The 126,974-nt window shown below is 43.2% G+C and overlaps 7 protein-coding genes across 17 annotated transcripts; 3 read left to right on the forward strand and 4 right to left on the reverse strand.

Moving 5' to 3' along the window:
* Nucleotides 1-737: 737 nt before the first annotated feature.
* Nucleotides 738-5,665, forward strand: LOC110485674 (nuclear factor interleukin-3-regulated protein). Its single transcript, XM_036940302.1, has 2 exons — nt 738-1,386; nt 3,149-5,665. Exon 2 carries the CDS (start codon nt 3,261-3,263, stop codon nt 4,557-4,559), a length of 1,299 nt encoding a protein of 432 aa, XP_036796197.1. The 5' UTR covers nt 738-1,386; nt 3,149-3,260; the 3' UTR covers nt 4,560-5,665.
* Nucleotides 5,666-16,066: 10,401 nt separating this feature from the next.
* LOC118938213 (probable WRKY transcription factor protein 1) lies at nt 16,067-26,643 on the forward strand. 2 transcript variants are annotated; one of them, XM_036940303.1, is made up of 2 exons: nt 16,067-16,368; nt 22,921-26,643. In XM_036940303.1, the coding sequence occupies exon 2, from the start codon at nt 23,214-23,216 to the stop codon at nt 24,867-24,869; it is 1,656 nt and encodes a 551-aa protein (XP_036796198.1). In that variant the 5' UTR covers nt 16,067-16,368; nt 22,921-23,213; the 3' UTR covers nt 24,870-26,643. The 2 variants fall into 2 exon arrangements, with proteins under 2 accessions (XP_036796198.1, XP_036796199.1); XM_036940304.1 differs by having other exon boundaries at nt 16,078-16,182.
* Nucleotides 26,644-48,163: 21,520 nt separating this feature from the next.
* Nucleotides 48,164-67,164, reverse strand: LOC110485678 (ral guanine nucleotide dissociation stimulator-like 1). Of its 4 annotated transcripts, none has more exons than XM_036940308.1 (19): nt 66,995-67,164; nt 66,404-66,550; nt 64,528-64,738; nt 59,378-59,548; nt 59,046-59,194; nt 57,750-57,794; nt 57,488-57,657; nt 57,122-57,276; nt 56,743-57,030; nt 56,474-56,577; nt 56,191-56,275; nt 54,735-54,803; nt 53,708-53,794; nt 53,470-53,502; nt 53,147-53,364; nt 52,407-52,512; nt 51,853-52,125; nt 51,538-51,652; nt 48,164-51,307 (listed from the first exon to the last, which is right to left on the reverse strand). In XM_036940308.1, the coding sequence occupies exons 3-19, from the start codon at nt 64,705-64,707 to the stop codon at nt 51,153-51,155; spliced, it is 2,403 nt and encodes an 800-aa protein (XP_036796203.1). In that variant the 5' UTR covers nt 64,708-64,738; nt 66,404-66,550; nt 66,995-67,164; the 3' UTR covers nt 48,164-51,152. The 4 variants fall into 4 exon arrangements, with proteins under 4 accessions (XP_036796203.1, XP_036796201.1, XP_036796202.1 ...); XM_036940306.1 differs by having other exon boundaries at nt 52,407-52,515; XM_036940307.1 differs by lacking the exon at nt 66,404-66,550 and having other exon boundaries at nt 52,407-52,515.
* A 4,290-nt stretch (nt 67,165-71,454) lies between these two features.
* On the reverse strand, nt 71,455-79,447 carry LOC110485679 (coiled-coil domain-containing protein 151). 2 transcript variants are annotated; one of them, XM_036940315.1, is made up of 14 exons: nt 79,309-79,447; nt 78,643-78,764; nt 78,343-78,420; nt 78,030-78,209; nt 77,814-77,849; nt 77,565-77,666; nt 77,162-77,287; nt 75,638-75,760; nt 74,773-74,919; nt 74,109-74,269; nt 73,661-73,817; nt 73,364-73,513; nt 72,370-72,454; nt 71,455-72,275 (listed from the first exon to the last, which is right to left on the reverse strand). In XM_036940315.1, the coding sequence occupies exons 1-14, from the start codon at nt 79,385-79,387 to the stop codon at nt 72,145-72,147; spliced, it is 1,677 nt and encodes a 558-aa protein (XP_036796210.1). In that variant the 5' UTR covers nt 79,388-79,447; the 3' UTR covers nt 71,455-72,144. The 2 variants fall into 2 exon arrangements, with proteins under 2 accessions (XP_036796210.1, XP_036796211.1); XM_036940316.1 differs by lacking the exon at nt 77,814-77,849.
* A 242-nt stretch (nt 79,448-79,689) lies between these two features.
* Nucleotides 79,690-102,838, reverse strand: LOC110485677 (choline transporter-like protein 2). 5 transcript variants are annotated; one of them, XM_036940313.1, is made up of 21 exons: nt 102,820-102,838; nt 102,646-102,718; nt 94,191-94,239; nt 93,984-94,057; nt 93,507-93,591; nt 91,337-91,538; nt 91,186-91,246; nt 90,927-91,053; nt 89,188-89,271; nt 88,467-88,579; nt 87,934-88,065; nt 87,148-87,340; nt 86,716-86,800; nt 86,246-86,508; nt 85,921-86,015; nt 85,620-85,723; nt 85,119-85,192; nt 84,838-84,908; nt 84,623-84,711; nt 84,294-84,378; nt 79,690-81,731 (listed from the first exon to the last, which is right to left on the reverse strand). In XM_036940313.1, exons 2-21 carry the CDS (start codon nt 102,686-102,688, stop codon nt 81,619-81,621), a joined length of 2,142 nt encoding a protein of 713 aa, XP_036796208.1. In that variant the 5' UTR covers nt 102,689-102,718; nt 102,820-102,838; the 3' UTR covers nt 79,690-81,618. The 5 variants fall into 5 exon arrangements, with proteins under 5 accessions (XP_036796208.1, XP_036796209.1, XP_036796205.1 ...); XM_036940310.1 differs by lacking the exon at nt 79,690-81,731 and adding an exon at nt 82,044-84,043; XM_036940314.1 differs by lacking the exons at nt 102,646-102,718; nt 102,820-102,838 and adding an exon at nt 95,597-95,775.
* A 5,023-nt stretch (nt 102,839-107,861) lies between these two features.
* On the forward strand, nt 107,862-113,976 carry LOC110485680 (glutaryl-CoA dehydrogenase, mitochondrial). Its single transcript, XM_036940317.1, has 12 exons — nt 107,862-108,004; nt 108,482-108,600; nt 108,733-108,768; nt 108,986-109,126; nt 109,867-109,929; nt 110,051-110,221; nt 110,815-110,944; nt 111,640-111,856; nt 112,083-112,186; nt 112,407-112,532; nt 112,737-112,897; nt 113,388-113,976. The coding sequence occupies exons 2-12, from the start codon at nt 108,492-108,494 to the stop codon at nt 113,459-113,461; spliced, it is 1,332 nt and encodes a 443-aa protein (XP_036796212.1). The 5' UTR covers nt 107,862-108,004; nt 108,482-108,491; the 3' UTR covers nt 113,462-113,976.
* A 214-nt stretch (nt 113,977-114,190) lies between these two features.
* LOC118938214 lies at nt 114,191-118,381 on the reverse strand. 2 transcript variants are annotated; one of them, XM_036940323.1, is made up of 5 exons: nt 118,260-118,381; nt 117,446-117,528; nt 117,211-117,332; nt 116,888-117,002; nt 114,191-114,794 (listed from the first exon to the last, which is right to left on the reverse strand). In XM_036940323.1, exons 1-5 carry the CDS (start codon nt 118,375-118,377, stop codon nt 114,597-114,599), a joined length of 636 nt encoding a protein of 211 aa, XP_036796218.1. In that variant the 5' UTR covers nt 118,378-118,381; the 3' UTR covers nt 114,191-114,596. The 2 variants fall into 2 exon arrangements, with proteins under 2 accessions (XP_036796218.1, XP_036796219.1); XM_036940324.1 differs by lacking the exon at nt 118,260-118,381 and adding an exon at nt 118,028-118,237.
* Between the last annotated feature and the right edge of the window lie 8,593 nt (nt 118,382-126,974).

Here is a 126,974-nt window from a genome sequence, read left to right on the forward strand (position 1 = left end):
GTCAGTGCATTAACTAAGGTAGCCAAGACAACTACATTCACAGTCAGTGCATTAACTAAGGTAGCCAAGACAACTACATTCACAGTCAGTGCATTAACTAAGGTAGGTAAGACAACTACATTCACAGTCAGTGCATTAACTAAGGTAGCCAAGACAACTACATTCACAGTCAGTGCATTAACTAAGGTAGCCAAGACAACTACATTCACAGTCAGTGCATTAACTAAGGTAGGTAAGACAACTACATTCACAGTCAGTGAATTCAACTAAAGTAGCCGAGACAACTACATTCACAGTCAGTGAATTCAACTAAGGTAGCCAAGACAACTACATTCACAGTCAGTGCATTCAACTAAGGTAGCCAAGACAACTACATTCACAGTCAGTGCATTCAACTAAGGTAGCCGAGACAACTACATTCACAGTCAGTGAATTCAACTAAGGTAGCCAAGACAACTACATTCACAGTCAGTGCATTCAACTAAGGTAGCCAAGACAACTACATTCACAGTCAGTGAATTCAACTAAGGTAGCCAAGACAATCACATTTACAGTCATTGCAAGAAAACTTTCCTCAATAAAGCAGATATCATTCAAATCAGTGCTAATAAGATATGTTCCGTGTATTACACCTGGAGGTGAATTCCATGGATGGATGGATAAATGTAAAGTTCAGTTGAGCACTGAGTCAGTGGGCATCCCAGTTCAGGAGAGAGCTCTCAGGTCAATCAACATGAGGGATTGGAGGTGTATGAACAGACAGCATGAGACATCTGTATCTGTGAAACCAGAATCCAACCCATTCTGTCATACATGTAGGTATTTAATCAAATTATTTCAAAATACGCATATTATCAATCAAAGTCTTGCAAATGGATATTTGGAGAGATGGTGGACTGGATTTGCAACTTATTTGGAGACATTAACATACAGTAATTTGATCAAAGATGTTGAAAACATGGTTGAAAATCAGAGAGAGAGAGAGAGAGAGAGAGAGAGAGCAAGAGAGAGGTGGATTGGGGTGAGAAAAATAGTATGTGACTCGTAGCAGCTGAAAGCGGATAGGCTCGCCCTGCTGTGACTAAATGAGGCATTGGCTCGAGGCCGAAGGGGAGGCGGCTTTGCGTTCCATTGGTGGTGGTTCTACTCTATAGGCTGAGGACGCGGGTTCAGGCGAGGTGAGGAGACAAACCAAGTTGAACCTATACTGGGTGAAGAAACAAATATGAGTAGCGTCAGTGTTCGCTGAGCAGAAACAAGCGCGAAGCGAACTGGGAGAGACGCGCCCTATCATCCAATCTATTGAGCATATACAGTCTTTCTAATAACACTTTGGAGGAGATTCACATGAAGAAGATGAACTTCATCAGGCTATTTCACTAACAGGTAACCTCATCTCAAATGGAAAATAAAATGTTGATTTATTATGTTATATAGAAATGTGACTAAAATGTGTTTTTTAAGAACATTGTATTGTGTGTGGTGCTGAACTAGTTATTTAAGATGGATACGGAAAATATACAAAGTGGTTGATAAAGAAGTGTAGTCTAAAGTTAGGAGTAGGCACTATGCAGCATATCAAAACCAGATAAAGTTTACCGACTCCCTTGTTCGATTCTCAGTTAGCCTGCGCATGCTACCGCGGTTCTCATCCGCCAGTGCTGTTTCTCGGGGACATCGGGTAAAATCATGCATAAGTGCATGTACTGTAATGTTCCTCTCTGTAACGTTGCGTAACGCGAGGAAATGATGACACGCCTTGGGGCTGCCTTCTCAGTGGGTGCACTAAATTCAACATGTTTAGACTGTGTGTGAGAGCAAATAGTTGTTAAACGACTGTTGCTGTGAAAACTACAGTATTCAGCGTACTGTTGAATTGACAGAAAGTTCACTGGATTCCTTTACATAACCTATGTTATAGCCTATAGAAGCTTTATTATAGGCTTTAATTATAGGCGAGTGAAAATTTGAAAATTCTCTCATCCCAATAAAACATTCAGGAATGTACTGCATCTAACTGTACAGTCAACATAGAAATAATAGACTAGGATAGAATATTCTGCACAAATGAGCAACTTACTTTCATCCTCAACTTGCTGATATCCTTCTACCATGTCGCAAAATGGAATTGTCCTAGGGATGTTTTTCATAATGAGAAATATGTGCGTGTTAACCATCTATTCAAATTTTTCAAATTCAAATTTATTTTATATAGCCCTTCGTACATCAGCTGATATCTCAAAGTGCTGTACAGAAACCCAGCCTAAAACCCCAAACAGCAAGCAATGCAGGTGAAGAAGCACGGTGGCTAGGAAAAACTCCCTAGAAAGGCCAAAACCTAGGAAGAAACCTAGAGAGGAACCAGGCTATGTGGGGTGGCCAGTCCTCTTCTGGCTGTGCCGGGTGGAGATTATAACAAAATGGTCAAGATGTTCAAATGTTCATAAATGACCAGCATGGTCGAATAATAATAAGGCAGAATAGTTGAAACTGGAGCAGCAGCACAGTCAGGTGGACTGGGGACAGCAAGCAGTCATCATGTCAGGTATTCCTGGGGCATGGTCCTAGGGCTCAGGTCCTCCGAGAGAGAGAAAGAAAGAGAGAATTAGAGAGAGCATATGTGGGATGGCCAGTCCTCTTCTGGCTGTGCCGGGTGGAGATTATAACAGAACATGGCCAAGATGTTCAAATGTTCATAAATGATCAGCATGGTTGAATAATAATAAGGCAGAACAGTTGAAACTGGAGCAGCAGCACAGCCAGGTGGACTGGGGACAGCAAGGAGTCATCATGTCAGGTAGTCCTGGGGCATGGTCCTAGGGCTCAGGTCCTCCGAGAGAGAGAAAGAGAGAAGGAGAGAATTAGAGAACGCACACTTAGATTCACACAGGACACCGAATAGGACAGGAGAAGTACTCCAGATATAACAAACTGACCCTAGCCCCCCGACACATAAACTACTGCAGCATAAATACTGGAGGCTGAGACAGGAGGGGTCAGGAGACACTATGTGCTTCTGTTCAGTACACTGTACACTACAGGAATGTTTGGAGCTGTTACAGAATGATATAACATTGTGTTGAACTTACATAAGGTTTACTCAAATCTCACTAACCTCCTCGTTGCCTTTTCTCTCTCTGTCCACTAGATGGTGGCATTGCAACGTGAATCACAGCCACTCGGAGCCAGCGTCATTATCAAAACAACCAGAGAGTGTATTTCTTAAGTGAGCTATTAAACGAAACTCAAGCACACAATCTATGAGTTTGGCAATTACCCGATCACACCAGGGCTATCCAAGCATGAAATACCATATTAGACCCACCAGTAGCCTCCTCCAGGATTTGTCTGGTGGTCCCTCCCATCTGTTGGGACTGGAAGGCCTGGACCCGAGGCCTCTGAGCGAGGCAATGTCCTTCACTGACGAGGCGGTCTCCATCCTGACTTCTAGCAGCCAGCTAGCCCGTTCCCTACTGGGCTGCACCTCTGCCCTGAAGCGGAAAGAAAGCCTAGCCGCCACCGCTAACCATACTAACGCTAATGCTATCTCTAACAATGACGGTGAGGATGACTTTGACGATAGCAACAGTGCTCTGCGCCGCAAACGCGAGTTCACTCCCGACGAGAAGAAGGACGACGGCTACTGGGATAAGAGGAAGAAGAACAACGAGGCGGCGAAACGGTCGCGTGAGAAACGACGTGCCAATGACATGGTCCTGGAGACGAGGGTTCTGGGGTTGTTGGAGGAGAACGCCCGACTAAGGGCCGAACTCCTGGCCTTCAAGTTCCGCTTTGGCCTAGTCAAGGACACCTCCGACATAGCCATAATGCCGCTGTCCGTGCCTCCACCCAAACATCTTGAACCGAGGTACTACCTACCCCACGATGATGGTTCCTACCCCCATAACACCCCCGCCACCACCTCCCACCACCATCCCCACCACTCATCCTCATACGAGGTGAGGGGAACTGGGCTGCCAGCAGGGCGTGACGTGGGCAGTAGTATATCCGAGGACTCTGGTTTCTCCCCTGGAAGCTCCAACGTCGGCAGCCCTGTGTTCTTTGACGATGGACTAGGGGACCACAGCCGAACATTCCCCAGAACGGTAGAGGAACAGGGGCGTTATGAGCCTCGCACCTCCCTGGAGGCAGAAGGACAGTACCACGGCAGGCAGGACTCTAGCCTACCACACAAACTCCGCTTCAAAACCCCCGGTGGAGGTAGCGAAGGTGGGGAGATACCAGCAAGGTCCCCTAATAGTAAACGGCCTTTCCCCGTAGCTACAGTCGGACCAAACATCCAGAGGAGCCAGGCTGGATGGTACAGTCATAGGGGAGAGGGCCAGGCTGCGTGGCCCAGTGAGGAGGCCCGTGCTGGGCATGATCAGCAGCACCACTACTCCCCCTCTGGAGGGTCTGCACACAGCCCCACCACTACCACAGACTCCCAGTATGTGGCGGAGAATGGCACCCTCAAATCCCAGCTCAGCTCTCTATCGCAGGAGGTGGCCCAGCTCAAGAAGCTGTTCTCTCAGCAGCTGCTCTCCAAACTGGTCTGAGGTCAGGTTGAACACACTCACAACCTCACCTTATACACATTTTTACATTTACATACAGAGAAGAGCAACAGAGAGATAAAGGGGTATAGACTCAAAGAAAGTTACATTCACTTGAACCTGAACATTGACTTTCACAGTGTCTCAGCTGAACTTGACTCACAGGGCACAGCACTGCCCATTTTTATTTGAACTAGGCAAGTCAGTTAAAAACTCATTCTTATTTACAATGACGCCCTTGGAACGGTGGGTTAACTGCCTTGTTCAGGGGTAGAACATTTTTTTTTTTTTTTACCTTGTCAGCTCGGGGATTCGATCTAGCAACCTTTCGGTGACTGGCCCAACGCTCTAACCACTAAGCTACCTGCCGTTCCATTGAGCTCAAGCAAACAGCTACATCAAGTGTGAAGAAGCCGAGCGAACCATATGACAACCTGAAAACTACTTCAATAACACATTCTCCAGATACTACGATACAGTGGCCTTCACCACTATAAAAGCACACCAGCACAGAAAATACCAGTTACAATAGCAATCAGCAGTCAAAAGCAATACTTCAGGATACTCTGTTTGATTCACAGTACTATAAAACAGCATTTATGGGTAACTTATATGATGCACATTTTTTGTATTTATATTTTCAGTAATTTAGCAGACACTCTTATCCAGGGCGACTTACAGTATGCGAGTGCATACATTTTCATACTTGTTCGTATGATATCTGAAATACAATTTTTTTTTTGTACACTGATCTGGCCTGTGTCTTTGATGAAGTTTCACATTCTTTCTTTAGAGACTTTAATTGAACAGGTGTTAACACACTGGATCACACTGGTAAACCTGAGTACATGCAGCGGTACACACACTGAGGTCAGAGATGGATCCTTTGTGAACTCATTCCGTTTGTATTATTGCGTTACATGTCCGATTACCCTGCTGCTGTAGGACATGGTATCCCTCACCTCTGTTTGTTTCTACACAGTTTGTCTTAAACGGTTTGGCTAATAAAATATCATAATAACAGATTCTATGTACATATTTTTTCATTTCAACTGTAAGTAATGTGATATACTGTACATGTACGTCAATAAATAAACCGTTTTTCCTAATCAGTGTTTTGTGTCTATGAGTTTCTATTACGTGACTAATACACATTTATGATACTTTATTACGTGACTAATACACATTTATGATACTTTATTACGTGACTAATACACATTTATGATACTTTATTACGTGACTAATACACATTTATGATACTTTATTACGTGACTAATACACATTTATGATACTTTATTACGTGACTAATACACATTTATGATACTTTATTACGTGACTAATACACATTTATGATACTTTATTACGTGACTAATACACATTTATGATACTTTATTGCGTGTGTCTTACACCGGTAGTCTCACACCCACCATTCTCTTATTAATGCAGTGAGTCTGAAGTTACTAGTAGCCTCGTACACGTGGTTACGACCCCACACACTCCTAGGAAGTGTTCTCGCTGCACATGACGAGTCGTCTCCAGTGAGTCATATGAGGGATCGAGGTAGAGAGTAAAAAAGAAAACAGGCTGTATTCCCGAACAAACCGCGGTGTTTCTACTGTGCTAAAAGCATGAATTATAAAGGTCCACCAACACAGAATACATCACTAAACAGCTGGTCTAAATGGATTCACAGTTTACACAGACCACCTTTCCAACTGAAGTATTTAAGTGCTTTACATTGTAATGGAGGGAAATATCCTCATCCACTATAAATATATGTAGTAGTCTACCCACCCAGCTCGTGTTTTCTACATCAGTGATATACTTTAATGGTGCTCTTTTCCAACCCTCTATATATACACTACTGTTTGCGTGCTTGAACCTAATGAGACAGGCAGGGAGAGGTAGTGAGAGAGTAAGTAAGAAGAGAGAGAGGGGGAGATGGGGACAGTGGTCTACAGAGGCCTTGCATCTTTCTATCGATCTATCGATCTATCTATCTATCTATATCTATCACTCACTCACTCACTCACTCACTCACTCACTCACTCACTCACTCACTCACTCACTCACTCACTCACTCACTCACTCACTCACTCATTCACTCTCTCTCTCTCTCTCTCTCTCTCTCTCTCTCTCTCTCATCAACGATGAACGGGTGATATCTTTCTCCCTCTACCTCTCTTTACCTCCCTCCTCTCTAGCTCCCCCCTCTCTCTCTTCTTACTTACTCTCTCACTACCTCCCTCTCCTCCCTCCATTCCCATCCCTCTCTCTCCCCTCCCTCACTCTCTGCAGCTCTGTGATGCACTAAGGGTCACTAGCACGACACGGCAGTGCAAACAGCTGAACAGAGCAAGGCGTTAAAGGGGGAAAAGGAGGGGTTCTGTAGATACAATGCATCTCTACAATATGTACATGAAGGTAAAGTACGGGCAGTGCAAATGTGTTACAATAAAATGGATAAAAATGGAGATTGGGGCATAATCTAGGCCTCCCTCTCTGTTCAGTGATGGGGATGGGATGGGGGAGAGAGTGGGTCTCTGAGTGACTCATATGTACCACGTCAGCAGTAGCCACACACACACACACACACACACACACACACACACACACACACACACACACACAGAGAGAGAGAGAGACAACGTCAGCAGCAGCAGGAGGAGAAGCTATTTTAAGCTTCAAGGAGAGGACAGGATATTGATTGGCCCATGTCAGGAAGCACTTCTGGACCTGAATATGAATGGGACAGAGAGAAAGAAAGACTTAGAGAAGAAAAAAGGAGAGAAAAGGAGGGGTATAGAGAGAAGAAGAGTAGATAGAAAAAGGGAAGTCAAAGGAGGGAGGGGGAGAGACGCTAATACAGGAGATATGATGATAGTGTAGAAGACTACTTCGTATAGAGTAAGAGATGCTAACTGTTCACTACTGGCTCGGTGATATTCAGAGATACATACAGAACAGGTTTGGAAGCTGTTGTTCTTCAATGATCAAAACCCAACACTAGGTGGCATCCGGCACTCTCTGTAACTGAACACTTCACCCACAGCAGAAATATCCGTTTCCACACCAGTCCTTATCGTTCCAGTAGTAGACTCTCTATAGTGTATTTGTCCAGTAGTAGACTCTCTATAGTGTATTTGTCAAGTAGTAGACTCTCTACAGTGTATTTGTCAGAGCACATGCCTCATGCTACACCAGTCCTTATCGTTCCAGTAGTAGACTCTCAACAGTGTATTTGTCAGAGCACATGCCTCATGCTACACCAGTCCTTATCGTTCCAGTAGTAGACTCTCTACAGCCTCATGCCACACCAGTCCTTATCGTTCCAGTAGTAGACTCTCTACAGCCTCATGCCAAACCAGTCCTTATCGTTCCAGTAGTAGACTCTCTACAGTGTATTTGTCAGAACACATGCCTCATGCCACACCAGTCCTTATCGTTCCAGTAGTAGACTCTCTACAGTGTATTTGTCAGAGCACATGCCTCATGCCACACCAGTCCTTATCGTTCCAGTAGTAGACTCTCTACAGTGTATTTGTCAGAGCACATGCCTCATGCCACAACAGTCCTTATCGTTCCAGTAGTAGACTCTCTACAGTGTATTTGTCAGAGCACATGCCTCATGCCACACCAGTCCTTATCGTTCCAGTAGTAGACTCTCTACAGTGTATTTGTCAGAGCACATGCCTCATGCTACACCAGTCCTTATCGTTCCAGTAGTAGACTCTCTACAGTGTATTTGTCAGAGCACATGCCTCATGCCACACCAGTCCTTATCGTTCCAGTAGTAGACTCTCTACAGCCTCATGCCAAACCAGTCCTTATCGTTCCAGTAGTAGACTCTCTACAGCCTCATGTCACACCAGTCCTTATCGTTCCAGTAGTAGACTCTCTACAGCCTCATGCTACACCAGTCCTTATCGTTCCAGTAGTAGACTCTCTACAGCCTCATGCTACACCAGTCCTTATCGTTCCAGTAGTGAGCCTGGTTACTCAGACGTATTTAACGTATTTCCTGGCATAGGTTTATAATGTTAATATTCTTGTTCTTTTTCTCTCATCTTTCCTTTTTCACTCTTTAAAAAAAATGTGTGTGAGATAACTGGCGATAACATGGAGAGTGTGAGTGAGACACCCCAGATATTGTTTTTGACAGGCATGGACTCCATACATGGTAACCCCCCAGTTCACTGAGTCTACCTCGGTCTGTTTCCTCCCCGCCTGCCTAACAATAACACTGAATAGCCCAATAGATACACATCAGTTGTTTTGTCTACTCTACCCCAGTCCCCAACACCCCTCCCTCTAGTCTAGTCTACAACCAACCCCCATTCCTATAATCCATAGACCATACAGACAGTCTGGTTGCTGGTTGCTAGGCAGACGCTGGCTATGACGGTTGCCAAGGGAACACTGTGCAGCAGACGCAGCTCTGGGGGGAGTGCGTTGGGGGTTGGGTGGTTGTTGTCGGAGTAGAGGGGGTAGGAGCTACCAAGTTTAAGGTCAACGTCTCCCCAAGATTGTCTGACTGACGGTGGTGTGGTAACAAAGAGAGGGGGAGGGAAGGAGAGGGGGATGGAAGGAGAGAGGGGAATGGAAGAAAAGGGGGGTGGAAGAAGGGATGTATATGAATCTGTTCTTTCTTAATCCTTTCCAATTGATTCCTTTATTCCATGTTTCCAAAGGGGCTTCTCCGTGGCATATGTAAAAGCAATTATGTAACACTGTGAAAACATTTGACTCCAGGTTTGACACTGTTTTAATGAACATACGCACACTAAAAAAAGTGGCAAGAAAAAGCATTTGAATTGGCATTGGAATTGGATGGATTCCAACAGGATATTGGAATATAGAGTCAGCTCTACTGTAAGATACAGTAGATCTGTACAGTAGATACTTCTCTCTGTGTGTTTAGGGTTAATAAGAAAGATGACTAATCAGCACAGAGGGCGTTGGAGTAAACCCTGAGCTGACCAACGCTACAGTCCATAAAGTTCAAAGGGTTAAACGCTCTACTGACACTAATAACAATACTATTCACACGTTATGGCCTTTCCTCTTTTGTCTTACAGAGATAGAAACTCACTCTCCTCAACACTACTTGTCGGAGGTTTATTGGAGGCAATGAAGAGGTTACCATGAGATTGAAGAATGGCATTGTGTGTGTGTGTGTGTGTGTGTGTGTGTGTGTGTGTGTGTGTGTGTGTGTGTGTGTGTGTGTGTGTGTGTGTGTGTGTGTGTGTGTGTGTGTGTGTGTGATAGGCATCAAGTAATAAGCATAAATAAGTGAAGACAACAGCCTAGGGTCCTCAAAACCATTTGATGCTTGACGTCTATGGAGAACAGGATTTCTTTATGTTCATGTGTCTTTCACCCTTGTAGTGCAACAGGTCAGTTCTCAAATTCCATATATCCAAAAATGCTCAGGCAATATGATAAGAAGTGATTCCATTTTCCCCCATTTTTATATCTCTGAAATGGGAGATCAAAGGGACAGCAGTATTGTATTAGAGAAAATGTGAGAGAATAATCACTTCTATTAAATGTGTGATAACCTTCTTCCATTGAAAACAACATCATTGCTTTCTCCATTGGCTGTTATTTCCTTATCTGCAAGGTCATTATGAATGGCAGGCCTGCTCTATGATACAATAGAGAAAACACTACGGACCGAGAATAAAAACCCATTCAGAGTGCCAATAGAATAACTGAAGCTGTCCTTGACTATAGTTATCTATCACCACGGACATCCAGAGAGGCTCTTGATGTTGTTACAAAAATCGCCTTGGAAACAGCTTGTCTTATGGCATAAAACGGAGCTTCAGGGCTCAATCGTTATGACATAAAACGGAGCTTCAGGGCTCAATCGTTATGACATAAAACGGAGCTTCAGGGCTCAATCGTTATGACATAAAACGGAGCTTCAGGGCTCAATCGTTATGACATAAAACGGAGCTTCAGGGCTCAATCGTTATGACATAAAACGGAGCATCAGGGCTCAATCGTTATGACATAAAACGGAGCATCAGGGCTCAATCGTTATGACATAAAACGGAGCTTCAGGGCTCAATCGTTATGTTCCCTATGTAATCCAAATGAGAGTCCTAGCAAGCCAGATGAACTACCTTCAGGCATTTGGAAATTACTCCCAAGGATGAACCAGACTTGTGGAGGTCTACAATTATTCTTCTGATGTCTTGGCTGATTTCTTTTGATTTTCCCATGATCAAGCAAAGAGGCACTGAGTTTGAAGGTAGGCCTTGAAATACATCCACAGGTACACCTTCAATTGACTCAAATGATGTCAATTAACCTATCAGAAGCTTCTAAAGCCATGACATTATTTTCTGGAATTTTCCAAGCTGTTTAAAGGCACGGTCAAATTTGTGTATGCAAACTTCTGAACCACTGGAATTGTGATACAGTGAATTATAATTGAAATAATCTGTCTGTAAACAATTGTTGGAAAAATGACTTGTGCCATGGGCAAAGTAGATGTCCTAACTGACTTGCCAAAACTATAGTTTGTTAACAAGAAATTTGGGGAGTGGATGAAAAACGATCTTTAATGAGTCCAGCCTAAGTGTATGTAAACTTCCGACTTCAACTGTATATATCCAAGAAGGTAGAAGTTTGTGATGCTATATATAACCTTCAAAAGGGGGGAAGCATATACATAAAAACAGATTAATGACATGGCTATAAGCATCATTTTGAGGATTATACATGTTTAAGATGTAACACATCACCTAATAGGATGAAGTTAGGGATTTATTGACTGATCTCATTATTTTATCTAGAGTGGTTTATTTGAACACTCATGCCCATTGTGATTGATGAGTTTAGTTTGAATGTATATTGAAGGGAGCTGAATTGGGATAAACACTTTGTTTTTCTTAAACAATATATCTCTCTTTCGCCCTGAGTGCTTTTGCTATGAAAAATGACTTGGGCTGCATCCCAATGCACCCACCCTGTTCCCTATGTAGTGCACCTTTTTTGACCAGAGCCCTATGGGTTAAAAAGTTTTGCACTATATAGGGAATAGGGTGCCATTTGGAACGTAACCTTGAATTTAATAGCAGGTTGTAACTGTGATGTCATTTTAGTTGTGCAATAAATTGTGTGATGAGGCTGATTAAAAATATATATATATATATTTCACCTTTATTTAACCAGGTAGGCTAGCTGAGAACAAGTTCTCATTTACAACTGGCCAAGATAAAGCAAAGCAGTGAGACACAGATAACAACACAGAGTTACACATGGAGTAAACAATAAACAAGTCAATGACACAGTAGAAAAAAAGGAAGTCTATATAGAGTGTGTGCAAAAGGCATGAGGAGGTAGGCAATAAATAGGCCATAGGATAATAATTACAATTTAGCAGATTAACACTGGAGTGATAAATGAGCAGATGATATGCAAGTAGAGATACTGGTGTGCAAAAGAGCTGAAAAGTAAATAAAATACAAACAGTATGGGGATGAAGTAGGTAGATTGGGTGGGCTATATACAGATGGACTATGTACAGCTGCAGCGATCGGTTAGCTGCTCAGATAACTGTTGTTTAACGTTGGTGAAAGAAATATAAGTCTCTAGCTTCAGCGATTTTTGCAATTAGTTCCAGTCACTGGCAGCAGAGAACTGTAAGGAAAGGAGGCCAAATGAGGTGTTGGCATTGGGGATAATCAGTGAGATATACCTGCTGGAACGTGTGCTATGGGTGGGTGTTGTTATCATGACCAGTGAACTGAGATAAGGCGGAGCTTTACCTAGCATAGACTTATAGATGACCTGGAGCCAGTGGGTCTGGCGATGAATATGTAGCGAGGGCCAGCCGACTAAAGCATTCAGGTCGCAGTGGTGGGTGGTATAAGGTGATTTGGTAACAAAACGAATGGCACTGTGATAGACTGCATTCAGTTTCCTGAGTAGAGTACTGGAAGCTATTTTGTAGATGACATCGCCAAAGTCGAGGATCAGTGGGGTACGTTTGGCAGCGTGAGTGAAGGAGGCTTTTGTTGTGAAATAGAAAGCCGATTCTAGATTTGATTTTGGATTGGAGATGTTTAATATGAGTCTGGAAGGAGAGTTTACAGTCTAACCAGACACCTAGGTATTTATAGTTGTCCACATATTCTAAGTCGGAACCGTCCAGGGTGGTGATGGTAGTCGGGCGGGCAGGTGCGGGCAGCGAACGGTTGAAAAGCATGCATTTGGTTTTACTAGCGTTTAAGAGCAGTTGGAGGCCACAGAAGGAGTGTTGTATGCCATTGAAGCTTGTTTGGAGGTTAGATAGCACAGTGTCCAAGGAAGGGCCAGAAGTATACAGAATGGTGTCATCTGCGTAGAGGTGGATTAGGGAATCGCCCGCAGCAAGAGCGAAATCATTGATATATACAGAGAAAAGAGTCGGCCCGAGAATTGAACCCTGTGGTACCCCCATAGAGACGGCCAGAGGTCCAGACAACATGCCCTCTGATTTGACACACTGAACTCTGTCTGCAAAGTAGTTGGTGAACCAGGCGAGACAGTCATTAGAAAAACCAAGGCTATTGAGTCTGCCGATAAGAATGCGGTGATTGACAGAGTCGAAAGCCTTGGCCAGGTCGATGAAGACGGCTGCACAGTACTGTCTTTTATCGATGGCGGTTATGATATCGTTTAGTACCTTGAGTGTGGCTGAGGTGCACCCGTGACCAGCTCGGAAACCGGATTGCACAGCGGAGAAGGTACTGTGGGATTCGAAATGGTCAGTGATCTTTTTATTAACTTGACTTTCGAAGACTTTAGATAGGCAGGACAGGATGGATATAGGTCTGTAACAGTTTGGGTCTAGGGTGTCACCCCCTTTGAAGAGGGGGATGACCGCAGCAGCTTTCCAATCTTTAGGGATCTCGGACGTTACGAAAGAGAGGTTGAACAGGCTGGTAATCGGGGTTGCAACAATGGCGGCGGTCACTTTTAGAAAGAGAGGGTCCAGGTTGTCTAGCCTAGCTGATTTGTACAGGTCCAGGTTTTGCAGCTCTTTCAGAACATCTGCTACCTGGATCTGGGTGAAGGAGAAGCTGGAGAGGCTTGGGCGAGTAGGGGTGGGGGTGGGGGGGTGGGGGGCTGTTGACCGGGGTTAGAGTAGCCAGGAGGAAGGCATGGCCAGCCGTTGAGAAATGCTTATTGAAATTTTCGATTATCATGGATTTATCGGTGGTGACGTGTTACCTTGCCTCAGTGCAGCGGGCAGCTGGGAGGAGGTGCTCTTGTTCTCCATGGACTTTACAGTGTCCCAAAAATGTTGGGAGTTAGAGCTACAGGATGCACATTTCTGCTTTAAAAAGCTAGCCTTTGCTTTCCTGACTGAATGTGTGTATTGGTTCCTGACTTCCCTGAACAGTTGCATATCGCTGGGACTATTCAATGCTATTGTAGTCCGCCACAGGATGTTTTTGTGCTGGTCAAGGGGAGTCAGGTCTGGAGTAAACCAAGAGCTATATCTGTTCTTAGTTCTGCATTTTTTGAACGGGGCATGCTTATCTAAGATGGTGAGGAAATTACTTTAAAAAAATGACCAGGCATCCTCGACTGACAGGATGAGGTCAGTATCCTTCCAGGATACCCAGGCCAGGTCGATTAGAAAGGCCTGCTCGCAGAAGTGTTTCAGGGAGCGTTTGACAGTGATGAGGGGTGGTCGTTTGACCGTGGACCCATAGCGGATACAGGCAATGAGGCAGTGATCGCTGAGATCCTGATTGAAAACAGCGAAGGTGTATTTTGGAGGGCAAGTTGGTCAGGATAATGTCTATGACGGTGCCCATGTTTACAGATTTAGGGTTGTGCCTGGTGGGTTCCTTGATGATTTGTGTGAGATTGAGGGCATCGAGCTTAGACTGTAGGACTGCTGGGGTGTTAAGCATATCCCAATTTAGGTCATCTAACAGAACGAACTCTGAAGCTAGATGGGGTGCGATCAATTCACAAATGGTATCCAGGGCAGAGCTGGGAGCTGAGGGGGGTCGATAGCAGGCGGCAACAGTGAGAAACCTATTTCTGTAGAGATTAATTTTTAAAATCGGAAGTTCAAACTGTTTGGGTATGGACCGGAAAGTATGACAGAACTTTGCAGGCTATCTCTGCAGTAGATTGCAACTCCTCCCCCTTTGGCAGTTCTATCTTGATGGTAAATGTTGTAGTTGGGTATGGAAATCTCAGAATTTTTGGTGGCCTTCCTAAGCCAGGATTCAGACACGGCAAGGACATCAGGGTTGGCGGAGTGTGCTAAAGCAGTGAGTAAAACAAATAGGGAGGAGGCTTCTGATGTTGACATGCATAAAACCAAGGCTTTTTCAATCACAGAAGTCAACAAATGAGGGTGTCTGGGGACAGCCTGGGTTTATCTCCACATCACCCGAGGAACAGAGGAGGAGTAGGATGAGGGTCACCTAGAGCGTTGGGGACAAAGAATAAAAGGAGCAGATTTCTGGGCGTGGTAGAATAGATTCAGGGCATAATGTGCAGACAGGGGTATGGTGGGGAGTGGAGGTAAACCCAGGCACTGAGTGATGATAAGAGAGGTTGTATCTCTGGACATGCTGGTTATAATGGGTGAGGTCACCACATGTGTGGGAGGTGGGACAAAGGAGGTATCAGAGGTATGATGAGTGGAACTAGGGGCTCCATTGTAAACTAAAACAATGATAACTAACCTGAACAACAGTATACAAAGCATATTGACATTTGAGAGAGACATACAGCGAGGCATAAAGTAATCACAGGTGTTGATTGGGAGAGCTAGCTAAGAGAGAGCTAGGAAGAGCTAAGACAACGATGACCTCATCCTTGAATTAATTCTCTCTCTATGCCCCCATCCTGGCGCAATGATACACTTCAATCACATATGGTATGGCATACCTTGTATAGAATATTGTATCTTGCACACAAACACACACACACCTTGTGAGGACTTTTGGGGGATGAACAATTGATTTCCATTAAAAATCCTATTTTCCCTAACCGCTAACCCTAAAAGTAATCCCAAACCCTAAATGTAAATCTAAATCCTAATCCTAATCTTAATCCTAACCCCAACCCCAACCCTAATTCTAACTTTAAACCCTAAACCTAAAATCAGTAAAGCAAAATGGCCTCACTTCTCTGAATTTTTGTTGGTTTACTATTCTTGTAAGGACTTCTGGTACTTACAAGTATAATAAAACGTGTACATACACACACAGGTAGGCTAATCAAGCTTTAGGCTATTTGTCTTCACCTCGCCCTTTGGGCAACCTAACCAAATCTTTGACCGAAATCTCATTCTGATTCTGTCTGGCGCTAGTCAGATACTACTGGTCCGATGGCCCGGTCCTGCCAAATTGTGTTGCATCAGGTCGAAGCAATAGGTATCAGTACCGTAGGGGCAAACAGGGAGCGCGCGCGCCAACAAAAAAGACGTGACGAGGCAGCCTATGAGCTGTTACGCAACCACTGACCCACTAACACACATTCTAGAGGGGAGAGGGAGAGAAACTGGAGCAAGCGCCCAACATAACAGTCGGGACTCAATGCAAAAGGGGGAGACACTGCTTCTAGTAAGCTACAACCAGACAGACTGACCTCAGAGCAAGTAAGAGGAGCTAGAGCTGCTCCCGAGCGCTTTTTTTATTCTCTCAGACAAATGAAGCATCTAGCTATTTGACCATTTCTGTTGAAAGAAATAGAGGATACGAGCCAACTTCAACTGCGGGAAGCGATTGCTTTGTGTCCGGCATTGTGCATTTTTTGCTGGAGACACGTCACTTGTTCGTAAAAGGTGCGTTGGAGTCCTATTGATGTGCTTAATTCTGTGCGGAAATGTTCGATTGGTTTGAATGCTGGATAACAAATTATTTAGAATTGTATATTTGTTTAAAAGTGCAACACTGTTGCGGATTCAGATTCTCATTATGCTTTTAGGTATGGGTATTGTTCACATGCGGGCGACTCGCCCCTACCGGTAGACAGCCACTGTGTGTGTGACTTTGACTTATTTGTAGTCATTGTGGTTTATTTTAAACCAGTTCCCTTTCCCAATTATTCATTCATACTGTATATTTATCAAGAACATTCTCAGCTTTAATCAAGGCACTGTATTGTAAAGTGGTGGATGTTGTTGTAAAGAGAAGCCGATTCACATTGCTCAATGCGCTCAATGTCAGGTCGGGCGTTTTTTCCCTCATGGTATTTGTTCAATGGATGGGTAGTAAATCCACTGTGCAATAGATTGGAAAATCAAACCGTTTTGGGGGGTGGCCTCTTGCTGTGAAGAACATTGTCTGGAGTTATTGTAGTTTAAAACATGTTTTTTATTTCTTTACTTAAAAATATTTGTTTTATTGACATGTTGCTAAATCTAAATAGCAGGTGTGTGTCCTATATTTTATTTATGAAGTTGTCATTAATAGCCTTGATAAGTCTAATAATATACAGGTAGGTTAATTATATGCAAAGTATACTGAAAACGAATATAACATTCTTTTTTATTTCAGTGCAATAAATTGTCTATTGGTGCAGGCAAGTTCGTCATTATTGATTTCGTTCCTATCGGTGACCTCCTTTTGTCGTGTTGTAAGTCAGACCCTCAGACATTCCATGTGCCTGTCGAGGATGTTCGGCCGTCACGTGTAGCTTTTCTCTGGAACTTGGAACAAGAGCGATTACTAGGTATAAGTCTTGCGTTTGCATCCATTCTATGCCATTAGTCATTTTATATGATAAATATTTGCTCAAAACTAGATGTCATGGAATTTTGGCACAAAGGATAGTTATAATCATGTTATTACACATCTATAAGCAGTCCATAGAGTTATTTTGAGGGGGGCTGAGGGGTGGTATGGCATATGACATAATAGCTATGCACTAGTAAGCTACGCAGTAGAATGAGAGGAGGAGAATGAATAGAATCATGGTCTTTCATGAGGGCTGGGGGAAAGTTTGCAGAATTAATTCATAGACAAAGATCTGCAAGCATTTGCCTTGATATTTAACAATTAGGAATATCACATGTATTTCTTTTTTCATTTTTTTTCATTTTTTTTTAAATCTAGAGGTATTTGTATTTAATTTACCTGTTGCAAAGTAAAAGCAGGTGTTTCCAATCAAGACTTGTGCCCTGAGGTTTTCACCGGCCATATGTTTAATGTTTAACACTAGCCTGTGGATGATTTCCCATAGCCTAAGCAGAATGCGTTACAGTCATCCACCAGTCAGTACAACTATATTTGCTATTTATATATTTCTTGCAAAATCTGTACTCAAACAAAACACTCAAATCCTATTTAGGTGTAATTACACCAATTATACCAGGTGGTATAATTCCGGTATTTTCCGCCAGTCTATAAAGTTGCTTGTTCCCATGGGATCTTAATGGGACGAGCTCTATTGCGTAATTAAGATAATAACCAAAAACAGGGCTTGTGTGTGTTGAGTTGTCCAACTCCAGGACATGATGCAATAGAGGGAAACCCCTCCGTCGGCAGAGCAGCAGTCACTGAGCCTTTTAGGCTGCTGCCAGTTGGTCTGTTTACAGAACAGCCTTTCTTTCCCAATGTGAATATTGGTCAAACCAGTCTAACTCAGACTGGAGGAAAGCAGGATGTGTGGAAAGACTTAGAGATACATTTTGGTCTGCAACTCGGTTCACTGTGACATGAAACATAATCAGGAGGGCGTTTCTTTGGCTTTGCCACACAGCCTCTTTGAGCGAATTCTGATTAAGTGTGTCCCTGCCTGGTACAAGCTGGCCATATATAAAAACACTAGAAGGCAAACGTGTTGGGGGCTCGTAGTACTTAGTTGACTCCTGCCACTCTTAGATTTAGCCTCTGTGGAATCTGAAGCAGCTGAACACTTTGGCTGCCCGATAGTGAAGTCACTTTTAGGGTACTTTAATCTAGGCTATAACCTTGAAGGATGCTTGGACTTACACCTAGCAAACAATACCCTCATTTTATTGCAAGTGACTGGAGAGCAGAAGTCCATGTTGCAGTATTACAGATCTTTATGGGTAGGAAGTTGTAGAGGGATTAGAGATGTTTGGCACAGGTTTGGTGCCATCTATATTGGTCAGTTGGAAACGTATTGGCCCATTCAAATGATGATAAGTAAATCCTAAATGGACATTGATAAGAACATTGATAAGAATAATTGAACATAAATAAAGTGCATTTCCCTAGTTGCAGATGGAAAAGAAGGGAGGTAGCTTAGTCCCCAAGCCCATGTGACAGAGAGGACGACATGCTTATATAGAACTCAGAGTTGACCTGGAATGTCTCCCTAGATTCTAGGTGCCTTTTCTTAGAAGACAAAGCCAGAAGCTAAAATGGAGGCACCCTGACCGGCCTCTCCACCACATGTCCATTTATGTGGGTGGCTCATCATGTCTTGGAGATGGAGGGGAAAAGGGATGCTTTGCATTACTCAGTCTTGCCTTTGGGGGGTCAAAGGTGATGGTGAAACGCCTGAGAACGGCTTTGGCTGTGCTAACATTTCCCATCCGTCTTTAACATCTCCCCCCAGCTAAACTCGCTGGTGGTGAAATCCTAGCTGTGAGTGAGTCATTCCTACAGCTTGATAATTGTGTGGGAAGCAAGGGAGATTCTGGCTTTTGAAAATCTTCAATGCTTTTTTCTTTGTATTATCCCTTTGGAATGATAATTTGGCTATAGCATCCAGTATTTACCTCAATATTACAGAGAGAATTCAACCTCTAAAATGTACTCACTCTGACCTCCAGTGTGTGACCTGTAGGTGTGGCTAATATTTCAGCATTAGGCAAGCTCTGCTTTGTAAACTTGTCACAATGACATTCAGAACAGTAGCACATCAGCCCGGTCCTCACAGCTCTATGAAATATGTTATGTCTGATTTTGACATGGAACATGGGTGTGTGCCTTCTGACGTCAATGCTTTTTTTAAAAGTCTCTAATGCATGCTATTTATCGTCTGCATAGAGATAGAGTAGCATAGAGACCTCTCCCGGTGTCAAATAGAGTATCCAGTAATTCGTGTTGCGTATCAATCACCAGGGGTTTTATAATCCGATTTTGCGCTGCTGACGTAGGCTATTCAAGTTTTTTTTAAATGTTTTTTACAACGTACCGCAGTGTCTGTAAAATTCCTTTAATGTCGTGTCCACCAATTGAATTCATCTAAGCCCTTCTCGTCAGCCTTCCTCCCCAATACCCCTCCTCTATCACTCTATTTTTAGAGCGCTCTGTAATCCCTCCCCCCTATCCATTTTCCTCCCTCTCCAGCTCTATTTACCTATTTTATGGCACGCAGTCAAAGGCAGAGAGCAAGCTCTTTTTAAATCAAATCACATTCATTTGTCACGTGCGCCGGATAGAACTTTACCATGAAATGCTTACTTATGAGCCATTTCCCAACGATGCAGAGTAATAAAAAAACACAAGGAATCAAATACACAAGAATGAAGCTATATACAGGGAGTACCAGTACCATATCAATGAGGTAGAGGAAAATGCGCAGCGCTCCGTTTTTAGGTCAGTGGGACACGCAATGGCGCTCTCTCTCTCTCTCTCTCCCTTCTTTTGATCGATGAGTGGAAACATTGTGACATTCCTGACATTCTAGTTTTCTGTTTTCCCGCGCTACTTTGTTTCTAAAACATACTACACCCTCTAGTATTGTGTCTGGGCGAAAACCAAAACCGAGACAGAGAAAGAGATGGCTCATGTGGTGGCTGTGGTGATTCTTTGGGGGAAAGAAAGACAGCAGAGCAAAATATGAGGGAATTCCTATTTGGCTGTCTCCCACTGTGAAAAAAAGACAGAGAAAAGTGTCCTGGAAGGTGTAACCACTAAAAATATTATGCAAATGAAGAAAGGAGGAAGGGAGCTGCCACTGTGAGAAAGATATACTGTAAACTAGTATTATTATGTCATAAAATGGTCATACTCTAGATTGTTATGATGAGGTTGAAGCTAGGTCAAGTTGTTATGATGAGGTTGAGACTAGATCTATATTGTTATGAAGTTGAGACTAGGTCAGGTTGTTATGACAAGGTTGATACCAGGTCAGGTTGTTATGATGAGGTTGAGACTAGGTCAGGTTGTTATGAGGAGGTTGAGACTAGGTCAGGTTGTTATGACAAGGTTGAGACTAGGTCAGGTTGTTATGATGAGGTTGATACTAGGTCAGGTTGTTATGATGAGGTTGAGACTAGGTCAGGTTGTTATGATGAGGTTGATACTAGGTCAGGTTGTTATGACAAGGTTGAGACTAGGTCAGCTTGTGTAACCCAGACAAGCTCTATAGCCAAATGAAGTGGCTAGAAAGTACTCTACTTGGGCTGAGTTCAGTTAGTGTGTCAGTGACAGACGGAGTAGAGACAGCTTTAGATCAGATCCCAAAAATAAAACCAGACCTTATTTAGTCTTACTTGAGCTATTGTTAGATATAGTGGTGGTAGCCTGATAGTGGTAGCAAAGACCAGAAATTAACAGATTAAATACCTAACATTAGAAACAATTTTGAATCTATAGAAAAAGAGATAAGATAACAATATCTGACCAAAAGCTTCTGTTACTGATCTACAGGTTTTCCTGTTTGACTAAAATTTGAATCAATAAGACAGCAACCAATCAGAACAGGCATTCATGATTACCTCAGCGCTCTGTTTGATCTGTTATCAGAATCACAAACGGCAACGGACTCTGTCAATGTTTTGACTGATGCAGTCTTGTTGGCTCAGGGAGTTGCTTCAGAAAAAATAATGAACTAGTAATTGTAACACAGTAATGACCTAGATAGATTATTACGTTGCATCCTCGCAGATCTGTTTTTCTAGTGGAGAAATAGAACATCTAGATAGGACACACTGCCCTGTTAAGTGATGCATAATTAATGTCTCTGAATCGTCAGCGCAACAGATCTAGAATTAGCGCATTTACGTTATGTAACATCTCGATGAGTCAACTGAACTGCTTATTTAGCAACACCACCGACCGATGTTGGTGACTTGTGAGAAAAGGGGATGTTGAGCAATGTTTCCCGTCGGTAGGGGCACAGAATGCACTCGATACATACTAACTAACTGTGGTTGTGTAATACCTGGCAGGCTCTCTAGCTGGCATTTTCTAAAGGAAAAGAGACCTTGGCTCTCTCCTCTGGTGCCGTTGGGGAATCACAGCCAGTTGAATAACAAGTCATATGTCAGCTTCAGGACATCAGCCCACTGTTATGACGCAGCAATAAGTCACAAGTTAGTGATTCTTTGAGTTGACCTCTTTGATGGATTATTGTAGACAATTGTGCCATAAGAGACCAGTGTGACCTCATAGCTACATTTAAAAAATATCCCGCCTGGCAACTGATAAAGGTTATAGAGGGACATTATTAGAGGTCGATACATAGATGGTTTGCGCTCCTTCCCTTTCTCCCTCCCTGAATGCCCGTCGCTCAGTAACCGCAGCCCTGGCACTAGGTCAGACTGGCCCTCTTATGTGACTGTCTGGTGCAGCGCTGTTACACAACACTGTACAGAGAGCTTTAGACACTGCAGCTCAGAACCTCCCTTACCCACACAACCCGCCTATTTGTTTTATTTTATTTAACCTTTATTTAACTTGGCAAGTCAGTTAAGAACAAATTCTTACTTGCAATGACGGTCTACCGGGTTAACAGTGGGTTCAGGGGCAGAACGACAGATTTTTACCTTGTTAGCTCTGGGATTCAATCCAGCAACCTTTCGGTTACTGGCCCAATGCTCTAACCACTAGGCTACCTGCCGCCTAGCAGCCTCTAAGCAGAGTTGACCTATATCCCTGTGAGTGGAGTGGAAAGGGTACCGGTCGTGCTGCTCCCTTACTCACCCTCCCTCTCTGTATACCCCCAGGCTGGCCCACCTCAATACCCCGCCTTCTCCTCCACAGAACTCCAATAAGGGTTACATCTAGCAAAGGAAAGTCCTTTTGAGGATGAGGGATTGTGAAAGGTGATCAAAAGGAATGTTCAGATTCAAATCCAAGATGAAACATTTTCTTACATAATGTTATGATTATGTCATAGTAGCTCGTATACTTTCTGGGCACAAGCAAATGGTGACATGCCAGTGTATGAGTGATGGCAGATCCATTGCAGTTTGGATCAAGTGTCAGATTCGCAGTTATGAAGTCATGTGAACTCAAGAATACCCTGAACTAATCACATTATGAGTTTCTAGGACTGTATGTTCTGTCTCGATCATCACCACTGTACAGTAACATTGAAATACATTGAATGCCTAATGTATGTCACAGTGGGAAGGCATAGTATTTATGGTAACTAATGAATGTTCTCTCTCTTATTCTCTCTCTTTCTATAGTGTGTTTCCTCGTGAGCGATCCCAGCCTACAAGAAAAAGTCTTCCAGTAGACCAACTGACCTACTTCACTTCTGCATCCTAGAGACTTCAAGGATTACAGAAGAACCTACTTTGAAACTCACATTTCACAAAACTTTGTCACGTAATTTAACCAATGAGGTTCAGCCTTAGAGAAGCACAAATACCTCACCCTGAGTTTTTCACAGATCCTGCGACTTAAAAGAGAAAGTTAATACAAATAAGTTCTCTCTCCAGCGAACTTTCGTCCTCTCCCTTACCCCCATTTGGCCTTAATGCCAGATCACCAATCTGGTCAAAAGGACTCAACAATGGAAAGCCTGAATCTTCACTTTGCATCTCCCAACAACAACAACGACCTGGACATAGACACATACTCTAACTACAGCGAAAGCCTCCCGCCACTGTCTCCCAGACCCGGTGACGATGATGTCCCGCGCCGCCAGACCAAAGGCGGCTCAAAGAACAGCATGTCCAGCCGTCGCAAACGGGAGTTCATCTCCGACGAAAAGAAGGACGCCTCCTACTGGGAGAAGCGGCGCAAGAACAACGAGGCGGCCAAGCGTTCCAGAGAGAAGAGGAGGATGAACGACATGGTGCTGGAGAACCGTGTGATGGCGCTGAATGATGAGAACAGCCGTCTGAAGACGGAACTCCTGCAGCTGAAGCTTCGCTTCGGCCTCATCAGCACTGCTTCCTACATGGAGAAGAGCCAGCAGCTCTCCAACAGCGGAAACGGACAGTCCAGTGCTGGTAACCCCTACTTCTCCAGTAGCGGGTACTCCAGTGCCTGTGGTAACACTCTGCTGAACTCCGACTCGTCCGAAGCAGAACAGTCCACCAGAGGGGAACGCCACACCCCACTCCCAAAATACTCCCCAAGAGGATCCCTCTCCGACGGGTGCATGTCTGACGACTCTTCCAGCCCTGAGCCCATGGGCTATGAGATCAAGATGGAGTCCAACGACACTGACATGGATGCTGGTCTCCCCACTGGGATCTCCTTCAACGGTGGCCACCAACACAGGTCCCAAGAGGCCGACTGTGCCATGGACTTCCACCACAACCACCAGAACAACTACCGCCAGGAGTCTGCCAGCCCAGCACCCCAGCAGGTAGCGGCCCCAGCCCAGAGGAGTGTGATCCAGATGTACCGCTCCCCCAGCTCCTCCTATATGGAGAGCCAGAACCAGAGGCAAGCAGAGGACATGGAACAACAACAGTCCCAGGTCCAACAAAGCAGACAGTCCGAGAACACAGAGACCATCACAGAGGAAGTCCAAAGGTACCGAGCCCGTGAGGAGCAGCAAAGACATCAGGAGACACAGAGAAGCCAGTACAGCCCTTATCAGACCCAAGATGGCGGCCACAAGGAAGGAATCGCCCCAGAGCTCCTCCACCACAGTAGAGAAGAAGGCAACAAGTCAAGCCACTCCTCCAACCAGCACCACATCAACAACGCCTATCTCAGTACCCTGGATGAGGAGGAGCCCCCAGTGCTCACTTACGAGGGCGGCCCCAGGGCCGGAGAGGGCTTCTACACAGAGTCCCACTCTGGGAAAGACACTTCGTCCAGTGATGGTGATCAAAGGAGCTCAGACAAAGAAGGTGGTTCCACTAGCGATGACGAGTCACCGTCATCTTCCTCTTCCGAGGTCGGAAGCTACAACCAGAGGGCGACATCACAGATGTCGGTGCCACAGAGTCAGAGTGGAGACGATCAGGCCACCTACCTGCCCCACAAGCTCCGCCTGAAATACAGAGCGCTGTCCAATCAGGGGGAGGTGCCAAACAGAAGCCCCGCCTCCTCCACATCCCCCCCGCCCTCTCATCCCCAGCATCCCTACCTGGCCCTGCCTAGCAACCACCAACATGGCGGCCATAGCAATGGGGAAAACAAAGAGGCAGGGAACGAGTCAGAATTCTGCTAGCAGAGGGAAGCAAGAGAAAGAGAGGAGGTGTGGAAGGAATGCAAAAAGGGATCCAGCGCAGGGAGGAAGAATAAGAGGTGTGAATAAGGGAGCACCAAAGACTCTTTGAGATACTGCGACCAACAAACAACCTCAGTTTTGCTTCATCATCAGGTGTCTCGCTCGTTTTCACCTACCACTATGCCAACAGACACTCCTCTTCGATGATGATGATAATAATAACAAGGACAGTCAAAGTGATGTTCACAATCCCCACTGACAGATTCAAAAGACTTGGTTCACTGTGTCACCATGTTTTTATATGGACCCTTCCCTCACTCCATCCATTTATCCAATCCATGAACAATGATAATAATAGATCACTTATTGGTTCAGCAAATGTGGTGGAGTGAAAAGAATGAGAGGAATGGAATGGATGGAACTCACATTTTCTTTCCTTCGGGAAAAGACAAACATCACATCACAATGGAAGGTTAGAATGAACGTTAAAATGGAAGGCTGTTTTCAGGCTCTGGTTTGAACTCTCAAGTGGCCAATTGCTTTGTGGGTGGTAAGGCATTCTGGGAACATTCCCATGACCAAAGAAACACGTCCAACCCCCCTGACAATGAGTTCCATTCTTCCTCCCCCCCAACAAAACAGCTGTACCAGTTTCCGTTACTCCATAAACACCTAACCCTGCTTTATGCAGAATAGGAAACCCAATCATTTTTCAAGCACTTGGATTGTAAATAACTGTGATATAGAAAATGTACATATATTTAAATATATTTTACAAAGAAAAAAATGAAAAACAACTAAAAATAACAAGGAGAAATGGAAGTGGAAAAAGAAAAGCTATCAGTTTGTCCTTGTGAGAAAGTTTTTGTACAGTCCGTTCTCAATGTCAATGAAATGCCTCAAGTTGTTTTCTTAAAAAATGTCTGTATGAACCACCGCTGCAAGAAACTCTTTCTTTTAGATTCCATGTCACTAGGAAATGCCTGGAGCAACCTACCGTCAATTTACCTTTTACTGACCTCTTACACACACACACACACACACACACACACACACACACACACACACACACACACACACACACAGAAAGCCCCTGTTAAGGCCAGTTACGAACATATCACAAGACTACACACTACACTTTTTGAACGGTAAAACCATGAATACAAAAGCACATTGCAATCCAGAGCTCAACAAATTCTCAATTCATTAGACTTACTGATCATAGGAATCAAGTAGTAATTGCACTTGAGAAGCAATGGGGGAAACGACTCTCTTCTCACTCAAAGGTGCCTCTACTTTTCATAGGTCAAAAGAACCAATCCCCAATCTTGGCCTTTACATTGAGTTGCTTTATCAGCTGTAGATCATACAGGCTGTACTAGTTAAACGTCTCACATCCACGTGCCTGCCTACTGGCCGTTCTGTATAAATGTATAGTTCTCTATCTCTCTTGGATACTGTTATTATTATTATTTTATTATTATTTTCTATTTGATTCAGTTCTTTTGGGGGGTTATTGTGTGTTTTTTTCCGTCCCCTTGTATCTTCCTGATTGTGATGCTGTAATGTATGTATTTTACCCATGTCCCGATCCCTTGACATTTGTACTCTGTGATATTGTTCAACGTTTGTGGTTTCCCGGATGGTTAAGGAAAATGATTTTCCAGAAATGGGTAATGCAATGGTTATAATGACAACAACTCATTCTGATTGTTGAAAGATTGAAAACCTTGAAAAATAAAAGGATGTTGAAAAAAACATAAATTAAAAGTAATGTTTCGTGTGATTTTCTTTAACTTTTGTTGCGCTCTTTCTGGTCTAATGGTGAAACATAATTCACACACATGATAAAATGGTCATAAATGGAACACCGGTGAAATTGAGGGGGAAAAAATATATTTCAATCAAGTTGGCAGATGACTTATGCAGTTTAAAAGTAGACATACATTATATGACATATAAAACATAAACATGTAGAAAACTCCCCAAAATATGATCTATTACAGGACACATCTTAGCACAGAACACACTGATCATTACGACTCTGTCCTGTACTCCTATAAACACAGCTACAACTCTGCAACATAAATAACTTCAGTATTTTAGTGTTCCTCCCCTCTTCTCCTCTGTCCCTTCCTCCCTTCGTCCAGTACTGTACCGAACAAAACTTTTAAAACGAGGCCGTCAAAATCTACACAGATACAAACACAAATAGCTTCAGTATTCTAGTGTTCCCCATCTCCTCTCCTTCTTTCCTCTCCTTCCTCCCTCCCAACTTTCCTGGCAAAGAGGATTAATAGTAATGTGAGGAGCATCAGTGTGACACACAAGCACACTGTGTCCCAACGGCCAGAAATACACAAACACACACACACACACACACACACACACACACACACACACACACACACACACACACACACACACACACACACACACACACACACATACACACACACACACACATACACACACGCACACTGTGTCCCAACGGCCATGCCAGTTAGGGCACCGGAATCTAACATCCATGACGTAACCGTGGTGACCTACTTAATCATGTCATAAACTCTAAACTCCACCAACGGACACACACACACACAAGCCGCCGGGCAGCAGAGTCCTGAGTACAACAAATAAACACACACAAAGCTACTACACACTCTCACACTCTAGTCAGTAATCACATAATGGGTGAGAGGCTTTTGCTCCTCAACATTTTGCGGAAAACTTTTGGGTTCAGTTTATATAATAGTGTGGCTACAGTGTGTCATCTGTCTCTTGATAAACTAATATGCCTAACACAGTTATAATGTAATACACTATAGGCCCAGGCTTCCTGTTATGGAAATATCCATGTTAACTAATTTGGAAATAGTATAAATCTCGTCTCTAAATAGATGAACCTTTTACTGCAGTGGGTTAAATCAGGGTCACACATGGTGTTTCTTTTCTTGAAACAAAAGTACACACCTCACACACATGGTTATGGGCTCAAAAACAAGAAGACACCTGTACCATGTCAGACACACAGTTGAAATGTATTACATTTGGAGTTTGCATCCCAATATTACACATCACAGAAGACTGAAACATGACAAAAACCGTTTGACATAGAAACACCGGATTTTCGGCTGCGTTTAAAAAATAATGTTTATGAACTATGAAAAATATGAATAACATTCCACCCATGACGCCACTAAGGTCATTTGACTGCAGGAAAGGGCTACTACATGTAATTCACACATCTTACAAAGTTACATAATATATATTTTTACAGTAGGTTTAGGCTGTTATGGAAATGTCCACACAATCAATCTCATGAGAGAATAAACTAATTTGTCACAGTTTATATTTATAATCACTGCATCAGCTATAATATAAAGCTGTGTCTCTTTGTAAAGAAATACATCTACAGAATGAGACTGTCCACAGAGCCCTGTAATCAGGAGTTATTACTGTAAACTCATTGGTCTCAGGTCAGGTTGTACAAGGTATGTCTCTTGATAAAAACTAATATGTCTAGTAAAGTCCTATATATCTACACCTACTTATACACATACACCCTATATAATGTACTGCATACATACATATGTGGTGTATGTGGTATATGTCGTGTATATACTGTACAGTATATAGGGTAGGTGTAGATTTTTTGCCCCCTGTTACATCATGATTAGATTTCTTGTATACGATCGTTAAGGGTCACTAGCTCTGAAACAGTAACGGCTTTTACGTGACCGACTGGGATCCGTCCCAGAATGCATCCCACCACGACGCGGATAACAAATTATATAACAGCTTGGAAGAAGAAAATGCCTCTAGAGGAATTTGAGTCGGTTGGCACCTCAGTTGGAACATGCTGTCGATGTAAGAAATAGCACAAGCGCTTCCTTTCACTGGGATGTCAGGAACAAGATGATATTTCACAGCATGGTTACGTGATAAACGTTATAAATAGACTGTTAGCAATTATGAGTAAGTCATCAGTAAATGATGTACAATAATATCAATCAAACATTGTCAAAAGCCACAAGTCACTTTGTTGCGGTGGTAATATTTCAAAGTATTCTTACATGATGAGAATAACAGTGACCAGCTCGTATTTATAGGTTCTGTTGTTCATCATTCATTACCTGAAATAATATAAATGAAACAGTCCAAGGGCCATTCACAAGTCAATTTATAATCAATCTATTGGGAATATGGTAATATATACCCTAAAAGGTGTATTACATATTACATTCTATAACAAGCCTCGAACATAATTACAATAATCAAATCATTGCGTAATAAGCAAACATGTAAATGCAAGTCATTGACTAACCACCACAATCATTAACCATTCATTTCCTGTAATAAAAAGAATAACATCCCTCCGTCTTCCTCCATCTTCTATCAGTGAATCTATAGATATAGTAGAGAGATTAAGACATAATGGTGTTCTGTGCATCAGTTCAGGAACACAGACACCCTGTTGCTGGTGATTAGTTACCAGACAGCTATGGGCTCTATCCTAGCTTGTACATTTCCCCTCTGGCTGGGCTTATAGACGTTGCCACGGCAGCCAGTCAGTCATAGCAAGGTTATGTCCCAAATGGTATCCTATTCCCTATATAGTCCATATATTTCTGGTCAAAAGGAGTGCACTATATAGGAAATAGAGTGCCGTTTGGGACTTACTCATGGTGACATTCCGTAGAAAACCGCAGTGCTTTGTGTATGTAAGTATAGATAGACTCTACCGGTTCACTTCCCTTCTCTCTCCCTCTTTCCCCCCCATCGCTCCCCCTCTTTTTTTCAACCCTTTTTTTTCTAAAGCTGTAGTATGCAGAAGCTTGCGAAAGCAGCTCAATGGAAAAGTAGGTCATTAGGGAGGGGCAGAGAGGAGGATGAGGGTTGAGGGAAGAGAAGGGGAATTCAGAGTGAGTGGAGAGGGAGGGAGGGAGGTTACGTCACATGCCTCTGCAGTGTCAACTCGGACAAACTCATCAACGCACCCGCACGCGCGCACACGTACGCGCACATGCACGCACACGCACACGCACACACATCAGTGACTCAACCCCTATTAAACGCAGCCTCCTCACATTGTACATAGACAAATCACTATGGGTGAAACTACCTAATGCTAGAGGCCACAGACCTTGTTGACTTCCTGCTATTGTTACTGACGTAACTTCAGCTGAAGTAAAAGCAAAACAAAATGTCTTTGATGTTCACACTGATACCATCTGATAAGCTTGTGCATGTTTTGTGTGCACATTTTGATTAGGCTTGAAGGAAAGACATTTGAGCGGTTTGAGGCTAGGGGCAAAAGGTTGTAAGGAGTGCCACCATTTTGGTGCAAAGACATGTCATCATTGTAGAACAGGCAGGTTGACATTTATTGTCATGAGTCTTGTCCTGGAGTAAGAACTGAGCAATTTCCCATTAGATAGACAATTTTGACTTTGCAACTGATTATTTTTTGCTTTTTGGGTTAGGGTTAACAGTGTGGTTACGGTTAGATTTAAAATCAGATTTTGTGGCTGTGCCAGCTAGTGACCACTCTGCAGAGCTGCCTCCAGAACAAGATTCATGACAAAAAACAGTAACCTGTGTAGAACAGCCACAGGTGGGATTTGAAATGTTTGCCATGACCAGTAGCAGGAAATAAGGTAATAGGCCTACCAGTGTCCCGCCCTGTTACCCTGGGATACGCAGCACTAGAACACTGTTTTCTTTCATCAAGGAAGATTCTATTCTGCTATTCTCTTATACTCTCTCTCACACACACACACGCACACGCACACGCACACACACACACACACACACACACACACACACACACATACACACACACACACACACGCGCACACACGCACACACACACACACACACACACACACACACACATACACATACACACACACACACACACACACACACACACACACACACACACAGGTGTACAGTAGCCTATAATATAGCATTAGTGGCCCTGGTGTGGTTTCTGGGCTCCCGGTCTACCCAACTTCCTGTCTGGAAATACAGTTTAATACCGTAGAACACAGTGTAGCTGACTGTAGGTTGTGTGTGTGTGTGTGTGTGTGTGTGTGTGTGTGTGTGTGTGTGTGTGTGTGTGTGTGTGTGTGTGTGTGTGTGTGTGTGTGTGTGTGTGTGTGTGTGTGTGTGTGTGTGTGTGACTGCAGAGTGTATAGAGATCCACCCCTCGGCGAAGTGAAGCCAATGCAATGGGTCTGGGTCTGGGTCTGAGCCTGTCGTGAATAACACAACCCAGAGTTACATAACCACCACTCTGATGCTGGATGTAGGTCAGAGGGGAGGGAGGGATGGAATGAGGAGGGAGGGAGGGAGGCAGGGAGGAAAAACACAGAGTGTTAACACTGTATGTTGGTGAGTGAGTGAGTATGGAGGGGGTGAGGGAGTTTGTGAGTGCATATGCATTTTGGGTTTCTACATGTTGTCTGGGTGTGACTCAATGCAGTAAAGTAAATCAACCACAAGTAAATTCTGTACTCTGTTCTATCTCTCATATTTCCCTCCTTCTAATCTAAACCAAAGCGTGTTCTCTCAAATCAACAATCTTTGCCACTGCCTCATCTTACATGTGACGGGTGTATGTTACGCAATAGTTACTTCTTTCCACAAACAACAGTTTCCACTCTCATCTGGCTGTCAGGTCATTAGGCTGTCAGGTCATCAGGCTGTCAGGTCATCAATTAATCAATCAATCAATCAAATGTATTTATAAAGCCCTTTTTGCATCAGCAGATGTCACAAAGTGCTTATACAGAAACCCAGCCTAAAACCCCAAAGAGCAAGCAATGCAGATGTAGAAAACTCCCTAGAAATGCAGGAACCTAGGAAGAAACCTAGAGAGGAACCAGGCTCTGAGGGGTGACCAGTCCTCTTCTGGCTGTGCCGGGTGGAGATTATAAGAGTACAACCAGTAATAATCATAGTGGTTATAGAGGGTGCAACAGGAGTGTGCACCTCAGGAGGAAATGTCAGGTGGATTTTCATAGCCGAGCATTCAGAGGTCGAGACAGCAGGTGCGGTAGGGAGGGACGGAGGGGGTTCGAAAACAGCAGTTCCGGGACAAGGTAGCACGTCTGGTAAACAGGTCAGGGTTCCATAGCTGCAGGCAGAACAGCAGAAACTGGGTTAGTAGCACGACTACTAACTGGGGACGGTGACAGCCAAGAGGACTGGGGATGGGGACAGCCAAGAGGACTGGGGACGGGGACAGCCAAGAGTCGTCAGGCCAGGCATGGTCCTAGGGCTCAGGTCCTCCAGGAGGGGAGAGAGAGAGAGAGATGGGAGAAGTAGAGGGAGCATAATTAAATTCACACAGGACACCAGATAAGACAGGAGAATTACATCTGATAGGACAAACTGACCTTAGCCCCCCAGCACATAGACTATCGCAGCAGAGGCGGGGGACATGTTGCTAGTCATTTCCTCCTGGGTCCTAATGGTTCTACTGGTTAGAGAGAGGGACATGTCAACATGACTCAATTATTCAATCAAACAGATAGGAAACAAACTTTACAGTGATAGGAGAGGAACACTGTGGAACTGTTTTATATACTGAGCCAGAATGAGTGAATTCATTTGTAGAACCATTCCTTGCTAGCAAACGTTCAACTTTTATAAATTGTATGAATTACAACAAGTTAATACATCCCGAAACCCTTAGTTGCTTAGTTTCACATCCTGCTCATTTCCAATCTACTAACTTTTGTAAAACCTTTATTTTCTAATTGTAGCACATACGCTTCAGTATTAAAACATCCGGTCCTGGTCAAAAGTAGTGTATTGGAAAGGGAATCGGGGGGCATTTGGGACAAACTCTTGGTGTAGTGTAGATGTGGGTCAGGGAGGGTTGGGGTTGTTGTTGTGTAGAAATAGAGACATGCCTCTCTAACATGCTTGGCTACATGCCTGACTGCTGAGCAGTTCAGCTTACCCCTGTCTGCTGCCTAGCACCACCCATCCCCCCAAACAGTTCTCTGTAACAGTTAGGTTAGATGGCTACACTCTTAGAAAGAAGGTGCTACCTAGAACCTAAAAATGGTTCTTAGGCTATCCCGTAGGATAACCCTTTGAAGAACCATTTTTGGTTCCATGTAGAAGCCTTTACACAGAGGGTTGGAACCAAAGCGGGTTCTAACTGGAACCAAAAACGGTTCTCCTATTAGCTAACAAACCCTTTTGTAACCCTTTTTTCTAAGAGTGTAGGTGTGTGTCTGGGGGTGTTTGTGTAAGTAGATGTATGAAAACAGCCAGTATAAGCCTTACCACAACCAATACTGATAGAAAGGAGGAGAGAGAGAGTGAGACAGAGAAGGAGAAACAGAAAGAGAGAATGAAGGAAACTAAGGGAGAGAGGGAGATGGAAAGGGAGATAGAGAGAGGGAGAGAGAGGAAGAGAGAGGGGTAGAGAGGTACATTAGAGGAAGAGAGAGAGAGAGAAAGAGAGGTAGCGGTAAGTCGAGGGACAGAGAGAGATAGGGAAAGAGAGAGGAAGCGGGAGAGAGAGAGAGGGAGAGAGAGGGAGAGAGAGGGAGAGAGAGGGGTAGAGAGATAGCGTCTCATAAAAGCATTAAGGAGGGTAAGGCCTTGGGGGAGGGAGGGGCAAGGGGATATGAAGGGAGAGGGAGGAGGAGGGGGGGATCGAAGTGCTCAGTGAAATGTAGGTCAATCTTGGCCCTTCACACACAAACACTCCTTCAGATCCTAAATTGACCTTACAGTCGACAGATCTCCATGGATGTCTATTACATTAAGGGAAAGAAAGGGGGAAGAGGGGGAGAAAAGAGGGAGGAGTAGGGAGGGAAGAAAGACCTTAACCAGGCAACCCTCATCAGGCCTTACATTTTATCGGAGATGGAGAGGAAATAATTTGCTGTGACACTATGGACATAATGTGGAAACACTAAAAGCAGCACGCCAGACTAAAAAGCATTTTGACTCTAACACTTTCAACTTAATGTGGGAGCGGGATCAAAAAGGACAGCAGGTGGCAGAACCAGAGTCTGCAAAAATAGAACTAGGGGAATAGGAAGTAGGCCACTGGGCTAACTGCTGGGCTGTGTGTGTGTGTGTGTGTGTGTGTGTGTGTGTGTGTGTGTGTGTGTGTGTGTGTGTGTGTGTGTGTGTGTGTGTGTGTGTGTGTGTGTGTGTGTGTGTGTGTGTGTGTGTGTGTGTGTGTGTGTGTGTGTGTGTGTGTGTGTGTGTGTGTGTGTGTGTGTAGTATGTCATGGAGAGGCACTAACACCATCCTAGGTATGTTGGCATTTACAGATCCAACACATGATACTCACACTATGCCCATTCCATGCCTACTGCCTCTAGGACTGCCAATCAACTGTATGTTCTACTCTGTCACTACAGCAGGAAAGTGTATAGAGAATGACCCAGCTATCTCATTCCAAACATTGATCTGTGTTTTTACGTTTTTGGAACATATTACTATTATATGTTTGTACCATATCCGTTGGCCTATACCAGGTTCTCCAATCCTGTTCCTGGAGAGTTAACCTCCTGTAGGTTCTCTTCAACCCCAGTTGTAACTAACCTGATTCAGCTTTTCAACCAGCTAATTATTATAATCATGTGTGCTAGATTTGGGTTGGAGTGAAAACCTACAGGATGGTAGCTCTCCAGGAACAGGGTTGGAGAGCCCTGGCATATACACTGAGTGTACAAAACAGTAAGAACACCAGTCTCAACGTCAACAGTGAAGAGGCGACTCCGGGATCCTGGCCTTCTAGGCAGAGTTCCTCTGTCCAGTGTCTGTGTTCTTTTGCCCATCTAAGTATTTTCTTTTTATTGGCCAGTCTGAGATATGGCTTTTTCTTTGCATCTGCCTAGAAGGCCAGCATCCTGGAGTTTCCTCTTCACTGTTGACGGTGAGACTGGTGTTCTGCGGGTACTATTTAATGAAGCTGCCAGTTGAGGACTTGTGAAGCGTCTGTTTCTCAAATTAGACATTCTATTGTACTTGTCCCCTTGCTCAGTTGTGCACCGGGGCCTCCCACTCCCCTTTCTATTCTGGTTAGAGCCTGTTTGCGCTGTTCTGTGAAGGGAGTAGTACACAGCGTTGTACGAGAACTTCAGTTTCTTGGCAAATTCTCCTATGGAATAGCCTTCATTTCACAGAACAAGAATAGACTGACGAGTTTCAGAAGAAAGTTATTTGTTTCTGGCCATTTTGAGCCTGTAATCAAACCCACAAATGCTAATGCTCCAGATACTCAACTAGTCTAAAGAAGGCCAGTTTTATTGCTTCTTTAACCAGAACAACAGTTTTCAGATGTGCTAACATAATTGCAAAAGGGTTTTCTAATGATCAATTAGCCTTTTAAAATGATAAACTTGGATCAGCTAACACAACGTACCATTGGAACACAGGAGTGATGGTTGCTGATAATGGCCGTCTGTACGCCTATGTAGATATTCCATTAATGTGCTTTTCTGTTAAAAACAAGGACATTTCTAAGTGACGCCAAACTTTTGAATGGTAGTGTATATGTTTACATTACTTATTTGATTGATTTCCCACCATTTTATAAGTCAGAACACAGCAATCCATACCTTCCAAGGACCATGTAAACGTCCCTGGCTAATAAACTTGTATTTGCCTCCCTCTGGTGGCCGACTACATCATTACATCCATTTATATCACTTCACTGCAATGTTACTTCAAAGGGGTGATCCTTAGATAAACATTTATCCAGCTTGACAGCACAGACATGGCAGAGCAGTCTTTCATAGCTCTACGAGAAACAATGCCACCTACGAACTTCCTTAAACTTAAAATAAGTAAATAAGTAATTTTGTGTGGAAGTCAAACAATTGCTTTATGTCGGCGGCAGAACGACAAAATCGAGACATTTACATAGCCCTTCTCCTCTTGTCTATAGGAGGAAAGAACGCTGTTTAAATGGCCCAAATGTTGATTTAGACTTTCACAAATTTGATAGAATTTGACTATCACTAATGTGATATGTGTTTGGTAAAGTAATAAACAAGGTAGATGTAGATGTTTTAAAACAGATTAGAACTATATATGGACATATTATAAAGGATGAAAAGGCTTATTCATTCACAATGTTTTTCTAATATCATATCATCATATTTCTATGCTTTATGGTACTTTTATTGTGTACTAGATCATATGGGTTGAAAAGTGTTTTTTTTCTGAGACAAACAATCCCAGTTGAAAGCCAAGGGGGGACACTAATTATTTAATAAAATATTGCCCTCTTGCTAGATTGATGACTAAAACCATAGCGAAACAGTGCAAAAGGGCTGGTTTCCCCCCCTTCATCTACACTGATTGAAGTGGATTTAACAAGTGACATCAATGAGCTTTCTCCTGGATTCACCTGGTCAGTCTATGTCATGCTCTTAATGTTTTGTACAGTCACTATATATGCCTATATGACTCAATCTGCTGTATATTGTCAATAATACCCCACATATCTGCTGTAGTTATGTATTACACAATTGTAATGTGTAGATATAAATATGTATTTAGGTCTGTAATGTATTGCATTTCCATTGGCCTATATACAGTATATTTGTATGTACAGTAACAGTACGACCCCATTCCAATATCTACACTAGCATATTCATTTGAATGAAGCAATGTATTGGGCATGCTGCTGCATGCATTTTAAGTGGCATGCTAGTGTGAAGACAGGAACATACTGTAACTTCTGAAATTGAAGCGTGTTAACCCTCACAACGTCGCCGGCCAGATGGCGTCCCAAGCCGCATCCTCAGAGCATGTGCAGACCAGCTCGCTGGAGTGTTGCGGACATATTCAATCTCTCCCTATCCCAATCAGTTGTCCCTACCTGCTTCAAGATGTCCACCATTGTTCCTGTATCCAAGAAAGTAAAAGTAACTGAACTAAATGACTATCGTCCCATAGTACTCACTTCGGTCATCATGAAGTGCTTTAAGAGGCTAGTTAAGGATCATATCACCTCCACATTACCCTACACCCTAGACCTACTACAATTTTCATGCCGCCCAAACAGATCCCAAGGATGATGCCATCGCACTGCCCTATTCAATAGGAATACCTACAGTGTGCAAGAATGCTGTTCAATGACTACAGCTCAGCGTTCAACACCATAGTCCCCTTCAAGCTCATCCCTAAGCTCAGGGCCCTGGGTCTGAACCCCGCCCTATCTCACTGGGACCTGGACTTCGAGGTGGTGAAGGTAGGAAACAACACCTCCGCTATGCTGATCCTCAACACGGGGGCCCCACAAGGGTGTGTGCTCAGCCCCCTCCTGTACTCCCTGTTCACCCATGACTGCGTGGCCATGCACGTCTCCAACTCAAGCATCAAGTTTGCAGATGACATTACAGTGGTACGTCTGATTACCACAACGACAAGAAAGCCTACAGGGAGGAGGTGAGGGACAGGAAAATAACCTTTCCCTAAAAGTAAACAAAACTAAAAGAGCTGAACATGGATTACAAGAGACAGCAGAGAAAGTACACCCTATCCACATTGACAGTGGAGGGTGAAAAGCTTCAAGTTCCTCAGTGTGCACATCACTGACAACCTGAAATTGTCCATCCACACAGGCAGTGTGGTAAGAGGAACTGTTGCGCCTTCTTTACCACACTGTCTAGGACCCCCTAGGAAACTCACAAACTTCTACAGATGCACCATTGAGAGCATCCTGTCGGGCTGTAGCACCGCCTGGTATGCCAATTTGGCAGTCCGCAACCGCAGAGCTCTCCAGAGGGTGGTGCGGTCAGCCCAACGTATAACCAGGGGAACACTAGCTTCAGGATATCTACAGCAGTGGTTCCCAAACTGTCAGCCATTGCATACCATAGATAGCTATTTATAACTTGTCAGAAATGTCCAGATCAACTAGCCCAAGTCAGCTATCATGTTTTAGCTAGATTTTTTATCCCACAAATTTTGTTGTAATGTTTGAGTCACACACAAAAAAATAGCTTATAAACGGCAAAAAAATTCTGCGCCCCACAACAAAATGTGTAGAATTGCAGGAAATAAGCTATAAACCTGCAGAATGTTATTTCTACCAATAAGAGGGTTGTGAACAGTTTGTGTCATGAACAGTGCTTGTGCCGATAGAAATGCACGTGCGCAGAGGCGGGATGTTCCCCAATGCTGGAAGGTGGACCTGAGTGAAACAGTTTGGGAACCCCCAATCTACAGCACCTGTTGTCACAGGGAGGCCAAGAAGATCATCAAGGACCTCAGCCACCCAAACCACTGCCTGTTCACCCTGCACAACCTAGAAGGCGGAGACAGTACAGGTGCATCAAAGCTGGGAGAGAGAGACTGAAAAACAGCTTCTATCTCCAGGCCTGTTAAATAGTCACCACTAGCCGGCCTCTGCCCAGTAACCTGCCCTGAACTTACTCAGTGAGTACTCCACCCTGCACCTTAAAGACTGCTGCGTCATGCTTGGAATTGCGCATTGCGATCTTAGGTTTGTGTGCGACTACTCGGCCATGGAAACCCATTTCATGAAGCTCCTGATGAACAGTTATTATGCCGATGTTGCTTCCAGGGCTGTTTGGAATTCTGTAGTTAGTGTTGCAAGCGAGGACCATTTCTAGACGCTACACGCTACACGCTTCAGCACTCAGCGGGCCCATTCTGCGAGCTTGTGTGGCCTACCATGTCGCGGCTGAGCTGTTGTTGCTCCTAGACATTTCCACTTCACATTAACAGCACTTACAGTTGACCGGGGCAGCTCTAGCAGGGCAGAAATGTGACAAACGGACTTGTTGGAAAAGGTGGCATCCTATGGCAGTGCCACATTGAAATTCGCTGAACTCTTCAGTACGGCCATTCTACTACCAATGTTTGTCTTTGGAGATTGCATGGCTGTGTGCTTGATTGTATACACCTGTCAGCAATGGGAGTGGCTGAAATAGCCGAATCCACTAATTTGACGAGGCGTCCACATCATTTTGGTGATTTACTGTAGTTTCAAGCATAGTGTTAGCTGCATCATGTTATGAGTATGCTTGTAATCGTTAAGGACTGAGGAGTTTTTCTGGATATTTTTTTTTAACAGAATGTAGGTAAGCACAGGCATAAACCTGGATCAGTCTGCTTTCCACCAGACACTGGGAGAATAATTCACCTTACAGCAGGACAATCGCCTAAAACACAAGACCAAATCTTGACTGGAGTTGGTTACCAAGAAGACAGTGAATGTTCCTGAGTGTCCGAGATACAGTTTTGACTTAAATCTGCAATGAAAATCTATGGCAAGACCTGAAAATGGTTGTCTAGCAATGACCAACAACCACTTTGACAGAGTTTGAAGAATTTTGAAAATAATAAAAAGGCAAATGTTGCACAATCCAGGTGTGTAAAAATCTTAGAGACTTACCCAGAAAGACTCACAGCTGTAATCACTGACAAAGGTGATTTTAACATGTATTGACACAGGGGGTTGAATACTTGTCTAACCAAGATACAGTATATCAGTGTTTTATTGTTCACCTTTTATTTTACAAATGTTAGAATTTTACTTCGACTTTGACAGAGTATTGTGTGTAAATCGTTGACGAAAAAATGTAAATGAAATCCATTTTAATCCCACTTTGTAACACAACAAAATATGGAAAAAGAGTGTGAATACTTTCTGAAGGCACTGCAGTCATTAACACTGGTCACTTTAATAAGGTTTACCCACTGGCTTACACACTGATTTCTATACTGTATTCTAGTGAAGGCTCATCCTATATAACTAATGCTGTACACACATTTTCTATTCATATACTGTCCATACAGTATATACACACCGGCATTTATTCTGGACTCTGATATATTCTGGACTCTGATATATTCTGGACTCTGATATATTCTGGACTCTGATATATTCTGGACTCTGATATATTGCTCATTCTGATATTTCTTCATTTTGATTTGGGTAATTTGTGTGTATTGTATTGTTTGGTATTTACTTCACTGTTGGAGCTAGAAACATAAGGATTTCGCTGCACTGGGGATAACATCTGCAAAATATGTTCAAATCAAATTTGATTTGGCTCCATCTATTAGCCAACGGTAACCTACAGTAAGACCAGTCAGTGTGACTGGGTGCTAATAGTCATGTGTCTAAGTAGTGTCAGCCTGTTGACAGTGATGGACTCCATGAGGTTATGCAATGTTATCTCCAAAAGCCTAAGTACATGTAGGCCTTCAGTATAAGTCAGCCTATTAGCCAGCAGAAGCTTATGTCTTATGTGTTGAAGTTCTAGTAGTAACCAGGGCTGGACTAACGTATTTGGGGCCCCGGGGCATCTACCGCTAGAGGGCCCCCCAACTCCCAAAACTTCCTGCATTTCAACACATTTTGCCATTGGGCAGAGTGAGAAATTTGCGGTTATATAATGCTATTCTACACATTTTTCCATGAAGCTGAGAGAAAATGGTGCTGTTTTACAGCCAATTTCCTGCAAATCTACACATTTTGTCAGGAGGCGGAGAGAAAAAGTTGCCGTTTTAAGCTAATTTCCTACAATTCTACACATTTTGGCATTATGCTTATGACGTGTTCATATGCTATCTGGGTGGCCCCCAACCATCAACTAAAAACCCTGCTTGGCCTTTCGGTAATCCAGCGCTGGTAGTAACCAGCCAGCGTGTTGACAGTCAGTGATGGAATCCATGATGTTCGCTGAATTCTCTATAAGCCTAAGTAGGCCTACAGTACATTTGTATGTACAGTATATGTCTCAACCTACTTGCCAGCAGTACACAGTATATTCCATGGTTAAGTAGTAGCCAGCCTGAACACAGTCAGTGATGGACTATATTTGTATGCACAGTACAAGTCAACTTAATAGCCCGCGGTAGCTTATGTGTTGAAGTAGTAACCAGCGTGTTGACAGTCAGTGATGGATACCATGGTGGGTCTATAACCAGATTAGCTGTTTAGATTAGTCTCAGCCTTCTACTCCATCTGGCTGTTACACACACACACGTCATGAAAAGACACATCCACAGGCCCCAACCACCCGCTGTTACGGGACATAACAGGCGTTTTGCTTTCGCCCCATATCTGCATCATGCAACTAAACAAGCACACACACCATCAGCAGCAGCAGACACATGTATCCAGCCACACATGCACCCAGGCATACACAGATGTACATGAAAGGGACACACACACATGTAAACACACCACCCACTCACACACACACACACACACACACACACACACACACACACACACACACACACACACACACACACACACACACACACACACACACACACACACACACACACACACACACACACACACAGGCCTACAGACACACATGGACAGACACATAGACAGAAACACACACACACACGCACATAGACTGATCTCTGATCAAGACTGGTCCTGAGTTTTCAATCATGGTTGAATAAATTAGAGACATAATAAATACAGATCTACTTTAAATAAAGGTCAGCGTCCCAAACACCACTCTATTCCCTATACACTGAGTATACAAAACATTTAGGACACCTGCTCTTTCCATGACATACAGTGCATTCAGAACCCTTCCCTTTTTCCACATTTTGTTACATTACAGCCTTGCTTGTAGTGTCATACCCAAGAGGCTGTAATCGCTGCCAAAGCTGCTTCAACAAAATAAGTAAAAGGTCTGAAAACTTTTTTTACTTGTAATGAACGTGCATTTCTAAAAACCTTTCCTTTGTCATTATGAGGTACTGTGTGTAGATTGATGAGGGGAAAACAACATGTTAAACATTTTAAAATAAGGCCGGTAACGTAACAAAATGTAGAGAAATTCAATGGGTCTGCATACTTTACGAATGCACGGTAGACTGACCAGGTCAAAGCTATGATCCCTTATTGAGATCACTTGTTAAATCCACTTCAATCAGTGTAGATGAAGGGGAGGAGACAAGTTAGAGAAGGATTTTTAAACCTTGAGACATGGATTGTGTCTGTGTGCCGTTACAGAGGGTCAATGGGCAGGACAAGAGATTTAAGTGCTTTTGAACGGGGTACTGTATGGTAGTAGGTGCCAGGCACACCGGTTTGTTTCAACAACTGCAACACGGCTGGGTTTTTCACACTCAACAGTTTCCTGTGTGTATCAAGAATGGTCCACCAGCCAAAGGACATCCAGTCAACTTGATACAATTGTGTGAAGGACTGGAGTCAACATGGGCCAGCATCCCTGTGGAACGCTTTCGACACCTTGTAGAGTCAACATGGGCCAGCATCCCTGTGGAACGCTTTCGACACCTTGTAGAGTACGTCTCGACGAATTGAGGCTGTTTTGAGGGCAAAGGGGGGTGCAACTCAATATTAGGAAAGTGTTCCTAATGTTTGGTATACTTTTGACAATGGCCCTGGTAAAAAAAAAAAATTGCACTATATTGGGAATAGGGTGCCATTTGGGACACAAGCATGATCAGTGTGTTAGGGTCCAACTGGCTGGAATAGGTGACGCACGACTCTGGACCACAGCTGTCAGTCTGTCTCTATGGACGGAAATAGAGCACTGGGGCACACAGGCAGGCGCGTGTGTGTGTGTGTGATGGACACACACACTCTCTCTCCCTGTAATGGAAGCAGCCTAACTGGGTTAGAGCAGGCATGTTCACGTGGAGCGAGGAGGAGGCCAGTCAGTCATTATGTCAGTGGGGCAGCCTGACACGGATCCACGTACAGGTAATAAGGTGAAGTTACACAGTGGGAAGGATAAAGGAGGTTACATACACAGATTACACACACCAGTGGTGTAGCGGAGGGTAAATGCATGAATATGCCTCTTACGCACCTTTTGTATTGAGCATCACTGTTTACCCTCCAACCGTGGAAAAATGCTATGAAAACAGAAGGACGGTTACTTTATTCACCATGAAAACCGCAAACGGCCAGAAGCGTTTACCCACCTATTTTTATTTTTACTGATATACACACACACACTCACGACCACACACACACACACACACACACACACTAAAAGTCAGTCAGTGGGGCAGCCTGATACTGATCTGTAAAATGACACACTGGGAGCTCTAAAATAGGCTACATAAATACGCACAGACTCCCACACAATCAGACGGAACAGAACTACTCCTACAAAGGCCCAGGTAGTCAGTCAGTCAGTGGGGCAGCCTGATACTGATCTGTAAAATGACACACTGGTAGCTTTAAAATAGGCTACATAAACACACACAGACTCCCACACAATCAGACGGAACATAACTACTCCTACAAAGGCCCAGGTAGTCAGTCAGTCAGTGGCTCAGTGTCAGTAGGGCAGCTTCACACCGATCCACAGGTAGTCAGTCAGTCAGTGGCTCAGTGTCAGTAGGGCAGCTTCACACCGATCCACAGGTAGTCAGTCAGTCAGTGGCTCAGTGTCAGTAGGGCAGCTTCACACCGATCCACAGGTAGTCATATAAAGTCACACTCTCCATAGAGGCTACATATGACCCACAAACTCTCTCTAACACACACGTTCAAACCTCACAGAAATACACAATACAAAAGCACAACACAAATACAAACCACATACAGAATATTATCCTATCAATTATCTTCCAATGTCATTTTTCCTTTTTTCCAAATCTTACCCAAACAAGCTTGAACACCTGCCTACTACTCAGACTGTTCATAAGCCCACACACCGAGTTTAAATAGAAATATGAAGGTAGAAGGGGAGTGGGGATAGGGGAAAGGTTAGAGGGAGACAGAGAGCAGGTTGGGTTAGAGAGGGGGTAGAGAGAGGGATAGGGGAAAGGTTGGAGGGAGACCGAGAGCGGGCTGGGTTAGAGGGGGGTAGAGAGAGGGATAGGGGAAAGGTTGGAGGGAGACAGAGAGCAGGCTGGGTTAGAGGGGGGTAGAGAGAGGGATAGGGGAAAGGTTAGAGAGGGATAGAGAGAGGGATAGGGGAAAGGTTGAGGGGGACAGAGAGCGGGCTGGGTTAGAGAGGCGTAGAGAGAGGGATAGGGGAAAGGTTGGAGGGAGACAGAGTGGGCTGGGTTAGAGGGGGATAGAGAGAGGGATAGGGGAAAGGTTAGAGAGGGATAGAGAGAGGGATAGGGGAAAGGTTGAGGGGGACAGAGAGCGGGCTGGGTTAGAGAGGCGTAGAGAGAGGGATAGGGGAAAGGTTGGAGGGAGACAGAGAGCGGGCTGGGTTAGAGGGGGATAGAGAGAGGGATAGGGGAAAGGTTGGAGGGAGACAGAGTGGGCTGGGTTAGAGGGGGATAGAGAGAGGGATAGGGGAAAGGTTAGAGAGGGATAGAGAGCGGGCTGGGTTAGAGGGGGGTAGAGAGAGGGATAGGGGAAAGGTTAGAGGGGGACAGAGAGCGGGCTGGGTTAGAGGGGGATAGAGAGAGGGATAGGGGAAAGGTTAGAGAGGAATAGGGGAAAGGTTAGAGAGGGATAGAGAGCGGGCTGGGTTAGAGGGGGGTAGAGAGAGGGATAGGGGAAAGGTTAGAGGGGGACAGAGAGCGGGCTGGGTTAGAGGGGGGTAGAGAGAGGGATAGGGGAAAGGTTAGAGGGGGACAGAGAGCGGGCTGGGTTAGAGGGGGGTAGAGAGAGGTATAGGGGAAAGGTTGGAGAGGGATAGAGAGAGGGAAAGGTTTGAGGGGGATAGAGAGAGGGATAGGGGAAAGGTTAGAGAGGGATAGGGGAAAGGTTAGAGAGGGATAGAGAGAGGGATATGGGAAAGGTTGGAGAGGGATAGAGAGAGGGATAGGGGAAAGGTTTGAGAGGGATAGAGAGAGGGATAGGGGAAAGGTTGGAGAGGGATAGGGGAAAGGTTAGAGGGGGGAGAAGACACATGAGGTCAAAGTCTGTTTTAGGTGGGCGCCAATGTGCCGAGGGTGAGTGTGAGGCAAGTGTTTACAGTAAAGAGGCAAGTACTTTGCATCAGGGTTGTGTAAAACCCTCCCACTCACCCTCACAAACTGCACACATACTGCCTCCCTCCATTCACTCCAAAAAGTGAATTCAATTCCATTTTTATTTTTACAACTTCAAAATCAAACAGGATTCTTCACACTCATCTGCAACCCCAACCCTAACCCTGACCTAAACCCATGTTTTACATTCATACAAAACCCCAACCCTAACCCTGACCTAAACCCATGTTTTACATCCATACACAACCCAACCCTAAACCTGACCTAAACCCATGTTTTACATTCATACAAAACCCCAACCCTAACCCTGACCTAAACCCATGTTTTACATCCATACACAACCCAACCCTAAACCTGACCTAAACCCATGTTTTACATCCATACACAACCCAACCCTAACCCTGACCTAAACCCATGTTTTACATCCATACACAACCCTAACCCTAAACCTGACCTAAACCCATGTTTTACATCCATACACAACCCAACCCTAACCCTGACCTAAACCCATGTTTTACATCCATACACAACCCCAACCCTAACCCTGACCTAAACCAATGTTTTACATCCATACACAACCCAACCCTAACCCTGACCTAAACCCATGTTTTACATCCATACACAACCCTAACCCTAAACCTGACCTAAACCAATGTTTTACATCCATACACAACCCCAACCTCAACCCTAAACCTGACCTAAACCCATGTTTTACATCCATACACAACCCAACCCAACCCTGACCTAAACCAATGTTTTACATCCATACACAACCCTAACCCTAAACCTGACCTAAACCCATGTTTTACATCCACACACAACCCCAACCCTAAACCTGACCTAAACCAATGTTTTACATCCATACACAACCCCAACCCTAAACCTGACCTAAACCCATGTTTTACATCCATACACAACCCAACCCTAAACCTGACCTAAACCAATGTTTTACATCCATACAAAACCCAACCCTAAACCTGACCTAAACCCATGTTTTACATCCATACACAACCCAACCCTAAACCTGACCTAAACCCATGTTTTACATCCATACACAACCCTAACCCTAAACCTGACCTAAACCCAGGTTTTACATCCATACACAACCCAACCCTAAACCTGACCTAAACCCATGTTTTACATCCATACACAACCCCAACCCTAAACCTGACCTAAACCAATGTTTTACATCCATACACAACCCCAACCCTAAACCTGACCTAAACCAATGTTTTACATCCATACACAACCCAACCCTAAACCTGACCTAAACCCATGTTTTACATCCATACACAACCCAACCCAACCCTAACCCTGACCTAAACCAATGTTTTACATCCATTCACTACTCTAACCCTAAACCTGACCTAAACCCATGTTTTACATCCACACACACACGATGAGCATTCAGAGGTTAAAATGGAGGCCTGGTTCATGGTAATGAGGACCTGTGAAGACCACAACATCGACCACCACCAAGAAGGACCACCACCACCCCCCCCTCACACAAGGAATGTGCTAGACAGGGTCATGACCTTTGGAATGCTGCGGTCGCCAGACAGCGGTCACAGGGGGGAAGGGAGGCCCTTATTTCCTTATTTGGGGTGGATACTTAGAAGAGGCGTGTGATGTCTCGGCCCTGACGGACGGTCATTTGGTTTGTTTCTATCTATAAGGGGCTCACATGAGCATCTGTCACTTTGACCTCTGACCTCTGTTTGGTATCCATGATGAGAAGGTCAGAGTGGAGGAGGGGGAGGGAGAGTGGCTGAGACGGGTGTCGTTCTTTCTCCTTCCTCCATGGCCTTCAGCTTATCGTTGAGGATGTGTTATGATGTTATTTCAATTATGGAACATTGACGTCAACTGACTGACTAGGCTTTCGGCTTCTTTGTGAATACGGTATGAAAGTTAGTAGCCTTGTCGTTTTTGAACTTTTCTATGCTTTTTGAATTGTATTCAATGTGCAAAAACGTTGCGAAATAGACTTCGGTGGCAAAACTTCATAAAAGGCATCTGGCAGATGTAAATTCATCCAGACACAAATATGTTTTTTATTAAATTACAGATTTGTCCTGAATTTGATATAATCATCAAAGCCATTCAAAAGATTAGGGGACAGCAACCGGAAGGATGATGTGGTAGGAAAATATCACTTTCACATCGTGTATTGGTCATTTTAATGCCAAGGCTGTGCTTGCCGTAGGCCATTTTAGAAAACATTAGTTAAATCCAGACTCGCCCTGTTTCAGTCTGTCCTCTGTCCTACAATTAAAAAGAACAGCCAGTGCTGTACAAAGTGGTTAGATCACAGTGCACTTCACATTCCCTCATGGGGTTGTGGTGTGCCTGTCTGTTGATGTTTGTTTAGGCAGCACAATAAGGCTGTGAATGGTGCACATTTCAAGATTTATAGTTTCATGTGCACAAAACATTAAAAACACCTGCTCTTTCCACGACAGACTGTCCAGGTAAAGGCTAAGATCCCATATTGATGTCACTTGTTAGATCCACTTCAAATCAGTGTAGGTGAAGGGGAGGATACAGGTTAAAGAAGGATTTTTAAGCCTCGAGACAGTTGAGAAATTGATTGTGTGTGTGTGTGCCATTCAGAAAGAGCAAGACAAAAGATGGACGTGCCTTTGAACGGGGTATGGTAGCAGGTGCCAGGCGCACTGGTTTGTGTCAAGAACTGCAACGCTGGATTTGGATGGATTTCACGCTCAACAGTTTCCCGTGTGTATTAAGAATGGTCCACCACCCAAAGGACATCCAGCAAACTTGACAATGCGTTCAACACCTTGTAGAGTCCATGCCCCAATGAACCGCGGCTGTTCTGAGAGCAGGTTCTTAATGTTTTGTGAACTCAGTGTATGTACATTCCAGTGGTGTTGAAATGGATTTGGAACAGTCTTACATTCTCTTCATTGTTCTTTGTCTCCAATAGACTTCATAAAGCGCTTCTGCCCACTAGTGGTTGAAATACAGACTGGAGTCAGCAGATCTTCAGAACAGTCTCCTATCACCCCTCCCTACTCAACAACCGGACCCAGAACGGGGGAAATACTGGACGCGATTCAAGACTAAAAATACAAAAATGTGGGCGAACTCAGTCGGGCTTCGACCCCTAGTATCATATGAACATACATAAGACATGGACAACTGTGTGGAATTGCCAACAAAAGGTGTGTAAACATGTTTGGATAGCATGGTTTGCGAGGGGTGGGTGTTTTACTACACCGATACTTTTCAATATCCATTTGGATCTTTGTCAAATACTTCACCCCGGCCGGCTCTATCGGTTTCATAGTTCCACTCAGACTGTAGTGCCACCATGTGGCGAGAAAGAGCATAGCCCATATTAAATGTCATACATTATTTATTCAATGCTCAAAGTCAGCCACCACATTTCAATGGAGGACAGGTTCAAAATCACATCTCTATAAAACAGAATAAACTTCAAAGATACTACTGCAGTGACAGTAAGGTATTTTAATTGATAAAGCAATAAATAATGCAATAGTCTGTCAAACTCAAACAAAAACACTAACAATCAAAGTAAACAGTGGAATTACCTTTCCACACCCAAGACATTTCTTCCAACAGCATGGTTCTCCAAATGGTTCTCAGACACAGCATAGCAACGACACCACACAGTCTCTACAAACTTCAGGTACAGAAATGCTCACCTGCATAGGTCTAAGGGACGCTTTTGTTTACTTTTTAACCAGTCCCTCCCTATTTATAGTCCCAGAACGGGGGCAATACGGACCTCGATCATGAAAAATAAAGCTATATTTTTTGCATGGACTAGGTGACAAATAGCATGGACTAGGTGACTAGTGCGTAAGATATAATGCAAAGTCAACATGAGTTGAGTATATTAAATCTTTATTAATTAATATCCCATAGTTTAAAACAAAGTGACATTGAAAGAAAAGTGCTTGAATTAAAACACCCAACTATGTCTTACTAAACTCGTGAGGACGTTTTGGGGACCAACAATGATTCCCATTCAAAATCCTATTTTCCCTAACCCTATTTTCCCTAACCCCAACCCTAAAATAGCCTTTTTATAAGTGAGGACCGGCCAAACGTCCTCACTTCTCTGAAGTTGGTGGTTTACTATTCTAGTAAGGACTTCTGGTCCTCACAAGTTTAGTAAAATGTACACAAACGACAAATGACTCTGAGTAAAACACTGATAGGGATTTCAGCTAAATCTTAAGCAGCACAAAAGGTCAATTCATGCTTGTTCTCTGTTGTCTCCCCATCTGACTTGTAAACAGTTCTACACCTCACAACACTATCAGCAATACCCACATTCACCAACCACCCACTGCCCTCACACCGGCTAATGAATTCACCATAAATAACACCATCACATTCTGTGTCTTTCAACATCCACATTCAATAGTCATTCTCATCCCCACTGAAATCAAATGGGCCTTTTTTAACCACGGGGGGGGGGGGGGTTAGGGGTTTGTTATCAGACATTGTTTGGGGGAAACCCTCTCCCTCCTCCTCTCTCTTTTTCTGCATTTCTTCAGAAAGCCTGTAGTCACGTATAGAAAAACACAGTGTACAAAACAGTAAGAACACCCTCCTAATATTGAGTTGCACCACCTCCTTTCCCCTCAAAACAGCCTAAATTTATTGGGGCATGGACTCTACAAGGGGCCAATAGCATTCCACAGGGATGCTGGCCCATGACTCCAATGCTTCCCACAGTTATGTCAAGTTGGTTGGTGGACAATTCTTGATACACACAAGAAACTGTTGAGCGTGAAAAACCCAGCAGTGTTGCAGTTCTTGACACACACAAACCGGTGTGCCTGCAATCTACTACCATATCCTGTTGAAAGGCATTTAAATCTTGTCTTGCCATTCACCCTGTGACACATAGAAAATCCAAGGCTTAAAAATCCATGAAGCTTCATCTCCATTGATTGAAGTGGATTTAAGAGGTGACATCAGGGATTATATCTTTCACCTGGTCAGTGTGAGTCATTAATGTTCTGTACACTGTTTATATCCTTCATTTGACATTCAAAACAAACAGTCTGATAAGAGACTTAAAGTGCCATCATCCCATTATAGTTAAGACATTAAACATACTGTACATTTACCAGGCACTGCCCCTCCCTCCATTGAACAATTCAAATTACAAACAAATATCACCTTATAATTTGTAAAATAAAAAAAAATCCCTCGCTCAAAGCTGAAACACTGAAATGCAACATAGCATTGAGAATCATTTCTGAAACGATCTGGTCTATATTCATATTGCTAATAACACTATCATATCTACCGTTGTTAATTATTTCTGTCTCGGTCTGTGTGTGTGTGTGTGTGTGTGTGTGTGTGTGTATATATATATATATATATATATATATACATACACACGTATATCTAAAGCCTATGGAACACATCCTGCTTCAACACTTTAAATGTACCTTTCCTTCCTCACTTTCTGAAATGTTAGAACCGCGTACCCAGGGGTGTGGACCATGTGAATGGTCATCCCCTCAGCCCATAAGGACTGCATCATTATGTGAGATCTACACACCCCCCTCAATCATGTTGGACACTTCCATCGACCCAGGGTCAATGACCTGCATGCCCTTTATGTTGGAAGATAACACACCTATTTAGAGTAGAAAGGGAGATTTCCTGCCTCCAGGTTCCTTTTCTCCACAAATAAGTAGGTGCATAGTCACTTGTGTTGATAATAGTCTTTGCTGTTCGGAGCTAAATTAATGACATGCAGTGTTGGTTCGATACACTGGTCTAAAGTGCCATAGCGTATTTGTTGACATTAGCTGGTGTTAGTCTTGTGTAGAAAATAAAAATGGATGTGGTTGATTTCTCATTTCTTCCATTGACATCCAGATGGCTTCAATCCACCGAAGTGGATATAAGGCCACAAAATGTCTGCTTGCGTCACTTCAATTCACCTGTTCAGTTTCAATCTCTGAGTACTCCATCTTCCACATACTTATCCCCTCAAAACAGCACCTCTTGGCATATTTATCTCTCTTGGTTTTCCATCCTTCAATATGGAACCTCCTGGAATGCATCTATTCCCATCCTTGAATCCATGAGTATCAAAATAATCTCCTTTCCAATGATGAGTCAACCACGTCCTGGTGCAGAAACTTCATAATGGTGTTCACAATGCAAGTTCTCAGGCTGTGGCCAATGAAAGGCTTAAATGCGCATTTCTACCAAGCATCAGCAGCTAGCTCAGTTACAGTGACTACGCCATGGTTCCAGTGGGGCACAATTCCACTTCCACCCTTTTCTATTGCTGTAGTTCTCCCTCCAGACTAGAGGTGGAGCTGTGGTGCCGTCTACTTGGTATGGCATCCCCTGGCCTGGGCCCCGGGGCTAGAAGAAGTGCCCAGGCGTCTGCTGTGGCTCCTCCAGCGCTGGCGGAGGACAAAGTCATAGTTGGCCGAGGTGGCCATGGCGTAGAACACGTTGGCCTTGTCAGGGATCTGGAGTTCTGGTGGGAGAGGAAGGGAATATATAGATCAGTATGGGGATTATATTGAGTGCCATACACATTTGGGGTGTATCTCCATTGTCTATGGTGGCTTCTTTTCCTCGTCTCCTCTCCTTTATCAGTACTGATCAACAACAGAGGTGAACACAATACAAAATGTAGTTTAAAAGTGCAGAGGAAGAAAGGAGACAAGGGAGAGTAAGCTTCTTTCCTACTCTGACTGCGCTCACCTTTGTCCTGGGACAGCAGCTGTGTGAGGCTGAAGTCTGTACAGCTCATGTTCTCCAGGTTGTGTTTGTCCAGGGCCCTCTGGATCACCTGAGGAGTGTGGTCCTGACTGGTCAGCTGGACAAGAGGAACAGAGAGACAAGGTTAGCAGAACACACTGGACTTATAAGCTGCTTCAAGTGTACACTCTTATAGGAGGTGGAAATCACAATTATTATTATTACTACAATCTAGAAAATCAACTACCATCCCTAACCAGTGAAGAGAGAGATCTACATTGGGGCACTTTAAGGGAGTATTTGTTAGAGTTCACTCACCAGAATGCTCTTATAGACATTGCCGTTGTTGCCGCACTCCACGCTCACCCTCACGATGCAGGAGTCGGCTACCTGCTTGTTATAGACGGGCTTAGAGCACGGAGGAGAGGAGGAGGAGCAACAGGAGGAGGAGGAAGAGCAGTCAGGGCTCATGGCCATAGAGGAGTAGGAGAGGTCGGGCTGGGAGGAGCTGCAGGAGGCGTCGGAGGGAGTGGGGGAGGTGGTGTTGGAGGAGAGGCCTTCAGACACATTGTGGAGGGAGCCTGACAGAGACTGGGAGAGAGGAGGCATAATAAATGCTCCATGCTAACTGGCTAATAGCTGTTATACGTAAACAAGGTCAACATAGAACTTCAGACCTGGATTCAAAGAGTACTTTAGCTGTGCTTTATTGAGCTTGCCTGGCACATTGGAACCACATTGGAATACTCCCCAAAGTGCAAACCCCACCCAAAAGGCTCTCCAGGCAGGCTCAATCAAAACGCAAAAAAATATTTGAAAGAAATCAAATATTTGAACCCAGATCTGATTGAATCCTGAACATGGTTATCTACCTTGAGTTTGACTCTGAGGGGCGAGGGCTGTGATGAGGACAGATCCTCCATCTCTGAACCACTGGAGCCTGATGACGACACACTGAGCTGGTCTGAATGAGTCTTTCTGCTGGAGACATCAGTGCCCGACAGCAACCGACACACACATGAAAAAGGAAAGAGTTAATTAAAGTGCTCACAAATACCTCAAAAACACTCACATGTTCAATAGAGATGAGGTATAGACAGACACCCCGATGAAGGCATTAGCCAAGACAAGCTGGTGTGTTTTAATAATGCTGTAGCCCACACAAAGGCTTTTTAACTTTCAAACCCACATGAGTGCCTGGACTTTGATTTTCTTTACCAACACTTAACCATTTGTGGATATCATTTTTCCTTTAGCTTTTGAAATGACTATTCCCCTCCAAGAGCACCTGCTGTTGTTTGGGAATACCTGCAGGACTCTTGCTACTTCTTTTCCCTCAATAGATAAAGTATATTCCTAACATAGTCTTTGGCCAATGACAGGAGTGTATTCTGTATTTATTAGTATCCCCATTAAATCACTAAATATACTCCTGTCATTGGCTGAAGACAAAGAGATGACAGGAGTGGAATGTTATCTAGAAAAAGACTGGTACCCAGCCTAGCTACAACACAGTAGAGTATTGTATTTGGGTAGAGAGTGGCACAGGGTAAATAATAAATGATGTGAGAAAGGATTCTTGACATTTTGGCCATAGGAAGGCCAGACTTACGAGGGGAGCTTCTTGTTGAGCAGGCGCTGGCTCCAGGAAGAGGGCGAGTTTGGACAAGGGTCGACCGGATGCTCCAGAGCACGGGACAGCTCATAACTCTCCTGGTCATTGAGCATGGTGTGGTTCTGCAGCCAGGCTGAGATGGTCTGGTCTACCGGGAGGCTGTAGCAGGAGCAGAACGCCTGCAGCTGGCCAATCTGAGACAGGATCTCAAACTCCTGATAGAGGGAGAGAATGTCATGATACAGCCCACACACACAGCACTGTATGGTTACTGAGATTGGTTGCAATTCTTTTAAAAACCACTAGGGGGTGACACTTACCCGTCTACGTTTCTCAAAGTTAATGAGGCGACCCTGTGAATTAAAATACAAGTAGGATTGAAATGAGCTCACATACCAGACCATTGTAAATGCAGACAAATAATAGACAAGGAAAGTGGGTCATAAATAGGAGTGAGAAGTTGGGATGTTCTGACCACCAAAAGGTCTAGGAAGGCCACATCACAAAGCCACACTCGTATTGAATACATTGGGTTAGATATTAGAATTGTGATCTCACCTCTACTGTGTCTGTGAGTGCAGTATCCAGCATGGTGAGGACTGTCAGGTAGGTGCCCAGGTAGGGGACTACACCACTGTTAGGGCTCTGTTTGAGGGACGATAAGACACTACGTCATACAGCAGCCTATCCTGTATTATACATTCGTCCCAAATGGCACCCTATTCCTGCCTAGTGCACTCATTTTTCACCAGAGCCTTGGTCAAAAGAAGTGCACTAAATAAGGAGCCATTGGGGCACGTTCTAAACAATGTAAACAGTTTATATTGTGTGAAGGACAATGGGATGGTACGTCATACAGTTCACAGCGATCGCGTTTATACAGAAAGCATCACCTAACCTTTTTATAACATTGACCTGATGATGATCCACAATGACTAAAAAGGGTCTAAGTTAAATTAACTTTGTACAATGTAAATGCAAGTGTCATTAAAGTGTGCAAAAGGCAAGTGTTGTGATTTGAGCTGACTAAAAGTTTCCACTGGAAGAGAGGATGGAAATTAAAAGGAGGAAGGTTGGAACGGAGAGAGATCTATATTAGGGAATTACTGTGGAACCCAAATGGCACCCTATTCCCTAAATAGTGCACTACTTTTGACCAGAAAGTATTGCACTATATAGAAAATAGGGTGCCATTCAGGAAGCATCCAGTATCACAGACAGAGGCTGCATGTAACTTGTTTCAGAGAAGTCGAAACTAGGACGGGTCAGGACCATTAAGGGGTATTCCTACCTCACTTCCTCTTTTCGCTCTAAAGCATTAGGAAGAGACTTGTTTGCTGAGCTAACAGTATTATTTTAGTCTTCTCCACGTATCTCGTGCTCTGTGGTCCAAAGTCAAAGAATAAGGAAGCTACATAATGTCGGCAGATTTGAATGGATTTGCACGATTGTTGTGGACAGTAACTGAATATTATCAGCATGCTAGCTGTTCATACAATATACTGTAGGTGCTCAGACAAAAGTTCTATCATTTTAGTACAAATCATGTTAGAACACCAAAAGCACGGGCAGGAAGTAGTCTTACCATCTGTTTAGATATGGGGCACAGCTGGGGTGACTTGGGGGTGACGTTGTCATCCGGCTGGCTGCCATCCTAAAGAACAGCAAAAACAACAGTCACATTAGGCTTGGTATAAAATGGGCACGGAAAATCATTCATTCAATTGCCAACCATTAGCCAAGAATCAATAAAGTCCTCTAAAGGTTCCTACACATGAGAGTGCTTGAAATAGTGTGCATTATTCACGGTCACACTACCTGCATCTACTTGTTTTGGGCTTAAACAAGTACATAGAGTTTGAGATGGGTGGGGAAATCATAGCCAGTGCATAGTTAAGTTAATTAAATTAGAACTACTTAGTTCTTCTTATTATTGGGTGTGGTGTCTGATTGGTTGTCCCCCGTCATGATAAGGCTGAGATTGAGCATTGAATCACCTATAAAACCCAAGCACACACCCTTCTTTAGATAAGCAGCCAGTGGTGGCTGGTGGTACTTGAAATGGGAGGACGGGCTCATAGTAATGGCTGGAACGGAATTAATGGAATTGTATCAAACACCTGGTTTTCCATGTGCTTAATACCATTCCATTAAATCCATTCCATCCATTATGAGCCATCCTCCCCTCACCAGCCTCCTCTGGAATCAACACATACCAAGTCACCTCCGCCTGGTAATCGGTGTTGCTAGCTTTACCCGGAGGCATGTGTGGGTTCAGTCAAAGCAGTGTGACTCAATGTGCCCAGCCCGACACTGGCAGTCATATTGAATACGCCACCTTAGATGTGGGCCGTTTACAAAGCCAACAAGTAAAAGTGAATATAATATGATAGACAGTGCTATCGGATATGACTGACCCTATTTGATTGTGTGGCCAAAGTATAAAGTACAATGGCTCTTTTGTGCTGAAGTGTACACTTCCGATATGATAACAGCCCTATCATTATACTGTATTAACACCCATATCAGTCTTTTAGTTGGTGGCAGGTAGCCTAGAAGTTAAGAGGGTTGGGCCAATAACTGGAAGGTCGCTGGTTCGGATCCCTGAGCGGACTAGGTGAAAAATCTGTCAATATGCCCTTGAGGATGTCACTTAACCCTAATTGCTCCGGATAAGTGCATCTGCTAAATTACTAAAATGTAAATGAAAAAAAAATGCTTATGGAACAGAACAGTAAATGTTGCTACTCAGGTGGAAAATGTATTTTTAAGTGGTGTTCTTACTGTTGAACTCTACGGTTGTGGTGCCCTTCTGTGTTTATTTTTTTTTTCAATTGAACCTTAATTTAACTAGGCAAGTCAGTTAACAACAAATTCTTATTTACAATGACGGCCTACCCGGGAACAGTGGATTAACTGCCATGTTCAGAACAGATTTTTTTTTTACCTTGTCAGCTCGGGGATTCAATCCAGCGACCTTTCGGTAACTGGCCCAACGCTCTAACCACTACCATTCTTTGGTTCTATACTGTGGTTCTTACCTCCACCAGGATCTCTCTGCTGGTCAGAAAACAGTTCTCATCTGGGAACGTCTCACACAGCTGGTCAAAACAGGCCATACAATCCCTAAAATAAAATGTATTGTCAGTTTTCAGAAATGTGCAGTATGCATCTCAGCCACCATATTCAGGGTTGCTTTCCGCTCAAAGAAGAATATCCAAGTGGTTCAGTTCAGAAGTAGAGTAAATCTGGGTCTGAGAACTTACCCTCAGAATCACTGGCTGAGAAAATATAAACCTGCTACCGTGCCTCTGCATATCTTACCTGTTGACGGCAGCCCAGGTCTTCTTGAGGCGGTACACAGCGTTGGACTGCAGGGCTGACAGGATGGCTCTCAGAGAGGAGAAGTTCTTCAGCGTTCTGCACTCCTACAGAGGACAGGACCGAACACAATGCCTACATTTAGCCACTTAAGAAACAGTCTGTTGCTTTCCTAAATATCTACATTTAAAAAAAAAAAGCTAAACATGTCTCTAAAGATCTTAAAATGTAGATATGTATATGTTCTATGTATACCATCTGGGCTTGCTGACCTGTGCTATGGCGATCCACCGCTCTAGCACCCTGGCCCTGAGGGTAGGGCTGGTGTGGGGGAGTAGAGGGGAGCTAGGGGCCGTAGATGGACTCAGGGTTGAGGAGGAGACAGAGATCGGAGACGTTGACGAGGAGCACAGCAGGGAGGTGATGACCCGGTTGGTGACAGCGTTGAACTGGGCGATGGTGGCACGGACGGTGGGCGCCACGTTGCGGTTCTCCTTCTTGTCCCGCTGAGACCAGACACAGCCCAGGCACTGGAACGGGACCACCTTGATGAAGAGGTCCTATAGAAAGGAGGGAAATACACTAAGATTTGTCATTCATGCAGAGTGATTGAACAGAAAGGGTTGGGTCATAAAGATGATTAACACTTACAGCGTCCAATCGTGTCAGCTGCTTTGCCACTTCAATGACAGGGAAGTCCATAAAGTCTCCAGTCGCCTCCTTCGGTACTTCCTCTCCTGACCCCTCCTCTTTCTGCTGACAATCACCATTATCTATTGGTGCAGACTGATGCAGACTAATGCGATCTAGGAAGAAAATAAGCAAAAAATAAGCATAATCACAACTTGTAAGACTTCTGCTGGTGAGGTAGGATGAAGTTTTTTGCTTGTGAGAGAAAGGGGCAAGGATAAAAACTTGAAACAGCGTGTTCTACCTACATTTGTCCAATAAAAACCCAGAGTTTGATTTCTGTTGAAAAACATTTTTCTACGGTTTGCCTTACTGAATGCTACCAACCTTCTTCCTGGAGCTTCTTGAGCAGCGTCTCAGCTGTTTGTGCGAGGCGACGGAAGGCGAGGCGGTGGCGGAGGTGGAAACAGAGCAGCCTCAGGGAGGGGTGCCGAGGGGGTTCCCTGAAGTCCTCCCTGTGTTCCTCTAGCCAGGTTCTGATCAGGGGCACCAGGGTGCTGGAGGAGGGGGGAGGGGGTGATTAATATCAAGGGCGTTTTATGGTAAGAAGACATTGTAGAAGTAGTTGAGAGAGTGAAGTTCCTCATACCTCCTTGGGCAGACTGTGTTGTCCAGGTTGGCAATCATATCATCCCTATGGAAAGAGAGACATGCAGTACTTAGAAAAAACCTGAATGTTTGCTCAATGGTTACTGCTCCTACAAGGGATTTAGGGGTACAAAGCAATGTTTTGACCAACATGGTCTTTGTCAAAGAAATAGTTGGCCCTCTGCTACTCTCCTCCCACACCATGAATCTGACAAGCAAGAGTAGCCCTTTACTAACATATAAACTACAGAGACCTGACCTTCGGCGGAAAGCCCATTGCTGTCAATTACAATCCATGTGCCCTGGGGCTAGCATATGGTGACATCAGTTTCATAAGGTAGCCTGTTGCTACCAGCGCTGCAGAAATTATGATGACAGCTTAACAACCAATTAATCATTATCTCTAGGGTTCTAAATGTCATAGGTCAAAGCAGATAGCATTAAACTCCAGTAAAAAGCTAACTACTGTACTGGTTAAGGGTCTTACTAGTCGATAACATAGTATTTAACTTTTCTGAGCTATCACAGAATAAGGTTCCCAGATTTTCCAGAAATTCCAGTTAGAGAATTCCTGGATATCATGAGGGAATAAGCAGGAGTTCCAGGAATACTCAAACTATGATATCTGGAAAACCTTTTTATTTATTTTGCATAAAATATTATTAATAACCTATGAGGCAGCATTTTTAAAAAGGAGTCTTTAGACATTCTTGTTGGACCCGTCATGTGGTAGGTAATTAGGAACCGGTTAGGCAAACTCATAACTGAGTGACTGTCGCCTCCCACGACGTCACACAAATATGTATGGGGTGAAACTGAATTATTCAAACTAGGAAAGACTTACAACATTAGACTGGTAGTCCTACATCATGCCAGATGCCTTCCAAATATTGTTGAAAGAGGTGCAACCAAAGTGCAGCCTCAGAGATTAGTCAGAGGTTATTAGTCTGATAAGAATTCAGGTCATTTTGTATGGGTCCTATCTAGGCCAAGGACTCCAGGCAAGACTCAAGGGTTTACTTCACAAGATGACTTTAGTCAACTGCTTTCAATGACTTTTCCCACTTACAAAAAACACATGCATTTAAAAGTTATCTTAACAGTAAGTGTCTGCTAAATACACTATCATATCACAAAACATTCAGAAGTAACATAGCATCATATAATCTCTGTAACCATCTCACCTCTGGAAGAGCAACAGCACAGTGCCACATACTGAATTACATTTGTGTTAAATGTATGTTGCTCTGAATAACAAAAAACAAGAACCACCATGAAATTCTATTCTGTGTCTCACCTCTGGAAGAGCAGTTCTATGAGTGTGTTGGAGGTGGTGAAGGTTCTGTAGGTGGACAGAAACACTCTGACGTAGTCAGATTCCTGGTGTTCTGAGTCCAGCAGGTGGGTTATCAGGCGCTCCAGGGTCCCCGCTTTCAACCGACGCACCTTCAATCAAATACAAATCCACTTTATTCATAATGAACTTTTTACATTAGCAGTTGTCGCAAAGTGCTTGTCTCCCTCTCCCTAGATCTTTCCCTTTCTCCGCCTCTCTTGTCCTTTGTCTATCCCCAGTCTTTCCTTCTCCACATCTCTCTCTGATCATTCATTCTCTCAAAGTGCTTTTACCTTCACTGTGTGGTACTGGATGAAGTTGAAAGCTGATGGAGTCGACGGGGACATAGTGAGAGGCTCTGAGGGGACCTGGGTGGAGGGGCTGGGGAGCACAGGCTCCCTACATAGCGTTATGCCGAACACGGCCCCCTCTTCCACCTCCTCCCCCCACTCCTGCACTGGGTCCTGGTGGGAGACAAAGGGAGTGGAGGTGAGACTTCAATAGACTAGAATAGTAATTGCACATTAAGGGTTGTTGGCATTAGCCAAAAGTGCCATAACACACAGAATTAATCAAAATGGGTTTGCCAGTTCTACTAAATTCACAGGCGTTCAACTTCAACTGCAGTGAAGCGGCCTACATTTTCCTCATGCTTTGTGACACAAACACCACCAGCCACATTCAAAGCATTCAGGAAATGAGCAGTTTAAGTGAGAAGGTTAAGCACAGCTACGTCAATAGCACCGTTCCACAGACGCTGCTTTCAAACATAGAATTCTCAGTTCAATCTACGCAGGCACTGCAGAGGCATCAATTAGTCTGTCTAGCAGTTGGTATGAGAGCTTTTTAAACATTGATTGTGAGCTGTGCAATGTTAAGGGACCAAATGTAAAACGTGTGGCACATTTTTAGCTAGACATCCATCTATGCAAATGTAAATGCTGCAGAGGTACCTGCTATTAGACTGAATGCCTGTACAGCAACAGGTATGTGACATCATTAAATAGATATTATATATTCACAATGTATAGGGACATAAATGTCAATGTGTTGCATGTTTTCAGCTAGACATGTTTTTACTATACTGTATGATTATATCCCATCTGACTGGTAGAGAGCACATTATACATTTTGAAATGTATAATTGCTAGTTATAGACCTGTATGTCTAAAATGTGGAACGTTTTCAGCAAGACATATGCAACATCGTTGCACCCTCCACTCAAGCTATACTACATCAACTCACATTCCATCACCCAGAGCAAAGTAAAGATAATATTCTCCATCAAAGAGAACCACAATGGAAATACGTTTAAGTTCTCAACGTTTCTTAAATGCATTGCATTCAAACACCATTTCACACAGAGGGTACATGCCAAATGGCAGCCTAAATGCATTGCATTCAAACACCATTTCACACAGAGGGTACATGCCAAATGGCAGCCTATTCCCTATGGGCCTTGGTCAAAAGTAGTGTACTATATAGTGAATAGGGTGCCATTTGACACACAGCCAGACACTTCCTGACATACAGAAGGAGACCCACATAGCCCATATTAGCCCAAGATCCCATAGACTAGACAGAGGTTATACCCTCACAATGTAACCAGAGGATGAAGTTTCAGTTTCACTGATAGGGCAGAGTGTAGAGTGGGTAGGGTGTGGCGCTACCAGCTCTGTAGGCCCTAGACTTTGACCCGACTGGGTGGGTAGACAGAAGACCCTACCTAGACCTGTAGCTTTTAGGCAAAGCAGAACTCACTGTATCCATGAGGCCTGCCTACCCATGCACTGGAGAGCACTACAGTACCTCTCAGTATCGCTGTGTTCTGTTCAAGTCGGTAACAAAAAACAGAGTAACACATTTCAGTAACATCTAGATGTTCTCAGTCACTGGAGATCCCATGAATTCCATATAATAACTTCTAGGGTGAAGATTCTAGCTAGTATCCTACTGACACACAAAGGAGAATCAAGCCATAAATAGAGGATGAGGAAACAAGGAAGTTTCCACACGGTCAGACATATTGGATGTGAGTCATATAGATGGCAACGTCCAAACTCTCCCTATCTCTGTCTCTGGTTGATGCTATTCACAGCCACTAAAAGCCTGTCGATATCCATAGTCTGTCGTAAAGAACATTGACAGGTTCCAAATGACTGTTTGTTGTCATTATACAACACCTAATGGAGTCTGGCTGGCTGCAGAGGGAATGAGAACAAGAGCCACTATTTACTGTGCCCTCCATATCTGTGTCCTCCATATGCCAGACATGCAAGTTTTGTTGATAACTCTCCATGGTACACTGATCTGGACCAATAGGCACCCTCAATGTTCTGTCCCTGTCTGGTGGGTGAACACACACACACAAATGCACCTTCAAAAGAATAAAAAAATGACAACCAAAATATTAAATCTTGAAGACAATATTGAGTTAAAGTTGTGATTACACTATATGGAAAACAAAATGATATTAGCAAGAAAAATCACAATATGGTCCTATAATAATACGTTTTACTCTTTGCTGTGTCAGTAAAGGTATTCATTATTTGAAATATTATGGTTTCATTATTTTAGGCTATTATTTTTTTTAAATATTAAAATCTCACAGGATAAAAGGCTGTGTAATTAATTGATTGCATGCGACAAAAGTAGACCAAGTAGCCTAAAAAGAACAGAGACATTTCAGAAGAAGTACAGTAAGCAATGAATAAAGGTAAAAACTAATACCATTGACAAACGCCATTTCCCCATATTCCCAGTCGTTTTAGTTGATGAAAGAAGTTAACGTTTCCAGTAGTTTAGGGAGCCATTTCTTCTGTTTGCTGCTGGTAGATACCGATATTCCAATGAAGTAATCCGTGAGTAACCGAAATAAGTATTGGATGGCCAGTAGCCCAGTTCCGCAAATTACATGGGATGTCGCTGATCCGACCAAAAGAACAATTCTGAATTGCGTATAATAATATAGAGTATATTTTATATACTGTATCAACTCAAACGACATTGATAGATTAATATACTTCTAAGCAGGCGTCAAACTCGATAGCCTAACCGCTACACAGCCTGTCTGTGTGAGCTTCGCTGTGAGCTGTGCGACAGCCGGTTTCTGTTCAAAGTCGCAGTGACTAATTGCACCTGAGCGCGAGAGCAGAGGCTGTACTAGCAGGTGAGGGCAGGGCGGGAATCTTGTTACCACGCGCTTTTACGTGAACATATTTGGTGATCGCAGTGTCACAAACTGACGGTAACAGGTCATGTCCTTCACAACTTTCACACTTGTAATGTTTTTTTCTGATTATTTAGGTAAATTAAAATAATTTAAAACAATGTAATAAACAAACATTTTCACCATCTTAGTAGGTATAGACGATGTCTGATTACTGTAGGCCTACTATTGCCATAAAGGGAACATTAGCATTTTTTCCTTAAATGCATTAATCCACTTTCTATTATCTAGGCACAGTATGAGCTTTTTGCTATTAGTGTTTTGGGAATTCTTAAACCATCACAAGTCTGAGAATTCTTCAGGCAAGAACCATGGGCATGTAATGTGCTTCTCAGGTGACTGCTCCTGGTATCTCCTTCATACCTTACTGCCACTATTCTAAAATCCAGTCGGGACAGTTCTCAGGACTGCTCTCAACCCATGGTGTCTGTAAGAGGTATGGCATGGTTGGAAATTCCACAGGAAAACTAGTCTGTTTTGTTCCTATTGAGTGTTCCAAGCCAGTGTCACCTGTTGCTGTCCTGTTCTACTGGCTGGCTGAAAGTTCCAAAATGACTTAGAAGCAGACCATATTTATCACATGTAGAAACATGTAGGGTTTCTGTTGAGCTGAACAGTAGCTCTTTAGTCCCAATGTTCTTATAGCCTTGGCTTGTGCAAGCCAGAGCTAACAGCTCATATAGCAGGATCCTATCGCCTGTTTCTGTAGCGTGAGGCAGCTTAATGTACAAGTCCCCCCCCCCCCCCCCCCCCCCCCCCGGGCAGGACACTAGTCTATCGCAGGGCCTTACCCCCAACATATCTCCTTAATTCTGAGTACCACTCGAGACGCATCGGGTCCCGTTTTTACAGTCTTTGGTATGACTCGGCCAGGGATCGACTTCCCAACCTTTCACTACTCACATTTGATTATAAAATTGTCACTATAGTCTAATCTACTTTTATCCCTAAATTGTCCCAATGAGAAAGCGCCTTGACCGCCCAATGATAAAGTGTCAACCATCTCTAGCTCAGCAGATGGCGTTTGATCAATGGCGGTTTCTATTATAAACCCCCCTCATTAGCAAACATTGGGTTTCAAAAGGGGAGAATGGGTAACTGTTGCTTAATGAGTTCCCCCCTCTCCTCTGAATATCTGAACCATGGCCATCCAATGCCACACTCTGCCAGTCCAGAGGCACAAAGAGAAAGAGAGGGGGTAGCCGAGGGGGCAGGGTGAATAATTAACGTTAATGAGACACAGTGAATTCACAACAACGCACAACAATTGTCCGATTAGATGACTTCAAAACAAATTCATCTCGATTTTGTATAATCGACGACATGAGTGAACTGTCTTTTTGGAACAATATTTTTGTTGGTATGAAATACGGTTTACAACTGTGGGACATGTCCAAATGATAGCCCTTATCAGAAGAGGCGTGTTAAAACCAGCACGCTTCAGAAGTGACAGACACACTTCCTGGTGGACTTCCTTCCTCCTCAGGGTCAAAATAGCTACTGTGTTCAACAACACAAACTACTGAAGAAAAAGGAAACAAAAGCAGCAGCATACATGAGAACCACATCTGCTCTGACGTAAAACCACCTCACACCGAGGTACAACATGACAGCTGTTATACAGCACAGTGATGACCCCTCCCTCTTACCATTTACGCAGTAACCGAACCTAGACAGTAAAGCTGGCACCTATAAATCTCAACCCTAGCTCTGCAACTGACGTCACTGGAGATGTCAGGCTCTTATAAATCAATCCTGGTAAGCGGAAGCTTCCAAAAGTAAGGCAACTGGATATTCTGACACAAGAAAAGTGTTTTCATGTCATATTCAGGAGGGTCCCACTCACTGGTTTCACTTGCCAATTCCCTGTAGGTCTAATACCTGACATTTATATGGTTTTAATGGAGCTACCAAGCTAACTGACTGCTCAAATGTGTATGCACAATAACTATATAGGGTATCAGTCAGACAAAACCCTTCAGCCTCTACACATTCAGACTCAAGCAACTCTTTACCTAACTGGAAGGGGGAAAACACCATGCCACCAAATCTAACCTCCTAAATTAATACATTACCATTTGATAGGTACTTTACACAATACTGAGTCAGACAGACGTTTAATCCTCTACGCATTGACACGCAATGCAACCCACTCCACTCTCTTTGGCCCTTAGCTATAACGAAAGGTCAAACATCACCTTTCCACCAACTCACCTCAGTGACCTCTGTGTCCAGCAGCTGGAAGCGCCTCAGCCAGAGCCCCGGCTCCATGTCCGTCAGGACATCCACACGGTGGGTGTGTCGAAGGCACAGCAGTCTCTTCATCCTGCCTACCCGGGCTCTCAGGCCCCTGCTCTCCCCTCCACAGAGAGATAGTGTAGAACGCATCCTCATCCACAGGTAGCAGAGTCATCAAGGTTCTCACCTGACAAGGGGAGAGTAGAGAGAGCCCTTAACCACCACACTATAGTACAGCTATGTAGGACAAGTGACAACGAATGAATGATAGGTCTACAGGACAGAATGAAAGGCATCCTTTGTTATATGTTACAGTCCAATACTTTATTGCCAATTGTCTAGGAAATTCAGTAATCTTATGTTGCAAGGAAGAGGTTCAATAAAGAAGACAAAGGAGTCATTCAACATGGGAATTTCTTAGTGGTATTTAGAGGTCTGGATAGCAATTCCTGTACATTACCCTAACATATTCATTGGTTCATAGACGCACAATGACATCCATTTTCTGACCCAATTCCATGAAAAGGGAAAGTTGTGTACTTTTAGGGAAGAGGAAAAATACCAAAATAAATTTTAGAAAACTCCTCCAGTCAATCTATGAAACCATGACCAAGTCAATCAAGAAGTCACCGTCTGTCTAGGTAATCGCTGCTCTTTCCAGGACCGAACGGGCTTTGTTCATTCTAAACCCATATAAATCCTTTGTTGACTCCACACCTGTGAGGCATTAACATAAGTAACAAAATATTATGGTTACAGTTTTGTCACTTAAGTTGATCTAAATAATGGTCCACAATAGTGTACTGTGTGAACATGAGTGAGGCTGGTCATACACACCAATCTGATTCACTATAGTCTTTCACATGTATCTCAACCCGTCCCTTCACCCAAACGTGTAGACAACACATAGCCTGGTGCTAGACTATGTTCTGTAGCCAACAACATGGCAATGAACACACAGAGGAGTTGACTGAAGAACAAATAGACTATATTACCAGGCTAGGAAACACAAATAGAAAGTACAGTAACTTAATGCATTTGATTGGTGAGCTTTTCCTTAACCACAGTTTAACAGATCAGCCCAGATTCCTCTTTGGAGCCATAATGGCTGTACAGTTTCTCTCTGAGTCATGAAAATAACATTCCACATAGGGAAACTGTGTTGAGATGCCATATGATTTGGCAAGACTACAAACAGATCTGAGAACCACCCAACCTTTTCTTGCTAAGACAGATGAAGTAAATACAAACAGTACAGGAGATATATGTTGTGCCAACAAGAAGATGCCAGACAACATGTGTTGTCACAACATGCCCTTTTATAAATAGGGCTTCTTTTACCAGCTTTACGGAGAAATAGGGACAGGAGGCATAGCATGACTTAGGCTACCTATAACAATAATAGCACAGCCATTTTTACCCATATAATCCTTTGACTTCACACCTCCATCTTTGAGTCATTAACATAAGTGGTGCCAAAAATAAACATAATCAAATATTTAGAAGACAAAATGGAATGGTCACTCAGTGATTGTACTGATTGGTGCTTGAACAACTTATGGTTACATTTTGGTTGCCACTTGGGTTAAATTAAATAATGCTTCACAATAATGTATGAACATGAATGACGCTATTGGCCATACCAATCTGATTGACTATAATATTTCACATGCATCTCAACCTGTCCCTTCCCCCAAAAGGTCTAGACAACACATCGCCTGGACCTAGGACTTTAAGAGTTCCTTAGCCAACTCTTCATGGCAATGAATGAACACAAGAGAGGAGTTGGCTAAAGCAAAAACAGACAAGCTTCCCAAGCTAGGAAACACAAATAGACAGTATAGTAACTTACTGCGTTCGATTGGCGAGTGTTTCCTAAACCGCAGTTTGACAGATCAGCTCAGATTAATCTCTGGAGCCATGATGGTTGTACAGTTTCTCTCAGAGTGATGACAAGAGCATTCCATACAGGGAAACTGTGTTGATGGGGAGCTTGGAGCTGGAGAGAGTGGCATTGAATGGTCACTCAGTGATTGTTGATTGTACTGGTTGGAGCTTTAACAGCTGAACTATGGAGAGAGAGAGGGAAAGAGAGAAAGAAGGGCGGGTGGTCCCCTTTTTCCTCTTTCCCTGCTCCTCTCTTCTCCGTTGTGTAATACGGTCCTGTATAAGTAATCTGTTGATTACAGATCTGTCAGGTCCAATATCTTTCCGCTTAACTTATCTCTTCATTAAAAGTGAGCGAGCCCCCAACTCCCTTTTGTTTTCTTGTTGGCAAACCATCACCACTGGAGAGATGAGCCATGCTACTGGCTCTCTGTGTGCATCCGGCCTGTATTTCTGACAATTAATATATAAGGAAATACTAGGCCTAAGGCCTACAACTATTAAGATTAAACCGTTTTTTGACCGTCAACTATATAGACAATAGTTTGTTTCTTACCTGCGAATTTCCCCACATTACACATTTGCATTGATTTCTAACCAGGGCTGATAGCATGTTTCATTATCATTTCACATGATGGTCATTTAATAAACATTGTTTTGATTAGAAGTCCATCCATACACACTGGCCTAATTGAGGGTGTGTGGAGTGGAAAGGGTAGTTCAATTTAGGAAAACACAGGTGTACAATGACTAATTGATTGCCTAGCTAATTATCTTAAAGAGGGAGGGTACCTGTTGGTCTCCCTCTCGCTCTCTCTCAAGTCATCAGGTTGAATAAGGGCATGAGGTAGCGTGCCTTGAATGATGTTCAGACAGGTTGTTAGAACGTACTCTTCAAGAGAATGAAGACATTTGGGAGGTGTGTCTCATTGGCTACGTTCACACAGGCAGCCTAATTCACAAAATATCTGAATTAGGCTGCCTGTGTGAACCTATGAGTTTTATATCCAAAACTAAGATTCAAAGCACACAAATCATGAATATTTTAAAGCTTAGATTAACGGTATAGGCCTATACATGAAAAGTGAAAATGCTTCCAAATCTTATTCCTTATGATGTATTCGTTTACAGGTATTTTTTTGTGCCATTTATGAATGTCATTCAATGAGTTTTTATTGGCTATAGAAGAAAAGGCCAAATTCAATATATTTTTTTTATACAGTTACACTTTTAAGAATGAAAAGCCTGTTGTATTAGATGAAGTGCCCTTTAACCTCTATAGACCACATGGAGAATTCAATAAAACTGCAAAAAATGTATGTCACATTCGATCTATACATTTCATGTGTAGGCTAATGGGTGTGTCTGTGTGTATGGTGTGAGAGCAACCAATGGAAATCTGGCCCGAGCTCTTTATTAGGCCCTTTGACATGAAGTCAATATTGTTTCCTGTTAGGAGAAAAAATATCAAGAATAACAAATATACACACCCATTATGCCCTGGCCTTTGTTCTGTCTCTCTGCTTGACATTCAGCTCTTACCCTCTGTAACTGCGTCATAACTTCAGAAACGTCAAACGCCCAATCTAAAGCGAGCACATCCTTCTTTCTCGTTGCGTCTTTCTTGTACCTCTTAAACATTGGTTGCTAAGGCCTGTTCCAGCCCTTTGAGTATCAATAATGAAATATCAGATAGATTTGCCGGTGCTACAAAACTACAAAAACTACTAATTGAAGCCTGTTCTCATTAACCAAGCAGGACTAAAGCGATTTCCAAGTACGTTTCTCCTCTGTACTCTTACAGTACACTGTCTGAAACATGTTGTGCACCATGCATGCCAGACACTCATACTGTCATACTGTCAAACTCACACAAACACACACAACAAAGAATGCTTAATCCCAATGACTCATTGTGCTGGTTTGAAAAAGCTTTTGTCCCTCTGCATGTCCCTCACCCCCAGCTGTCTGTCTGTCTGTTTCGTTACATAAGTCACACAGCCAGCATCATGTGAGCGAGCATGGAGAGAAGAAGGAAGAGAGAGAGGGACGGAGGGGAAGAGAGAGAGGGAAGGAGGGGAAGAGATAGGGATGGAGGGGAAGAGAGAGAGAGAGAGGGAAGGAGGGGAAGAGAGATAGAGCACAACTCAAGCACAAACAACTGGATTGTTACACCAAATGAGTGCCTTTGCATCCCTTTGATATTTTAAGTAGACATTGTGCATCAATATTGAATTTTAAAAGCCTGTTATATTAAATGAAGTGCCCTTTAGTATAGACCACATGGAGAATTCAATAAATCTGACTCACTAGTGCCAAAATGTCTCTCCGTGCATCCTCTGTGACATCTAGGAAGATTTTAACTCACTTAACCCCAACATTTCAAGTTTCTCTTGTTTTAATATGGTGAAACTTTAAATAAAAAAATATATAAATACAATTCTCAAAAGAAACATTGAACATCTAATAGTCAAATCATAGTGTAAAAGTGGAGGCCTCCCGAGTGGAGCACTAGTGCCACTAGAGATCCTGGTTTGAGTCCAGGCTCAGTCACAGCCATCCGCAAACGGGAGACCCATGTGCTGTACACAATTGGCCCAGTGTCATCTGGGTTAGGGGATGGTCTGTCCTGCAGGGATGCTCTTGTCCCATTGTGCACTAGAGACTCCTGTGGCGGGCTGGGTGCAATGCACCCAATGCCAGGTGTACAGTGTTTCCTCTGACACATTGGTGCGGCTGGCTTCCGGGTTAAGCGGGTAATGTGTCAAGAAGCAATGTGGCTTGGCTGGGTTGTGTTTCTGAGGACACACACCTCCCCAAGTCTGTACGGGAGTTGCAGCGATGGGACGAGACTGTAACTACCAATTGGATACCACAAAAAAGGGGTAAAAATAAACGAAAGTAGAAGAGCTTTGTAGTAACCTGGTATATTTATGTTTACCAATAGATGGCAGTATTGACTCAAGACAGGTTTCTTTCCGCATCAGTAGCCGTTTTCTGTCTGTCATATATACCCATGCTTGAGAAAGCCTCAGGTAGCTTACGCCAGGTGCATTAGGGAATGTTATTCTAAGTTACAATTAAATACTAAATGTACTTATGTGTCCGGTGTCATCAATCTAAGAAGCATTTTAAGATACTGTTATACTCTTTTTGGCCAATTTTTGGGTGTTTTGTGGTGGAAAACTGAGTGGCTCAAGCAATAACACATCAACCCTCTTACCCAACTTGCATTCAATTGCACCTCCCTGTGGTTCACAACAAGCTTCCATTCCCCCTGCCACAAGGGAATATATGGCTGATTTAAGATGAAATTGTCAACCCTGTCACGGTCGACCCTGTTACTTTATTTGGCACTTAATAGGCATTTAGTATAGTATTCTTATGTATTTAACCTCTTCAGGTGGGAAAATGTGTTTTTATGAAGTTGAAAATGTTCAAATTAGGTGACCAAGTTACACTTCTCAAAAGGCAACGGATTGGTGGAACAACCCGCTTTAGATCAGTAGCGCGAGGTTCCCTGTAGTTCCTCAGAGGTGAGGTGTGTGTCTTTCCCGTAAGCCCACTGATGTTATACAGGATCTCATGTCAAACACGGACAACGGCACTCGTTTGTTAAGTAGTGTAGTGCATTGGATCGTAAGGTGACCCCTTTATTCACAATAGATGTGTTTAGACCATAAAGAGAGAAAAAGTCAAGAACAGAAAGAGGTGACCTGTTCTTATGAAACCAAGTGATGCTTTCATACTATTCACAATACCTTAGGTATATAGTGGATGTGTCAATATACTTGGTACCGGTAGTTTCATTCAAATACACTATATTGTCAGGATAAACACTTATTCAATTATTTTCAGTTTCAGAGTGTGTACAGTACACTAATTAAAGTTGGTGTTTGGTTTCATATTGTAAAGACATACAGTACAGAATGGCATGATTGATGTGTAAAGACAGTGGGTCCAACATTCTAATGAAGCCAGAATATTATTTATCTGGGCCACTCCAGAGACCCAAGTGTGAGTAATAGTGAAGGAAATGTTTTCGTGGGTAGGCTACCATGTTTGGCATGACAATGACCATATGATTTGGCAAGACAGTACAAACAGATCTGAGAACAGCCCAGCTTTTCTTGCTAAAACAGAGGAAGTAAATATGCAGTACAAAATAGAGAGAATATCTGTTGTGCCAACAAGATGCCGTATAACATTTCTGTTGTAACAACATGGCCTGTTATAAATGGAGTTTATTTTACCAACTTTACGGAGAAATAGGGAAATGAACAGTGGTGGGCCGTCAGGGCCAGCAAGGCCTTCTCTGCTGGCCTAAACATCATCAGAATATAATTTTTTTTTTAAATATATTTTCCCACAAATATGTATTAAATTATTCCCCAGAGTAAGAGTTATACTCTTAATTTCATAGCTTTCCTCTTGGTTGCACTGCTTCCAGCCCCAGGTTGAGATTTGGAGGGCTGGTCTTTATGTTAGATCTTTTATCCAATCATATTCAGCCATCATGTGTTGCCAGGGGTCTAAAATCTGCCCTCGGGCCTTCAGAATCAACGGGCGCTTGTAGCTTAAAGTGAATGGAAATGAAAATTTAGTGTGAACCAATCAGCTTTAGAGTTGGCTATTGTACGCCTGCTGGCTGGCTCCAGTGTTACACAGGAGCCAGCTAGCAGGCGTAGTGCGTGCACGTCTTTTGATTGGATTACCAATATTGAGAGGCAGGTCCTATATGGGCAGGTCTATGCAGAACCTCAGAACTAGGAAACTGAATTTGATAAACAAATTAATTTGCGTACTACTAAACTGTTTTTTCAACCCACAATGGCGGAAGGAGGAGAAGATATCGATTTGGTCGAGGATATAATTATAACGCCATTCTCAAGACAAACTTTTCAAGAAAAGTTAGACATTGTCAGGAGAGGTCGCCCGACGCCGACGCTACAAAGCCTGTCACACGCCACTTTCAAAGTTCCAGAAGAAGCACTGTACTGCTGGGAATGCCTGTGATAAAGACCTTTTTTGGGGGGGACAAGTGAATTCAGTAAACAAGTAAAAAAATCTGTCCTACTTGTCCAAAGGCTAAAAAGGTTCATGTCAAGCCCTGATTCCTACAGTTTCAATATTTAAGTCATTTCAATGCAGATTAAAAAATATATATATTATACAAAAAAACCATCCCACGGGCTGTGTGTCTGACACCCCTGCATTAGAGCGGTCTTACCTATCCAAAGATTGAGTCATTCTTCAAATCAAGCTTTTTATTGATTTTCATTCCTATTTTGATTACAATTTTATAATCTACAAATCAGTGGTGCAAGTGGGAAATTATTTTGTGTTGAACTGCTGTGTGATAAAATCAAATCTTGCTTCCATAAAGTAGGTAATGTGATGACTGCAAGGTACTATATGATCTGCCACCACAACGTTCCCCTAGCTACAGTATCATCCCAAATATACAATATACATTTACTGTGCATTCCATTAGTTAATAAGGAATATAATTATTTAGCTAACTGAAGAATTATATGTGAGGAGTAAGATTTCACTCAAGTCCCCTATGCCATCTAAGCAAATGTATTTTCACTCAATCCAGGGCACAAATATGACCTATGACCTCACACTAAACACAAACTCCCCATTCTAGCAATTATATTTCTATGGCTCTTGTGGCCTCTAGCCAGCCTAACTGATCTAGGATCAGAGCTTGCCCTTTTTCTTCTTGGTCCTGGTCTTCCTCTTAGTCTTGGAGTCGATGATGAGCTGAGACTGGTGCTTCAGTATCGCCCTGGTGATAATGTCACCCTCATCGTCCCCGCTCTCCTCCTCTTCTGAAAGAGATGGAAAAGGGAGAGGGATCGCGAGATAAAGTGTGTCTGTGTATCTGTGGGTGTGTATGCAATTATGCGTCTGATCCCATCTCACCATCATATGGGTCCTGTCTCTGAGCCTCAGGCAGCTTGATGCGGGTGTTGCAATGGGGCAGCTTCCCCTCGATGCTGGCATGGAACTGACAGACACAAAACCACAGACACAGAGAGACAGTTGTTCTCATCATAATAAGATGTCAAAGGGAACATGTTAGTCAAGAAGATCTGTTTATTCAACCATAGGAGTTGGCTATAAAGCACAAAGATCTGGGACCAGGGCTTATGCCTTAAAAATGTAAAGGCATACAACTTGAGACCAGTCAAAGCCAACGTCATTAGAGAATCCCAGACAGACATTGCTACATCACAAGAGCTAATGGTGTACCACTACCCGTACCCTCTGACTCCTGAACAACCCGCACCCTCTGACTCCTGAACAACCCGCACCCTCTGACTCCTGAACAACCCGTACCCTCTGACTCCTGAACACAGTGTTCTCAAACACACACCAGGGGGTGACTTCAAGGTGGCCGGCTGGCTGTGACTCGTTAATAATCAAGATCAAACACCTAATGGCCATATTTCCATCCAGGAACAGATAAGCTATTCAAGCACCAGTGCACAGATTAAAGAACATGGTCTGTATGTAGCATCTAGTCTGCCTGGCGTGGCTGGCAAAAACCTTGGAGTACAGTAGAGAATGGACGGAAAATAAGAAGATGGTTTCAGGTCACAAAGCTTTACCCTGGCAGGACCTATTTGAGTAGATGCTCCATGTACTGTCTGAAACACCTGTCTGTCTCTACAATACCACATTCACTGTTGGGAGCAGCAACCACCGAAAAAATAATGAGTTTACACATGTGTACTGTCAAATTGCCCTGGTCTAAGGGGCTTTTCCATTCATTCAATTTCTATGGCAACAACAGTCAATGTTTAACGAATAACGAAGAGTCCTATCTCTGATCCTCTCCTCCATCATGGCAGCCATGTCCTTCCCTTCTCCCTCCCCTTACCCCTACCTCTCCTCCTCTCCCCCTCCTCCTCACCTCCTCTTCCTCCATCTCCTTCATGATGGCGGCCAGGTCCTTCCCCTGGAGCTCCTCCTGCAATAACAGCAGCTTCTGCTCTGACTGGGACAGCAGTTCCACCACGTACTCCTCTGAGCCGGGGGGCAGCTGGGGCTCCGGTCGCTCACCCTGGAGGAGGGGAGGTGTTTGAGGACACAATTGACGTAATGTTTCTGAGCACCTTCACATTTATTTACGAGGTTTCAACTTGATCTAAAGAATCTGACAGGTCTCAGGTCAGTGTACATTATATTGTTAATGGGGTCTTCTCTGTACCAGCTTGATGTGCTGCAGTTTGTCAGATAGGTGTTCCACCCCGGCCCGGACCGTGTTCAGGGTACGGGTCAGCCAGTCCAGACGCTCCTTGGTGGCGTCGCGTCTCCCCTGCTCCGCCTGCAGGTGGCGCTTACAGTCCTCCAGCATCTGCTGACCACTGTAGAAGACAGTAAGACATATCCATCAGAATGACTTTACAGACACACTCAACTCAACACTAGGAGAGGAACCTTTCAGACCAACTTCTGTACCACAAGTTGCTTGATTGGTCTTCTCCCACAAGTTCTCCCACAATTTACAATCTTCAATTTACAATCTGTTCTGAGGGTCACTGTTTTAATAAATAATACCTTCCATTGAAGGTGTCAGCATTCGCTAACAACTTCTCTGGTCTGCTACATTTGCTGTGTAATCCCTAACCCTTGACCTCTAACCCCTGCCCACTGACCTGGAGAGCTTAGTCTCCCCGGAGTACTTGATGTCCTGGAAGTGTTCCTGCAGACGGTCCCTGTCCTCCTTCAGCTGTACCAGGGTTCTCTGGTTCTCCTTCTTCAGATCCTCCAGGTGCTGCTGGGTGTCTCCTTGGGAGATGAACCTCTCCACCACCTCCTGCATAGGGACACGGAGATGGATCAGCACACACACACACACACACACACACACACACACACACACACACACACACACAGATATAGATTAATACACACACACACACACACAAACATACATACACACACACACACACACACAAATATAGATTAATACACACACACACACACAGATATAGATTAATACACACACACACACAGATATAGATTAATACACACACACACACACACACACATACATACATACAGATATAGATTAATACACACACACACAGATATAGATTAATACACACACACACACACACACACATAGATTAATACACACACACACACAGATATAGATTAATACACACACACACACAGAAATAGCTGAAAAACACACAACACTTGCATACACACACACAGTAGGTGCATAGACAAACTAACACACATGTACCACGCACACACTTGCATACAAAGACACACAAAATGAAAGAATCATATAAAATGACCTCCTCTCCGTACCCGTGTGTCAGTGACCCCCGTGGCCTCCTTGATGCGTCTGAAGGCCTCTTCGAAGGTGGAGATGGCCCTCTCCTCCTCCCCTAGCCCGGTGGCACTGCGCTGGGCATCGCTACTCAGCTCGTCAGGCTGCATGGCTGCCCGCTGGGCCTGGAGGGAAGGGGGCAGACGTCAGGACATTTACTCTGTAGACTAAGTGATATGTAAGAAGTGTAGATATATAGCTAAATAGAATGGACACAGCACCTCATGTTATATTCCTTGATATGGGTACACCCAGTGCCGCGTCTCTATGCATAACACAACATTTATTTAGATTTGTTTTAGGAAGTCAGTCGGGGTCTTAACTTACTGTTAGTTACAATAGTAGAACACACAAGGTGCAATTTTGATATGTGGTTGTGTATCAGCAGTTTTTCTCTTGTTATGTCAGTCACTGACAGTCACTCAATTATCCATGTCAGCTGACATGTTAAGATTGTTAGATAAGTTTCTATCTAAACCTTGTAGTATTCCTGGCTGAATTACTGACCGGGCACGCAAGGCACCTGCCCAGGGGCCAAAATTAGTAGAATCACATAAGTTTTAAAACGGCTAAATATTCTCTCTGCCCCATGGAAAAACATGTAGAATTGCAGGTCATTAACTTGACAATTGTCCAAGAGGGTGGCCACTGAAATGTTTTGCCCGCTAGGTGGGGGAAGCCCCCAACCAAATCTCGCACAGGGCCCCCGAAATGCTAGAAACGGCCCTGGGTACACCGTATATGGCAGCCGGTCCAGCCATCATGGAACGTTGACTTGAATAGGAAAATCCCTTCTTGTCATTGTTATTCTATGGATGTAAGTGTAAAGTGGTGGGGACCAACCCTTCTCTCCACTCTCTCAGCCTGAGCCTTACGGTCCTCTGCCTCTTTCTTGTAACGGGTGAGGATACACTCTCTGTCCTTCCTCTCCCTATACATCTGTTCTTCTTGACGCTGCAGCTCTGCCTGAGAGAGAGAGAAAGAGAGAGACCGAGAGAGTCAATTAACTACTGTCTATCGTACAAACAGCAAAGAAAAGCATTCAACTCACAACAAATAGCCGTAAACTCAGGCAGCTGGACTTTACACGATGGACACATCAATGACTGTACGGTGATGCATGAGGGGGAGAGGTACGGGACAGTCCTCAGTTACAATAATAATACCCATGCTGGTCACCTTGGCAGTGTCTTTGGAGAGGAGTGTGTATGTGTGCTGGTCACCTTGGCAGTGTCTTTGGAGAGGAGTGTGTATGTGTGCTGGTCACCTTGGCAGTGTCTTTGGAGAGGCGTGTGTATGTGTGCTGGTCACCATGGCAGTGTCTTTGGAGAGGAGTGTGTATGTGTGCTGGTCACCTTGGCAGTGTCTTTGGCGAGGAGTGTGTATGTGTGCTGGTCACCTTGGCAGTGTCTTTAGAGAGGAGTGTGTATGTGTGCTGGTCACCTTGGCAGTGTCTTTTGAGAGGAGTGTGTATGTGTGCTGGTCACCTTGGCAGTGTCTTTAGAGAGGAGTGTGTATGTGTGCTGGTCACCTTGGCAGTGTCTTTAGAGAGGAGTGTGTATGTGTGCTGGTCACCTTGGCAGTGTCTTTGGAGAGGAGTGTGTATGTGTGCTGGTCACCTTGGCAGTGTCCTTAGAGAGGAGTGTGTATGTGTGCTGGTCACCTTGGCAGTGTCTTTGGAGAGGAGTGTGTATGTGTGCTGGTCACCTTGGCAGTGTCTTTGGAGAGGAGTGTGTATGTGTGCTGGTCACCTTGGCAGTGTCTTTAGAGAGGAGTGTGTATGTGTGCTGGTCACCTTGGCAGTGTCTTTGGAGAGGAGTGTGTATGTGTGCTGGTCACCTTGCCAGTGTCTTTAGAGAGGAGTGTGGATGTGTGCTGGTCACCTTGGCAGTGTCTTTGGCGAGGAGTGTGTATGTGTGCTGGTCACCTTGGCAGTGTCCTTAGAGAGGAGTGTGTATGTGTGCTGGTCACCTTGGCAGTGTCTTTGGAGAGGAGTGTGTATGTGTGCTGGTCACCTTGGCAGTGTCTTTGGAGAGGAGTGTGTATGTGTGCTGGTCACCTTGGCAGTGTCTTTAGAGAGGAGTGTGTATGTGTGCTGGTCACCTTGGCAGTGTCTTTGGAGAGGAGTGTGTATGTGTGCTGGTCACCTTGGCAGTGTCTTTGGAGAGGAGTGTGCATGTGTGCTGGTCACCTTGGCAGTGTCTTTGGAGAGGAGTGTGTATGTGTGCTGGTCACCTTGGCAGTGTCTTTAGAGAGGAGTGTGTATGTGTGCTGGTCACCTTGGCAGTGTCTTTGGAGAAGAGTGTGTATGTGTGCTGGTCACCTTGGCAGTGTCTTTAGAGAGGAGTGTGTATGTGTGCTGGTCACCTTGGCAGTGTCTTTGGAGAGCAGTGCGTCACTGTTCAGGACCTGCAGGTCCTTCAGCTCCTGTCTCTGTCTCAGGATCTCAGCCTCTAGTTTATCCAGCTGGGACTGGAAGGTCAGGCTCTCCTCCTAATTATAATATATGCCAATTAGCACACGCCTTTCTCCAAAGCTACTTACGTAAGTGAGTGCATACGTTTCCGTATGGGTAGCCCCAGCGGGAATTGAACCCACGACTTAGCCACTGAGCCACACAGGTCGTGGAAGAGTAGGTCGTGGAAAAGGATTCAACTACCCAAAGAGCACATTGGAGACGGTGTGTAGGCATGGCTTGGTTGCATAAAGTTAAATGTGGGGCGAGCTGGCAAAACAGCACAAAGAGATCTGGGACCAGGCTAGGACTAACCTGTAGGTGGGCCTTTAGTTTCAGATAGCCTCTCATGATGTGTTCAGCCTCCTGGCACTTCAGCTGGGCTTTCTCCAGACGATTCTCCAGCACCCGCAAGTTCTGGAAGACGACACACACACACACACACACTTATAGACGGTTGATTGATCCTGAGCTGGGCATGCTAAGTGTTTGAAAAGTTTCTGATTGTAGATAAGACTGGCTAGAATCAGAGGGGTGAGGCAGCGTGGAAGGAAAGAGCGTAACCTTTTGGGGATGCTCCTCAGCCGCCTCTCCTTCACTCTGTGGACCAAGGGCAACACATCAGTCACCTCCACTATATTTACTATTTTGTGTGTGTGTGTGTCTGTCAGTCAGTCTGTCAGTTAATCAATCAGTCAGTCAGTCGGTCCTGCACTACATAGAGAATAGGGTTCCATTCCAGTCGCACCCTCTGCTGCACTGTTTGTCTCTAAATAGTACCTTGGCCTCCTCGCTGCGTCTCTCCGTGTCTCTCTCTGGTCCCCTGTTCTCTAGCTTCATACTCTGGTACAGTGTCTGTAGGTCCTCCAGGCGACGACGGTGCGTCTGGGTGGTGTGCTTTAGAGCGTTCAGCTTCTTCATCTTGTCACACACCTTCTGGTCCAGCACCTTGAGAGCAGCCTGCTCACCAGGATGTAAAGTAGATCATCTTGATTATCCCCAATGGGCAATTTGCATTACAGATGATAGTCAATAATACATAAAAATACACATACATCAAACTAACACAGCTATGTGTTTGCGATGTCCCCACCTTCCCTGACATGTTTCTGAAGGCAGCTTTCTCCATGCCTCGGCTTTGGAAGGCCTCCTTTATCACCTGCTCGTCCCCCTGGAAGAGAGAAAGAAAACGGTCTGTAACAGGGAAGGACTACCTCAACTTCTCCAATAATAAAGGCTTCTTTTCATTTTCAGTTCCAAAATGTTTTGTTACGATGTGCACTATTGAATATGACCATGCACTCCAAAATTCTAACAGGGAAAAACAACCTGGGAAGTACAAGCTGGGCATTGAAACCAAAACATTTTTGATAGAATAACCGGTTTTACTTACAGCAAGAGCGTTAGCCAACTTCTTATGTAGTCTCTTGTTCTCCTGCCTCAGCTGAAGGATAGAATTCCTGTTTTTCTTGATGCTTGACTGAGACATTTCATAGTATGCACTTCTGTCGCCCTCTGTTGGGCGAATTCACAAATTCGTTATTTCAGCATTCTCTGACTGACTTTTGGCCTTCTCTTAGCCTTATTCAAAGAAACAGGGAACTTAACTAGCTGTTACATAAAAAGTTGAATGCCATTTATATTTTTGTGTCCCAAACTGTTCTCCATTACTCAGGGGTGTTAATGGCTAGAAAGGTAGGCTAAATATCTCAACAGGCATTTTACTATTTCTAGCTAAGCCCATTTTGCTGGCAACATAGCCTACACATCACCTGACCTTGCAAAATGATTGCAACAAAGTAGCTAGTAGTTAACGTTCTATCGTTCATCATAGCTTCATGTGGCCATACATTTCTCAGCGAGAGTAAATGAACCTGTAAGTAACCTCACAGATGGAGGTAACGTTGGCGAAGAATCTTTAGTATAATGTTAGCAAGATAGCGCTAATGCAAAGTCTGAATTTGCTATTCAACATGGCGTTTACACACACAACTAGGCCTAGCTAGTTAACAAGCATAAGTTACCGGTCCTAGCTAGCCTGCTGCAAGTCTTAACCTACCAAGAAGTTGAATTTTCCTCTGCAGTTCTGTTATTTGGTCATGAAGGGGCGGCTTAATGGCCTCGGCGCTGAACGGCATTGTCAGTGTGCACTAGTCACAAACTAATAGTCGACTTTAGAAGTAGCTAGCTAGCATTAGATGCAAACTGACGCACTTTTAGGTAGTTTTGTCCTTGTATGAGCGGAATTCGCGTGAAAACACCGTCGTTCGGATGGCCTCTCGTTGCCTAGCAACATGTACACTGACTTTCCTATCAGGTCGAGGCTGGAGACCGAACACGAACCTGGAGAGCAAACCACAAAGCAGCACCGACTTGACTTCAGCTCACTTTAATTATGTATTTTTCTAGATACAATAACTTTAAATAATAACTTAGTATGTAGCAGTAAAAAAAAAACAACTTTATTATTTACAACACATCCTGCTCCAAAAACACACGTTAACACAATCCTTCTCTTGAAAATGAAATATACAAAAGCTTGCATTTGAGGTTAAGTAAATAGTCCATGGGCCAGCAGGCCAAATTTCACATATTTGTCTACTTTGGGGTGGCAAAGTCTAATGAGGATTTTCATTTAGGTTACATGTTGGTATGATACCCATGATTCTGAGGTAGGTAAATGTGTGCATTTTATGTTTTGACCTCTATGTGGTTAGTTGGTGCCACAGGATTGATGGTATGAAATAATGTTGTATTATCGGGGAACAATCTTTTCAAACATTGAATTTTCTATGTTATTCACTTCATAATACAACATATTAAGGTATGAAAAAACTGGAATGGTAATGACATCTCTATGGTCCAATCTTTCGGGGTCAAAGGTCATAAAAGTTTGCATTTTGGGGTATATCAAGACAGAATGGGAAGTATAGAAATATCTAGTTCCGCCATTTGTAACAGTGTTGTTTCAACGATGAGTCAGTCTAGGTAAATCATTTCGAAGAGATGGCAAAAATGTACCAAATACCATGTTTTTACGATGAGATCCACCCAATGGAATGTTCTATTGTTGTTTGGTACAGTCATTTTCAATGAGCATGTGAACAGTCCAACTTGCCTTAAAATGTATTTATCAGCCTGCAAACATTCTATTGCATAGATTCCCAAACAACAAGACATATAAAGGTGTGAAAAGCTTGGAAAGCTACTATTTTGGAGTGGGCATCATATCTATTTGTTCATAGGAATTAGGGGAATAAGATGAGACTATTAAACCTTTACCACTCCAAAGTGGACTACATTTTTCACTGGCCCATGGACTCCTTAACAAACCTTCAGTCCCAAAACTAATACTGCATTAGAACATGTTTTCTTTACTTTGGTAAGTTACAGTAAATCTACACTGCAATATGCAGCCATTATACAAAGATCAACAGCAGCAATAGTGAAAAATAATATTATTAACAAACCTGATGCAAAAATTATTTAGCATTTAAGTAAAACATTTTTGTAAATTAAACGTGAGAAAATCTATGTAATTCATTATACATTTGAGAAAACTGACAAAAACATGGAGAATTCTCATGTAAAACGTGTGCTCAAATTGAACACATTATACAGAGTCAGCCACAAAACCCCAAAAAGGTAGCAAAGTTTTGTATGTTCAAAGAGAGTTTCAAGAGGACTGCAGAAAGTAAAACAGTCAAGCCAAAGTAAAACGGCCTAGCCAAAGTAAAACGGCCTAGCCAAAGTAAAACGGCCTAGCCAAAGTAAAACGGCCTAGCCAAAGTAAAACGGCCTAGCCAAAGTAAAACAGTCTAGCCAAAGTAAAACGGCCTAGCCAAAGTAAAACGGCCTAGCCAAAGTAAAACGGCCTAGCCAAAGTAAAACGGCCTAGCCAAAGTAAAACGGCCTAGCCAAAGTAAAACAGCCTAGCCAAAGTAAAACGGCCTAGCCAAAGTAAAACGGCCTAGCCAAAGTAAAACAGCCTAGCCAAAGTAAAACTGCCTAGCCAAAGTAAAACGGCCTAGCCAAAGTAAAACGGCCTAGCCAAAGTAAAACAGCCTAGCCAAACAAAAGGCACAACAAAAAGCAACAACAAAAATGATAATAAAACAAGAACAGATTTACATCTTTTAAAAAAACCAAATACTATAAGCTCTGTCATAGACACCTTCTGTGGGAAACACAACGGATTATGTTGGCTACTCATTCAGACCTCTCCGTTTGTGACGATGGCATCCTTCTGTAGCCGTACAGTATCATGATCTTAAGGCACATTCGACACACACAGCACACTGCGCAGGCAAGGTGGCTTGACCGCATCTTTCTCTGTTCTCCTCACACGTACGCACGCACACACCAACAGCTAGTCTACAGTCTTGGCCTGATCCTCGTTGGACTTCTTCAGAATGGTGAGAAGGTTCTGAGACATGAAGTAGGGTCTCTCTGCAGTTCCGTCATTGCGTTCCAGGTCTTCCACTGGAAAATCAATGGATTGATGAGACAACAATAAGAGAAGCAACCATTGTCAAACTCAACATCTCTTCAGGTAAAACAACATCCTATTTCTAACAACATAAAGGTTACCCAGACACCGTCTAAACTTAATCCTGTACTGAAAAGCATACGTTGATGAAAGTGCTTGTGTAGTCCAGGACTAAACTTATTAAATCTGTATCTGGGAAACTGTCCCAAAGTGAATAGAAACTCACCATTGTGTCATTCTCCCACTGTCCTATCGTCATTCAACATGATTACATTTGTCATTTACATGCAAAAAAAAAAACTATATATTGATCCATACAACAAACTTTAATCAACAGCTGCATCCAACAGAAGCAAACTGAGTGGAATGTATCATATATAAGTGAAATACTACATCAGCTAACATGTTTACAATGTGACACACACTGACAGAAACAGGTAGAAAACATTGACAGAAGGTTGCAAGGTTAGTTTTGATAAAGCACTCAAAGGCAATGTTACTGAAACACCATGCAGCACAGAGATAGGAAGAAGAGAGAGAGAAAGAGAGAGAGCGAGCGAGAGAGAAAGAGAGACAGATCGAGAGAAAGAAGAAAACAAAGGCAAATAGGGTCAGTAAACTTTGAACAGGGCTTGCAGGGTCGTATTCATTAGGCCATGCAGCGGAAAACGTTTAAAAACATTTTGCAACGGGAAACAAAAACAAGATCAGGTACGCCTCATAATGAGGCCGGAATGGAGTAAATGGAATGGCATCAAACACATGGAAACAATGTTTTTGATGTATTTGATACCATTCCACTGATTCCGCTCCAGCTATTACCAAGAGCCTGTCCTCCCCAATTAAGGTGCCACCTACCTCCTGTGGTTAATACGACCTAGATCTGAGAGGTTAAAACGATTGCGTCACAGCAACACAATCACAGCAGTTAAGCCAGTCTGAAATTCCAAGGCAAGTAGTTTGTGGAATTTCCCTACAATACATTGAGTCCAAAAACGTGTTCTTAGCTGGAGGGATCATCTATATAATTGATACAGAACTTAATAAGCTAAATAAATAATTACACACAGATGTAATAAGACATAATAAGCATACCTATTAATAAATACATACTATACATACACATTGATTCCATTGGAAATCACATTTTCATATCAAAGGATATCAAAGGATTTACCATTTGGTGTCAGCTGGTATCAATGTAAACATTGTTCATTTTCACCGTTAGTTGAAGTTTTGTTTTGATTGACTGTAAACATTGTAATAGTGAATTCATAGTGCATTCATTACTCATTACTTCATGATATTAAGACAATTAAATATTCATAATAACAATTGTAGTAGTCAGGCACAGGTTCAGCACTCACAGATCTACAGATCCTCACGATAAAAAAAACCCATCACTGTCTAAAACCAAACCAACACAATAAATGAATAATCAATAAATAAACATAATATTTTCAAGCTACAGAGATGCACTGGGTTTTTGATCAGCCTTTTACAACCACAGGACCTTGTTAAAACCATCTACCTTTATGTTAAAACAACCCTATGTGTGAATACAATACATTAGCACTGTGAAAAGTCTTGCATTTAAAAGCTGGTCACACATTTAACTGGTTCAAATCACACAGTCGTTAGCATAGAATTACATATTAGCATAGAATTACATATTACGTCGTTAGTAACAGGTAGTGTATACTGGCTCCATACGGCACATGTTATATGAGGAGGGCCAGGAGCATTTCCTGACCTAGTTATGAGGTTTACCAAGCTTCACGTCTCCATGACAACGTAAACCACTACTCCTGGGGTGTAGAAGGATGGTCTTTAGGCTCCGCCTCTTGAGGTTTCTTTTCCTCTATCTCTTCCTTTTTAGGTTCTGTCGGCTGGTGATCCTTCTCTCCAGGCTTGCCCTCCTTTGATCCCTTTTCTTCCACTTCTTCCTCCTCTTCTGGTCCCTTCTCTTCCTCCTCCTCCTTCACTTCAGATTTATCCTCTTGTGTTTCTTCCACTTCCGCCTCTTCGGTCTTCTCCTTCAGAGGTTGCTCCTCTTCGTTGGCCTGCATGAACACATCTTGGTGTTTCAGTTGTATCTCTCCATCTTGTTCTTTCAGCGGTACTTCCTCCTCCAGGCGAACTTCGTCCATCAGTGTAGGTTCTCTTGGGTCAGCATCTGGCTGTTCCGTACCATCTTTGTTGTCCTCTTCCTCCGCCATTTTGGTTTTGGAGAGAATCTCGTGAAGCTCCGGAGACATGAAGTACGGCCTTTCTGGAGAGCCGTCGTTTCTCTCCAGGTCTTCACCTTCGTTGTGTGTGTGTTTGATGAGTATTATGGGGTTATGTTTGTTCGGGTTAGTGGAAAAAAAGAACAGAAGCAAAACGTGTGGAATAAGAAATAGTGAAGTGTGGAATAAGGAGGGAAGAGACAAAGAGAAGGAAAAGTCAGAAACATGGCAGGCAAAAGAGGAATCTCAGGTAAAAAAGAGCATTTCCGATTTGGAAAGTTGTGTGAGTGACTAAAGAGTATACCAATAAAATAGGATATTACTTACAGAAGCAGAGGAAGAGTGTGTCCACACACATAGCATACACACTGAAGAATCCATGGGCAATCAGGTAGGATCCCACCACCACCGTCTAGGAAGAGAGAAACAGGCACACACACAGTGTTGGAATCAATACAAACAACACTTAGACACTCGAAGGCAGTATTTCTCAGCCTTGAGTCAGTAGACCGGCCCTGGGATAATGTTGACCAGTTTTAATGTAAGGATCCTATAAATAAGTATGACCTTTAGCTTACCAATCCCTAGCACAAAAAAACATTGAGAAACATGGATTGAAGTAACAGTATAAGAGTTCATTCAGGCTTGTCTCTCACCAGAATGGGAACCCAGTAGTAGTTGAGAGAGGGGGCAGTCTGCTCCACAGCCTTAATCCTCCCAGAGAAGAAGAAGAAAGAACAGATTCCTAGCAAGAGAAGAAGAGATGCATATTATTAGGATATGAGGGCTCACTGAAAAGTATCACAGATGGTGGGAAACTGTACAAGGTGTAAAGCAAGTCTCTCTGCTTGTGTTTCTGAGGATCACTTACCCACAATTCCAACGATGAGGAGCTTCCCCAAAAACAATAGGAAGTCAGTCACCTTGTCCAAGACAGCCACCCTGAGAAGCCAACAGAGAAATGAATCAAAAGAGACAGAAACCCAAAGAGATACATGAATACTGTCTATATGAATAGAGACGTGGAGTTAAAGATGCTATTGCTCTTCAGAAAAGGTCCCAGAGACTTGGGTTTGAGAAGGAGATGTGAAGGGTTTATGGAGGGTTTATGTAGGGTTTATGAAGGGCGTCTCAGTAGTCAACAACACTCACCTGATTATATTTCTCATGAGGAGGAAGAAGGCATCTCTGGCTGAGGTACAGAAGCTTTTACCATATATTGCCACCTAGGGGAAACATGTGGTGTTACATACAGTGTCAATTCACACAGTCTTCAATTCACACAGTTCACAGTATCTTCAATTCACACAGTCTTCAATTCACACAGTTCACACTGTCTTCAATTCACACAGTTCACACAGTCTTCAATTCACACAGTTCACAGTATCTTCAATTCACACAGTCTTCAATTCACACAGTTCACACAGTCTTCAATTCACACAGTTCACACAGTCTTCAATTCACACAGCTCACACTGCCTTCAATTCACACAGTTCACACTGCCTTTAATTCACACAGTTCACATTGCCTTCAATTCACACAGTTCACACTGTATTCAATTCACACAGTTCACATTGCCTTCAATTCACACAGTTCACACTGCCTTTAACACACAAATAACTTACATTCACACAGTTAGGTTGATGAACTCACCATGATGTAGGCGTTTCTGTTGAGGAACTTGATGAATTTCTCCAGGCACCAGAAGCAGCACTTCAGGCAGCTGAGCAGGAACTTGGCAAAGCGATTCTGGGCAGCTAGCGTGGTACATAACAACAAACAGGAGATAATGACATCTGTTCCTGTTCATTTAGATAACAACCACCTATTACAATGTAATAATTAGTAGTGACATTTTTTTTTTGTCCATTTCCCACTGTATGATGTCAATGAGGAAGTATCCCAGTCATTCACATCTGAGAATGGAACAGGATATGTGAGAACACCACCTTACCTTTCAGCTTCTGGTCCAGGTATTCCAGCAGAACCCTGATGACCTGAACCAGAGACAGGATGAGGGAACCGAAGGCAAGGGAGCCTGTATGGTATCTAGACAGGGGGAAGAAGGTAAAATATTGTGTCCAAATGATTGGTCTCTCACTAACTCTCCATGCAACCCTTCTTTCTTTCTTTCTATCTTTCTTTCTTTCACCCTATCACTCACTCACACACTCACGCCCCCCCCCCCCCCACCCCCACCCCACCCACGTGCACTGCTTACACACACACACACATGCATCCAAACCCCCACCCCCCATCCCACACACTACCCCTCCTACCTGAGGGCTCGACCAAGTGAGGAGCAGATGGGGTTGGCTGGGATGTCGTCGGGCTTCTTGAAGGCCCAGTAGTAGGATGCGAAGGCCCCAGCCAGGGTCACCTGACCCAGCGCCGTCACAAAGTTAGCACACCAGAAGAAGAGGAACACGTTGTAGAACTGGAACAGGATGAGGTATTTATGGTAGTAGGTCTCGCCTCCGTAGAAGGCAAACAGGCACTCGGCGTCCGGGCACTGGGCTGTGATGTTGGTGGTGTTGAACGTCTGAGGAAAGAGAGGGGAAATCTCTGTGATATTAGCACTTCTGCTGGTATTAAAGGAGTAGTCCACTTATATTCAATAAATGAGAAAAAAGGCTGTTTTTGAACACTATATACAGATAGAATAGAAGGAACATATAAAAGTTTACAAAAAATAAGCCTGATGTGTAAACAGGCAGATATGGAAGAACAGAGACATCTTGTGGCTCACCTCGGGATTGCAGGTGTTTCTGGAGTAATCGCACTCAGTGGTGTTGAACACTTTGTACACCTGCTCATTGGAGGTGGACAGGAAGCTGGGAAAGGTGGTCAAGGAGGTTCCATCACTAAGGAAGTAGATACTGAGACATGTCATACAGACGTGACCATCTGCATGGAAACTTTATGGCTACATTTAGATTCCGCAGTGATGACTTGTGGAGGAGTCGTCCTAGTTATTTTCCTTGACGGTCTCAGTCTGTCCACATTTCAATCTGCACGGTTCCCTTCACCATCTACAGCTATCTAGGCTAGCGCTACAACAAAACCTATAACTAAAAGTAATCTAGCACATTTCACACCATTACAAGGACCAATACAGGAACATTTCTTTCCCTTGACAGACATGTAAACATGAATAACATGATTGACAGCTGAAGGATACACAGCGGTGATGGCCCAGTAGGCTATGACCAGGGCCAGCAGGGCAAAGGTCAACAGTGGGTAGAACAGTGATGACATCACATGGCCAACAGCCCTGCTGGCCTCCTTGATGAGGGCGATGGCGATGAGGACTCTCTTCCTGAGGAAGATGAGCAGCAGGATGACAACCACCTCCACGATGGACAGGATGATCACTGACGAAGGAGCGGAGTGCAGTTAGAGTGTTGGTGTGTGTGTGTGTCTCAACTTGAGTTGAATGAGTTGATGTGAGAGAGTGAGGGAGAAAGAGTATAGAGAGGGAGAGATAGGGAGAGAGAGAGAGAGTGTGTCATTTCCCCAAATTTGACATCCTTATTCAAGGTTTCAAAGACCTCTCTGATGAGAGTAGGCTGCCCGTCCTGTTGGGGGAGGATGGGTTGTGGGTTGGCAGCGCACTACATTGCTGCCTGCCATACCATGAGGGACAGTGTCTGACAGACCAACCAACCTGCACATGTCCTCTATGCTTATTGTTATTGTTCAATGTATAGTTATTTTGACCCTTGACTATGGTTGTTACTGTTGTCCTGTTGACTACATTGATTATTATTATTTTAATTATGTTAATATTGTAAATCTCCAAAGTAAGCTTTGGCAATATGTACATTGTCACATCATGCCAATGAAGCAAATTCAAATTAATTGAGAGAGAAAGAGAAAGTGAGAGAGCAGAAGAGAGAGAAAAATAAATAGAGAGGGAAAGAGAAAGAGGGAGAGAGAAAGAGGGGGAATGAGTGCATGTACTCACTGAAAGCCAGCCAGGTCTGTCTGATCTGCAGGTAAACAGAGAAGTCTGTCTGCAGTCCCAGATCACGGATAGTGACGTCAGAACCCGGCTCTCCCTTCAGGCTGCGGTACTCCATGGCACAATGGAAGATCCCTAAACGTTTTAAAGGTAAGAGTCAGTGAAATGACGTTGCACGAGCAGCACCGCAGATATTGCGATGAGCAAGATGAAATACTTGGCTCACACAGTGACACAGTATCTGTACACGTGTACGGGGTTTTCTTCACACCGTTACAGCCTGGTAGCCATGGGACCAAATCAGCCGAGAAGTTTAGCCTTGCACTTCAACGCTCTTAGTTGTTTTGCGGAAATTGACCCACTCTGATGTTTACTTAGTGCACCTACGTCATATCACTGAGCCTACCTCTAACATTTCTTAATGGTTAACTTGATAAAGCACAATGTTGATTTTATTATTTTTAATGGTACTTTAAATAGGTAAAACAACAGTATGTTTTCAGTTAGATAGGTTTCGGGAAAGGGGAATATAATACCATAGCCGATGACCAGTATCACCATGACGATCATGACCCAGATCATGATCCCAGCCAGGTAGCGCAGGAGGATTATGAAGATGAGACTGACCACCATGGCTATCACCAGACCACTGGAGGAGAGACAGGAAACCACATTCACATTCACAGAACCTTATTAAGATGAGACTGACCCCCCTCCTACACACTGTCACCAGACCGACCACTGGAGGAGAGACAGGAAATAACATTCACAGAACCTTATTAAGATGCGACTGACCCCCCTCCCACACACTGTCACCAGACCACTGGAGGAGAGACAGGAAATCACATTCACAGAATCTTATTAAGATGAGACTGACCCCCCTCGCACACACTGTCACCAGACCACTGGAGGAGAGACAGGAAATCCCATTCACATTCACAGAACCTTATTAAGATGAGACTGACCCCCTCCCACACACTGTCACCAGACCACTGGAGGAGAGACAGGAAATAACATTCACAGAACCTTATTAAGATGAGACTGACCCCCCTCCCACACACTGTCACCAGACCACTGGAGGAATACAGATAATATTCAAATTCACAGAACTTTGTTATTCCTGTGAGGGAACATTTATCTCTATGGGGAAATGTTGGCTCAGCAATACATTATTGGGATAATACAGGTAACTATAGAGTGTGCAACTTTCTTTATTGTCTTGTGTCATTAATGTGTTTACCACGGAGAGACACTCACATCAGTATCCAGTACCAGGACACAGTGTAGTCCTCAAAGATCCTCATGGCTACCTGGCGAGCCTCAACAACCACATTGGACTTCCTGTAAGAACAACAAGTCCACTTAACACTTTGCTAACAATTGACAGACAGACAGGCGGGCGGACAGACAGACAGATTGATAGGTTGGTTGGTGGGTAGGTTGATTGATTGATTAATTCATACAGTACCAGTCAAAAGTTTGGACACACCTACTCATTCAAGGGTTTTTCTTTATTTTTACTATTTTCGACATTGTAGAATAATAGTGAAGACATCAAAACTATGAAATAACACATATGGAATCATGTAGTAACCAAATAAGTGTTTTCAAAGTAGCCACACTTTGCCTTGATGACAGCATTGCACACTCTTGGCATTCTCTCAACCAGCTTCATGAGGTAGTCACCTGGAATGTATTTCAATGAACAGGTGTGGAAAGTTAAATTGTGGAATTTCTTTCCTTCTTAATGCATTTGAACCAATCAGTTGTGTTGTGACAAGATAGGGGTGGTATACAGAAGACCAAATCCATATCATGGCAAGAACAGCTTAAATAAGCAAAGTGAAACGACAGTCCATCATTACTTTAAGGCATGAAGGTCAGTCAATCAGGAACATTTCAAGAACTTTGAAAGTTTCTTCAAGTGTAGTTGCAAAAACAATCAAGCGTTATGATGAAACTGGCTCTCATGAGGACCGCCACAGGAAAGGAAGACTCAGAGGATAAAGTCATTAGAGTTAACTGCACGTCAGAATGCAGCCCAAATAAATGCTTCATAGAGTTCCAAGTAACAGACACGTCTCAACATCAGCTGTTCAGAGGAGACTGCGTGAATCAGGCCTTCATGGTCAAATTGCTGCAAAGAAACCACTACTAAAATACACCAATAATAAGAAAAACTTGCTTAGGCCAAGAAACACAAGCAATGGGCATTAGACCAGTGGAAATCTCTCCTTTGGTCTGATGAGTCCAATTTTTAGGTTTTTGGTTCCAACCTCCGTGTCTTTGTGAGACGCAGAGTGGGTGAACGAATGATCTCCGCATGTGTGGTTCCCACCGTGAAGCATGGAGGAGGAGGTGTGATGTTGTGGGGGTGCTTTGCTGTTGACACTGTCAGTGATTTATTTAGAATTCAAGGCACACTTATCCAGCATGGCTACCATAGCATTCGGCAGCGATTCACCATCCCATCTGGTTTGCACTTAGTGGGACTATCGTTTGTTTTTCAACAGAACAATGACCCAATACACCTCCAGGCTGCGTAAGGGCTATTTGACCAAGGAGAGTGATGGAGTGATACATTAGATGACCTGGCCTCCACAATCCCCCGACCTCAACCCAATTGAGATGGTTTGGGATGAGTTGGACCGCAGAGTGAAGGAAAAGCAGCCAACAAATGCTCAGCATATGTGGGAACTCCTTCAAGACTGTTGGAAAAGCATTGCAGGTGAAGCTGGTTAAGAGAATGCCAAGAGTGCGCAAAGCTGTCCTCAAGGCAAAGGGTGGCTACTTTGAAGAATCTAATTTGTTTAAAAAAAAATGTGTTTACTACATGATTCCTTATGTGTTATTTCATAGTTTTGATGTCTTCACTATTACACTACAATGTAGAAAACAGTCAAAATAAAGAAAAACCCTTGAATGAGTAGGTGTGTCCAAACTTTTGACTGGTTCTGTATATTGACGGTGTTTCAGGTTGAGGCATGAGGACTCACTTTGAAGCGTCCAGAAAATCAGTGGCGTTCACCTTCTCTCCCTCCCCGTTGTCAAAAATAGTCTCGTTGCCAACGACAACCACACCACCTTTCATGGTACTGAGAGCTGGAAGGCACCGACGAGTGACTGGAGGGAGAGGAGAGAGAGTGGAGATCAAGATTCACTAACTGTGTGGCCACTATACATTTACTAAGTCTTTATAAAAACACACACACACATACACATACAGTGCACGCTATGGCTCCTGAGAAGACTTACATGGTTTGCTGGACATGAGCATGGAAGGACACAGGCCATCCCTCAGGATCTCGGGAGCACTCTGCGAAACAAAACAAAGTCACCCTTAGTTACACATTATTTCCCTAACTACATACTTTGCCACTGCAAATGTATCTCCTCTGTCACCCACCATTTTGGAGAAGTCCACTCCTTCCTTGCAGAACTGCTTGTAGTACTCCTGCTCTCCTTTGTTCAGGTAGGCTTTCAGCAACGTCATGTGTTTGGTAGGACAGCTTTCCACACATAACTGAGTGGTGGGGCACTGGAACTCCAGCAGGGTCAGGGGACTGGCACACTTCAGGATGTTGAAGTAGAACAGGAGAGGTTTCTTCCTGTTAGAGACAGTTACAGTTGCAGTTGGAAGTTTACATACACCTTAACCAAATACATTTCAACTCAGTTTTCACAATTCCTGACATTTAATCCTAATAAAAATTCCCTGTCTTAGGTCAGTTAGGATCACCACTTTATTTTAAGAATATGAAATTTCAGAATAGTAGTAGAGATAATTATTTATTTCAGCTTTTATTTCTGTCATCACATTCCCAGTGGGTCAGAAGTTCACATACACTCAATTAGTATTCAGTAGCATTGCCTTTAAATTGTTTAACTGGGTCAAACATTTTGGGTAGCCTTCCACAAGCTTCCCACAATATTGTCCATTTGGAAGACCCATTTGCGACCAAGCAAATGATGTCATGGCTTTAGAAGCTTTTGATAGGCTAATTGACATCATTTGAGTGTACCTTCAGACTCAGTGCCTCTTTGCTTGACATCATGGGAAAATCAAAAGAAATCAGCCAAGACCTCAGAAAAAAAAGTTGTAGACCTCCACAAGTCTGGTTCATCCTTGGGAGCAATTTCCAAACATCTGAATGTACCACGTTCATCTGTACAAACAATAGTACACAAGTATAAACACCATGGGACCACGCAGCCGTCATACCGCTCAGGAAGGAGATGCGTTCTGTCTCCTAGAGATTAATGTACTTTGGTGCGAAAACTGCAAATCAATCCATGAACAACAGCAAAGGACCTTGTGAAGATGCTGGAGGAAACAGGTACAAAAGTATCTATATGCACAGTAAAACAAGTCCTATATCGACATGACCTGAAAGGCCGCTCAGCAAGGAAGAAGCCACTTCTCCAAATCCGCCATAAAAAAGCCAGACGGCAGTTTGCAACGACACATGGGGACAAAGATCGTACTTTTTGGAGAAATGTCCTCTGGTCTGATGAAACAAAAATAGAACTGTTTGGTCATAATGACCATTGTTATGTTTGGAGGAAAAAGGGGGAGGCTTGCAAGCTGAAAAACACCATCCCAACCGTGAAGCACGGGGGTGGCATCATCATGTTGTGGGGATGCTTTGCCGCAGGAGGGACTGGTGCACTTCACAAAATAGATGGCTCCATGAGGAACGAAAATTATGTGGATATATTGAAGCAACATCTCAACATCAGTCAGGAAGTTAAAGCTTGGTCGCAAATGGGTCTTCCAAATGGACAATGACACCAAGAATACTTCCAAAGTTGTGGCAAAATGGCTTAAGGACAACAAAGTCAAGGTATTTCTGTGGCCATCACAAAGCCCTGACCTCAATCCAATAGACAATTTGTGGGCAGAACTGAAAAATTGTGTGCGAGCAAGGAGGCCTACAATCCTGACTCAGTTACACCAGCTCTGTCTGGAGGAATGGGCCAAAATTCCCCTAACTTATTGTGGGAAGCTTGTGGAAGGCTACCCGAAACGTTTGACTCAAGTTAAACAATTTTAAGGCAATGCTACCAAAAAAGAATTGAGTGTATGTAAACTTCTGATCCACTGGGAATGTGATGAAAGAAATAAAAGCTGAAATAAATCATTCTCTCTACTATTATTCTGACATTTCACATTCTTAAAATAAAGTGGTGATCCTAACTGACCTAAGACAGGGAATTTTTATTAGGATTAAACGTCATGAATTGTGAAAAACTGAGTTTAAATGTATTTGGCTAAAGTGTATGTAAACTTCTGACTTCAACTGTAGTAGTTCATATGTAGAGACAGTTATATAGTAGTTCATATTTACAGGAAGTACATATACAGCGGTTATAACACATCCTTCAGGATGTTCTTTTTTATCTTCACACAACAGGCTCCCCACAGAGCATCAGGATGATACCACAAAAGTCATATTAACACAAAGAGACAGATAATATCTTGACATGTGAATGGACAAGAGGAATTCTAAAGGATCAGTATTGAAGAGAGATGTTCAAAGGCAGAATAAATAGGGGGGGTAACGGAAGGTGCTTACTCAAGGGGGGTCCCGGCCTGGCCACAGAACTGTCCTCTGCTGTCAGTCGGGTAGATAACCTTCCTGGGGTCCCCCTGAGACCAGGCTGGAGTAGGAAGAAGTATAACAACACTGTAGTTCAGATACTGTCCAGTTATCATAACGACACACGATGGAATAGAATAGAATCACTTCAAATAGAATAGAATATCACTTTACTGTGTCTTGTTTGGGCCTTGTGTTTTGGTTAATCATGTCACATGACCTGGAATTGAAACTTTATTTAAAGCTTTTTCATCAAACTGCCCCCTTTTCTTTTTATGTCCGACGGCCCAGCACCATCCTCAGACAATTTCTTACATTTTTGGTCCAATTATCATTTCTGGAAAAGGCTTACAATAAAAGTGCAAATCCAGGTCATGTGACATGATTAACCAAAACACAGGGCCCTAGAACTGATGTAATGGCCAGTAATAGTGTAGTTGTGGAGACACTGACCCAGGATCCCCACAGCAAAGTATCCCAGGATGGCCAAGATGAAGAGAATACAGCAGAACACATCTGTGCAGCCCCTGGCAACCAGAGAGGGAGGGAGAGAGAGATGGTTCGACTGCTATTTTTTGACGTTGAGCTTAATTAAGCTTTGCTATGTGGGTAATTGATAGAGTGAGGTTTGGCTGTCAAAGCTGATAATGAGATGATTACCTGTTGTGGATGGGTCCTTTGAAGGTAGGGTCAAACTTCCGTGCTTCACCTGTGAACAAGCAAAGAGAGAGACTTTATTATTTTTCTTTATATTTATACACGTGTGTGTGTGTGTGTGTGTGTGTGTGTGTGTGTGTGTGTGTGTGTGTGTGTGTGTGTGTGGTGTATGTGTTTATATGTGTGTATCAGTATATCTGTAAGTGTGTGTACACATTAACAACGCTGAGACATATTTTCCATAACAAAAGGATTCTCCCGCAAGACCGACATGCCTAGCAACCCACAAAATGGCTCCCCGGTGACTCAGAGCTCCCGGTGGACATTCTCAGGCGCCATAGTAACGCTATGGTAACACCTCAGAGACTAGGCAGGCGCCACATCAGACAGCGCATCTACTCAATTCACCATAGTCTGGTAGCAGAGCAAGACAATTATAATGTTGTAATACAGTCTGAATGGTCCTGATACAATGTATTCTACATAACATCTAGAAACCAACACAAAAAGCTCAATCACCCAAGAACATTTTTAGTTCTTACCCAGAGTGACTTAAGAGTACTGAGTGCATACAGTGTCGTTCTCCCCCCCCGTGGGAATCAAACCCACAACCCTGGCATTGCCAACGCCATGCTCTACTAACTGAGCTACACAGTTCCACAATACGCAAATGATGTGGGGCAACATTGTATTTCCTGTTTTGCATCTAAGATCTTGACCCTTATCCTGTTATGACATATGGCCATGTGTCTTGTTAACGAACGTGTCACATTATTTTCTGAACATAGAGCACAGTGTGACTGAGAACATTGTTGCAGCTTCTTGTGGACATGATATACTGTTCTGTCAACGTGTGATATAACAGTGAGTCAGGCTTTCCATCCTGCTCAACAAAAAAATAGGAAACACCCCTTTTCTTCAGATGGCAGAACAATTAGTTTGACTGTACAGTATTTAAGAACATTATTGTATGAGTGTTGGAAATCCCATTGTACACAACGGCTGCAATGTGATGACACACTGTAGCCTACACTCCTAGAAAAAAGGGTTCCAAAATAGTTATTCGGCTGTCCCCATAGGAGAACCCTTTTTGGTTCCAGGTAGAACCCTTTTTGGTTCTAAGAGTGTACACTATTTCACTGTGTCATCAGATCACACACGTTGCAACCATCGAACACCCAGTGTCCCATAGAATAAACCATATTGGTTTATAAACAAAAGTGAGTTGCCTCAATCTCATTCATTTATTGTCTTTAATTACAGCCCATAATGTTCAGTTCAAAACATAAACAACGTCACAGACAACAACTGCAAAGGCTACTCCCATCATGCCCTCAATCAGTGAGAAGTGAAAGAAACAACAGGCACAAAGAAAACCGTTACACCGCCATCCTGAATATTTACAATACCTTTATTCTTTGTCATTCTCACTCCTCAGTCACTCCTTTTCTGTCTTTTTCATCAACAGGTTGGCTGTATTCATGTGTTGTGCTGTGTTGCCTATATTTCTTTCAGTACACTTTTAATGTGTTAAGTGTGTCTCGACTCCAGACCACCACCTCAGACCTCACTTCCTTCTTCCTGTGTATTGCAAAATAAAGAACGAGTCAAATCTTGTATCTCGCAGAGATACGCTCCCTCCATTCCCTCGCTCTCTTCATTTCTCCCTCTCTTTGCCTATTTTACTGGGCTGTTATCATGGGAATGGGTGGCACACAGGAGGGTTGGAGAGGTGAGAGAGAGAGAGAGAGGTAACAGTGTTTTTCTTTTCCCTCGACCAGGCATAACTTAACCTTTTTCACTCCTAAAATGACTTTGGTGAGTTCACCCTAATAGAGGGGATTTTAAAAGCTTTACAGGACTTGCATCTATCCTAAAATAGATGGGTGTGGATGCAAAAGTCTAGAAGACTAGAAAACGAAGCTAAACATCTATCACTCTCATGTAGGTCAAGTATGTAGACACTGATATAATATGATCATTCGTAAAACTCAACTGCAGTTCCCTTCCTATTCAGGGGATAGCAACAGGCTATGCACCTAACTGGGTCGACTGCAAACACACAGTATGTGGTGCACTGTGCATGACTTAGTTAGGTCTAGTGGTTCATCCAGAATGTTCCTTCAAATAACACATGCAACCTTATATCTGTAAAAAGCCTACAGGAAGAGGATCCTTCAAATGAGTCGGCAGTTCTCTCGCTAACCAGCGATGATGGGACTTCTCTGAACTTTCTAACTTCTTGTTTCAAAGTTAAGACTTATTTTTTTTAAAACTTTTCACTCCTGATTGCCTTCACAACCGTGCTGAAAGTATCTATAACTAGACTACATATGATTTACAAACAATTGATTAACTAACAAATATATGATCTATGAGTCTATAGTCTATAAATGAGTTTTCAACAAAACACTGGCAATGTTTGTCGTCTACCCAGCATTTTATTTTGTACTGTATTGTATTTGAATGTCTATTTTAATGTGTATTTTATATTGCATTAGACAGGGCGCATTTGGAAAAGAGAGCTCTCAATATGTCTTCCCAGTCAAAATAAAGGTTCAATCAAAAATGAAAATGCAGCCTGCATAGACCACCATACATATCTGTGTCTGTTCTGGAAGGACATATGCCCTCCTACATGCTCTCCCTGGTCTGGCCATGACACCTTCCCGCCTTCCAACCTCCAAGGCCATGTGATAGACACACAGCGTAGACAATACTGACTAGTGTGTATTGACAGACTTCAGTCTGACAATGGGACCTAGAGTGGGAGAAGCCTGGAAGCAGATCTGTGCTGTCTTGTCAATTGTCACATGACATAAGCAATAAAGTTCAAACAGATCTGAGGCCAGCATAGAAGAAAGCTTTTATCCAAAACGCTCAGTTCAGTGAATCCTTTGTGGTCTTAGTGATCTAATGGTTTAGTGTCTGCTGGTCTGTTGTGGTCTTAGTGATCTAATGGTTTAGTGTCTGCTGGTCTGTTGTGGTCTTAGTGATCTAATGGTTTAGTGTCTGCTGGTCTGTTGTGGTCTTAGTGATCTAATGGTTTAGTGTCTGCTGGTCTGTTGTGGTCTAGTGATCTAATGGTTTAGTGTCTGCTGGTCTGTTGTGGTCTAGTGATCTAATGGTTTAGTGTCTGCTGGTCTGTTGTGGTCTAGCACACAGAGACAGGGCATTACTGCCATGGCTGGATGGCCATCATAACAGTAGCAGCAGATAGAAAGCCTCTCGTTCCAATTTTACTCAAAAACATGGCATTTGAGTGTCGATATGAATCTTGTATATTGATGAGTTATTACTAATTCCATGTGTCTGTACAGGAATAGTTTGGAAGGACTTCGCTAATAACACAGGCTACTATAGTGGCAGGTAGCCTAGTGGTTAAATTGTTGGGTCAGTATCAAAAGGTCACTGGTTCTAATACCTGAGCAGACAAGATTAAAAATATGTTGATGTGCCCTTGAGCAATGCACTTACACCTAACTTGCTCCAGGGGTGCTGTACTACTATGGCTGACCCTGTAAAACAACCCATTTCATTGCACCTATCTGGTGTAGGTGACAATTCAACAACAGTACATCATATTGATGTGTATATGGAATAGGTCATGGTGTAGTTTATACTGCACAACTCAACTGCTTCCAGAGTAAACTCTTCTTTGGCAGTAGCCTGAGAGAAGCCATCAGATATTCCTGAGACTGAAGGGGGGGGGGGGGGGGGGGGGGGGGGGGGGGGGGGGGGGGGCGTGTCCAATTCCCTTTTCTGAAGTGTCTATACTTGCCGCTGGTTGCCAAATAAATCCAGCCCAAATCCTGCCTGCCGCTCCCCTCTCATTCCCCTACATGGCTCACTTCGATCACACTAAGCAACTCTGTCTAACAGTTTTGCTGTGACCTGACAGCCAGAAACAGCATGACAAAGGATCATTGTGAAACAACACACTCACTCATATGCTGTGTGTGTGTGTGTGTGCCACTTGAGTTCATGAGTTGACTCAGTGCCCCTAGACTCAGTGTGATAAGTGGGTACATCAGACACTCAGCAACAGGCCTGTGCATGCTGCTACCGGCGGGTGCTTTAGACTAGACAAGACATCCAGCCGGCACACTGGCCCACTCATACACAGTCAGAGGATATTCATATAGACAAACAACATGGCAGGAAACTAGCCTGGTCCCTGGGCTGTTTGGTCTGTTTTGCTGTCTCCAGGTTGTTGGCAAAACAGCACAATGAGACATGATACCAGGGCCTGTATGTGTCTCAGAGTAGTGCTGATCTAGGATCAGTTTCAATACTCCTACTCCAAGATAAACACTTCTACCTCCTAAATCAACACTCCTACCTCCTAGATCAGCACTCCTCCTCCTAGATCAGCACTCCTACCTCATAGATCAGTACTCCTTCCCCTAGACCAGCACTCCTTCCCTAGATCAGCACTCCTACCTCCTAGATCAGCACTCCTACCTCCTAGATCAGTACTCCTTCGCCTAGATCAGCACTCCTACCTCCTAGATCAGCACTCCTACCTCCTAGATCAGCACTCCTACCTCCTAGATCAGCATTCTACCTCCTAGATCAGCACTCTACCTCCTAGATCAGCACTCCTACCTCCTAGATCAGCACTCCTACCTCCTAGATCAGCACTCCTTCGCCTAGATCAGCACTCCTACCTCCTAGATCAGCACTCCTACCTCCTAGATCAGCACTCTACCTCCTAGATCAGCACTCTACCTCCTAGATCAGCACTCTTACCTCCTAGATCAGCACTCCTACCTCCTAGATCAGCACTCTGACCTCCTAGATCAGCACTCCTCCTCCTAGATCAGCACTCCTACCTCCTAGATCAGCAGTCCTACCTCCTAGATCAGCACTCCTACCTCATAGATCAGCACCCCTCCTCATAGATCAGCACCCCTCCTCCTAGATCAGCACTCCTCCTCCTAGATCAGCACTCCTACCTACTAGATCAGTACTCCTTCGCCTAGATCAGCACTCCTACCTCCTAGATCAGCACTCCTACCTCCTAGATCAGCACTCCTACCTCCTAGATCAGCATTCTACCTCCTAGATCAGCACTCTACCTCCTAGATCAGCACTCCTACCTCCTAGATCAGCACTCCTACCTCCTAGATCAGCACTCCTTCGCCTAGATCAGCACTCCTACCTCCTAGATCCGCACTCTACCTCCTAGATCAGCACTCTACCTCCTAGATCAGCACTCTACCTCCTAGATCTGCACTCCTACCTCCTAGATCAGCACTCTTACCTCCTAGATCAGCACTCCTACCTCCTAGATCAGCACTCTGACCTCCTAGATCAGCACTCCTCCTCCTATATCAGCACTCCTCTTCCTAGATCAGCACTCCTCCTCCTAGATCAGCACTCCTACCTCCTAGATCAGCACTCCTACCTCATAGATCAGCACCCCTCCTCCTAGATCAGCACTCCTACCTCCTAGATCAGCACTCCTCCTCCTAGATCAGCACTCCTACCTACTAGATCAGTACTCCTACCTCCTAGATCAGCACTCCTACCTCCTAGATCAGCACTCTTACCTCCTAGATCAGCACTCTTACCTCCTAGATCAGCACTCCTACCTCCTAGATCAGCACTCCTCCTCCTAGATCAGGACTCCTACCTCATAGATCAGCACTCCTCCTCCTAGATCAGCACTCCTACCTTCTAGATCAGCACTCCTACCTCCTAGATCAACACTCCTACCTCCTAGATCAGCACTCCTACCTTCTAGATCAGCACTCCTACCTCCTAGATCAACACTCCTACCTCCTAGATCAGCACTCTGACCTCCTAGATCAGCACTCCTACCTTCTAGATCAGCACTCCTCCTCCTAGATCAGCACTCCTACCTCATAGATCAGCACTCCTCCTCCTAGATCAGCACTCCTCCTCCTATATCAGCACTCCTCCTCCTATATCAGCACTCCTCCTCCTAGATCAGCACTCCTCTTCCTAGATCAGCACTCCTCCTCCTAGATCAGCACTCCTCCTCCTAGATCAGCACTCCTACCTCCTAGATCAGCACTCCTACCTCCTAGATCAGCACACCTCCTCCTAGATCAGCACTCCTCCTCCTATATCAGCACTCCTCCTCCTAGATCAGCACTCCTCTTTCTAGATCAGCACTCCTACCTTCTAGATCAGCACTCCTACCTTCTAGATCAGCACTCCTACCTTCTAGATCAGCACTCCTACCTTCTAGATCAGCACTCCTACCTCCTAGATCAGCACTCCTACCTCCTAGATCAGCACTCCTACCTCCTAGATCAGCACTCCTCCTCCTATATCAGCACTCCTCCTCCTAGATCAGCACTCCTACCTCCTAGATCAGCACTCCTACCTCCTAGATCAGCACTCCTCCTCCTAGATCAGCACTCCTCCTCCTAGATCAGCACTCCTACCTCATAGATCAGCACTCCTCCTCCTAGATCAGCACTCCTACCTCCTAGATCAGCACTTCTACTCTGAGACACTTTATGGATACAGGCCCTGGCTAGCAGAAAACTGGGATCCAGGCTTTGACTCTCTATAGGTACCTGAAACATTGGTTTAAAGGCCTTCTGTTCAGTTTATGACCTTTCTGGCTGATGTGTGATGTGGGGGCAGGGAGCTGGCTGAGGACAAGGCCTGTTTACATGGCAACAGGAAAGTCACAAGGATACTGTACTGACATCAGTGGCTCCTTAGATAAACCATAGAGCAGGGATCATCAACTAGATTCAGGACAATGTTTTCTTGAGCGGATGGTCGGTGGGCCGGAACATAGTTACAAATCCTTTGTAGACTGCAAATTGACTGCAAGAAGCCCAAACAGATAATAGCATAATAATTTCAAACCTTGCTTACATTTGTATACGATCATGTCTCTCTATTATGCGTGGGAATACATTGTAACAGATTTCCCAAATTAAAATCACTTGGAGCTGATTTTCTGGTGTTTTTACAGTCTTATGTCCACCAATGAAAATTCCAACAAAAAATGATGATTATTCAAATACATTTTTGTTTGGCTCAGATAACTTGGGTGGCCAAATAAAATCACCTGCCAGTTGGGGAACCCTGCCATAGAGAATGTGCCTAAAAGGCAACTATTGTCTGTCTCTCACTCCCTTTCTTACAAACTAGTCATACTGAATGGGATATCAGTGAATCCAATTTAACATGACTTAGATTACATTGGAATTAATGACTGTAAGTCGCTTTGGATAAAAGTGTCTGTTAAATGGCATATATATAGTATATATATTATTACAAACCTAGGCCTCTATCTTCATCATAATATGACTAGGGTGGGGCCTAAATGCTGAATTACCGACAACGTATTGTAAGCCTGCTATGTTGGTAATCAGTTGAGGTTTGAAGTGCAGGTCTATTCCAACATGTGATGACATTGACTGGAGGGATTAAGGCTAAACAGGATGGAGGACCTCGATGACTCAACAGATCTTCTGAACAACAACTCAACCCAAAGTCCAACCACCATTTGGAAGTGCAACTGCAGCGAAGGACAGGCTGACTATCTGTCTACCTCTTGAGAGACATGTGACATGCCACGCAGTGAGTGACGTTTTAGAAAGTCATTATGGCAAAACTTAAATAAATCAGTGTTAATGATGCACTATAGCTGAGGGCCAATTGTTTCCGCTGCGGTGGTGTGTGTGTGTGTGTGTGTGAGTGTGTGTGTGTGAGTGTGAGTGTGAGTGTGTGTGTGTGTGTGTGTGTGTGTGTGTGTGTGTGTGTGTGAGTAATAACCATATGGCATTCTAGATATCACCACATGGGTGTTGTCACACAAACAACTTCTGCTTCTGTGAGAGAGCAGACTGAGCAAACCTCACCGTTATAAGCTGTCAATACACATCCACTCTATTGATTATTCTGTTATAGAAATGAATTGGCAATGAATTAATCATTACCCGCAAAGCAACATTTGACTAATAGCTTTGTCCTATATACTTGTTCAAGTCAAATGGACAAAGGCTGTAGAATAGGCTATCCGACTTTGCTTTCTGATTCTTCTGATTCCATTTAGTGGGAACAATGGACCATGTGGGAGACATATTAGCCTAGGCCATAGGGGGTTATTCATTTCCATATGATCAGTGTACATAATCGGGCAACAATGAATATCACTTAGTCCTTAAATTGAACATAAACAGCGCATCTCTTGATAGATGTAGGCTGAAGCAGCACAGCTGCAAGCCTTTGATAAATACAGGATTGATTATTTGTAAAGGGTATTTTTAATGGGAAACGTAAACTATTTTTCTGCACGCTGATTATGATGATGTTGCGATGTAAATCTGTTTGGGAGTGGGACACACGCGGCCGGTCCCCACCCATCATTCACGAGTCATTGTTTCCATTTTTTTTCCACCCACACCCCTTTTAAAAAAAATAACGGTGCGAAGAGAATGCGAAGAAAGGGAACATTTCTTACCATATTTCGAGTCCGGAGTCGGGTTCTTCTCGTTTAGCTCCATGGTTGAATACTTGGGTGTTCTCGCTGCTGCCTGCTGATCAAATTTTGGACAGTTACCATGGAAATGTCGAAGAAAAAAAACATCAATAACACAGTGAGCGATTCCCTATTCGCCGTCAAAACCGAACGTACTGTGTGTGGCAAGACCCATCCCAAATCATGATACATTCCATACCACGAGAGAGAGAGACAGTGGCCAATCAGCTATAAAAAACTAACAACTGACAGCTTGCTCGGCCAATTAAATAATCCTGAAGGCCGGACCAAAACTATTTATTTCTTGCTGCCACTTCAAAGGAATGTGAAGAAGGGTTGTGCTGTCAGACACTGTGAATAGCCTATTTTAATGTAAAAATCATTAGGCAAAAGTATTCTTTACAACATGCAAATAAAATATAGAGACTGTAAGTTGTTAAAACTTAAAGGAAATCTCTCACAGCTTTGAGTGGAAAAATTCACTTGATAGCAAACAAAATCGAAAAGTATGCAAACAGTAAAAAGGTGCATGCAGTGAAGAGAGGAAGAAAGATAGCACTTAACAGAGAGAGAGAGAGAGAGAGAGAGAGGGGGGGGGGAGAGAGAGAGAGAGAGAGAGAGAGAGAGAGAGAGAGATAAGGGGTTCTGAGGCTTTTCACCTAAAGAGCAGAAACCCAGACTTCACCAAGGAAATCAGGAATATAGACATTGTCATCCTGCAAGAAACATGGTATAAAGGAGATGGACTGACTGGTTGCCCTCTAGGTGTTACACAGGGAAAAGACTCAGGGGGTATGCTAATTCCCACATTTTTGGGGGTCTTGCCTGTTTTGCATGTAATTTTGTCATTAATGTGTGTCACATATCAGTTTGCAAACAATGTAAAAAAAAATATATATATATAATGGAGTTAATAGAGCCACATACAAACATGGTCTATTTTTGCTTTCTTGAGTAAGGCAGCTCCATAATGACAGTGTTTCAGCCTAGTGCTTTCTGTGGTGGTGGATCAAGCCAACAGAACATACAGAGCTTTACGCCGCGATTGGCTCAGTGTTCTGTCACTCATGGGGACACTACTTCACCTCCAAGTCTAAGGGTAGACCTAAAAAATTCTAGCACTTTGGATGCTGCCATAGAGTTAAATTAGAAGTTCCCATCCAAGAAGGCTCAAGGTCATTGGCCACAGATAAAATGACATCAAATCATGTTATATCTACAGTAGCATTGATCAGACTGATCATGCCAACTTCATACTTTCAAAATCTTAGCTAGCAGTCATCATCATGAATGAAGTCGACAATCTACTAGCAAATCCTTTTTAATCCTTGTCATACAAAGATATATAATGAAGAAAAAGTATAGATAAAACGTATCGGTGCTCATCGGCCATTGGACATAAACATTACACCACAAGTTGGAAATCGTAAATTCAACAATGAGTGGTTTGGAAGGAATCAGTGACAGTGGCTGTGGGGTCCCAAATCTGGGATTTTCCAAATTTAAAATGATAAACGTTCAACATGGTCAATGCTGTCAATGAAGTGTGATTTGTGCCGTGCTCAAAACAACTGTTAACTCAACTGCGAAAACATGACTTCAGTGAGTTCAAGACAACTGGGAAGTCGGGAATAAACAAGCTATGACTGGGAAAATAAGTTTTGAATGGTCATCCAACTTGGAATTGTAAATCTGGCCTCTTCCTAGAGCTACGACCTGAAGATCAATGATGTCATCATATTTCGACTGTGTTTTTTTCAGAGTTTCCAGATGTTTTGAAAGCACCATAAATCCAGAGAATGCCAAATTTTAGCAGCTATGTTTTTTTAAGTCAGTAAATGAAGCTGAATTAACTGTTTCGCTGCCAGACAAGGCTCCGCTGATAGCCAGGTGTAGCAGTGGTAAGGTGTTGGGACTGCTGTTGGGACAGCTTTATGTAGGCCCTAACAGTTTGTGGGAACCGTTTGTCACCGTTATAGTACAGTTAATGTATTGTTTAGTGTTGTGTTGTGGCTTTGCTGGCATGCATCCCACTTTATTTATTTTTGCCCCACCAAGATTTACATGCTAAAATCGCCACTGCAAAGAACTATACCTACCTCGGCCTAAACATCAACACCACAGGTAACTTCAACCAGGCTGTGAACAATCTAAAAGACAAGGCAAGGGCCTTCTACGCCATCAAAAGGAACATAAAACTCGACATCACAATCAGGATCTGGCTAAAAATATTTCAATCAGTTATAGAACCCATTGCCCTCTATGGTTGTGCGGTCTGGGGTCCACTCAGCAACCAATAATTCACAAAATGGAACAAACACCCCAAAATATACTTTGTGTACAACGGAAAACCCCAAACAATGCAGTCAGAGTATTAGGACTATACCCACCAGAAAAGAGCTGTTCAATTATACGACCACCTAAAAGGAAACAATGTCGACACGTTCCACCACAAAGCTCTCACCTGCAGAGAGACAAACCTAAAGAAAAGTCTCCTCAGCCAGCTGGCTCTGTTCACAAACATTAAATGACCCAACAGAGCTTCAGGACAGCAACACAATTACTTGACACACTGGAAAGAATCAACCAAGAAACAGAGAAAATTGGAACGCTATCTGTCCCTAAACAGAGAGTAAACAGTGGCAGAATACAGGACCACTGTGACTGACCCAAAATTAAGAAAATCCTTGACTATGTACAGGCAGTGAGCATAGCCTTGCTATTGATAGAGGTTGCCGTAGGCAGACCTGGCTGAGAGGACAGGCTATGTACTCACTGCCCACAAAATGAGGTGGAAACTAAGCTGCACTTCCTAACCTTCCAAATGAATGACCACATTAGACATACATATTTCCCACAGATCACATAGACCCACAAAGAATTTGAAAACAATTAAACATTGATAAACTCCCATATTTGGTAGGTGAAATACTGCAGTGTGCATTCATAGCAACACGATTTGTGGCCCATTGCCTTGAGAAAAGGGCAACCAGTGGAGCACAAACAACATTGTAAATACCACCAATTTCATATTTATCTTCCCCTACTATTTGTACTACAATTATTTTTCACATTGCTAAAACACTGTACATAGCTGATAATATAACACTTGAAATGTCTTTATCTTTTTTAAAACCTTTTTCAGTGCAATATTTACTGTTAAATTCAAATCGTTTTTTGTTGATGTTGTTTTGTATCTTCTCACTTTTGTTTATTGTTTATTTCACATGTTTTGGCAATGTAAACACGTTTCCCATGCCAATAAAGCCACTTTCAATTGATTTAAGAGAGAGAGATCCTACCTCGGCAACCGTGCAGGCCGGGTGACATAGCAATTAGAGGCTATTGTGGTCAGCCCTGACAACCCTATCCTTGCTTTCAGGGGTGTCATGTGGATGAACTATGCCAAGATTCATCTAACATAACATACCATGAATAATGAATGAGGTTACACTTCTTATATTTAGTTTCCTGGCCTTTGAATGCTTGGAAGTAATCATGTTTACCTAATTAATAATTTCTGCATAATGCATTGTATGTTGTTGTTAATTTGCATTGACAACTGTAATCATTATACACGCATTTCATTCAGCAAACCGATCTATTCAAAGTATCGTGTTGAGCTATTTACTTTTTCTATATGAAAATGTCCCAACCACACATGTTGTTCACCAAACAAACACATTTAGTATTATGTCATTAAATTCTGATTAATGCCACATAGCCTAATATCAGTGGCGTAAAGTACTTCAGTAAAAATACTTTAAAGTACTACTTAAGTAGTTTTTGTGGGAATCTGTACTTTACTATTTATATTTTGGACAACTTTTACTTTTACTTCACTACATTCCTAAAGAAAAGTATATCATTTTTACTCCATACATTTTCCCTGACACCCAAAAGTACTCATTACATTAGCAGGACAGGAAAATTGTTAAATTCACACACTTATCAAGAGAACATCCCAGGTCATCCCTACTGCCTCTGATCTGGAGGACTCACTCAACACAAATGCTTTGTTTGTAAACTATTGCCTAAGTGTTCGAGTGTTCCCCTGGCTATCCATAAATTTAATAAACAAGAACATTGTGCTGTCTGGTTGCTTACTGTAGGGAATTTGAAACGATTTATACTTTTACTTTTGATACGTATATGTTTGCAATTACATGTACTTTTGATACTTAAGTATATTTATAACCAAATACTTTTAGACTTTACTCAAGTAGTATTTTACTGGGTGACTTTCACTTTTACTTGAGTAATGTTCTATTAAAGATGTCATACTTGAGTAAAAGTAATGATAATTGTGTACTTTTTCCACCACTGCCTAATATAAAGCCTACATTTCACTTCTCAATATGTTTAATTGAAAACGTTCAACAAATATGTTTTTTGTTTTGTTTTTTAACAAATATGTGTATGATTATGGTAAATAAACCCTATAATTGCATAATACTTTTAATATTACACTCCTATACAGTTGTGGTCTCTTCGGGCTTGGTTTAAGATACAGTATTTTGAACCTAGTCTTCAGAAGCACATGGCCATTTGGCCATTTGTCACCTGTACCTATTTTTTTTAATAATCTAGTGGTGCATTCACGACAACTGGGAACTCTGAAATATACGAGGTCAAATAATGACGTCAGTGATCTTCAAGTCGGCCCTCTAGTCCGAGTTGGAATTCCGAGTTGGATGACCGTTCAAAATAATATTTCCCAATCGGAGATCGTTTTTTCCGAGTTTCCAGTTTTCTTGACCCCACTGAAGTCGGAGATTTACGAATTCCCAGTTGCCAGTTGTTTTGAAGGCGGCAAATGACATAATGACATATTTAACGAATTGACAAATCAAAAAATTCCGAGTAGCATTTGAACGCGGCATTTATATACTCACAGCCAATGAGATGGGAAGGAAGTGTGCCAACGCCCCTCGGTCAGATGGCTATACATTAGCGCCATTTTGAGTGTGGCATTCTTCACTTTTGGAAAAAAGTCCAAAAAGAAAAATCAATGTCAAAAAGTATTTAACCCACACATAACTTTATTAATCATTACACTCTAAATAGTTTTATAATGAAAATATATATGCATTTGTTTTTATGCTTTAATTCAAGGTTAACAAAATCAAAGTTTCATAACGCACTCTGTTGCATAATCTTCTACATCACAGGTGTCGTGTCTATTGGCTTATGGCTCTACTCGCTTATGATGAAAAGCTGTCTTCACGCAGCCATTTGACGTCACATTGCCGCGATTACAAAACAACCAGCATTGCATGAGATAAGGCCATCATCATTCGACGTTATCAGATCCTCGGAAATAATTATAAGACAAGAACAGGTACAGTAATGATACTATGTTGTGCATGAAGTTGCTCACTGCAATGTTACATTGTTGCGGAGGAAGACTTGTTTTTACTGCTACTGTTTAGACCCTGGTGTTCAACATGTGTTATACAATGTTTTGTAACAGGCTTGTGTAATGAAGGACAGCTACCATAACACATGACATTTCTTATCTTAATCGTTCAAATAGAGCTATGGGAGGAACACCAGGAAATTGATATTAAAACAAGAATCTGTACCATAGGATTTTCCCTTTTGATTATAACTGCCATTATTGGTACAGTATCTTACAGTATTGTCACTAAAATGCTTCAAATGTGATTGTTGACCATCACATTGTTTTAAATGTCATACATTTTTCTAAAAATAAATAATTCACTTGATAATATGATAATATCATGTTTTGTAAATGTATAATCTTTACTCTCCTTAGTGTACCATTAAATGTGTCCTGTGTTGTGATTTCTTTCAGACTGTGTACCATGGCTCTCAGAGGTGCTGTGACTCGTTTGCTCTCCAACGCTAGGAAACGTGCTGCAGTCTCAGCCTCCCGGGCACAGGGCACAGCAGCAGCGTCACCAGCCCAAAACGGTGAGTTTACATGTGAGCAACAAATAACATAGAATGGGATTGTATTAAAGTGACATTTTTAAGTTTTTAGAATGTATTGCTGCTTTTGTGTTGGTCTCGGTTGATGACTTATTGTGCCGTTGACTCTTTCAGAAGCCGAAGTGGTCGCCAAGAAGCCAGTAAAAGCACGTAAGTCATTTATACAAGTTAAACTCGTAAAGCTACAGTATTGGACAAACCGCATCTTGTGTACATTACCAATGTATTACATATGTAAACTTAACCGCTAGATGCCACTGGCTACACATACAGACATGGTGTATTATATTATGAAACGTGGTGGTGGACAGTATGACATCACCATGTTTGTGTCACCTCATGTTCTAATTCGCATGGCCCTCTACAGCCAAGGTGCAGTTTAACTGGCGTGACGCCCTGGAGCTGGACGGCCTGCTGACAGAGGAGGAGGTGATGATCAGAGACTCTTTCAGGACCTACTGCCAGGAGAAACTAATGCCACGCATCATCATGGCCAACAGACACGAACGTAAGCACTGGCACAGTGTGTATGCACAGACACAGGCTGAGGCATGGTCATGGCCGACAGACACGAATGTAAGCACTGGCACAGTGTGTAAGCACAGACATAGGCTGAGGCATGGTCATGGCCAACAGACACGAACGTAAGCACTGGCACAGTGTGTAAGCACAGACATAGGCTGAGGCATGGTCATGGCCAACAGACACAAATGTAAGCACTGGCACAGTGTGTAAGCACAGACATAGGCTGAGGCATGGTCATGGCCAACAGACACGAACGTAAGCACTGGCACAGTGTGTAAGCACAGACATAGGCTGAGGCATGGTCATGGCCAACAGACACGAACGTAAGCACTGGCACAGTGTGTAAGCACAGACATAGGCTGAGGCATGGTCATGGCCAACAGCGACAAGCTGAGGCACTGACAAATGGCCAGCGGACACGAACGTCAGCACTGACACAAAGCCAAAGGAGATAAATGTCAGCACTGACACAAAGCCAAAGGAGATAAATGTCAGCACTGACACATGGCCAACGGAGATAAATGTCAGCACTGACACATGGCCAACAGAGACACACGTAAACACTGACATTTGGCCAACAGACACAAATGTAAACACAGGCTGAGGTGCTATTCCTGGAGAGAAGACTTCTCATGTCACACAATGAACTTCTCTATAAACTATTTATTCATGCTCACTTTTTGTTTGTTTATTCCCCCCCCCCCCCCCCCCCCCCCCCCACAGATTTCCACCGTGAGATTGTCTCAGAGATGGGGGAGCTGGGTGTCTTGGGGCCAACCATCCAAGGTAAATAACACATGAAACATGCATCATCCTGTTATTGATGTGTTCATACTCAATCTTCATGCTCAACTCGATTAGTCCACTAACTGTCCATCTTCCTCAACTTTGTCTCTTCTTCACCCAGGTTATGGTTGTGCCGGAACCAGCTACGTGGCCTACGGGCTCATTGCCAGGGAGGTGGAGAGGGTGGACAGTGGCTACCGGTCAGTCATGAGTGTCCAGTCCTCACTGGTCATGCACCCCATCAACGCCTACGGCACAGAGGAACAGAAGGAGAAGTGGCTACCCAGGCTAGGTAAGCAATAACTACTATATATTCCATAGTAAAATGACACATAGTATAGAAACTAGATCTGGGCGATATGGAAAAAAATCCATATCCGGATAAATTGACTGAAGTATCACAATAACAATAAATTCATAACTTTTTTACATTACCCTTAAAACTACTACTTCTTTAGATGTTGTAGCTATCGATTGAAGAAAGGAAAAACCCGCACTCGCTCAACTATCAATTGTCCCATTAGCAATAGCCCATATTAGCAGACTTACTTCATTTCAAACTTCACATTCCTCTAGTAAAGGATTCTTATCGTTATTATCGATATCAATGTCCTCAATAAATGGTTGGTTCGGTCAGTATCAATAATTTTCGGTTTAGAAACGGTGTTGCATTTCAGTTCATAAGTATGTAGAAAAATAACATAGATGAACAAACAACAAGTGTTTATACATAGTTAATATTGGCACATAGACAAAAGTCTAAGTTGTTGTACAAAGTAAATGTGGAGTGAAAGTGAGAATGAAACTAATGCAGACTGAAGCAGAGCTCATATTCCAGTTAGATAAGGCCTCTTCGTAATCCCATCTCTCTCTGTAATGCTGCAGCTCGTGGGGAGATCTTGGGCTGTTTCGGCCTGACTGAGCCCAACCACGGCAGTGACCCCGCGGGCATGGAGACCAAGGCCAAGTACAACCCCTCCAGTAGCACCTTCACCATCAGCGGAGCCAAGACATGGTAAGGTTCTTCTAACCTGGGTACCAGTCTATCTATCTGACCAGTCGGCATGTATGTCTGACTGGGGAGGTTCTAGTCTGGGTTAACATACGTTTCTGCTTTAGTTCACTTCTTTGAAAGGCCAGGCTAGGTAGGTAGAGTAGTTATGAGTCAACTATAAAATGTCCCAATGGGGAGACATATCCCTTCAGTTATATGGCTGCTGAAAAATGCAGGTGTAACAAACAGTACTTCCACAATGTTTGTTGTCTCCACTGTGGGAACCTTAGGTGGCATGACATGAAGGTTAGATGTACGTGTGACCGTCTCATTATGGAAAGAACGCTATGAGAGGGACCTCATGCACAGCTTCATGCATAGCCATCCATATATAGATGCAGTAACCTTACACCAGTTGTTGGCAAAGCCCACGCCAGACTGTTGGCACTGTTACGTCTCTATATATGTTTCGTAATGCAAGCAGTAACCCCATTGCCCTTGTATTAAAACTCAGGGCCATAATTATGAGCTCTTCTAGTTGGCCCTTTAGCTTTTCCCTGCCTGTCCCCCCCCCCCCCCCCCCCCCCCCCACCATATTATATACGCTTACCCTCATTTATGATGTAGTTGAATCAATAATACCCTAACTCTCACTATGGGTAACTGACTTTGCGTATTCTCTCTGACTTTGCGTATTCTCTCTCCCTATTCCCCAGGATCACCAACTCACCCGTGGCAGACATTGCGGTGGTCTGGGCCAAGTGTGAGGATGGCAGGATCAGAGGCTTCATCCTGGAGCGTGGCATGAAGGGCCTGGCAACGCCTAAGATCGAGGGCAAGTTCTCTCTGCGGGCGTCGGCCACGGGCATGATCCTGATGGACGAGGTGGAGGTGCCCCAAGAGAATATGTTGCCCAACGTCTCTGGACTGGCTGTGAGTAAGCCTAACTGTTGGACTCAAACACATAATGCTGTTTAGAAATACTGTAAATAAAATGATGTACTATAGGAACAATTCTGTTCAATTCAAAGTTACTGGCCGAGATACTGTATGTTTAGAGAACTCTTGGTGGGATCTAGAAAACACAGTCAGTTCTCTAAAGATGAAGAAAGGGTGCTCTGTTAAAATATAATACTGTATATGTCTCATTTCTGGTCAGGGTCCCTTCGGCTGCCTGAATAACGCCCGCTACGGTATCGCCTGGGGAGCTCTAGGTGCTGCCGAGTTCTGCTTCCACGCTGCCCGCCAGTACACACTGGACAGGTAAACACCTCTCTCCCTACTCATTATGTCATCAACTCTATTCATTCAGAGCACTTTTTGGTATGAACGGATGAAGTAGCTTGTTCAGGAAGACATTAGCTCAGTAGTAAAGAGTATTGAAGGGAGTCAAGCTGCCATTCTGACTCTTCTTACAGTATTTTAGGACCCTATTCTATGTCGCTGACATCTGATTCGTTCTCTTTTGTTTTGGTCCATTCAGGATCCAGTTTGGCGTGCCCCTGGCCAGGAACCAGCTGATGCAGAAGAAGATGGCTGACATGCTGACAGAGATCACCATCGGCCTGCAGTCCTGTCTGGCCCTAGGCAGACTCATCGACGACAAGAAGTGAGTGGAGTCCCCACTGAGTGAGCGAAATGTTTGCTTTTGGATGTGAGGAGAGACTGCAGTGTGTGTTTATGCATTGGTCTGTGTACTAGTTTCAGTTTTAATATGTGAAGAGAGACTATCTCTGTGTGTGTACTGAATGTGTCCATCTTTCTTCATTATATTAAACACCGACCTCTATCCTGTGTGTCTTCCCTCCCTCAGAGCGGCCCCTGAGATGATCTCCATGCTGAAGAGGAACAGCTGTGGGAAGTCCCTGGACATCGCCAGGCAGGCCCGAGACATGTTGGGAGGCAACGGCATCGCAGACGAGTACCACATTATCAGACACGTCATGAACCTGGAGGCCGTCAACACATACGAAGGTGAGGAGAAGATTGATTGAATATGGTATTTAAAGGATGGAAAGGTTGGATAGGAGAACAGGTGATTGGAACATGAGCAGAAAGTAGTCTGGCTTGGAGAGGGACAATGAGACTGGATGACCAACAGAGGTCAGTAGTGTACAAATGAAGTGTTACAGTTACTTGTTGGTTTTGTGGTATAATTCTCAGTCAGTGGAGGCTGCTGAGGGAAGGACGGCTCATAATAATGTCTGGAACGGAGTCAATGGAATGGTATCAACCACATGGAAACCATGTCTTTGATACCATTCCACTTATTCAGCTCCAGCCATTACCACGAGCCTGTCCTCCTCAATTAAGATGCCACCAACCTCCTGTGCTCTCAGTATGTATGTATAATATAGCCCTACAATATCTAATGTAATTTAAATTAAAAAGTTTAGCCTCAATTGCACATTTCTCTTATCAAATAATCTACCCACAATGCCGTTGTGTTTGCTTGTTCTTCTAGGTACCCATGACATCCATGCCTTGATCCTGGGCCGAGCCATCACTGGACTGCAGTCATTCACTGTTGAGAAGTAAACTCTCCTCCTTGTCCTCCTATTACAACGGACTGAATAACAGACTTAAAGTAGACTGGGAAAGCCTTGAGCTGCCCATCTATCTGCCTTCTGAGAAGTAATCACTGAGGGTGTTGTGCCTGACTGCTGATGGACTTCCATCCCCAAGTGCCTCTGTTTGGTGAGAGAATATTAAAGTACAAGTCAACCTGAAAGAAACACTGGGTCCAAATATGAGACGGTTTTGTTTTGCTTATGTACCTGTACTCAATCAATCTCCGATTGAAATACAATGTCAGCTTGAATGTTGATACAGTAGCTTCAGTCTCCTACTACGAAGGGATGTCACAATGGCATGTAGCATGTTGATAAGGGATCTGTATCGATTAGAAAGATATGTTATGGAATAAGTTCACTTAATGGGTGAGAGGTTGTACAGTATGTATGTGTATCTTTAGAGATTTGTTCACAACTGGTCTATTTGATTTATTTCTAGGTGAAAGAAATTAACTGTACATAAAGCATATTTTGAAATTATGAATTGTACAATTTCGTAATTGTGATACCGAAATCAGTGCCCTGTTTGAGGACAGAGAATATCCCAATTCAATGATCTGCCATATCGAAATAGTCATAGGATTAGGGACTAATTTGCAAATGATTTTTTTTCTCATTATTTCACATTATCTGGTCAAAAAAGCCATTGACACACAATCACACTAACTGAAATGACAAAGAAGCGAGCCTTGGCTTTGTAACAACACACTCAGGTTTATTAACCAAAACAGCACTTACAAAAGCACCAGACTTAAAACTACAGAGCAGGTATATTTAATCAGCTAGTTAACCCTTGAACCAGCACCGTTATACTATAACCAACCACTGCACGGGGCTGGCACAGTACAGTGGGGTCATCAATGGCTTTCCAAAGGCTGTCAAACTACATTTAGAAAAAAGGGTTCCAAAAGGGTTCTTCGGCTGTCCCCACAGGAGAACCCTTTTTGGTTTCCATGTAGAACCCTCTGTGTAAAGGGTTCTTTATGGAACCCAAAAGGGTACTACATGGAACTAAAAGGATACTACCTGGAACCAAGAAGGGTTCTCCTATGGGGACAGGCAAAGAACCCCTTTGGAACCCTTTATTTCTAAGAGTGTAGTCACTCAGTACTCCGGTGCAGAGTCAGGCCCCTGTTGAGTCCTGCCAGGGCCTGGGAGACGGTGTGGAGCTCAGTGTTGAGCTTACTGCAGCTCTCCAGCACCAGAGTCAGCTCCCGGAGCGTGGCCTGCATGGCATGGCTGTTTTCCTCATAGACAGTGTACATGTGCTCCTTCATCTGCCCGCAGATCTCACCCACCTGATGGAGAGCATTGACATGGAATAGTATGTAGAGTACGCTATAATGAAACTGTTGGACACTCTATGACAATGTAGTACAACACAACGGCCTACAAATATAACATAATATAACACTCATTTATACATATGTGCATTTAGTTACTTGAAGTAAATACACATTGGGAAAGTACATTTTGAATTGTTGAGCAACTGGTGTGATAACTATGCCCTATGTACATAGTCATTGAAAACTGGTCACTTTAATGATGTTTACATACTGTTTTACCCACTTCATATGTATATACAGTATTCTAGTCTAGGCTTTTACTATATACAGTGCCTTGCGAAAGTATTCGGCCCCCTTGAACTTTGCGACCTTTTGCCACATTTCAGGCTTCAAACATAAAGATATAAAACTGTATTTTTTTTGTGAAGAATCAACAACAAGTGGGACACAATCATGAAGTGGAACGACATTTATTGGATATTTCAAAAATTTTTAACAAATCAAAAACTGAAAAATTGGGCGTGCAAAATTATTCAGCCCCCTTAAGTTAATACTTTGTAGCGCCACCTTTTGCTGCGATTACAGCTGTAAGTCAGGTCTGGACTTCTGGACTTTGACTTGGCCATTCTAACACCTGGATATGTTTATTTTTGAACCATTCCATTGTAGATTTTGCTTTATGTTTTGGATCATTGTCTTGTTGGAAGACAACTCTCCGTCCCAGTCTCAGGTCTTTTGCAGACTCCATCAGGTTTTCTTCCAGAATGGTCCTGTATTTGGCTCCATCCATCTTCCCATCAATTTTAACCATCTTCCCTGTCCCTGCTGAAGAAAAGCAGGCCCAAACCATGATGCTGCCACCACCATGTTTGACAGTGGGGATGGTGTGTTCAGGGTGATGAGCTGTGTTGCTTTTACGCCAAACATAACGTTTTGCATTGTTGCCAAAAAGTTCAATTTTGGTTTCATCTGACCAGAGCACCTTCTTCCACATGTTTGGTGTGTCTCCCAGGTGGCTTGTGGTAAACTTTAAACAACACTTTTTATGGATATCTTTAAGAAATGGCTTTCTTCTTGCCACTCTTCCATAAAGGCCAGATTTGTGCAATATACAACTGATTGTTGTCCTATGGACAGAGTCTCCCACTTCAGTTATAGATCCTGCAGTTCATCCAGAGTGATCATGGGCCTCTTGGCTGCATCTCTGATCAGTCTTCTCCTTGTATGAGCTGAAAGTTTAGAGGGACGGCCAGGTCTTGGTAGATTTGCAGTGGTCTGATACTCCTTCCATTTCAATATTATCGCTTGCACAGTGCTCCTTGGGATGTTTAAAGCTTGGGAAATCTTTTTGTATCCAAATACGGCTTTAAACTTCTTCACAACAGTATCTCGGACCTGCCTGGTGTGTTCCTTGTTCTTCATGATGCTCTCTGCGCTTTTAACGGACCTCTGAGACTATCACAGTGCAGGTGCATTTATACGGAGACTTGATTACACACAGGTGGATTGTATTTATCATCATTAGTCATTTAGGTCAACATTGGATCATTCAGAGATCCTCACTGAACTTCTGGAGAGAGTTTGCTGCACTGAAAGTAAAGGGGCTGAATAATTTTGCACGCCCAATTTTTCAGTTTTTGATTGTTTAAAAAGTTTGAAATATCCAATAAATGTCGTTCCACTTCATGATTGTGTCCCACTTGTTGTTGATTCTTCACAAAAAAATACAGTTTTATATCTTTATGTTTGAAGCCTGAAATGTGGCAAAAGGTCGCAAAGTTCAAGGGGGCCGAATACTTTCGCAAGGCACTGTAACTACTACTTTACACACCTTTTCTATGCATATACTGTCCATAATGCCTATACACACCAACACATACATATATATTTATATTCTGGACTCTGACATTGCTCGTTCTAATATTTTTATATTTCTTAATTCCTTTTTTATTTTGGGGATTTGCGTGTATTGTTAGGTATTACTACACTGTTGGAGCTAGGAACATAAGCATTTTGCTACACCCGCAATAACATCTGCTAAATATGTGTACACGACCAATAAAATGTGGTTTGATAAACCGTGATGTTGGCAGTTAGCTACATACCTTTTCCACTAGCTTGTCCTGAAAGTTGTCCATAATCGTCTGGTCCATGGTGCGGCTGTCGTTTATCTTCCCAACCAGGTCCTGGACCTTCTTGCCAATGTCATCTATCCTGGAACTTAAAGCAAAAAAGAACATTTAGTTAATTCATCTTAAATCAACATTAACGCATTGGTTGACTTTCCACAGATGACGGGACTTTCCTTTGAGTTTCTTCCTTTACTATATGTCCCCAAACCGCGCAATAAATGAGCTGAAACGGAGACCGGAGTAGGACTTGAACTATTCATAAACAAATAAAGAGTCTTGGCTAGGGACTTAAATACATTATCTGATGTTCCTGACTCTCATCCGTGCTCATGGTCATGGATGAAGATCTCTCACTGGTTGAGTCGTGGTCAGTGCCAAGACCTTCATCAGGGTCCACCTGGGAGCAGGAGACATTCATCTGCAATCACAAGAACATACAGCGGAACTATTAGAATCAACGATGTAAATCCGATTTAACTATCTACTGTAACTAGATATATAATGTCAGAAAAGGTCAATCAATAGCTGTACCTGGGTAGTCTCATGTCTGGGTTTAGGAGTTGATTGTGAGGTGGAAGGCAGCTTGTCAAAGAAAAAGGCATCCATTTGCAGATCTTCAGATTACATATGAGAAGTAAATGTGAATGTTCAGACTTTCGCCTTATATCTGGAGGTACAATGGCAATGCACTTCGCGTGACAGGACAGTGGGGGTCGCTATTTCAGCTAACGTTAACTAACTGTTAGGTAGGTAACGTTAGTGGGTGGATAAGAAATGAACTAGCCAGCTGTGACAGTAGGTTGGACAGGAAACATTTGACTAAATGCACTGGAATGAAAAACGACGAACCCTATAGAAGACAGCTATTTGAAAAGTATGCTTCTACAGGTAACATTACTTAGTTGGCTAGCTTACGTTATTGCATTTTGTCTTGTACTGCCGTTACATTGATTAAAACCTGTAGCTCGCTTACAGCAACGATGCGACTTGTTTACAAGCTAACGTTAGCTAGCTAGTTTTGGTACTATATCCTGGCTTGCAAGCTAGTTAATAATGGTACGACCTTGTTACAATTCTCTGAGTATAATGTTTCAAAAATAGCTAGCTACTTACTACAAACGTCGTGTAAGAAAAATAAGCCTTTGATTTTGAGATGGAATGTCAAATTGCGCGCCTGTTTGTTTCCCGGGAAAATAGCTACCTAACATTAGCCTCGAGCGCTACTCGGGCAATACTGAGAGCCTTTCAGGGTCAGCTTTTTATTTTGAGGGAATAACATTTGATTTGAGTTAACACAACCACAGTCGGACATTATACAATTCTGCTGATTGTTAATCTAGTTTACCTATAAGTAAAATTCTGTAGTGAATGAAGTAAAACATTTCCTGTTTTACTTCTGAATAGTGTACCAAAGTATGAGACCTAATACCCATAAAACCTGGCAGCAATTGTTTTTCCACCATACATTTTTTTCCATAGGGGATTTTTAGAAACACTTAAAATAAGGGCTGTGTTTTGTGTAGGCTTAAATATTTGTGTTATTTGTTTAAGTTAACCTCTATTTAACTAGGCAAGTCAGTTTAGAACAAATTCTTATTTACAATGACGACCTATGCCAGACAACACTGTGCAAATTGTGTACCACCCTATGGGACTATAGAATTATCACATCTATATGTGATACGGCCTGGATTTGAACCAGGGACTATAGTGAAACCTCTTGCACTGAGATGCAGTGCCTTAATCCGCTGCTCCACTCGGGTTTACCCAGGCATGACTTTTCATAACCATGTAAATCTCTCTAGGACAAGGTGACTACTATTACAACTTTCCAGAGTAAGTTGAAAGCTGGACTGAGTTCCCCCCCTGCCGAGCCCGCTCCCCACAGTTTGGGAACCGCTGGTCTAGTGGACTCCACTCCATAGTGAAGGAAGTTTATGTTGATTCCACCAACGGAGTGGTGCAGAGACCAGGCTTTGTGGAATCTACCTCAGACTACATTGATATGCCCCAAGGTCAATAAATAAATAAAATAATAATGAAACGCCTACCTTGTACTTATGTTTGTCCTCTGTAGTTGCATGCCTGTATTTTTTTGGTGAAATCCATATTTTTTCAATATTTCAGCAAACAAAGAAATACACACAACTACAGAGGACAAACATAGGTACAAGGTAGTCATTTCATAATATATATATATATTTTAAGTATTCACCTTGGGGGAATCAATGTAGTCGCAGCTAGATTCCACAAAGCTTGGTTTCTGCTCCACTCCGTTGGTGGAGTCATCAGAAACTTTTCACAATGGAGTGGAGTTTAGTCCGCTATCCGTTGTCATGTGTTGCTGATAACTCAGGGTGACTTCCAGAGCGTGACGAGGGGATGAGTAAACTCATCAACTTCGAGACAGAATCGTGACTTGAATGATACAATTCATGTTCCACTTATAAATAATGAAATGAGCATGAAACTCAAATGAACAAATCCCCCCTGTCGTTTTACAAGATATAACCCTTGGAAATAGTTAATCATTTCATTTGGGAGGTATTTCATCTTTTACACGTGAAATATAGAAATATGACAGTCAAATGCACAAGGCATATAATTAGGCACACCTCTCAATTTTTGTGTGAAATTACGCAAACTCAAAAATACTGCGGTGCCTTATGGGATTCCACTTCGTTCTGGTCGAAGTGGTTGTTGGAGGGTCTAATTTAGAGCTGGGTGAAATATGGAGAAAAATCCATATTGCAAAAAATTGCCTAAATTGATGCGATAACAATACATAGAACAATAAGTTTATAATGATGTGCAGCACAGTTTTAAAAAAAATCATCCATTAAACTACTACTAGTTTGATGGTTGTAGCCATTGTCCCATTTACAATCACACATTAGCAAACATATTTAATTTCAAACTTCACATTTTAGTATAGGCTACTTATCATAATGAACGTTATCAGCAAAATAGCTGCGATAAGTTATCGGTATGGTCGGTGTTCGGTTTATTGTCCCAGCTCTAGTCTAATTAGGCCCTTCCGTACTCCCTACATCATTTTCACTCCCTCAGCTTTGAGGGACACTTGTGCATATGGTGGAGGCGTGTGTGAACGCAAATGGAGGCCCGAGGGGAATGGGGAAGGGGATGATTTGGGATTCGATCATTACCTTTGTGCTAAGGAAGGAAGCAAATTTAGCCAATTCTGACTTTGTAGCTGTGGAATGTAGTGGAAATCACTGCACCATCTTAAGCACCGCCTTCAGTGAATAATAAATGACGAAAACCCAAAAGCAGGAACTACTGCTGCTCGTAATCACAATTCTACGTGAGCCTTGACAGATTCTCACCGTTTCATTTGTCCACGAGAGATTATCTGATTGTCAACCGACACTACCTTCTTTTGCATTGACTTCTGTTCTGATCCTCTGGTTTGATCATGGGGGAGTGGATTAGGGGGCGGGACTACCCGAGGTTTCTTGTTCTCTCACAGTAATCCGCCAATCCTGTCTCGGTGAGCTATTCTCTCATCACTGTTACCAGAGGGTACTGCCAGAGCGCCTTCAGCACCCTGGACAGTGACCTACGCTAGATCAAGCTCTCCTGCTAAGGAACCTCCCCTGCTTGCTCACCTAGGCAACACTGGAACACTTTTTCAAAGGGTTATATGTGATCACATATCCCAATATGATCGAACATAAAAGAACAGGTGGTTGTGAAGACATGATCAAAGTTGAGGATTTTGGTGGACAGCATTCACTTTACAATTGAATAACTGAAATTCCAAGGTGAGCGTTTGATGTTTTTCCCCCAGCCTATTTGTGTTTAGAGGTGGTACTTGAAATCAGTCTCTATCAATGACTCATTTTCTTTTCATGATATTGAGTGAATAATATGCCACACGTTTGCTTTTGTGTCCATTTGTTGAAATTAATACACAGTCAGTTAATGTACTTCTTATTCTGTGAATTTAAGTCTGCATGCAGCATTGACTCATTGAAAGGCTTGGATAAGAGAATCCTACAACCTCGGGACATTGTGGAGTAACTTTGTGGACGTTGTGAAGGAACTCATCGCAGAAAACATCCTGCATTACAAAGCAGCGGATCACCGCCAACATGGACGTCGTGAAAAGTTTGAACTTAACAGACAAAGCAGGACATTTGATCAAAATCCTTATTAATGATGAGGATATTCTCTATAAGGAATATAAGCCTCCTCCTAGGGACATTATCCAGCTGCCTAAATCCATGCTATATCTGCTGATGGCAGCTGTCGTGGTGGTGGCTGTGGCTTACGCTATCGTCGGTCACCTCATCAAGGACCTGGCCCTGGACATAGCAGGTAGTTGGGGGACTTTAAGGACAAGGGATGTTACTTGAGATTGGGATTAACCTAACGGGTTACCTGCGCTCAGTACTATATTGATCAGAGTTTTAAAGAAAATCAAGGACCTGGCCCTGGAAATAGCTGATAGTTAATCTCTTGGGGGGGGATTTAAGGACAAGGAATGTTACTCAAAATTGTGATTAGCTTAACAGGTAACCTGCACATACTGTGATAGTGTTCTAGTTTAAAGTTCCAGTACTATATTGATCAGAGTTTTAAGTAGAAAGAACATACTGTATGTAGTGTACACTGGAGTGTATCAATCTATTGATGGATAATTGTACATTTGAGATATGTTTTAGCCTATTAGGTTTCTGACTGTACAGCAGTTGAAAGGGGGTTACCTAGAGGATAAGGAATGAGATTCAGACTAACATGTTGACTGCACACATCAGCACTGTAGGCTAGAGTGGAGTATTAATAGATCATTGCAATTGCAGAATTTCTTAGAGAAGATACTTTGGACCCATTGACTTTATGTTAGCAGGTCTCTGGGAAACGATTTTGACTTAAAGCAAATGTAATGCTTTTGTGGGAGAATCTACTGTATAGGAGGGATTGTGTAATACCGGCCCCCATTCGTTTCTATCCTACTAATCACAGAGAGCCGCGGATAGCCTATGCTCCTTGAGGCATGATCGGCCTAAGTAGGTTCAAAGTAGGCCCTAAATCACACCATCCACCTCTCTCTATCCACAGACTGCCTGCTGAAGACAATTTGTACCCATTGAGTTTCTATTGTTTATCAGGCCTCTGTGAAAGATTTGGATGTGATAATAGCCTACATTTTATGAACTGCAGAAACCTAGGAGAAAGGAGTCATATCTCTAACCCCCATTCATTTATATGCTACTAATCACATCATCTATCCCCACTTCTCTCTCTCCACACAGACTGCCTTCTGGGTCCCGTGGAGCCTGATCCCCTGAAGGATGGTGACCTGAAGCCCTGCGGTCCTTCCCACATGCCCCCCATCATGACCAACTCCCACCACAACGCCTTCCACGTCTGGGACACAGACAACATCATCATCCCCATGACCCCCATCGAGGGGAGCCCTCTGGCCAGCCCGCTGCTGAATGTCATAACCCACATACCCTCCTTCTTCCCGCACTCGCTCAGCGTCAACAGCCCTGCGTTGAGCCATTCCCTACATGGCCGAGAGATGAGAGAGTCGGACGCCTAAGGCCGACCACTGGAGGCAGGTAGCCAAGCGGTATGAGCTTTGGGCCAGTAACCGAAATGTCGCTAGTAATGGCCAACTCTGGCCTTGACCCCATTCTCCGAGGGTGTCTCAGGGAAAGTGGGATATGCAAAATCACATTTTCCAATTCACACACTTGTACATGTGCAAATTAGGACAAATATTAGCACCCACCCACAAGATATGGTGAAATAGCCACAGAGAGAGCAAGAGGCCTAGGGACCACCCATGGGATGATGCAATAAGTACTTTATCAAAGGTGACCCACCTGCTCTAAAGATGGAGGATTGTTTAGCATGAGTGTCTTGTCTAAAATCATCTGAAGCCATTCAAGGCACGGTGCAATAACACTCATTTTAATGGTTATTTTGAGGACAGTAGGCTTACAGTCAGAAAGGTACATTTTAATCCAGTAAACCATATTTAGTTAGCTATTCCATTAGCGGTTATTCTGGTGTTCATCTTAATTTGATTCATATGGCTCATGTCATTTCCAGTACCAAACCTGTAGCATTCTAGCAGATCTCTATGCTGTACAAATCCTGTAGCATGCTAGCAGATCCCCATAGACTTCCAGTCATTGCGCTAACGCTTGTTAGCATTGGCTTGTGAAACTACCTCTAACTTCCTTCATACTCTTACTGGACACAGACATAAAAGTGGTATCCACAAGTTCATCTAACTCGGGGGAAGTAGATAAAGGGCCTCATTGCCAAAATCCCGAAGTATAACCGTACCAAACTTCCTTGTTTAGCCTCAACACATTCCATCCCAAAATGTCAGAGGAACAAAAGAAAGACTTTTGAATGTTTTGGGCACATCATTGTGTATTCACCAGGTGAAAAGAAAATCACGGGACATCGTAGGACTGCACACAATCGATTGACGGTTTCATGACCCTTTTGTAATTTCACCAACTTGGTTGGAGAGTTACAGATATCGGCCAAGCTTAATGTATATGGATGGACCTTTTCTGGAGTTGGCCCAAGTGGACATATTCTTCACATCTTTCCTATCAAGGAAACCCCAGTTGAACAGGCAGGGATACTGCCTCACTTGGCCAGGTTTCCCTTGGCAAAGAGGTCTTCTGATCTCAATGGAACAATCTGGTTAACAAAAGGTGAAACTAAAGGGGGTTCTGATTTAAAACCAAAGTTGGTGGGAGCAGTGCAATGATGGAAACGGAGTGATGGAAGCGTTACCTATCATCCCTCTTTAAAGCCTGAAGGGATAGCTTTAGATTGACTGGCTGTTGTGTATTAATGGCCATGGGACAAGGAGAGGGATACCGGACTTCCCCTGTGAACTGTCCATCGGATTTGTGCCAAGTCACCACACTTCCTTCCTCTCTTTGACACCAACAGACTAGTGACTTTTCCTCCTCGAGCATTTAAACATTAAAACTACCAATAAACACAGAAAAACGGCAACACATCTGAGTATTTTATAATGAATCTGTTCAGTAGGCCTATATATCTATTATCTATATCTATATCTGTTATTTCTTTACCTGTATGAGTGTCAAAGGCAGCTGGTGGCATCTTCATTGGGGAGAACGGTCTCATAACCATGTCTAGAACAGAATGAATGGAATGGTATCAACCACATGATTTCCATGTGTTTGTTACCATTACATTGACTCCATTCCAGCCATTATCACGAGCACTCCTCCCCTCACCAGCCTCCTGTGGTCAAACGTTATGGTAAAGTGAGTGTGGGTTAGCCATTCAAAACTTTCAACTTAGAGGACTTTGTGTAAATATATGTTCGTGCGAATATGGTATTAGATTTGTTCTGTTTGATAACACCTGATACTAAGGTTATTTCCAGGCTTCAGCAGGATTAGATTAGTTGATTTACTAATTAACTAGTAGGGTTGAATTAATTCAGTTAGTAAGGGTGAGGTTAGGTTAAGGTGAGTCTGTGTGATTCCCATACAGGTGGCCTGGGAAGATGTTCGTGATAGGCCTATCTAAACAGTATTTTAAGTGGAAACACACTACCTTATGCAAACAAATATTAGAGGGTAATCACACAGTAGTAGAATTAAAGTACAGTGTAGTATATTTCAATCCTGTTGCTTCCTGTGGCTAGTTATGTTCCATAATTTATGTAGTTCTCCAGAAAGGCATAGTGTTACACAACTTAAAACAAACAATTATTATTTAAGCTGGATGTTACCTGATATTGCATGTAGGATTTGATACTGTTATGCTATTTTATAGCTTTTATCGTCAAGCTTGACGCCGACTGCGTTCATCCATCTGTGCGGGTCTTTCAAGTGCCTGTCTTCCTTTATTGAGAGAGCAGAAGAGGGGGATTAAAGAGTAAAGATTACACACACAGCTTAGCCCTCTATAATACAGACTCCTTTTATTACTTTTCAGCCAGGGAATTAGAGGCTCAGAGAGCAGTTTAATCTGAGGCAGAAGCTCAGAACCTCACAGACAGCTGTTATGGAATGATCTTATCAGGACTGCAGCTTAGTGTACCAACGGGAAATGAGATGTATTGTCACGTTAGTCTTGATGGATCCATCCACAGTGTTCTTCCATCTCAACCATTGACTGAACTCTGGCATAGTCTGCCATCCTAACTGAGCTTCTGGAGAGGAAGGTAACTAACTGTTCAGGGATGTGACCATGAGACCAATGGTGATTAAAACGGCTGTTTCCTTCCTCTCTGGCAGCTCAGTTAGGATGGCAGAACGTCACACTATTACTATGGAGACAGAACAGAAGTTCATCTGAGTTAATTTCATCCCCAGTTTTGGAGGACAAAGCTCAATCTCATATAGGTTAAACCTATCAAACTATTAGTGTTACTGTCAATTGGATTATAAACCTCAGCTGTTTGACCGTGACCAGATGATATGAACCAACTACTCTGTGCACATTTTAGTAGGAAACTATATATGAGAGAATGTGTGTAAATTGACAAGAAATATCAAAGACGACACCTGCAGGACCTGTTATATCACATTGTCTTGGGCAGTCAGCACATGGCTGAAGCTACCTGCCGTATTAAGAGCAGATCTAGGCCTAATAAAAATCAAAAGCCCAGCAGTGACACTGTTTAGACACGGTGTTGGGAATAGGTATTGCCACACACCGCTAAAGAGGGCTTAATGCAGGACTAATGAGGACTCCGCAAAGGTCGTTCTGACTCAGACTAACTGGGACCGCTGGAGTCCCACTTGAATGTTCTAGAACTTATTCTAGAATTTTTATGTAAAATTTCTAGAATGTCAATGTGCGAGAGACAGTCTTACTGGATTTTTAACCACTCATAAACGTGTTTATACAAGGAAAATTTATGTTAAACTTGGTTATCCAGTAAAGATCAGGCCCGGATGTCAGTCCACAGTGGGAGAAAAGGCCTGCTAGGTAGAGATACAGTATAAGTGCGGCAGAGGACATTTTGGGATAATCCTAAAACGAATTGGAGATTGGAACATGTGACGAGTGGATTACCGATCCCTGCAGTTTGGGACATTGTAGTGACTGGCAGGTTTGGTCAAACTGGAAGATTCACATTTTTCAACACCTGTGATGGTGCATGGAAAGTCGTGCTGTGATTTAACTATTGTAGTGACTGCCAAATTCTAGAAAAAGCACAGCTGGTTTGGGGGAACATTGTGTTTAAACAAGTGGTCTTTGACATCCTCAGCTATATGAGTAATGAAAAGTCTTCATAATGTTGCAGTTAACATAATACTGGAAGAGATAAAGTTTCATGGCGTTGCAGTAAACATGCTACAGTATCTAATAATGTAAACATGCTACTGTATCTAATAATGTAAACATGCTACAGTATCTAAGAATGTAAACATGCTACTGTATCTAATGTAAACATGCTATAGTACCTAATAATGTAAACATGCTACAGTACCTAAATAATGTAAACTTGCTAAAGTACCTAATAATGTAAACATGCTACAGTGTTTAACAATATAAGGGGCGTCAGGTAACCTAGTGGTTAGAGCTTTGAACTAGTAACCGAAAGGTTGCAAGACGGAATTCCACGAGCTGACAAGGTAAAAATCTGTCATTCTGCACCTGAACAAGACAGTTAACCCACTGTTCCTAACCCATCATTGAAAATAATAATTTGTTCTGAACTGACTTGCCTAGTTAAATAAAGGTACAAAAAACATGCTACAGTATCTAATAGTGTTTCACAAGGGCTACAAAGTCAGGTTGAAAAACATTGAATTAATGTATCTATTCATTAACATTACATTAACAATTCAGACATCTCGCTATCGTCTCAGATTAGTCGAAACAGAATGTTGTAACAAACCCTACCCATGACCCTCAAAGGGTCATCACTCAACTCTTGTTTAGTTTTTCAACTTGACTGCTGATATGCAAAACATTTTGGGACTGAATCAACAGTGGGCTAATGAAAAACATACCAAAATATCAGTTTGGAGTGGAATTCCACTTTAAGGTTTTGACACCATGCTAA

This window comes from Oncorhynchus mykiss, chromosome 13 (assembly GCF_013265735.2).
Source record: "Oncorhynchus mykiss isolate Arlee chromosome 13, USDA_OmykA_1.1, whole genome shotgun sequence".
NCBI classification, from domain to species: domain Eukaryota; kingdom Metazoa; phylum Chordata; class Actinopteri; order Salmoniformes; family Salmonidae; genus Oncorhynchus; species Oncorhynchus mykiss.

What these genes read in the sequence shown, in the direction of transcription:
- LOC110485677 (XM_036940310.1), bottom strand. Translation starts at nt 102,688, where the DNA reads ATGGAGCTAAACGAGAAGAACCCGACTCCGGACTCGAAATATG. An exon ending in GATACTGGTCATCGGCTATG is followed by an intron (nt 88,066 to 88,466) that starts GTATTATATTCC and finishes TAAAACGTTTAG; the next exon opens with GGATCTTCCATTGTGCCATG. An exon ending in ACTACTGGGTTCCCATTCTG is followed by an intron (nt 84,379 to 84,622) that starts GTGAGAGACAAG and finishes CTCTCTTCCTAG; the next exon opens with ACGGTGGTGGTGGGATCCTA.
- LOC110485678 (XM_036940307.1), bottom strand. Translation starts at nt 64,707, where the DNA reads ATGAGGATGCGTTCTACACTATCTCTCTGTGGAGGGGAGAGCAGGGGC. An exon ending in ATAGAACTGCTCTTCCAGAG is followed by an intron (nt 57,795 to 59,045) that starts GTGAGACACAGA and finishes CTCTTTCCATAG; the next exon opens with GGATGATATGATTGCCAACC. An exon ending in AGCTGACACGATTGGACGCT is followed by an intron (nt 57,031 to 57,121) that starts GTAAGTGTTAAT and finishes TCCTTTCTATAG; the next exon opens with GACCTCTTCATCAAGGTGGT.
- LOC110485680 (XM_036940317.1), top strand. Translation starts at nt 108,492, where the DNA reads ATGGCTCTCAGAGGTGCTGTGACTCGTTTGCTCTCCAACGCTAGGAAA. An exon ending in CAAGAAGCCAGTAAAAGCAC is followed by an intron (nt 108,769 to 108,985) that starts GTAAGTCATTTA and finishes GGCCCTCTACAG; the next exon opens with CCAAGGTGCAGTTTAACTGG. An exon ending in GAAGTGGCTACCCAGGCTAG is followed by an intron (nt 110,222 to 110,814) that starts GTAAGCAATAAC and finishes GTAATGCTGCAG; the next exon opens with CTCGTGGGGAGATCTTGGGC.
- LOC110485674 (XM_036940302.1), top strand. Translation starts at nt 3,261, where the DNA reads ATGAGTTTGGCAATTACCCGATCACACCAGGGCTATCCAAGCATGAAA.
- LOC118938213 (XM_036940303.1), top strand. Translation starts at nt 23,214, where the DNA reads ATGCCAGATCACCAATCTGGTCAAAAGGACTCAACAATGGAAAGCCTG.
- LOC118938214 (XM_036940323.1), bottom strand. Translation starts at nt 118,377, where the DNA reads ATGGTGGAAAAACAATTGCTGCCAGGTTTTATGGGTATTAGGTCTCAT. An exon ending in CTACAGAATTTTACTTATAG is followed by an intron (nt 117,529 to 118,259) that starts GTAAACTAGATT and finishes TGTAATCTGAAG; the next exon opens with ATCTGCAAATGGATGCCTTT. An exon ending in CCAGACATGAGACTACCCAG is followed by an intron (nt 117,333 to 117,445) that starts GTACAGCTATTG and finishes TTGTGATTGCAG; the next exon opens with ATGAATGTCTCCTGCTCCCA.
- LOC110485679 (XM_036940315.1), bottom strand. Translation starts at nt 79,387, where the DNA reads ATGCCGTTCAGCGCCGAGGCCATTAAGCCGCCCCTTCATGACCAAATA. An exon ending in TCAGAAACATGTCAGGGAAG is followed by an intron (nt 78,210 to 78,342) that starts GTGGGGACATCG and finishes CCTGGTGAGCAG; the next exon opens with GCTGCTCTCAAGGTGCTGGA. An exon ending in GGGGAGACTAAGCTCTCCAG is followed by an intron (nt 73,818 to 74,108) that starts GTCAGTGGGCAG and finishes TGTCTTCTACAG; the next exon opens with TGGTCAGCAGATGCTGGAGG.